This window comes from Pempheris klunzingeri, chromosome 11 (assembly GCF_042242105.1).
Source record: "Pempheris klunzingeri isolate RE-2024b chromosome 11, fPemKlu1.hap1, whole genome shotgun sequence".
In the NCBI taxonomy this organism is placed as follows: Eukaryota; Metazoa; Chordata; class Actinopteri; order Acropomatiformes; family Pempheridae; genus Pempheris; species Pempheris klunzingeri.
Genome location: NC_092022.1, coordinates 9,272,135 through 9,394,699, shown reverse-complemented (window position 1 = coordinate 9,394,699; position 122,565 = coordinate 9,272,135). Strand labels below are relative to the sequence as shown.

The 122,565-nt window shown below is 39.8% G+C and overlaps 2 protein-coding genes across 2 annotated transcripts in view; one reads left to right on the top strand and one right to left on the bottom strand.

The window, feature by feature from the left end:
• The first annotated feature begins 48,749 nt into the window (after positions 1–48,749).
• On the top strand, positions 48,750–111,904 carry cntn3a.1 (contactin 3a, tandem duplicate 1). Its single transcript, XM_070838956.1, has 22 exons — positions 48,750–48,804; positions 57,352–57,484; positions 60,435–60,610; positions 69,396–69,491; positions 78,653–78,856; positions 79,533–79,635; positions 79,996–80,180; positions 83,162–83,301; positions 87,988–88,120; positions 91,158–91,308; positions 98,189–98,316; positions 100,999–101,174; positions 103,611–103,728; positions 104,784–104,942; positions 105,148–105,297; positions 106,029–106,099; positions 106,496–106,730; positions 107,932–108,047; positions 108,261–108,447; positions 109,489–109,601; positions 110,542–110,710; positions 111,623–111,904. The coding sequence occupies exons 1-22, from the start codon at positions 48,750–48,752 to the stop codon at positions 111,712–111,714; spliced, it is 3,090 nt and encodes a 1,029-aa protein (XP_070695057.1). The 3' UTR covers positions 111,715–111,904.
• A 5,110-nt stretch (positions 111,905–117,014) lies between these two features.
• The window catches only part of LOC139209278 (band 4.1-like protein 1), a 21,854-nt gene continuing 16,303 nt past the window's right edge, over positions 117,015–122,565 (bottom strand). Inside the window, exons 15-24 of the mRNA XM_070838925.1 lie at positions 122,472–122,565; positions 121,477–122,381; positions 120,302–120,352; positions 119,681–120,082; positions 118,637–118,858; positions 118,440–118,499; positions 118,139–118,228; positions 117,896–117,976; positions 117,191–117,307; positions 117,015–117,077 (exon numbers count right to left, since the gene is read on the bottom strand). The exon at positions 122,472–122,565 is cut by the window's right edge and continues 36 nt beyond it. Coding sequence (XP_070695026.1) covers positions 117,072–117,077; positions 117,191–117,307; positions 117,896–117,976; positions 118,139–118,228; positions 118,440–118,499; positions 118,637–118,858; positions 119,681–120,082; positions 120,302–120,352; positions 121,477–122,381; positions 122,472–122,565 — 2,028 coding nt within the window. The 3' untranslated portion in view covers positions 117,015–117,071. The remainder of the gene's footprint in view (positions 117,078–117,190; positions 117,308–117,895; positions 117,977–118,138; positions 118,229–118,439; positions 118,500–118,636; positions 118,859–119,680; positions 120,083–120,301; positions 120,353–121,476; positions 122,382–122,471) is intronic.

The window sequence follows — 122,565 nt, the reverse complement described above, 5'->3', positions numbered from 1 at the left end:
CATGCATTATTCAACAACGCTGTAAGATCTGTGAAGCTTCAAGATTATTTACACTTTCAAAGGCAGTGGCAGGGCAATTGCAGGCATGTCCTATGGAGCCCAGAGGTAATATCTCAGCATTTGAGGAGAGATACAGATATATTATATTCTAGAGCTTTTCCATCATCATTGGTTTAAACTGCTGACCATGAATAATTTACAAAATGTCAATAAGATGGCAGAATTACTGAGAAAGAATCTTTGAGCGCCACATATCAAAACCTGACTTGTCCAATGTTTATTTCAAGAGGACAGCAGTCAGTATTGTTCTTTTTCATATGCTCGTGGGTTATTTTTTGCTGTAGCGTCAGTGTGTCCAGGCCTTTACATTCATTATGGTAATTACCCATGGCAGCCAGCGATGACTCCTGCATGCTGCGTGTCCACTGAGCTGGCGTCACAAGAAGGACATGGCCCATGCACTATGGCCTGCATTAACACGCACTGTGTTGTCTGCGTATGCGCCTGTGTTTATTTGTGTCAATGCGCCCCTGCTACAGGCATTCCCTGCAAATATAACTCCTGCTCTCTGTCCTTCTATTTCTAAGTCTTCCTCTTGCTCTCTTTATCCTTTCCGCCTCTGTCTGTGTCTGGTTGTGATGCTAGGGCTCTGTAGCTGTAAGCGTAAACATCTCTCCATCTGCACTTGAAGACAAACAGGGGGGCAGACAGATGGAGGGACTCTGCATTTAATAAACTAACCCGTTACCTCCTCCCCATTGACATTCATTAGGTGTAATAGCAGCTTGGAAAAGAACAGGCGTTCTGTTTGCAGTTGCATTCGTCTCATTTGTTTAATCAAACATCACTGCATAGAATTGATCACACTTTGGAACTCTCCATGTGCCTGCCATATATAAGCCCAGTGACTCTGGACAATTCAAACTGCATCTGTTGACTTGAAGAATTCAGTTTTTAGTTTCACCTGTGTAAAGACTGTCAACTTCAACAGCTATAGCCAGAGGTCAGTTGGTTTAACTTAGCTTAGATGGTTTCTTGCTGGTGTGCAGAAGCCCATAAATATCTGTCACTTTGAATGAGGAAAATTGATAATTGTAACAGTAATTATTAGCGCAGGTGCATATCATTGCATCAAAAATACAGCAAGAAATTTTCACAAACAAATCAAGCAAGAGATATCATCAATCACAACTTACATACAGGCATCTTCATTACTTTAGCTGACATGTTTACTCACAAATTTTCAAATAAATCATGCGCTAAACAGCAGGAGGGAAAAGGAAAAAAAAAACATTTTTGCTACATCTCTATTTTTTTACATCATTAATTTCAGATGTATTTAAAATGCTTACAATGTTAGAAAGCAACAGAAGCACAAGTAGCGAGATGAATGCCAGTTAAACCTTTATACCATTATAACCATAACCATTATACCATGGTCTGGATGAATGCGTGATTGTGGGTGTCCATTAAAAAGTGATAATGGACACCTACTAAGTAGATACGGTGAAACTGTTCGTTATAAATGAATGCACTGGTTGGAGTAACCATAGCAACAGGGACACAGTCAGAGCCTCTATTTACAATTCGATTGAACACCTTATCAAGCTAGCGTATTTCCAACAGTGAGTGTAACACTGGTCCTTCAGCTTCTCATCCTCTGAACACCACAAGATGGAGACACACCACCTGCAGGAAGTAGACTGATCCCCTCTGAACTCAGCACAAGCGATCATCTCACATTGAACTGACTGCTGCTTCAGGCTGCGGCCGACAGTAACGTTAAACATGGCCATTCATTTGTTCGCGAACAAAGCTAACTATAAGATGTTGTTGTGAAACATGCTATAGTATTATATTAACTGGTTGTCAACCGTACGCAGCCTTACTTTCATTAAATCTTGTTAGCATAACATTAGCTTTCTGGCTAACAGCTGAGCCAAAGGGATCTATAACTAGAAATATCTCCTGTTGCCACGTTGTTTCTATGATCCCTTCTATTTCCTGGAGTAGCAATGTTTCATAAGAATCATTAAAACTTAATGGGATGGTAATGATTGTTCCAGGTATTTGTCAAACCATCAGGCGTCTCCAGGGAATCTGCGTTATGGCTTGTGAAAATCTTATATAGATTTTGGTTGCAAAACACATGAAAATACAAATGAATGGTCCTGTTTCTTCTTCTTTGGCATGTGACCATGGTATAAGCGGAATAATGCCCTCATAGGCAAATTGTCACACAAGTTTACAGCAGGTAAAACTGAATATGCTGCAGTGGATCCTGATTTTGTTTTTAAACAGCATCCATTCACACTCAAATCCTGATGTTGACAGTTGCTGGTTATCCCACCACAATATATATTTGTGCTGTGAAAAAAAAACAAAAAAACGTGTAGCTGCTCAGGAGGAACATCTGGTGAGCCCGGCTCTTTGTGTTTGTTAGATGGTGTGTGTTATTTTGTATATAAGTCGCATCGTTGCTTTGCACCGTTTGCTTCAATTAATGCTCAGTATCTCTCTCATTGTTAAGGCAAAAATGTGGTATTGCACCACTTTCTTTGCTGTTACAGTTGGGTTTTTTAAAGTACAAGTCACACCGCTATGCATCCTAATTAAGTACACACTAATTTTAGGTTTGCCACCGTGGTTAACTATCAGCTTTTGTAGACCTAACAAGTGCTAACAAAGGTGTTAGAGTCACACTAGTGCTGGAGAAAAAGGAAGGAGGAACTGACACGCAAAAAGTAACTGCTGCAAGTTGAGTCCTGCTGCATCATATGTAACTAAAACAATGAAATGACAAAATAAACTCACACCACCCACAAAATGAGACATCTAGGAAAAACGTTTGAACTTTGTCTCTTCATCACATCCTCCTGTGACAAAAGATAAAAAAGGGCTTAGTGTGATCTTTTCTCCTTTTTGAAACATTCACACATGAAACGTTTAAAATTCACTCAATTCTTCCTATTGACTGTGCTATTAATTACTTTTCATTCTACACGACCCCCCCCCTCCCAAAAAAAGGAATATTTTTGCCCCCAAAATCAAAGATGTAAGATGTGTTGCCATGGAAACTGTGAATATCAGTGTGTGTGACTGAAAGTCTGTCTTGCAGGCATGATGGCTCAAACATCATTCTGGAGCCACATCTTATCACACTCCTCGCTTGTTAAAAGTTTGTGCTACTTTTGTGCCTGATCTCCATTTTTCTTCTAACTTCCAATCAATGTGCTTGACATTTCTTTCCAGTCTGAGAGGAACTTTTATAGATACATAGACTTTTTAAAAGTCTGGAGAAAATGTGTGGCAGATGCTATTTGCACGAGGGTGTCAGTGACCAAAGATACTATTTGCACCTGGAGTAGCCAATGTGGCTGTGACACCAAGCTGTATGTTGGAAAAGGGTATATTTTATGTTAATGCCTAATTGTATCCCATTTGGCACCTTCAGCCTTGAGGCATGTAGCTAGCATGTAGGACAAGTTTGCCTTCAGGGCTTTGAGCCAGAGACCGTTCTGGTAGAAAGCTGTTCGCGTCCCGTATGAATTCAAAAGTCAAGACTAGCTATTATATTTTATACATTATACTATTATATTTGGACTACGACTAAACCACCTTTTCCTAAACCTACCCAAGTAGTTTTAACTGCAAATGAAATTTTAAAAAAATAACCCCGCAGTGTCCTATGTGACAGTCCTGCATTTGACCCATTCATCCACTACATCCTCCTCCCTTATGTGGATGTTCTCACTGTTGTCTGGCTATTTACACACATGTGTAAATACACACTAGATAAAAGGCTTGATTAGCACCTGGTCATGCTCATGAATTGAATACACAAGTCACTTTTTTGCTTTGTTATCATAAATAGCACTGATTTGCTTTCATTTTGTTGTTTGCTTTGTCTTGGCTAAATGCAGTAATTCTAAATTGATGTACTGCTACTACATGCTGAAGGGTTCAGCTTTTATTTATGTGATGCGGACCAATTACAACTGAGATGCATAACTGCCTCCACGGCTCAAGTCAAGTCGCTATGCACGCTTTCATTAAGTTGTTACCATTAACGGCGTCTACCACGACAGTAGTAATTTTGATATTTCACAGATAACAACATCTCATCTTGATATGGTGTATGATGACCTAAGTTAATTGGCTCAGGTATTGTCACATCTCATCTCAGTGGCGTCTTCGCTGCAAACGTCAGCGAGGAAACCTTCACTGACAGAGCTGTAAGATTTGTCAGTGAATTAAAGTAGTTGTACCATGAGGTTCTGAGTGAAAAATCCCACAGGGCTCTTACATATTGCCCATATGCTCCCAGGATGTTGTGATCTATAAGCAAATCAAGCTTTTTCTGTATCAGCATAAGGTCGTCAGTATTGGCTATATGCCTGCATAAATCACTCCATTTTCATCTGGTTTATGAATCTGTTCAGCAGGTCCTTACCACTTTTGAACACAAAGTCTGACCCCAAGACACAAGAAAGCCACTGCATTTTATCATTATTAACCTCACTTTACCCCAGAGGAGATCACATCTCTTCAGAGCTATCGTGTTTCCAGCTAACTCCTGCTTGTAACACAATCTTGGCAATGATGAGCTGTGAAATTTGCTACCTGTGAATCCTTGGTCATACAAAATTAATAAAGCAGTTGAGTATTGACCTAAGAAGCATCTGACTTTGGAACATGATGAAATTATACAGTATGTAAAGATGTATTTATATACTTTAAGTGTAATTAGATATCTACACCTCCTCTCCCACTGCATATTTTTCTTTGCACTTTACCAGTCCAACTTTCGCTCTGAATCTGTGGGAGAAAAGTGGCTCCTTTGTTGTTTTTCTTTAGCAAAAATAGTAATTCTCATAAATAAGACAAAAGAGGATTTTTTTTGGTTGAATATTCAAGTGCATTGTATTCATTATGAGTATTCATTTTGTGCTGCAGTTTTGAGATAACCACGCAAAAATGTTCTTGAGCTGTGAGAACAGGCAAAACCGGCTAGTATATGGAGTATATGGAGCAAAACGCCTTTGCGCTCTCTGTTTTTGAATCCCAGTTACTTTGTTCGTTTGATTTTCTGAGAAGCAAGGTCAGAATTGTTGCCAGAGATTTCTCTCTCCTCTATTTATGTATTTGTATTTTTGTCAGGTCTTTGAGAGTGGATGACTAACGACACTGAAGGATCGACAAGCCGCAGCCTCAAGCTGTGAGAAAGATATGATTTATCCCTGTGATTAACCTGTGCCATTTCCCTCCGCACTCATTCAAATTCATGACTAAATCCATCTCTTTTCCCGCGCCATTTTTTCTTCAGTGTGTGTGTTTTTGCATTCTCCCTGTTTTGATCTATATTCCAGGATAAAGATTTGCTGTTTATACAAAGGAACCATTTAGATGGCACCCGGGAGTGTGGGAAGGGAATGGATATGAATCTCATATGACAATGTATTCGATTAAAAGCAGCATGAGGTGTGAGCTCGAGAAATGAATGTGCACAAAAATGCGCCAACACATGCATACATGTGAGTCTACTCCAGTTGGGTAATGCTAGCAAACCACAAGCAACACACCACACAAACAGTGAATTAGCTCAAACAAAAATCTTCTGTGTTTCAGTTGAATTTTAGATCTTAATAGTGGAGCTGTGCCTCTCAGCAAAAGCAGATTTCAAAGAAAGACAAGCAGTGCTTTTTTGACAGCTAGACAGTGGGTCAACATTTATTGTGGCTCTTGCTGGAAGGTGTATCACACCTCTAACTACCTGTCACTCCCACCTGTTCTCCACACTACATTTTTTTCCTTACCTTAAGTGATTAACTATCTGTATGGCCCAAAAAGACATGCTAGTATTGCAGCTTTCAAGCACAGATACAAATCAAATGCTTTATTTTAGGAGAAAAACAAGCATTCAAAAATAATTTACACAATACACAATAAAAAGGAAAATAAAACCAACTGATAGAAAAGCACAAAAGCACCTAAAAATAATAGACCAGGCAGTCATAGTGCAATTACAGCGCAGTAACTTAATTGAAGAAAATAAAAGTGCAGTAGAGAGACGAATTAATCACTTTAATAGCTGCTTTGTATCTTCTACGTTGAAAAGGATTTATTATCTTTGTAATTACAAGAATCCTCACCTTTGAAAAGCTGAAACCATGAACTCTATTTTAGCATGACAAATGATTATCAAAGTAGTTGCCAATTAATTTTCAGTCAACAGACTAAACGCTCAATGAACCAACTGTTTCTGCTCTAACTGTATGGACTCATGAGTAGTTAATAAAGCATCATCTGTCGCGTGTTTTCTAACTTAATTTGCAAAGTAACTAGTAGCTACAGCTCTTGAATAATTCTGGTGGAATAAGTGTAGTAGAAGTGGCATGAAGACTCAAGAAAATGCTCAAGACTCAAGTAAGTACCTCAGATTTGTACTTACGAATAGTACTTGAGTACATGCGTTTAGTTGCTTTCCACCACTGAAAGAGACAGAGCACAGCAGGTTATAGTAGTGAGAGAGAGCCATAATGTAGCCATGCAGTTGAGGAATTATTACTGACATTAAAATATACTGATGGCCATATTTTTAGTGAATATAAAACTGATAATAAACACATTCAAGTGACACTAGCAATAGAATATTCAGTAATATACAGTACAATGGCGGAATGATGAAGATTGTAGTATATATACAGTTTTATCTGCATCCATCCCCGATTTTAGAGAATCCGACAGAGTGTAATATGTTTTTACAATGTCTGGGCTTCAGACAGCACTGCTTTCTGGAGACAGGTTAAAAGAACCATAAATCCAGCCGTGAAACCAGTGGTGATATAAATAGTTGTTTTATGCTGTTGTAGGTCTAACAGCCCCATTTCTCATCCACCTCTTGGCAGCTGAGGCATGTTCTTGGTGACTGTAACAGCCAGAAAAATCCATTGCAAGCATGACCTGAAACCCAAAGCAGCCATTAGGTGCCCCTAAAAGATCTGGGAGGAACTTTACTCGGTTTTTGACTTTTTAGTATTTGAGTTTCACCTCTCTGTGTGGGTTTATTTTACACAGTTTTTCCTCTGCCTTTTTTTTCCTCCATTACCACAGGCTTCTCTGCTGTTTGTATTTTTAAACTACAAAGAGACTTTTTTGAACTGATCACTAATTACTTTCAAGTCCTCTGGGTCCAGTGGGCACAAGTGCAATGCACAGATGTCACCTCATGATTCTGACTTTCACAAGTGACCCAGTTGGAGTGTGTTATTACATCCACATATGGAATGAAAAACAGTGCCAAAAAACACAAGTCAACCACAAAGGAAACATGTCCTTGACACAGTTATATTTATAAATGATGCCATCTCTCACAGGCAGAGTAATTTTGTGGTCACTGTATACATGCAGTGTAAAGCATGGTCGGCTGACCAAACAAAAACCCAACAAAAAAACCCTTGAAAACGGGACTCCCGTTTGAATTTTTCATCAGCTGCAGAAAAATTGGGTAATTGCTGTGCAACCTCTTTAATATTAGTGCCTGAGGACACAGCTGGACACCTGAGATGGAGTCCTCTGAGGGAAAGTTCACTGCAGGAGAAGCTGAATGATGAAATGCAGTTCACAGCAGGGGCTTTTTCCAAAGCCATGTATGCATATCAAAATAGGAGACTATGTCTTATAAGCATCACCATACAGACGACCACCACAACAGTGAGTATTAAGTATTTGGTCTCACGCTCTGTTTGATGTGTTGTCATAGCGTAAGGAGCGAAGAATTCAGATTTTCATGGTTTTGTACACCAAAACATAGCAAGCAATAGACTGTGAGCATGAGGATTTCTAATCCACTTAAATTCTATTTAAAACCATTAAACAGTATTTAATTTCATGTGTAGATATTTCAAAGGTTAACAAAAAGTAAAAGCTCTGTGGCTTATCTGTTGTGAGCAAAACAAATTTAAGCTTCCAAGATCAGGCTATAAGTAATTTGGGTCTTTGGATTTCTGAGGTTTGAAGGGTGTTTTGACAGGCAGAGTGCATTTGCTGAGGAGGCTAATTGACTTGCAGCAACTAATTAATTCAAAGGTTGCAAGGTTGTGATAACAGTGTAATGAGAGAAGGGAACGTCAACACCAGTTGATATTAGCCGTGCTAACTATAGATGAGATAATGTTCGACAGCTTTCCTATGGGGAACCTGGGTTCCAGATGTAAAAACAGATGGCAATGACGCAATGTGGAGACAACACAGATATTCACACTGGAGCCGTAAAACAGGTTACAGCATCGTGTTAGAACAGACCTACAAGACAGCTTCACAGGGCAGCAGTTAAAAACAAAGCTTTTCTTACTGCCTTAGAAGCAGCTCATTTTTGCATTTACAGGCACAGACTTTGGTTTGTAGTCTGTACAAAATTATACTGCATTCATGCCATTAAAGTTGCTATTGACTCTGTAATGAAATAAAGACAAGTGTGAGCCTTGAATAAGATGCTTGAATAGAAAGCTACTGTTTACCTCTGTGAAAAAATCAACACCAATACTGAGAGTCGTGCAGCTTCTTTCCTTCAACAAACTATACACATTCAAGTGAAAACCAGAATTCTGCCGACTGGAGAGAGCTTATTGTCACCCTGACTTGACACCGAGTAGGTGGATGTGGCTCTAACTTTGGTGGTAATAACACCTCTCCGCATGGACTACGCCTACCTGTTGTAATCCAAACTGTCAAAACCCCTGCTGGCTTGTCTCAGTGTCAAGGCAGGCATATCTACCTGAAAGGCAGCTTGTCTTTTAATAATCCTTTCCACAGAAACCCAGCTATTCAGGCTTGTATGAGAAAGTTAGAAGATTAAGGAGATTCACCAAGTTGGACAAGGACAAAACAAAGTTGTCAAAATTGTTACCGTTTATTTCTATATTTTTGGTGTTCATATTGCATTGATTAACTGTCAGGCGCTCAAGATAGCACCTGACAAGTTGCTACACATGAATGTGATGAAACTACTTTTCACAATATTGCCAGGATCACAAACAAAATGAGAGTTTTTCCAAACATATTAGCATCACTTAGCGTCTGCACTAGGCTATTTAAGTGCAATTCAACTAAAAATGTGTTTTCACCCTATACCTCATGTAAAATGTAGAGAAAATTAGTGCCAGTGGTTAATGGATCATTGCCTCCGGAGTCTAAAAAACAGAAAACTGTTCAATTCGATCGGTCTTTCTTCTGAGCGAAAACAGGAATCAATCTGTTTTAATAGGGACAGTTGGGGTCCATTTGGTTGATCATGCAGCGAGGCTGACCTAATTGGCTTGTCAATGTCTGTTACGAAGAAAAACACTTTTGTCTCACTTTAAGCTGAGACGAGTCCTCATGGGTATGAAATGTGGGCATGTTTTTCAGAAAAGACGAAAAGAAAAAAAAAAGCAAAGCAAACCAGATGAGCTACCATTGCCCACCCTTCTCCTCCCTCTTGAAATTAACTGCTGTTTAAAACACAATGTTCCTTGACTGTGTCTTAGAAAACAAGTGATGCTGAAAACCTCGAGAGGCATCTTGGCTCAATCATGTTTTCCTGAGCTTGAACATATTTTCTAATTATACCCTGTCCCCTTTGGCTGACAGAAATGTTTTGTGAGCAATAAAGTTGTGACATTTCAAAATGAGAGATGCCAGACAATTAAGGCTTATAGCAGGGTGTGCCTCCTCATGTATGACCCTAACTCGCATGATGGGTAGGAAAGCTGTGTTCAACCCAATAATAATTCTCTTAATTCTTGCCTCATATGCTGTTTTAGCTTATGCAAATGTCACATCAGATGGGGGATTATGTTTTGTTTTTTTTTTGTCATGGAGTGCTGGGGTAAAAGTGGCCTGCTGCATGAATGTAAGGCTACTGACACCAGTTTAACCCAAGGGTCTGCCCGCAAAATGTCAAGTTTCTTGGCGGTTTTAAGAATAAACCCGGAATATTGAGATAAAGTGACATTAGCCAAGATTTTCACAATAGTTAGAGTGGTTGGAATTTTCAAATTGCCATCACATGCGATAGCCTGCTTTTCTTGATGTGACAACTAAGTATAATCTCATTATTCTGCTTATTCCTAATGCCCAAATCTCCTACAAGAAAACTGTCTATGTGGAGGAAGCCTCTGGACAAAAAAAGAGACAATCTATCATGGCATCTTGAGTTGGTGTCAGAAAGTAACACCCATCCACTGCCTCCTCTTCAGTGGCTGCATAAATAGCTGCTGAGATTGCTGATTGATAATTATCCTTATCTTCAAATGTCTCCTGTTACGAGGAAACAAATAAGGGGTGAGGGAAGCTGGCAGGCAGAGGTCAATGGGAGGACTTCTACATTTCATCCGGCACACATTGAGAGATGGAGGTGCCACAGAGTGACAGTCTCCGACCCCTAGGTGAGATCTGAAAGGGGTGATAAAGGAAACTGACGGAGAGAAAATTGGCAGATAATTACAAAGGCTAGAGGGGAACATTTTGTCTGCCCCTGTCCCTTTCTCTCTGTCATATAACACGCACACAAACAGACACACACACACAAACACACACACACACACACACACACACACACACATAATACGACAACACTGACAAGTCAGTGTGAGCACTGTGCAACATCCACAGGTAGGCACTGAAATTACCCATAAGTAACTCCTCCTGTCCCACCATTAAACCCGTGTGCTGTTATTTGCTGTGCTGAGATTTAATTTCATGATCTTTCAGAGGAAATATCCTCCGATAAAAGCATATGCAATATATCCGTGGCACATATATCTGGAGATGCTGATAAACTGGCTCTCTCGACACAGTTAATCTCTGCTGGTTGAAATTACATTGAGGATGATGAAACATTTTAAGTCATTTTTGTGAAGTTGTTACACCTCATTTTTGTTTCGAAAATGCCATCTACTGATCAGGTAACACGATCTCTGATTTGTTATTTACTGAAGTAATGGAGTAAGATGGCAACAGCATTGTCAAACATACGGGTGCAACCCGAAACAGCTGTCAGCTTTTCTCAGCAGCAGAGAGCATCTCCCAAACCAGCAATGTATTCCCAAGTCCATAATGGATGAATTGTGTAACATAGTGGTGTATGGGCGTGTGGTACAACTCACTTTTCACGCAGGTGACCAGAGTTCACCTCTCGTCAGACCAGCAATTACTGTTTGTGTTTTTTTCAACTGTAACCACAATTCTTCCCCAACCGTTTATTGCCTAACCACATCTTAAGAGTTCTTGCCACAGTATATTTCTATAACGTTGTTAGACTCTTGAAGGAAAGTATCAAAATTTTGCCAGCAGGATCAGAGAAATTATCATTCACATTTCACACATTCTGCTGTCTTGTCAAAACATGGTGCCTACATCACCCACAATGCAACCTAACTGCCAACAGTTTAGTTGGATATTTGGGAGTGTTGATCCAGTAGTGGCCTCAAAGCAGAAGGTCTGGTAATCTTCATTCTTTATAACTCCACATTTTTTTCCAAGCATGTTAGCCTTAAGTGCCAACTGCCGTTGACTCAAGCAATTAGAATAACTGTATATATTTCAAAACAAACTCTAGTTGAATATGTTTCATGGAGGTGGTCGTGGCAGTTTTTCTGACGAGTGGTTTTCACAGACCTTCTACCTGCTCGTTTACTTCACACCCTCATTTATAATTTTTCTTAATGCGGTGTTTTGCAATTTTTACCTCCTCGCTTTCACCCGTCAGCCACCCCTCTCGCCCATTAATCACGTCATGCGTCTCTCACTGGACGAACCCCAGGGAGTGCTGAGGGGATCAGAGGACTGAACTGCACTTGAACTGGAAAAAATGCACCAGAGCAGCTACAGGAGCTGAACCAAATCGTGTCTTAAGAGAATCACGTGTGTGTTTGCGTGCGCGTGTGTGTGTGTCTGCACACGGGTGCGTGTGTGAGACAAAAAGAGAGAGAGAGGGGAGAGATTAAGGTCCTCTGCTGTGCTGCAGGCTCACTGGCAATACTGTCCGAAAGGATATGCTTGCCTTTTAGTAATGTTATTCCTTCTGAAGTGTATTCTTAATCCCAAACATTCTTTTTTCTTCACAGCCACCCTCGCTGATTCTACTTGACAGAGGCAAGGTGGGCGCAGATATATCACACTCAGTTTCAGAAGTGACGGCTTGCTACATGTTGTCTTCACCCAAAAAGTGAGAAAAATCACAGGAGACATTGTTATTTTTTAAACTGAATTACATGTAGCTGACTAGATCAGAGGCATGTGATCTGTAGGTGCCTGAGATGTAAATCTTAAATGACTCAGGAGCTGAGTCCTCTCACTGGACTGCTGGCAGTTAGATTTATTGGCTTCCACACACAAGGTTATTGTTTTTTCTCTTGGTGCTGTTGTGTTAAGGATAGAAACAAATGAGGAATTCTCTGTTTCTTTACTTGATCAGTTTAAGACATGAGCATCATCATGAGGCAATTTACACGCTAAAGGAATAGTTCAACATTTCAGGAAATGCACTTGTTCACCTTCTTGTCAAGAGTAAAATGAGGAGATTCATAACTCTCATATCTGTCTGCTTGACAGATGTGAGACATCCACTAATCAGTGACCTCTTGTAAATCGCTTATTTTCTTTAAAACGATTTTTATTAATGCTAGCAGCAATGCTGTTTTATTGTTGTTATTATTGTTTTTATGTTCAATTATTGTTGATTTTCTATTCCATTTTATTTTGTATGTTTTGCATAAATGCAGTCCTGAAGTGTTTTAATCCCGGTTCAACCATGTAAAGCACTGTGTAGTGTTGAAAAGTGAAAAAGTTATAACAAAACAGAGCTTACATTTGCATAAAGATTAAATTATTATTATTAAACATTACCTCGTCCCTTTTTTTTTTTTTACAAGGTTTATGAAGAGATTAAACAAAGGAATTTTTTCTTCTTTTCAAAGAATGCGTTGCACTTATGATGGCGCATATGTGTCTGACTTCAGTTCAGCAGTGCGTTCAGTCTGTGACATTCAGTGAAGATGAAACCTTCTAACTAAACATGCACCGCTTTCGGCTTAGTAGCTCAGCAGCCAGCTATTTGCGACAGAAATCTCACATCATGACTGTTTTTGTGGCCTTTGCAGCCTTTTAATGGGCTTTTAAAAGGACGTGACGTACTGCGAATCTGACAGGTGGTCACAGCCGCCAGTGAGGAGCTCTACTGCTAAAAGCTAATGATTTCAGTGAGTGACATTGGTGATTCAGTATGATCAGTGCAGTTTAAAGACTCAATTGTACATGTACTGAAGGCCTCTTATGAGAATATGAGGCATTTGTCAAAAGCAGTGGTTTATTGTAATCCGATCTATATTATGTCATGAATCAGCATACGATAAACGTAAAAAACGATCTCTATGCATCTTAATAAGCAGCCTAAGTTTGATTTTAGAAACACCCATTCTACTTATATTTAGTCAATAATTCATCATTCCCCCAGTGATTCCTGGATTAATGTTATGGGATGGAAAATACCTAATCCATAATTCAGTGCAATAAAACAATGATTTGACATTGATCCATTGCCAGATCAATAGCCTTGTTGACAGAGAATCCAGATGAGCCAGCGTTGCTGCAGCGAAAGTGGGCTTGCTCCATTATGCTAAACCCAAGACTAGTGAGGATAGCCCTAACTGTCTAAACAACACACACCGCATTCTTCAGTTGATGCGACACTGACATCTAACATATTGGATTCCACGCTGGAGCAATCACGCCAGGACTGCAGCGTTGGGGCACTCTGAGGTCCGACCAGGAGCCAGGATAATTAACATTTATTGATACATGACTGCTGTAAGCCTGTTTGCCCAGTGAATTAAACCAGCTCATTACAGGCTTAATGGTGGGTAGGGGAGATAAATAATAGATGCCAGTCCACTCACTGGCACTTTAGCATGCATCAGGAGACCCCACCACTATTGCTTACCCCCACCACCACCCCATTCCACCATTCCTGACATCAATTCGCCCCACACAAAGTCAAGACATCCTCCCTTGGAACCAAAACTGACATCACCACTTCAGTCCGATCAAGTGGTCTCATGTGGGCTTGGGTGGAGGTTTTAATGATGGTAGTTGTGGATAAAGGTTAGGCTGAATTGGGTACTAAATCAGAAACATGCACATATGCAGACACATTTTAAATTACACGAAGATGTGATTATTAGCAATATGAATATTTATGCAGCTCATGGAGATTTTTTTTTTTTTTTGCACGGTGAGTGTTTGACCACAAATGTCAAGACAGAGAGAAAAAAGTTATTTGTAGGTGTCAACACCACAAAAGGGTGTTCACTTGCTCTATTTTGCCCTCCCTCTCCTCTCCTGCCTTACCTCTGTTCGCGGAAATGAGGAAACATGAGGAAAACCAATACATTTTAGTGGAGCTTTACAGCAAAGTTTCCTGACAAACAGATGATGCGTTTTGTTGTGCTTCTTATCGTCTCTGCCTCCCCTGTCCTTTCCCATTGTTCTCCTCCCTGACAACATAACTTTCACACTCCTGCTCCCCCACCTCCTCCTGTAACCCCACATGAAATGCTGCCTTATCGAGCTTTAACCCAAAATACAGTGCATTTTCATCTGCTGCTCTGCCTTGTAAAAACCACTCAATTCAAAAGCTCATGAACATTCAATGCTGGGTGCAAGGCCATAAGTTTGAAAGGAACTAGTCATGGTTGGATGAATGTTTTATTTTTCTGTTTATGCATACCAATGCCAGGTCTAGCCTCATCTTTTTTTGCAATTGTCCTGACTTATTTCAGCACATTACTGGCATTCATTGGCCTACAAGAACCATGAAAAGATGCAATTTTTGAAGAAAGTTTCACATTACTTTTTGACATGATGTAACACAAATGTATGAAATTCTTTTCATCCTCAAAGGATAAAACTTTTGATGAAGTTTTTTTTTCAGAATGACATTGTATTTCTATTACAGTATTGAAATTGAGATTTTTTTCAGTATTAGCTTTTGCTAGTTAATATTTCTGTTGTGATTGTATCACATCAAGGGGCAGATTTCCTTTTTTAGTCTGATGAATAATACAATATTTTACAATGGGAAATTTTTACAAGACACCATATCTTGTTAAATGTATGATTTTTACAATGTTTTATACATTATTCCAATAAACTGACCTAACAGGATAAGATAAAAACATCTGCAATATACAATCTATTGATGTTAATGACAATGTCAGTAAGACTGAGATGTTGATCACAGAATAACTTCATCTTTTAGATCTTTATTCATTCTTCTTTTATGTAGTTAGGCCACATTGCTTTAAATAGAAAGCATATTTATTTTTTACATTCCTAATCTTAGAGAATAATCAGTAGTGATAATCAGCAGTCTCAGAAGCAGCGTATCACTGCCCTCACTGGTTTCAGGTATGTGCTCTTTTACTGTATGACTACACCCAACTGTAACATATTATTTGTGTGTATTACAACCTGGCATCTATTTTCATTGGTTTGCCTAATGTTTCAGTTATGATACAATTGTGCTCACGAAAATAATTACTGAGATATCAGAATATACTGAAACTCAGGCAATCATTCAGATTTTAAACAAAAAAGTAAACTTCTTATCCAAACTGTCAGCTGAACACATCCATCATAGTTTACAGATTAACTTTATGGTTCAAATTTGACCATACTGTCCGTAGTTGTGCATGTACACAGTTGCCTTGTGCAACGAGGGATTATCACCAACATATTGGGTGTGCTCACTTTCAGATAAAGTGGTAATCTGGCTAAACGTGTGGTTTCTTTATAACCTACAGTATCTCATTGTGGTCATCTGATCATGCTATCTTGTCTCAGAAGACCTCATTTTAGCAATATCGTCTTTGTGATGTTATCACAACCAACACAGATGGCAAAATCCTCAAATATCAAATCCAAGTTGGAATTTTTCTTTAAGAAACTAAACAGGAAATATCCTTCAATGGAAACACACATGTTGCCCATTTTGCTTGAATATAAAAAAAGTAGTAATGTCCATAATAATGTCCACCTTTACTGCTGCCCCAATCCAATTTGATTGAGGCAGTCCCTATCGTGGGTGTGAGTTAGTGAGTGAATCGAGACGATAGTAAGGTGCCCTGTGTGCAAGAAGTCTCTCTTTCCACTGAACAATTGCCTCTGTTATGACTGAGTCCCTACTCACTGTTGCTGAGGGTCATTATTACTTCATAAATCTTGATAAAGGCTTACTTGTTTGATTCATGCAGTGTTACTCTTACGCAGTTTAACATTTTCATCTGTGGAGGTGAAGTACATTTGAAAGCTGTGCAGGGACTATATTTTATTTTGTCACTACCTCAAATATTCAAATAAGAGATTAAAGTAAAACCCACCCGCTAGCATTGTTTGGTCCGTAATAATATGATGTGTGACTATTAACCCTTGTGTACTGAGAAAAAACTGGATAAAAAAGAAAACTTTGGAGCATGAAGGAGGTGAATTCATTTCCACACGTTATATATTTTACAGGTCATACAAAATATGCAGAAGGAGCTTCCACACAAGAATCCATTCAATTCAATTCTAAAGAAAGTTTTTCCAATTATCTTGGATGGCTTGATTATAACAAGACACTTCTCGGATGCTAGAATCAGACAAGACAGGTGTTTGGTGAGACACAAACTGGAGCTGTTCCCCAGATATTCAGTGACTTCATAGACTTGTGGAATGTTTTCAGCGTTTATACCAAAGTCATATTTCACAACAGCAGACAAAGACTCTGTGTCAACATATTAATATAGTCATCATCCTTCATGCAAATTGTCATTTAAATGGCACTGAAGCAGGTCTAGACTTCACCTCAAAGAGCTGAACTACAATAACAGTTCATGATCACGTTGCACATGATGTGATATTACATTAAGATTAAGAAGAGCAAAGATTCTATCAATACAATTACTTTGTTTTGTTTTCTTTACTACAAAATAAGAAAGGTCAGAGGGTGAAATTTCAACCACTTCAACCATGCCTCGTGGCCACAGACAGCATTCAGCAGTTCACTTTGGAGAGAAGTACTCTCATTGTCCTCATTATGTCACATCTGACATTCGTGATGCTTTTGCCGGTTTGTTTGTTCTGGTTTGTAGGAGGACTCCTCCGGTGCCACCCATGAGGGTCTATCAGTATCAAAGCAACACGTCAGAAACCTGACACAAATCGCAAGGCTTTCTCCAACGCTGCCAAGGCTGTGCTGGGAGTACACCGAAGTCAATGTGAGGCAGGCTTTTGTGAATCTCAGGGATCTAAGAGCCCTTTGTAACATATACAGTTATATGGTGCATGTGAGCATATAAATGTGAGCGTACGAACAACTGTATGGTGTCAGTGTACTTTCAGTGTCTTTCAGTGAAAAAAGAAGGACAGAAAAATATAGAAGCTGGCTGTTTGTTAGCATGACGCTGACATACCCAAAGTTTTAGAGGTTCCCTGAAATTTCCTCAAAATTCTGTGGCTGGAACTTGTATTCTACAAGCAACATTTTTGCCAACCTCTTGTCTTCCCAAACCATGATTCATTCTTTTCATTTAATTTTGCTACTTTACTTAAATTATAATACAGCTGAGACATCTTTTACTAGAAAAGGCTTGCTATGCTTTTCAGTTTTCTAATCTCTAAGCTGTCAGCTTTACATAAAAAATTTATGAATGTTTAACAATTTAGGAAAAAAAATAGCATTTATACTATCCAAATTTGTAGGCAGCCAAAGCCAGCATTATCTGAACTTCGAGCCAATATCTGGTATGATGGTATAATGGTAGGATGTCTTTTGTTTGGGATCACCCCAGTAGTTTTTTGTGGTACTGTGATCAGATATTCAACTGTTAAGGATATTTTTGCACAGCTTGAATGGTGGTTTTTGGTGCCATCGCTATTAGAGTTAGAATCATTCTGGACCTATAAATGGATCTTACTGCTATCTGAAACATCAGCTCTCAGTTATAAGGCGCATCGCAGAACTGGGCGGCCCCTGGGTGCTTTTTACTCTGACATTTCTTAACTTTGAAAGACCAAGATGACTTTTAGAATTTGTGGCGAAGTAGTATCACCACTGCATTTGGAACAATTTAGCCGTACCAAGCTGTGTTGGAAGCATCACTGCTGAGTCTCTGTAATAATGCCTATGGGTGCATGCCTAATAATTCCACCCTTTTTTCTTTGTCAGTACTTCCCTTTTTTGTGACCTGGAAACGGATGTTTGTTCTATAATGCTTGTCCTACCATCTGTCCCAGCAATTTAGGAGGCAAAATGAACTGCTTCACTGTCTCCATTGCAGCATTTTTTTGAAGGAGCATGGGGAGTTATTTTTGTAAGCCAGGCCCTCATCCACATGCAAGATGGCCAGCTTCTTCCAAATAGATTTTAATTTGACATCAGCAATGAGCCTAGATTACTATCACTAATTCCAAAATGATAGGCGGTTGATTCGCAGGCAGTAATCACATTTGAGGAATAGATTTTGTCTTTGTTTATTGTTTGCTTGCTTATTTATTTGGTTATACACAAAGGACACTACAATTAAGGCTGGAAACAAAAAAGCAAGCGACATTTACTGTATGGAGGATACCACTACACTTAAAATGTGCAGCTATTCTACATTCATTATTTATGTTAAATGGTAACTCTCAAGTAAGGGTAAGGTTGTGTACGTCTGGGTTTCTTTGAATGGCCTGTAAGCATGGTCGTCAGCACTGGCAGCGCTCTTTTGTGTCTCCTCTCATAACAACAGTCAAGGGCAAAGAGCTTCGGCTGGTTGGGGGAGGGCGGTTACATGTGCATTTTCAGTATCAACTCCTGTAGAGAATTACCCTTTGCCTCTTTATTTCTTCACATAAATAATGTAGTCTTTATTAGGCTGGTCAAATGTTTCTGAATACAAATCTTGTCGTTTATATCTAATAATGATTTGTACTTCGATTCATATTTCTCTCCTGAATTAAGAAGGAATGAATCCTGCAAAGTTCTTTTACAAAACACCATGTGAAGTGCAGGGAAGTAATTAGTGCATAACATAAATACTCTGTAATCAAAACAAACAACTATTTATTAATTTTAAAAACCTAGAAATTATACTACATGTCAGAATATGTTGTAATTAATTGTCTTTACCCAGTTAAATGTATAAAATGTAATAAAATACAAATTGACTGATTTCTGATGAATAGCAAATTGATTGAATATCAGCAAATGGGTGACTATATCCATGTTTCCACAACAAGGGTTAGGGTTGTAGCTATTAGTGTTTTTACGAAATGGCTTTAATATTGTACTATCATGAAACAGGACAAATTAAAGTGATTTCTCTGAAATATAACAAGGAAATAGTAGAACACAACAAGAAAGCCTAATTCATTGATGCCGCCTCCAGTCTTACATTGCACTCTGAGGAGCACTCTGGTCATTGAGCATATGATTCAAATAAATTTTCTTGTGTAACCTGCTCATACCAGTTTGTTGTTGGAAAGAGGCAATTGCCTTTGTCAGCAATTGAGCACAATAAAACCTATTCATCGTATCCATCAGTTTTTCCCATGAGGATTGTTCTGCTAAATTATTCTTGATTAAGCTGATGGTGGACACAGACAAAGTCATGAAATAACACATTCACCTTAACAACTGAGCTTCACCTCATTTAGTCAGTGTTAACACCCACAATTATTGCTGGCAGGAGAACAAACGTAAATTACAATCAAATTCCGTATTAGCCATGCTTCACAGATTTTAACTGCACAGAGGAACAGACGGAACTGGTGGCCATGTTGAATTGTATTGCCGCAACTGCTAGAAAGTAATTTTGAAGAGAAATGCTGGTCAATGTCTGCTGAACAGCAAAACAACATGTGTCCAACAGCTTTCCATTTGGAAACTAATGGAGCTGTTGCAGCGAGATGTTTGAGACAAGTAAAGCTGAATGACACCAAAACAGCTGGTGAGGTGTGATGATGATTAACTTCTGCACAGTGGGTTATATAAAACAGGAACAGCACGACAAGCATACGAGTACACACACACACACACACACACACACAACACACACGACACTCTAACCTCTCAAGGGAGCACCTCCACAACCCCCTCTGATGTTTTTATCATTCAGTGTTTGATCCTACTTTCCTTCTCTGTGTGTCTACCCTCAAGCCTGGCCAACTCAAGTGGCCAGGTGCAGCCTCTTCAGAGCGGCTAACACAACAGCCCTCCAGTCACTGTGTTCTCACCAACGCCACAATCATATGCGACAAATTATTCTGCTTTTTCACACTCCAGGACTGAAAACATCAAATCAACTATCCAATTTTCCTTCTTTGACATTTTGTCCACAGCAGTTGCACTGACATGTAAGAGATGTTTTCCTCTTGTTTCCCCCTTAGTACACGTTTCACTAAGCTATAGCTTAACATGTCAGATGAGGAAGGATTTTGATAAATTCCATGCACACCCTAACACTGTTTACAGATTTGTAGTATGCTCCCTATACTTGAGATTTTTGTGATAATTGCGTAAAGGCATGAAGACACGTTTCTTGTCTTTCTACTTTGGCAGATAAGGGGCTATACAATTGGCCTCTGATTCACGTATTCACGCACTGATGGCACTGAGGCTGACATGCAAGGCCTCTGAATCATTATGTTTAGTCTCAGACCATTGTTAATCTATCCGGCCTGCAACTTTACTGTTTTGGTTCACTGTCTTTGTTTTCTCATAGCGCTGTTTTCAGTCAAAAAAGATCTAAAAACACACTGTACACTAACTGCTCAGCACCAAACAGCAGGCACACAGTTAATGGACTAGCTGGTGAACAGCATCTAGCAGCCACAGATGCAGATATTCCCTTCTGAGAGCTAAACATAGAGACATGGCCATATTGAATGATATGTGGCCAGAAACAACTCAAAATGAATGTTAATGCTTCTCTGCAATTGCTGGAAGTAACTGTTCGCTCACAAGGCTGCCATTATCATCCTTAAAAGATGATTAGTCATAAAAGTTGTGTTAACAACTTGTATCCTCTAACCTCAAGAGGACAAAAAAGTCAGCTATTCCAGGTATAATTTTAAGTCTATTGTATGGCTGAAGGATTTACAGTGAGCCTGAAAAACTACTGTTCACTCTGGTGTTGTAAGGTCAAGTCTCTGATCCCACAACAATACCTTGGGGCTATAAAACCCAAGTCTGGGTTAGCTAACAGTTGATGGGACTGAATGAGGTCAAATAGTGAGGTTATTGGAATAAACATCACATCAAAGTCAAGCTGTGGTGTTTTGTCTGTGCTTGTAGTGTGACCTATGGCTACTCTGCGACTGCAAAAGAAACAGGATACATAATAGGATGAATCTGACTTTTCCCACTGCTACACAGGGGTAACACTAATCCATGCCAGTGACAACCAGTATGCTACAGCATCACTGCAGCTTCATCTATGTGCAAGGCAATGCACTATACAATCACAAACAACATCTGCTTAATTACATACCATTAAATCATTAGCTGATGTTCATATAATGAGGTCATCAGCAGGGATGTTACTAGCTACTACACACCTTTTTTCTGCAACTCACTGACTCCACATCCAGTGTTCTGTGTTCTGTGTAGCAACCTATCTAATCAGCCCTCGCCTCCCTCACCCCCTACCACCACCACCACCACCTCTCTCAGCCATTCTTCTGCTCCATTGAGTAAACAGCCACTCGCGCCCCTCTTGTTCTCTACTCATGCAGAATCATTGGCAGTGACAAATATCATTATAGTGTTCCTCAATGAGTGCTCTACCTTTAGCTGCATGTTGTAGCCTGCGGGGGGCTCTTCTCCTGAGTGGGATCTATGTGCTGACCCGTGTTTGCATGCCCGCTGTTTGAATGTCCACTCAATGTGAATCATACACCAAAGTCACTTCTCTGTCCTCACTGCATCCAGAATATCGTGCATTAGCTGGAAGAATCTACAGGAAGATTGAATTTATGTAGACCCTTCATTATAAGTTAGTGAAGTCCTAGTGACTCTTACTACATGACTGATTAAATAAACATTTGTTGAGGCTACAAATGATATTGCAAATGAAGAATGTTAATAGAGCGCTACAATGTTTCTTTTCGTTTTTAGCAATAATGTCAGCAATAAAAACTCTAAAACAAAAAGTGAAACTCACTAAGTCAGAAATAATTTCTATTTTCCTAACCGACAGGACTATTTTCAGTGATGCATTGATGCCAGAATAACTGCCAGATGAATTCAGGTGAACTGCAGAATGGGATATTCTCTTTCTTGCCTTCTCTAAAGTAAAATATGCAATTTGAAGTAATCCTGAGATACAGTTGAGAAAAGTAATCGAAATAAATGAAAACAAATATTTTGGAAGGACAGAAATTTGTCAAAAGACGATGTACAATCACAATGTACAATACAATGTAGTATGTTTGGGCAGTGGGATGTTTAGCTAATTTGTGTGGTGGAGTGTTAATGCTGGCAGATAAGGGAATTTAGTGAGTAAGTGCTAATAAGCATCTATGAATTCATGATTTACAACACTTTGTGTGGCTGCTGCAAATTCATCTTACACCAATCTGGTCTCAGCATTTTTGTAATATGATCGACCAATAAATGAACAACTGCCTTTCTTCTGAAAAACATCAAAACATATTCTAAAAAGTACTTTGAATGTAATGGCAGTAGCCGTGTACAATGTGTGATTATGCTGACCCAGTCACAGAAGTATTCTCAATGTTCTCTCATACATTGGTGTTCTGCTTAATGTAAATTACAGTTCCGTTATAATTCAAGAATCCGAACATGTGTTACGGGTCCCAGGTAGTGGACCGCGGTAACAAAATGGTTTATTCAGTGACCGGTTGGCCTGGAAAACAAGTGAATAGGGTTAGATAATAAGACACGGACCGCTCGTATCTGCTCCGGATTCAATTCTGACGTCACAGGCAGAAACGTCCCCTGCCGTCAAAACTAATTTCTCTAATTACCTCCTTAATTAATTAAAAGACACAAAAAAAACACAAAGATTGTGGCATCCTTGAGTGTACCACATACCTCCCTACAAAAAAAAGTGGCTCCTGACACCTGGTTTCGATCATCCCACACAGCTTAAAAGTTCAAAAGTCTTAACAGTTCAAGTCTCAACCTCATACATCCATATTCTATACTCTTGATGCGAGGCCAGTATGGATAACAAGGTAAGTATAACAGATGCATATGAACAGTTCCAACATGTGTGTTTAAAGTCTCTCTACAGTTCAAAAGGAGTAAAATGGGTGAACATAATAAACAGGCTGGGCCTCCACAACACTGACAGCAGGTCGTCGCTGATAGGTTGGCTGTCCAAGTGAGGGGTAAGTGAACACATAACCCGGCCTCCTTTCTCTTGTTGATTGTCGAGGGAGAACTTGAAGGTTGGGCTGGGGTCCTGGGATCGCTTCCTCTTGGTGAGGCATTTGAGGCATCTCTTGCCCCTGGACTGGTTGAGGTTGCTCCATGTGCTGAGGCTGGCTACATCCCGGTTCATCCTCGCTGCTTGTCACGGCCCCACCACTGTTGTCTTCCCCCTCACCTGTGATGTTCATCTCTTGCTCCTGTGCCACATGGATCCTTTCCCTTGTATGTGGTGTATCCTGTCCCCGTCTGTTTTGAAGCTGGTTGGTGGTACTTTGACCAGTTAAGTCTCTCCCACCTCTTCCCACAGGTACCCGTAACCAATAGCGAGACACACCTTCCCCTTCAGAGTTGCTCGTGCCTGAGCTCTGCTCCTGTTCTGTGGGGTTCGGTGGTGCGGGGAGCTTCTTGGTTCTCTTTTTGCGATTTGGACATGTGAGTGGCTGTATCCTCAGGGGACTCGAGGGGTAGATCATTCACTTGTAGCAACAGGTTTCGGTGCAGTGTGCGAACAGGGTGGCCGCCTGCTTCTCCTCTGACACACAAAGATTGTGGCATCCTTGAGTATACCACACATGCATGAAATATGAATCCGTGGCGTATTAGAGACACACTGTCACAGAGTCTGTTGGGGGCTTAAGTGTTCATTACAACAGAGCTGGGCTTGGAATAAGACTCCTGCAGACTGTTTCAAGTACTAATGCTTTGAGTCTTCTGTGAATTTGTCATAATACTGAGCACCCCAGAAAAGTCAGGCATGTCCGTGGCATTTTTTTTTGTATATATCCTTAAACTATTCTTTCATCAATGATCTATAACACATAAGTACTATAAAATTCTCTTGTGACCATTTTGACGACACCATTACTTCAACTATTTCCATCGGGATAAATGCACCATCTTATGTCGCTAAAATCCAGGACATGAAATTCATATTTGGTCAGGATCACATAATGTCCTGCTTCTTTTTGTTTATGCATCCAATGTGGGGGTTTTGGAGGTACATCAGTGATCGGGCTCTGAAGCATGTGGTGACTTTGACCTTTCCTAACCTTGGCAAGATGATGCTGTGACCAACTGTGAGGCCGGCTGTCCGTCTCTCACTGGGCCCTGTTCTTTAAATGACAGGCTTGGAAATGTTGCCAATACCGGCATTTTTCTGATAATATACATCTAAATGTAATGGACAATGCAGACATCAGACTATTATCATACCACATTTGTTGGTAAATTAACTAATTAACAAACAAACAAAAAAACTGTATGAAAATGTGCAAAAACAAACTGCATGTAAACCTAATCTTGTTTATGCTGACGTTGCTCCCTGTAACTGCCTTGTTTATGCCATTGAATGTGGTTCTGCTGCTCCTTTATGGGACAAATTACGAGGAACAGATGTACCTGTTGTCAGAGATGGAAGCTCCTGCGGAGTGTTGCTAGCTCTGTGCTCTGGGATCATGTGTCCACTCTGTTACCGAGTCCAAGAGGTGTGTGACACATTTGTGACAGGTGGATTGCCAGGTGTCCCAGCTGGTGGTCAGGCTTTCATGTGCTCAGGCTGAGATATTGCACACAGTATTTTCAAGTTAGTGCTCAAGTGGCCATTGAAGTGTCCGCACAGGCCCGCTAGGCACTAGGTGTGTTTTCATTTTTGCTTTTACGAAATTTTGTGATTTTCCCCCTAAATGCATTAAATTGCATGAAATTATATCAGTAACATAACTTCACTGAAATCACAAGGAATGTGACATATGTTTCTGGAGTTCCTGAAAAGTTGTTGCTTTTGAAAATACAGTATATTCTGATTAAATAATGTGAAAACAGCTTCCCCTTCGAAGCAGGGACAAACTAAGTGGCATGCAAAGTAGTAAGGTGAGATGACTCCAGAAATCTAATGTTACTGTGTGTGTGTGTGTGTGTGTGTGTGTGTGCACGTATAGCAGTACACCCGTAAGACCTGCAGTCACTGGAGCAAAGCCTATTAGAACAAGCAGAAGACATATCCCTCAGACTATGAACTGTGCACACACACACACTAAAGCATGCATGCGTGCACAACACACACACACAAATACACGCACACACTCACACACACAAACCCATTTCAGGAAGACAAGACTTTGTACAGCGCAGGCATGAATTACCATCTTGATCATACCCACAGCAGCCGCGATGTCATGCAAACGTATTGTTCTGTCTAATGCTGAGGTCACCTTCAACAAGACAGCAAGTCTAGCTGTGGTGTTATGCTTTCTGCAACTGTGATGCCTTGTTTTGGCCGCAAAATGTAGTTCTTATTCCCTGCAAATGCTTATTCATCAATTGACAGCAAAGAATCCAATGACTGTCAAGGGTAAACTTATTGTTCGCCTCCTGCAGAGGTTGTTGGGTTTGAGAGATCTGAGCTGCTGTAAACACAAGGTGTGGCATTCCAAAGTCCACTTAATGCAACAGTGATACTTTTCCAAGCACAAAGTTTATTTCTAATCATTTCTAAAAGCTTAGTCATTCCATTGACAGCAAACTGCTGTAACTGTCTAACATTTAGTATCTCAGGCTCTTTTGTGCATTGTCCAATATTCGGTGCAGATTAAATATTGATTTCTATACATTTCAGAACACAGTGAAAAATGCTCCTTTGAGTTGGATTATATGGGGCGTTTCTGGAGGCCACTCATCATTTTTCTGATTCTTACAATTTGACTCAAGAGGTAAGATTATACCATATACTTTGCTCCTGTGGCCCTTCAGTACTTGAGTTATTTGAGTATTCAGCAAATGACTTGTCCCTAGCAGTGATTAAACTCCACTAAACTTACTTTCCAGTGCACTAAGTCCTTAAAGCAATCAAGGAGGAGGAGAAAATAGACAATCTCCAAGAGAGTATCTTGTGCTGATTTGCTCGCCACGCTTATCCAAATACTCTGGCTCCTTATCAAATTGGATTGGTTTATTTGAATGGGAGTGAAGTCCCTTTTGGTCAGCAGAAGATTAATATTGATTAAATCTGAAATTGTTGAATATGGGACAGATGGTGGCAGTACAAAGACCTTGAATTCTGAAACCGTTGTCTATAATATACTGTATTCTCTCAGTGTCTGTCGTCTTTTCTGCACGGAGACAAGGCATCTTTGCCGGGCTGAATTAACCACAAGGGCAGCAGGACAATTGCCCAGGGGCCCCAGACCTCTAGAGAGCCCAGAACACGAGCAAAAGAGCTGGTTAGATCTTGTTTTGCGCTAACCTGTCCACTGGTGCTGCATGTAAACTTACACAATGCAGCTGTGAGCTGATGGACTTCAAGGTGAAGCCAAATCTACCAGCGTGGATGGATATCACATTTTCATCACAAGGTTATCATGGACAAAAGAATTCAAGATAACTATATCATCGCGATATCTATAGTAATTCAAATAAAACAACAATAATAATAATAAAGTCTAAAAGGAGCAATGGATGGTGAAAAGTTCAACCGGATGAACTGATAAACTCGCCATGTCAACTGAAACAAAACCACCCGGGAGGAGCAGAGGGCAGAAAGTTTGTGCGCGAGACCGTGGGCCGACAACTAACCACTCCGATATGCTTTATATACTACACCACAATTTGGGTGAATACTCCATTCTGATTGGCTGCAGGCTGCCTATTAAGTAAGGGACGATGTACGCCCAGCTGTCCCTGCTTACTGCATGGCTTCATATGAAAGAAATCAATGATTTGACACAAAATACCTACTTAAAAATGACTTTATTGATTTGAAAATTATTTATTGCTATCAGAACTACACCGATAGCAGCGGTCTGTTATACAGAAATTACACACAATCCAACAAAGACATGTAATGAAATACAACATGGGACATTTTTCTATTGCTCTGGCTACATTAAATGCGTAACCATAGCAACATGGATGCAGTCAGAGTCTCTGTTTACAATTTATTGTAACATGTTAACAAGCTATCCAACTGTGAGTGAGGTCCTTCAGTGTCTTCTCCTCTGAACACTATCGGACAGAGGCTGTAACACACAAGCTGCAGGAAGTAACATTACACAGCCCTCACCTACAGACTTTGGATCACATCATCTCTCTCTCTCTCTGATCACGTCTGAACAGTTCACACATTGTGTTGATTGTCGCTCGTGGGAGTGAACCTGTGATCTGGGGCTTCTGTCGGCCATTTTCAAAAACTGTCAGCAAGTGATCATCTCACATCACGCATTCAACTTGCTGCTTCGGGCTGAGACCGACAGCAATTTTACACATGGCCATTCATTTGTTGATGAAAATCTTGACTGTGATCTGGTGACAGTGACATACTGGTTAGCCTGCTAGTCTTATTGTTAAACATATGGTGAAATTATATGTATTGTTTGTCAACCATACACAGTGACAATGACTTTGAACCTTGCGAGCATTATGTTAGCTCTCTGGCTACCAGCTGAGTGGACTAGAAGCAGAGGTAACTGGAGTCAAGTCTTTAGGAGGCAAAGGCTGGTAAACAGGTTGGTGGTATCGTTCGTCCTCCAGCATTTCTCCTCCTGAGATTCTCACCAACACCATCTTTGTTACAGAATAAAAAAACTCCCACACAGTTAGCCTTTTTGGGTTACGGGAGTGTGTCTTGCTCTCGTCCATCGTCTCCTCTTACACAAAAGGCTAACTAGTTACTGTGTCAGGTCCTCATTTCAGGTGTGTGTGTGTGTGTCGGAATGTGTGTGTGTGTGTGTGTTGTATCTTGTATTACGAACTTAATGGGGCCAGAAAAACCCCCAGTATGAGGCCCACAGTGTTTTTTGGGGACCCCACTGGGAGAACAACTTCTTTTGAACTATAATGTTGTAATTGACAAAACTAAAAGTGCCAAAATATTTGTTTAGTGGTGGTTAAGGTTGAAGTCAGTGTCAGGGATAGGTTAGTGGGTTTTTTGTTAGATCCATCTTTTTAACATGATATCAATATTTCATATTTATTCAAATATCATGGTTATCGTCAACACCGGTATATTGGGACACCCCTAATATATACTATAAATATTTCTTCACTGCTGTTAACAACTGCTCTGCTAAGGCAGCTACCAGCTAGTGATGGCGTTTCTTTGCCTTTGGAAATGACTAGCATCCTGGACACCAGTATATCGGTGGCGAGCGTGAACTTGGAAGAAGCAAGCAAAGGAAATGACAGACAGAAGCCTCCCGCTTGACAGCCCCTGCTCCGAGTGTGACAGTTGAGGGACTTAGCCCACGGGACGCAAACCCCGGTCTGCTGTTTGAAAGTCCTGTTTGATCCTTCTATCCACCCAGACTTTCTCCCTACAGGGATCTCCACGCACTTTGTCCTTACGTGTGCATATAATGACACGCCGTCACTGCACAGCATAAGTCAGTAGAGATTAAATGGCTTGAAATGATATATGAGAAGCTTAAAATGCACATGAAAGGTCCTGAAAAACCCGTGCTTTTCATACACCATTAGTTGAGACCAGGCTGCTTAATGTCTGCATCGTCGTAATGTATAGGTGTCTTCTGGATTTCTATGTTGCCTTTGTCATTTTTCATCCTGGGTGAGAGAACTAAGCAAGCAATATAAGGCGAAATCAGACTGGCAAAGTATTTCTCTGTAATTATTGATTCAATGCCAAATGTTGACACGTAAACAACTCATATTTGTTTTTCACTTTCTCTGTGCAGATGGCAAAATAGCAGAGTGATTCGTCAGGTTTGAGCTCATCCACAGCTACACAGGTACAGTAAAAGCCTTGCTTAGCCTGTGCTGCCCTTTCATTGAACCTTGTAGGTGTCATCATCATTAATAATTGCTGTGAGGCGGTTGAATCTTTTGTTGAACTTCTACAGTCTCTGTGTACATTTAGCAGCACCTCAACTCATCGCAGGAACATGGCATTCCATAACAGCGCCAATCACATTAGCCACACTCTAAAATCCCTTTGCAGTACTCGATGGAGTCGTCAAAAAGAGTCCACAAAAGATCTTAGTGACAGTTACTGTACAGCGCAATCAGAGACACAAAGGCCAACATGGACTTGTATTGTGATGAAGAAACCCAATCGAAACACAACGCTGTCACACTAGTTTCTAGACTTGTCAAACTGGAGATAGGAAGAATGACTTCAACAAGAGATCATCAAAAAAGTGACATGGCAACTGCTCTTGGTATTTTGGGGTCATTGCGCTCTATGAGACCAGTTTACAATCAGTACAGTCTTCCTGCACAACAACTACACATTCAAAATTCATCAATATGTGTGTTAAAAAGAAAGAGATTTGCAGATGAGTGATGATGAGGACAAAGTTGCTTTTGCTGATGGTAGTCTGAGATTTAACTTTGAATTCTACTATGTTGTTATTGACAGGTTCAGTTTGAGCCAGTTCAAATAGTTTGATGCCTACACAGACGTGTGTGAACTCTTTGATGTGCTCTGATGTGATGCGCGCGAAAGAGCTTCTAAACTCAGCTCTACTTCCCGAGCACATCCTTGGGCGACGAGGCGAACTTATTCAGGTCACACGTTTCGTACAGAATGAGACTTCGCCTCTGCACTGTTGCTGCAAGTTCTTGAGAGTAATAGACGAAAGAATTTCCAAATGTTTATGTTGCACTATGAATGTTTTTAACCTTGCTTGTTTTGAATTGTGAGGCTGAGAGGCGGTTTTCTGTTCTCAAAATGTGTAAAAAAAAAAAAAGAGCTAAGCAGCACAATGTCATAGATATAGCTTTCTGCAATTTCCCTCCTGGCCATTGAACAGGAACTCCTTAGGGGTCTTGATTTAGAGGATATTGTACACCATTTTGCATATTCAAAGTCAATAAAGAGGCCAGCGTAAGATCTGTTTGCAAATACACATTGTACATGATAACATGACTGTACATTACCAGATAATGTCAGTTAAACTTGCTCTTACAACCCTTCTTTCTAATTATTTAGCACTTGAATGTTGGTGCCCAGGGGCACAGTGAAGTGTTCAAAAAGCCCTGCATCTGTAGACGATTAAATTATATTCTACTGGGTGCTGACATAATAATGAGAAACAGCCATATTGGTACACTTCTCTTGCCTCTTTACATTGTAAGACCAATCATTTCTCATGCAACATTGGAACCTCTGAAAATATTCTGAATCTTATTCTACATCTGCATGTATCCAAATTCACCTTAAACTAAAATGCTGCCGTTTCACAGGAGCTTCAGTAAAAGTCTTGATGATATTAAATGAATGTCTGAGAAAACAAATGTTGTTTTCCTAGCTCTAATATTTCGCAAATTAATAAACCATAGTTGCTGTCTCACTCACTAATATGCTGCTAGGATTACAATAGATGTTGCATGTAATAATTTCTCTTGGGTGAGTGATGTTAAAAAATAAGAATTGGTTTCAATTATGGAACAGAGGTTGTTTTAGCGTCCAGGTCCACAGCTCATCAAAAGCTCTCTCCTTGTACCAGTAGGTAATTACCAAGGATTTACTGCAAGCCCTCGCATTGAGAAGTCTCATTAAGACCAAGTGTCACCTACCTGTTTTCTCGGTGATCAGCAAAATTGCGACATAGTCACCACAGATCAGTTCAGTTGAATCTCTAATTACAGAAATCATGAACACTGGGATGACGTGGCCTCTGCTTTCATCTGAGCACCAGGTAGTGAACTCCAGTAAGCATCCACGAGTGCACTATCAGCTCAACGCTTGCCTTGTTGTTCTTTTATCCCTCTACCCCAAACACAGGAGCACCCTCTGAGCCTCGGCAGATGCTGGTGAGATCAATGCACTCAAACAGGGATAAGAGGGACTTGGTTTTGGATAACTCAGAATGTCTAAGTGTGCATTATTCATTAGAAAGGAGAGACACAGTCACAATTGCTGCCACTGCAGAGGTGTACTGGAGACAAAGAATTTGAAAGCTTAACCATATCACTCTAAATCTCAGAGCAGTAGTACTGCAATTCCTTGTGTTTAGCTTCTCTCGCTCCCTCTGTGCCGGGGCAGGTACAATACAGCTAGTGACAATGTTGTAAACCTGTTTGAAACGGAAACAAGGGCAAGGCCTTCTCTGTAGCAGGCCTGCAGGGATGTCTGGCCTGATCTTGAAGTGGTAAGGATAAAGCTAACGTGTAATTATAATCACTGTTCACATGATTTTAGTGGGGAAAAAAATACACAACTGATGTGAAGGGAGGAGGATCAATCATCTCTTCAGATCTAACTGAGAGGTCCTGCAAGAGTAGGTTTACATGGTTTAATGTTAAAAAACAAACAAACAGACGTGCCCACTGCAGTTGTTTTCAACCTCTTTATGCATCCTCAGTTTTAGAAGCACAGAACAGTTGCCGGCAGCTGGCGTTAGTGAGAAAAAACAATGGCGGACAGCAAGGTGAATTCAGGAGGTTTTCAGTGGGCGAGGAGCAGTCAGCTTGCTAAAGGGCTGGAGGAGGTCAGGTCACATGTTCGACCTTTATGGTCCCTCATAAAGGGAGCAAAATCTAAACAGCATGTTTTCACACACAGTTACTGAAAGACGGAGCTGGAGAACGAGAGAGGATGGTTTATTCGTAGTTTGGAGCTCCCCTCTCATACTGGGAACACATATTTATGGTGAAAGGACAGTAAAAAGTGCATTTTGCATAATATGCCTTTAAACCTTTAAAACGCATTTTTATGTATGACCCATTAGAAATAAACACAATAATCTGGTTATACATTTCCCTTTACCCACTGTGATTCAACATTATAATGCTAATGTTTCCGTCAAGTTGTACTCTAGATAAGTGATTCTCAACTGGTGGGTCGCGACCCAAAAGTTAAGAAAAAAAATCCCGTGCTTTTATTCTGAAGGGGACTGCCGTCTGTTCACACTCCTTAACAGTAGGTGGCGATAATGCCCCGTAATGCTAATTGACACCCGCCATTTCACAGCATAGAGGAAGACCCGAAAAGTTTGTTTTCATGCTAATTGAGCGAGTTCGACACCGACTACATGAGATATGGATTTTCTTACATTGAGGACAAAGGAGGACAAAAACTTCATTTCGTGCAGCGAGGTGTTTCACCTGAAGTTGAAGTGAGTGCTGCTTAATTTCCTTCAAAATACAATGTTTTTCAGTATCTTCTGATTTAATTTTGTATACTTGAATCTTTTTGAATTGCACTTTTTGTTGAATTTATTTTGAGTTTGTGGATAAAAACTGCTTCTGAAGAAGCTGAATGTTTCCATATAGTGCAGTGTTGGTTGTCATAGATTCAGTGAGTGAGTGTTCTCAGCTAAAGCTACATAACTTGAGTCTTTTTCAAAATACTTCTCAGCAGTTGCACTTTTTTATTTCATGTTTGTGCATGAAAGCACTGTTGAGTCTGTTAAAACAGGCTGAAGTTACTGAAGTGCTCTGTATGTTGTAACCGCCTCAGGATCAATGGCTTATTAAGTGCTACTGATATATATATATTATTAATCCAGGGCTGTTCAGTATGGATCCACTGATGCAGGGTTATCACTGCTACAGTTACATTAATATTCTTGAAACTTTGTGTCCCTAAGATGCACTTTGTGCTAGCTAATCGAGTGTCTCTAGCATCGCCACCTGCTGGTTGTTTTGGTTTCTCATGAAACTTTTTTGTGTTGGCGTACTGTGACATCCTGGACTATCTCAGGTTCAAACTGCACCATCTTTTCATTAGATACATTTGAGAAGTCGAAAATGTTCCTCGATTTGGGTCGTGGCTTGTCATCAAGGGGTGATGGTGGGTCCCTGAAGCCAGACCAGTAGAGAAGCACTGCTCTAGATTACTATGCAGTTAGTCAACATGGTTCCACGATGCTGCTTTTTGTTTTTATTTTTGGTCAGACTCAAAGACAAGCATCTGAAACTATCACTGTTGGAAATACTGTAGGGGGCTCATGTATCTCTCCCCCAATGTATAAATGTATAAAGTCCTCATTTTCCAAAATCCCTACAATGAAGGTGCAAAGTTAGCTTAACCCATAGAGCCACAATGACCACAATATGGATAGTTGATACGTAGTGGAATTTTCTTTTAATGTCCCCACATTTGTTGAGACAAGATTTCCTGCTGACTGTAGGTGTTTCTGACTAGGTGACCGTAGCATTTCTTTTACTTTGCATTGCCAGTAATTACAATCAGAGAACAACTTCCTTTCAAGCTCTGAGATCAGAGTGAGGAATCTAATCAAAAGCAGCATAATTCTCTACTGATCATCACAACAGTGGAACAATGTTCTGACATTCATTTAAGTTACCTAAGCTCATTAAGTTCGAGCCAAACACATGAACATTTTAATTATGCTGCTCCTACATCCAAAGTCCACCCACAAGTGAAAATTTCCTCCTATGGGGGATCAAATAAAGAAGTCTAAGTCTAAGTGGGTGGACTTTGGATGTTTTAATAGATATATCCATAAAAATATAGGAATGAACGCAGAATAAAATTAAAAAAAAAACGTTCACATACAAATTAAAACACCTCAAGGGCATGCATTTACACATACAATTCGCACACCCACCCTGCAACACACACACACACACACACACACACACACACACACACACACACACACACACACATACACTGTGCTGCCACTAAGGCATTTGTTTCATTTTTCATGGAGTGTGTCTTTTGAACGGTTCATTTGCTAATCTCAGTAAAAGAATATGTTAAATGATATTGGGTAAGTGGTTAAAAAGATTATTTACAAGCTAAAAAAAACATGCTAGTAGCCAGCGTGACTGTTACCCAAAGTGCATACAGTGATATAATTTCATGTTTGAAGTCACTTATAATGTGATATTAAGTTAAAAACACAGATGCTGAATATTTTGTATTGTTGTATTCACAGTTTTCACCGGCATGTTAATGAGGAAGTGTGACAGTACATGGTCAACCTCACTACGACTCTGTCTTCATTAGCCCCAGTTTAACTTGGTGTTTAGTCAGAGTTCCAACACACTGCACGAGAACACTACATACACCTTTTTCTGATTTTATGTAAGATTGAGTCAGTTTGTTCTTTGAAGAGGTAGCTGTCATTTCAAATCAGGAGTATTTCTTAACTACCTAAGTGACTAAAATCTCCAGAGGATGCGCATCATATAGATCTTTGTTGGTGCGTTTCAGATTTTCAGAAGTGTGATGTTTCTTCAGAAAATATTTAATTTGCACATGTGAGCACACGCAAGCAAACACACACACACACACACACACACACACAACAAAATTCAGAGGGAACCTTTGCACGCAGGTTTGGCTTTGATTGTGTTGCATTCAGTGGATGATTTTCTACATTACTTCATCCTTCCCCTTCACATCAATCCCCAGTTGCACTGAGACAGCTGGGTACACAGGCACTGGATCGTACCCACACTTTTATAAATAAGCTCATCAAGTTTGGCAGTAGAGTCACTTTGGATCAGGATGACTTAGACAAATTAATTCTGCTAATGTGTCATTGCATCTGCTGTTTTGGGACAGGTATACAATTCTTCATATCAAGTTATTTTAGTAATCCTCAAGAGTAATGTGACTAGTGTTTTCACATTATCGATTAGGTAATTATTGTGAAACTAAATACAAAAAGCCGATTAAAATAACAAAATTCTGATGATAATTCCAGCCAGTGATTTCACACCATCTGAAATGGCAATAATTGATTATCTTGAAGTAGCCTGGGTTGTAACCTCCTTTCACAGGGACAACTGCCTCCATTTCATGGTTCAAGAACTCAGCTTTTCTAAGTGAGAAGACAGATTGGCTCAAGGTTAAATGGTTTGGCAAGACAGTCATTAGTGTGCAGCAAGTGGAGGCTGGTGGCAAAAGAGAAAATCTCTACCTCTTGATTTTCTCTGAGATATCTCCCAAACAGACATTTGGCCCGTGGAGCCGGATTCACAAGCCAATATCAAAGCCATTGTGTTGGACTATTCATAACTAATATGACTAGAAAAAACAATGGAGAAGTCAAGAGCTTTCTTGGTGTTAGACGTGTATGATCACAAGTATATCTGTCAAAACAGTTTGCTTAATTAAGCTCATGTCAACTGAGGAGCATTTATGAAAGATGCCACTGCTTCTAGGGCTGTTTTTGTGGCAGAGAAACTGTCAGAAACTTTACATTTACAGAAACAATAATTATAGGACAAGCATGTCCTTGATTTATTAATCCAGCTAACAACTGGCTTTTTCTTGTGGCTTTTTCAGGTTTTCTCATTACATGATCAGCAACGTGTATATTTCTAAGCATAGCTGATATAGTTGATATAGTTACAAAAAGTTTAATATAGGGCTTACAAAGTACAAATCAGGTATGTTCAAATGGCAGTTTAACACAATAAATCAAATGAGGTTTTAGTGACACATACACAATAGCGAAATTTTTATGGTGCATAGCAAATCTAAGAAATAGCTAAAGTAGGATCAATCTAATACTAGCATAGGGAATACATGTAATACATAATATACAATTAACATTAAGTTTAAAAAAAATAGAAAATTAATGAAATAATGAAACAATATAATCAGTATGGTTCTCATTTCATTAAGTAATGAGATCAAATGTTCAAAAGCAAGCAACACTAAAGCACAAATCTTTTCCAAATATTATAAGCAGGAGACACAATAGTATTAGGCCTGTAAATTACATCTAATTCTGACAAAAGTCCTGGCATTACAAGTATATCAAAAAGAGACATGTTATTCCATCATAAAAATGAACTCGAATCCAGTAGTTCACTTATTGGCTCTACAGTATTGAAGGTGTGAACCCAGCTTATGCCTCTCTTTTCATTAGCTGCTTAATGATGTTGATTTCTCTGGGGTAAGGCAAGACTCTTTCCAAACCAAGAAATTTGAGAGCTCAGGCTGACCCATATTTCCAACCGTCTCCTGAAAATTATGTTCTTATACAAGAAACTTCCATCAGCGGATATGATTTGTAGGAAATGTAAAGCCCTCCAGATAACGTTTATATTCAACACAATGAAGAAGCATTTGCTGTATAATGAACATATATGTGCTCTCAGCTGAAAGTCACAATTCATTTGCACATGAAGGACACTCTTTATGTACATCAATGACTTCAGGCTGTCGGCATTCACCTTTGCCAGAATGATACAGACTTGCTGTTTCAAACTCTCCTAGTTTGCTAACATTGCCTAGTAGAATATACACAGTCAACACAAGCCTCTCAGTTTTTGCTCCTTTTTTTTCTGCCAGGATCCCATTTGAGGACCTCACCTCTGATTTCAATGCTATTTTCCTTGACCTGCTACACAGCAGCGTGCTGCAGCTGTGCATTGTTCTCTAAATAAGTGGGTGGATATCAGGCTTCATGACAGATCGATGGCAGCTACCTGTCAAACCCCAGGCTGCAAGCACAGGTGCACCACAAGAATAGTTTTTTTTCCTCACCTACGCTCAATGTACATCCGTTATTGTATATCCTAACTTGTCCATCAAGCGTCTTCAGTGTATGGACAACGCTTGCCTTGTGAGCTTCAGCTCCGAACATCAATCAATCAATAACCTTGAGTTGAGCACATTTATATGTAAACTGTGAAAGATTAGAATTCACTTTCATAGAGACTACGGGGCTGCAACTACTGATTATTGAATTTTTATGGTAGATTCATTTAGTTTGTCTACAAAATGTCCATCACAACCTCCAGGAACCCAACACCGTGTCTTTAAATCGCTTATGTGATCCAACCAACAGTCCCTCAAAAACCCTGAGGCTAATTTCCAAAGATATAAAGCCACTGATAATCACCTTTAAGAGGATGGAGTGAGCAACTATTTTGAATTGACTAATTCTTTCAGCATCCAAACCCTGGTGGCGTGCCTGCCTCATTCTGATATTACATATTACATAGTATGGATGCAAATATTTTACTCCTACTCCTTCTTACTCTATGACATGGATGCATTTCAATGTCTGCCGTAACACATGACACGAAACTGTGATTTCAATTTGTTGTTTCTTTTTCTTGCATCAGCGACTCTCCCTTGTCAAATGACTGTATCCATCATTATCCACACAGTTTACTAGTTCGGAGCAATGTGGGGGGACTCAATCTCATTGTAGACTTCTTTATATAAACTTTAATATGGACAATAACCTTTTTAGTTTCACGCATGAGAGTGTAGCCAGTTGATTGGGTTGTAAGGCTCTAAGGTTTGGCTGTCATCAACAGCATTAAATGGGAATGAAAACATATCCAATGAAAGGCCAAAGTAAAAGATCAAATAGCGGTTGCCCTGCCCTCTGCAGCTGTAAAAATCAGGAAATTATCCTCACATTGGGTTTAAGTCACCGTCCTCTTGTCCTAAGGATAAGCTCCAGTGTGTTGTCTGCATTACTGAGCAGATGACTGGGCTGTTGACTGTCCTTCATTTGACCAAAACTGAACGGAATCACACAGAGACAAGGGCGGGGAGGATTGCTCCTGAATTAGACGACAGTACAAGTCCTCACCTCAACTAAACCAAAGAGGGAAGGAAAAAAAGGGTAAAATTCTGAAATGGAAACACAGTTTTTATTTATTGTACTAAAGAGAACATGAATCAGAGTGCATATAACAGCACGACATGTCAGCGAAAATGTTTGTGGTTAAAGACAATATTTTGTTTAGGATGATTGTTTTGCAAGCGTCTAAAAGCGTGTGGCAGTGTGACACCTCTGCAGAGAATAATCTGCCTTTTCTCGCTCTCTGAGAGACGTCCCTGAAAATACTTGTCTTTCTGACTCCTGGCAGCGATGACAAGTTGCTCATTTCAGCATCTCATTTACTGCCTCAGGACAAACGTAATTCGTGTATTTAAATGACATCTTCCAAACAACAATGAAAAGCTCATTGTCACATAGGCACGGTCGCATGCGGTATTCATCCCCCTGGAGAGCAGAGGGAAATGAGTAAAACTGCATGAGGTAAAATTCTGTTAGTTTTTTCTTTGGAAGAAACCATCACGGTAATATGATAAGAAAATTTCCCTCCAGTCTGGAGCATTAAAGAATTCATGAAATATTCAAGCCTAGTTGCAGATATTTGTGTTTAGGGTGGCTCTACTATTAAATGTTCCTTGGAGCTTTGATGTGCCATTATTAGCTGTGTGTATGGGTGGCTAAGGAATACTAAATGTTCATTCAGTAGGTTAATCCAAATACTCTTTTTTTCCCCTTTTGCCTTTCCAAGGCTCAGCGGGGCATTCAGTAATTTCTGCTGTAATTATCACCCTTCCATTGGCTCAAACAGAAGTAGATTCTCTTAAATCCCACTCAACATTATGAGTGGATTATGAGCCAGAGGCATAATGCATATAACAAGTTCTGACTATTAAAACTTTATGAGCCGGCAATCTGTGCCGTTTGTGTGTAGTAGAGGTGATGATAGAAACAAATACATACATGTGTTAAGCCGAACACAAATCTGTTTCTCACATTTCTTATTTCAACTTTTGTGTTAATTTGACTGAAATGTTAACACCTCATAAAATAAATGAGTATAAAATTATTCACAGTCGCAGCTGCTGCTACAAAGGTGGGTTACTACATCACTTTTTTTTTTTGTACATTACATTACTTCATATCTTCTGTTACCAACCTTTTGAATCAATTGCATCTGGGGAAAATGCAAAATTATCGCAGAATTATTTAATATGTCACTCAAAACAAATGCCATATACTTATATGCAGTATATACAGCCTCCTGTAAGCGGATTATGTGTTTTGTTTGAAAAATCATAATTAAAGCTGTCAGATACATGTAGAGGTATACAATAGTATCAAAGGGAAATACTCCAGTAATTTACAAGAACAACAAAATTGTACTTGAATGCAGTGCTTGATTCAGTGTACTAAGTTATGCTGCTTTAATGGTCATACAGTGCACAGCGTAAAGGGTTGACGCTGACTGTATAGAGGCTACAGCTTGTTGCTGCTGCGACACTGATTTACATCTTTCTTTAAAAAATGTTTATTGTGCTGTTTTGCCAAGCCAGTTGTACATTAACAGACTGTAAATCAGTAAAATGCTCCAAGTTAATCTTTTCTCTCACAAATTGAACACCTGTACTCAAGTTTTCAAAAATTAACAGCTACTACTGTAAGTGTATTTGCTCAAGCACCGTGCCTCAGTACACTTTTGACTAACTTGTACTTTCCTCAGGTGTTCCCATGTTGTAGTTCTTAACATGTTTACGTCACTACATTTCAGAGATAGATGTTGCTCCTCTAACTCCACTCCATTCATTTGACAGCTGTAGTTAGCAGTTACTCTGCACACCCACACAACTGTTTACAATGACTGTGGCTGATTAGACCTCTAGACAGGTGCATGTTGGATGGAGCCGTGCTGGGACTAATGATAATTATTAGTCTTCAAACTCTATTTACTAACTAGAATGATAACAGCATAGGTTGCTCTCAGGCACTGTTTAACAAAACCAGCAGAAGGCTGAAGAAGAAGCCAGTGAAGCCCAGTGTGTTCAAACCTGCACAGTCCTGAGGAGAGCTCTGATTAGGTGACATCTGTGAAAACACCTCTGTGTGTGTAGGTGTGTAGGTGTGTGTGTGTGTGTGTGGGGAAAGAGTTTTCTTCCAAAATTTATGTTCACTTTACAAAATAATGATGTATTATTGATTTAACTATCAGGCAATATAATAAGTAGGTCAGAATTTGCTAAACCTTGACAGTCTACATTAAAATGCTGTTTAAACTTAAATGCCATAGTAGTAAAAAAAAAAAAAATCAACAGTATAAAAAATGGTCTTTGCACAATGGCAAGTTTTACTTTACTTTTACTAATTTTTCTGAACAACTGAAACTTTAATCGTTGGTTTTAATCTGATAAAATCCATAAAAAAAGAGGAGAGGAAAGAAAAAAAAATCCAGCACCTTCAGATAAAAGGTAAGATCATTCATTGACTCGTGGGACCTCGTGCCAGCTCGAGGATAGGACATAGTGAACGCACAGAGAACCTGCAGCTTGGGGGGGGAGGAGTGGGGGGAAACCAAAAAAAAAAAAGCTAAACCTACAGCATATACACCTCTGATGTCCCATGTGCCACTGCCGCCGCGCGCACTGGCAACTACAGTCCTCCTGTGGACGAGCCGGACGCACAGCGCGAACACCGACGTCCACCAGACCGTGAACACTTTCTGCTCCCCACAATGAGTCCGCGCAGCCAAATCCAACAACCCCCGCGCTGCAGAGCTCGTTGTCAGAGGCTGCGGGTTTGGTTCGTGTGAGCCTGGCGGCGGTGCGGAGAGGACTGCCGGGGTGCGCTGGCTGAATGTGCCGGGGACCGGAGCGTGGAGAGCGGAGGAGCGGGCTGCCAGCAACTACTCGGACTCTGAAAACAACGAAAGCACCCGAGGTGGAGAGTGTGAAGACGAGCGTTTTTTTTGTTTAGCCCGCGTGTGTTTAGGCTACAGGACAGTTTGGAGCCGTTTCTACGAGAGCAACATCCGCACTTTGATGAGACGAACTTCGCCGCCGCCGTCGACTCGATGCTGGGAGCTGCTGGGCTGAAGGAGTGAGGAGATGCGCGATGTAACATGGATATCCGAGAAGGGATAAACATTAGTGAACACCACGGGGGACGTACTCAGGTAAATATTCAGATTTTCTCTATATTTTGTGTTAAGTGTATTTTTTCTTTTAGGATTCTGATCCATTATTGCTTATTTTCTGTCTGCTGTCACCTGGCTCTATACGCACTACTCAAAAACTTCCTCTCATGGCATCGAAGACAAATACAGTAAAATAGTGTAAAACTAATATCTTAGACATTCATTGAGAATATCAGCATGCAGGCTGTCATTTTTTTTTTTTTGACTGCTCAGTTTCATGTCTCACACAGTCAACAATAGGCACACATTTACAACACATCCAGCCTGTGATTGCACATGTATGCATATATTTGCGTCCATTCCTTTATGGCCATGTGTCCAAAAAAAAAAAAAGGAGGTTTGAAATACCAGTATTCCAGCTCCCAGTTAAGATGTACAATTTCCACATGAGCTATTAGAGATCATAACATTCTCTGTGTCCTCTAAATTGCCATGGACATCATTTATACCATGCATCTTTCCCGTTAAGAGGGGCACAAATCCACCTATCAATTCTTTCTCATTTAAATCCTCTTGCAGAACTCATTTGTCCTCAGTGATCAACAGGGGATTGGACTCAGTCCAGTCTCATCATCTCTCCCTCTCTTTGATTGCGCCAAGCTTCGAGCTTGATTGCCGTTCAGATTGTCTGAAGTCCTGTAGCGTGCTAGCCTGTTGGAAATAGTTATCCTCATGAAATCAAGTGCCCATATGTTTCAGAGGGAGCTGCCTTGCACATCATGATTCTGCTATTAACAAAATTAGGGGTGGCGCAGGATTGGGTTCTATTGACATTAAATAAATTGTGTACAGTTGTTGTTATTTCTCCCCTCTGTTTCCAGGGGAGTCTCGGTGTTGTCTTTTGTTTCACGTTGACATAATGCCAGCTGGATGTGCCATGGGCATAACTGTTACTACCAACAGCTGTGTGGTTTAATTCCCCACATAAACACTACTGTGGAGAGCAGTTGCTCTTCTTACCTTTTTTTTTTTTATTTTTTAAATCCAAGTGGTTGGTATACTGTAGTAGAGCTACTCCACATCTCCTTTGGGAAGTGGCTGGACACGTTTCTGATGATGTCACTGGCTCAGAAAGAAGAGGAGGGTGTAACATGAAGTTCATAATACCCCACTGAGTGCAGCCTGGTCTGCATGGGGAGTGGGAGAACAGCAGATAGGCTGAGGAAGGTTGATGCAGGTATAATGATCTGATAGGTACAAGCAGGGGCCGTCATTTTTCTTCTACATTTTTAACACAGCAGGTAAGTAGAGGAGGTGGGATGATCCACATGGTTTCTTCTCTGCTGTTCATTCTTATCTATATGTTCAGAGGTAAAGGAATGCAGCGGGTTACCAATATTTTACCTGCAGTGCTAAGATATACTCTTTATCCTTTATTCAAAAGTATGTGAAATTGGGGCAGTGACAGTCAGAGTCTAGATTCTGTACAGTGTATCTATATTCCTGTATGTGATTCTTTATCCAAGTGGAACAGCAGTCACACAACTGAAACCATTTGGATCACCAGGCCTTACAGCCTCAACATGTTTAAAATCGACAACCCACATTTGTACTAATCAGACTGCAGATCATTTCTGCTGCACCAAAACACCTCAACCTTTGGCTACACGTGTTGTTTTTCCTTTTCTCACACACTGTAAAGTTCATGTTCCAGCCTCCTCCCCTTTTTGAGTCAGTGACATCCTCGGAGACGTGTCCATCCATAAACATAATTTCCTGCTGGCAGAGAAATGTCATGTAAGCCACTAAAGCATTTTCTCGCTCCTCGTGAAATCTTTTGATTTGTCCTGTGCTGATGTTGACATTATTCTAATTTGTTGCGTTTTTGGTCTGATGCTCAAATATCAAACAGTAAAGCGCCATAGAATTGTCACATTTACAGTAATTTAAGCGGGCTACGTGCAGTGAACCGAGAAATGGATGCACTCTTGTTTTTTTCTTGACCACCACGTTTGTTGCAACTGATGCTGTGTTCTGAGTATGTAATGCGTTTCCACTGGAAAAAACAAACATTACAAAAACAAGCAGGGAGAAAAAGCCTCTCAATTTTGCAATGTGGTGTTGATTGACATCGCAGCTGGAAGTCTCCAGGGAAAGCTGAGAAAACAAACATAAGGTTATAAACACAGGGAAACATTTGTACTCCAGATATGTGAAGTTTCAACTTTTAGCATTCTCAAGTTGTAGTTTGTTTTACATCGTTGCACTTACTGTATCATTTCCTGGTTTTATAAAAAAGGAAAATACATACATTTCTTGTGCAGTAACAGCCAAAATAGTTTAGTGTCAACATTAGACCATACATTATATATAGTATATAGTTTGAACCGAGCCAGAGTTTATATACACAGTACAGTCTTTTTTTGTGACACCTTAAGCCACAGTGCTCACAGGCACTTCAGGTTTTTTGTCTGTAAGGGGATCTTTCAGTAATAACTTCTTACCTTTTCTCCGTCATGGGCTTAAAATGTCCTCCCATGATAACTGCTGACTGAGTTTCAAAAAAAGTGTTTCATCAAAGACCTAAATCTGTGTATTCAAGGAAGTATTACTTGGCAGGCTTTTAAATTCCCAATGGGGTGCTAACTTTGTACCTTAGTAAACGCAGGTGCACTGGGATTCTCAACCACTTGTCCCCAAAACCACATCCAGTCTGAGCTAGCATTAGTTTTAAGACCGATACGCAGTGTGTTTGCTTCAGGTGCCTCCTGGTAATTAGAGTGATCGACTACTCCAGTCACATCTAGGTTATTTCCAATAAAATGAAAAGTCCCAATGATTTATCAGTTCTCCTACATCTATTACTTATTTGAGGGATTTTGCAATGTGTGCATCGCTTGAGGTTTAACTATTCAATCAATAATGCTTAAATAAAGGATGTTAAGAAACTTTCTAACTCTATTTTGATGCTTAGCTCTATAGCGGTGTGTAAATTATTACCATACACTCCGCTTATTATGTTATGCGTGCGAGCAGGAAGAACCTTTCAGCATGCTTTACTAAGTTGCTCTTGTCACAGGGGAGATTGGGATGAGCGCTTTGGTGGAGCACCCCTGTTGTGGTCTGGAGGAATGGAGAAGCTGGCATGTGTTATGTCATGCCTGCGGCTTGTGTGCTTAGATCAAAACACCATTAGTCTCTTTGTCTTTTGCCACTGTTTGAGGTAGAGTCTTGGCTAGGGAATACGCTGGCACTTCCTGGACTCCTGTGGTGTGCCATTTGTGAGGAATCGGAGGGTAAAAAAAAAAATCGCACTGGCACGCTTAAAAGCTTAAACTCAAGAAAGTTTTGAGCATATTGGTTATATGGACGTAGATTTTTGAAGAGCAAGACTGGAAGAGGGAAGTTTAAGTTTCTTTGTGGGTTTTTGCACGTCTGCAACTTGAGTTCAGTGCTTTCAGTCAGTACTTTTTGGAAGTACTGCCATTGTTCCCAATAGTTTATTTTGATATAATTGTTTTTGTTAAAATTGCCCAGGAGGAGGGTTGAAAAGAAAATTATTTGCAGGAGAAGAGCTGAAAAGTCTTGGTCCCTGTATTAATGGTTGGAAAAACAGACTGAAATAAGAAAATCTTGCTGTTTTATGGCTGTGTATATTTGGTCAAACAATTGAATATTGAGTGTGAAAGAACCTCCTAACTGTGAAATGCTTTCATCTGATTAGGACTTAATCATTATCAACGCCACTCTTCCACACAGCTGCTTGGTAAATCTTTGATTCATGTGTGCGGCGAATCAAAGTATGCAGGATTAGGAAGAAATTTTCACGATCCTTACTACTACGAGTCTCAACTCGAGCAACACCAGAAAATAAATTTTAAATGACTGGAGGCACTCAGAGCCATGAGATGAGCCTCACATGCAGGAAACACTGATCGAGCTGGTGTCTGCAGATCAAGTAAAGTCACAGCTCAGGTGATTAAAGATGCAGCATTGTATGCAATTTTTCCTGGTCTTGTCTCGTTCCTGCAGAGTGAGGGAGTCTGGTCTCATTCATGATTCAGAGCTCGGGGGGTAGAGGGTGTGAGTGTGTGTGTGGGGTGTTCATGCATTTGAGTGTGAATTTTATCTTCATCCGGACTCTTCAACCAGCGGGACCTGGAGTACCCTTCTATTAATACATTTTTGAGCCCTGAAAAATTGATGGCAGCGGAGAGATCGGGTGTAGTGGAGAGGGTCGAATCAAGTGCCATCACTGTCAGCTTCTGTGGCTGACTGAACTACAATCTGTGGTTTATCAACTCCAGCTGGTGCTGTCAGAGAAGAAGAGGAAAAGAGGTGTCACTTTGACAACACTGAAATTTGGAGGAGTGCTGTGTCTCCACAAATCTGAGGCTTCCCTCAAAGAAGCTGCATTTCCTCAAAAGTCAAATAAAATGAAGTGCTCCGTTTCTTATCCAAGCTTTCTGCTGTTCTATGTGATTAGCTGAGTCCCAGTACTCCTACACTGGGGAATGAACTCTGCCTGTCTTTTCTGACATTGAACCGAACTGATTAATTAGTACATTGTTGAGTCTATAGCATAAAAGAAATTCCTGATAAAAGGGAGATCACGATTTCCCAAAGCACAGGTAAGGGTTTCTTATCGTGTACTGTGTCTGACCAACAGTTCTAAAACCCAAAGATATTCAATTTATAATGAAATTAAACAGAGAGAGGCCTGAATGAGTGAGTGCCTGGCATTTTAACTGCCTGATAAATAATGAATTTATGACCAAAATTGTTGTTCGTTAATCTTCAGAGGAAATGAGCTGGAGGAAATCTTCATATAAGACTACACATCATCTGTTGGTTATTACCAACAAATGTGACATTTGGGCTTGTACACAATTCTTATGGGTTATTTTATCCACAGAGCATGAAGTCAGAGACAACATCTCTGAGTTGCACCTGACATTTTGAAGCTCTCCTCTCAGCATCATGACTTGCTTCTAATTAAAATGCTTTGATCGCAAAATATCAATCACCGGTGGTTTGGCACACTGATGCACTTATGTCAAAGGTTTTGAATTTGGCAGGTATAGCATTTATGTTTCCCGTAGAAACTGTCGATTTTGGCAGACTTGAGCTGAAATGCCAGTTTAATAGCTAGGAGTACGAGGTACTTGACAGGAATAATGCTGTATGAACCATCCTCAGCACATGATCAGCAAATTGTCAGCAACCTTTGATCAGAAATGGTCAAATCATTCACCAGAAAGAACAGATGTAAATGTGTGACATTCATTGCACTGAAATTTTGCATGCTATTCTCCATTTACATCATCTGCATTAGTGAAATGATTCATTTCATGAGTCTGAATTCATTACATTTAAACGCAGCTGAGTTTGTGCAAATTGGGTCAGGAAATGTTTAGGCCAGGACTGTCATTCCAGCCTTGATCATATTCCATTTTTCGACCATTGGCTTTTTACAGAGACATGAAAGAGGGTGGAACTTGAAAGGCAAAGTTTGAAAGCCTTCCCTATCATTAACTTTTATTTCATACAGCAAACAAATGAGGGAATTGATTTGGGATGAAAGTAAGTCATTGGCCTCGTCACTTCCACTTAAGGTCACAAGGGTAATTAATTTGTACTGAAGAGGAAGTCAAACACTGCCGTGGACACTCCCCGACTCCCCCAGCCATCATCTTAGTGCTGAGCCTCTTTGGATCAAAAGGCTGTCTTTTATCCCCACTCACTAACCCCGCTGTCTCATGTCTCATGTCTCAGGGCTTGCTGAGTAATAGAGATCAAGAGATTGCTTTTAGAGGCCAACAGATACCTGCCTTTATGAATGGGGTGCCTCAGTAGTTCACACGTTCTGGTCATGTTCGCTTTTGGTGCTGTAAAGGCAGGATGAGTTCATTCCAGATGACCAGAGTGTCAAACATTTCCATAGCTGACCAAACAATTACTTGAACAGTTATTGAAAACATGAAGTGATTGTCACAAGTGTTAGAGTGTTAAATTGTTGCAACAGCTCAGTCTGCACTAGTCAAAATAAAATGGGATAATTTGGCTGATGTTGTGTACATATAAATGTCAGATGTTAGAACCAGACATTTAAATAACGTGGTGTTAAACTGGAATACAAAGTTTCGCTAAAGTTTAAGACTCCCCCCTTTTTTTTTTTTTTTCTTTCAAGACATTGTGTGGAGAAATTTATTCAGCGCATCTCTGACAATTATTCCCTCAAAGGAGGAGCACTCCAAAAATATCCAGGAGCACAAGAAGGGATTTGAAGTCTCTCTGTTTTATTATTAAAAGCCAACATTTACTCATGACATTTGCATCCTAATAACTGCAAGATAAGTTGGAACTAAGATGACACTCTAAACCCAATCTCCATAATGAGATTTATAGGGGAAAAGTGTGTTGCCTTTAATGGTTTAGTACACGCAGAAGGAAGAGCTGTGTAGGCGAACGTGTCACGGACGCAGTTGATATATTCACATAAGCATCAGTATGCTCTGTCATGCCTTTCAGTGGCGCTAAGATAAGAGGCGTGCAGATAACTGAGAAACTATGAATGTGTAATCTTTCAGTTGTCTCTGCTTTTTTGGCACTCGTCTCTTGATAGACTATACTGTATGTTCTTATTAATTTTTTCCTCATTTATTTCTGCATGCTGATGGTGTGTAGTCGGAGGAAACTGTGCCATCAGTCAGTTAAATGTACCAAGGAGAGTCCGTTTGAGCAAAGACAATGGCTAATTTCCTCTCTTCATCCTTTCTCACCACATAACCAGCCACATCATACGCAAACATTTATCGGTCTCTTTATCAGAAAGGATCATAGATATCAACATGTTTGGGGTGTTAAGAGTATTCAGATAAATAAATACACGGTTGTTTGTCAGTGACGGGAGGAATACGTCTCATTATCATTTCACGACTTTTTTTGAGACTTCATTTGAGTCTAAGCAGGGATGAATTACGGTTTAGTCCTTGAGAAAATCAATTGTGTCAGTCTCCCGGGGGACCGAAAATGGTTTTGCCCTGCGTACAATCATCTCTTTATGTCAGAAATACATAATCCCTCCAGCTCAGACGAATTCGAGGAGCCAGGACAGTGCTTTATTACATGCTAGGGATGTGTCTGACAACCAGCTTGCTTTTTGTTTTGTCTCAGCAGGTTTGAGTGCAAGCCTGCAATCCCTTTATGTTTCACTTGAAGACATGATCCCCATTATGAAATGTTAAGCACACTTAAGCAAACGCCACAGCACAAGTGTTTTGCAAGTGCTTAACTTGGACAAATCATGCGTGTTTGCGAAAGACGAGAGTGATTTCTTGATTATGCTCACAGATATACTTTGTGCCAAACCGAAGCTCCTATAAGCTGCCGACACCTGGACCTGGAAAGTGTTTGCGAAGATTAAATGTTATTAACAAAGATATTTTGGTTTTCAGGATATGAGTTTACTGTCCTCTTCATTTTATATCATTAAAGCCTAGCAAACACAAGACCATTACTGTCCTCATGAAATGACACCATCTGATGAGACCAGTGACCAGTGCTTCTGTATGTCTAATGGCTTTCCCCTTCTGTTCTTTCCTTTTTGACAGAAGAACAGTGAAAGTGCTGGAAAGGACAAAGCCAGGATTCTACACACCTGTGATTGGATGTGAGCTTGTATTGACCTGAGACCATTAAAATGGAGTTGCTATGGAAACATATACTGCTGCTGTCATTGGTTGAGTGTCTAGCAGGTAAGCCTGAAACATGCACTTTTTTTTTATGTTGTTAGCACGAGGGCTATGAATTGTTATTTATAGAATTTTTTACTTTTTTTGTTTGTTTTTTTGGGATGGTACCGTGGCATACAGAGCAGATGGCACTTAAAAGTAAATAGAAAACTAAAAGGTTTTATGGCAAAGGGCGTCCAAAGCTTTCCAGCAATTCTGCAAATGGTAGGAAAGGTTCATCTTGTTGTCTTTTTTTATTGGCAGCTGAAGGCAATAAATCAGCATTCCTTCAGTTGTGCATAGCAGCTATCTCTGTCTTCCTCGGCAGTGGGGAAAAAAAAAAAGCCAGGTTTCTATCTCTGAAAGACAGTCCCTATCTCGCAGTTGAATGTGCAGTCATTCATTTTAAAGAGCCCCTCAATTGTTACCCTAATTGAGATTGCACTGGTAGTAGTACAGAAATCTTGTCATTGATCTTGCTTTTAATGAGAGACCTAATTTTCCTCCCTACAAAATGTTCAGGGTCAAATGCTAGTTCTGCTCACAGTATCTGAAGCCGAGAACAAGATGAATAAGGGCTTTGTCGCATGAGCACAGTATCTTGAGGAATGAGTAATCCTTCATGTTGCCTTGCTCTAAATCAGCAGCCCGTCCTCACAGCTGGGACCTAAAATAATTAGTGTGCGTGCATGTGTGTGCGGGCTTGTAACTGTCACTGTGTGTATTTGTTTGCGCATGTGCGTCTCTTTTCAAAAGCACAACAGCACGTCGGCACCCAAATTTGCCTACATGACAATTAGCACCACTTATCACTAAGTCCAATACACATCAGTGGATGTCTAATGAGGCTTTCCTCAGGGAACTGTGACTCACGATGGGATTAGGATCTACACCACAAGTCTGGATCACATATTATGTCCTACTTAAGCGTTCTGTTAAATATACAGATGAGTGAACGTCTTCAACCCTGGTGAAAATCCTGCCACAAACCTGGCAAAGAGTTTTGACAAAAAGCTTCAAGGAGACAATTCAAGTCTGGGGTCTGTTCTGCACAGCAGATCCCATCCACAAAATGTACTCTTGCAATCATGTGGTGCAGAAAACACTTTCAGAGTTATCTATTCAAAGCAAATTAGTGCTTAACAAAGGAGCAGAGGGCAAATCGTTTCAGAAAAGCTTTGTGTTGCACAGCCCTTGCCTCACTCTTGAGGCTCACATTCACAGTTGGTAACACAGAGTAACCGAGCATTAATATTCAGTAAGGGGTTACATTACATATGCTCTGCTTGCAAGACAAGTATGGCGCAATATAACGATAGACCTCCAAAGCCTCTGTGTTCTGAGAAAGACATGATAAGCATTTTAGTATGCAGACATGCACTTCTGGGTAGAGAAAGCTCAGTGTGAAGATGTTAGATAGGTGGTTCTAGGTTGGTTATTTATCCAGATTTGGAAGTGTTTTTTTGTTTTTTTTTTAAACAGCAGGCATAGGCTGTGTGGGAGAGCAGTGGGGCCAAGGGGATGTTGTTCCCACAGCGAGTTCATCGGGAGTTAACCAGCCCTCACCCATCCCTCCCTTAGGGTCTGAACAGCCTGAGGCACGGGTGTGTGCTGTATGTGTTTGTGTGAATGAGTGAGTGAGTAACATAGAAAGTAAAGGGAGCAAAGAGGAGGCACTGAGGTACAGCTGGTTGCGGTTTGACCCACATAGATACAGCTCACCTTCACACAGCAAGCCACTTCCAGCACTGGATCACCGGTCTCCATGTGACAGAAATGGGTTTGTCAGATAGTGTTGCTATCTGGCTGGTAGAGCGTTTTACCAAGAAAGCTCTTTTTGTCTAATAAAGTAACCCATTATCTGTAAAGGGCTGGCGAGATGAGATGGAGCTTCAGTTTAATTAACACAATAAAATATTCAAAAAGCCTTAATATATAACAAAGCAATAGTCTATAGTGATTTGATCTTTAAAAATAAGCTCCAACCTCTTGTCAAAAACACGAATCACTTAATGCAAAATAGTCATGTCAAAACATTTTACAGCAAGCTCAGTGACTTCATCGGCATCAGTCTCAAAATTATTGGCAGAGTGCAATCAAAGAAACATCTATAGTTGGCATTGAGGAGCTATAATTTAGCAACACTGGAAACAAATGTAAACAAACATAACTCAATAACACTGCTGTGAAGGCTGTAACCAACAACCACATTTTGAGTTTTGAGCTCTCAGAATAATTCACACTAAACGCCAGAAAAATCTTCTGTAGTTACTTGAGTCACAGACGCCCACTGCCTTAAGTGTCGACTTTCTATCTAATAGGAAAAATCAACAAAATCTCGTGGACTTGTTGAACATGGAGTGATATGATTAGCTGTCTATTGTTCAGCAGTCACTCACCTCTGTGTTTATTGGACAGTCAGAACAAATTATTTAGCAAAGCTGTAAAGAGTTTTTATCGCGCACAGCGGTTGTGGCTTGCCACGGCAGTCATCAACAACTGTACCGTAATTGTCGTGGATCCTGAAGCATTATGGAAGTGTGCATTTGGAAATGGCAGGCTCAGCAGTGCACGCTGCACTCCCGACGCTTTCAGTGCCCTTTCATTGTCAACAGGAAAGCCAGGACAAGATCAGGGGACTAATTGCAGCTTTCTTGTGATGTTTTCTTACCGTCAGGCTGCTTGGGAAAAATTATCTTCATAACCTCGACACCCACTGGGGAAAAAAAAAAATCTGATCTGTCAACTGAAATTGGCATCCTTATGAAGCGCATTTGATTAGTATGATGCACGCTGGAAAGTACTTTGCAAACATTTATCCTATCATCATTATTGTATCTTAGCGACGTGTCAACTACCGCTTTATGAGAAAATTCAAAACATTTGGTCACCCTAGTCGCAACGATGCTTGTGTGAGGGTGCCATTAAATGTTGAGTTAAGTCTGTGGTTGTGCAACTAAAAACATATATATATATAAGTTACAAGCAATCACTGAACTAGTTTCTCCTGTCCATGGTGGTTGTGAAGACATCTGTTCCTAAAATGAGTAATGGGGGACAAAATCCTCAGTCCTCAGTCTTAGTAAAAATTAGTTTTGAGGTTTTGAAGGTAATATGATTTGTGGGTATCTTCCTTATTTTTGTTTTTCCCTTGCTGCGTTGCAGGAAGTAACAGAAAGAGAACATTTTGTATTAAAAAGTCAGTAACTGAGAGATACCAGCTTAATTTGTCTGATTGCAACATCTGCATTTGAAGGGCATCTCTTCACAGCAGAGACCAAAAGCTGTTCAAGTGTACATGTGGACGTGCAAGTATGGCTTGAAGGGAGACTTAAAAGAATGTGACCCTATCCTTTAATATGACACAGCCAGTGGTCATCGTAAACAATCACAAGGCAAGACTTACAATTTTAGCACCGCCGCAGTTCATCTGAAGCAGATTCATGTCTCAGTAATGCGAGTGAAACTGAAGGGCTGCTTCTGGCCAGTATTATAATCTCCTAGAACTACCGTTACTTTGCTCTGTATCCCCCTGTGTGCATTCCAGAGACGACTGGAGTTTCAAATATTGACTTACTTCATTGATTCATCAGAACATCGCAGAGCCTTTTAGGAATCCTTAAGCAAGGATTTTAGTGCATCTTTGAAGTTCTGTATATGTGAAGATGTGGACTATTCACCAGTGATTTTTCCTCCCATGGCTGGCTGTATTTTCGCTTCATCCACGGATGAAAAATCATCCAATTTAAATGTTTGCATACTCTGTGTATCATTAATTATCGATGCATAATAATGAAGCTGTGCTGTGTATTATGCCCTGTAAATACATCACTATCAATTAAACATTAATATATATTTGTATTTGCAGCTGAAAGCTGCTTTTACTGGCATCCAGTAAAAGTGTCTCCTGATGCTGAAATTACTATCCTGTAGAGATTAGTCTAAATTAATGTAAACATTGTAGCTGTATTATCTCAGATGTAAGAAGAGACAGGACAGTAATTATGCACTCATCACCAGATTTTGTTTATCAGAAAGAATCTCATTTCAGCATTAGTTAAATACATTTTACAAAAATGGATAGAAAATAAAAATAAGATATTTTGGTTTTGTCTCAAAGCTCATTAACCACATTTTGCCCCTCTGTACGCAGCAATTCCAAAAAAGGAAAATCATTTATGGTCAAATCTGGCATTTCGTAGGTTGCTATGGTTGGAAATATTATGGTACAGTTTTAAACCATGATGAATGTTTCCATTAGTGCGGACCATAGTTGCTGGTAAGTGACAAATAACCTTCTAACCAATCTTGAGGACGATAGGTAGGAATATTACTACAATTAGATGACAAATGGCGTTCTCAGAAGCAATACATTCCTGGGTTTATGTAGACATTCAATAGAGAGAACAACGACAACAAAAAATAGCTTTAATTTGCCTTTCCCACATATGGAATTGGACCTAATCAATTCTGTGTTTCCCCAGTGAACATGGCACTGGATACCCTGGACACAAGGGGTGTTATTGAATTTCTGATGCTCTAGGTGTGATTAGCTGGAGAATGGTGTGACATGGTTGGATATTGGTTGGGAATTTGTTGGACACATTCCCCTCCTTACAGTCTGTGTCACTGAAAATGTAATTAACTTAATTAACGAGAGTCTGCAGTACAGTACAGTACACCCTAGCTGATAGTCATAGCTGTAAAGCATGGCCCGGAACATTTTGTATTAGTCTGACTCTGGGGCTATTTCTTTTTATGTGCTTCTAATATATCTTCTGACTACTTCTTTACTACTGGAATCTCAAGAATTTGATTCACTATTTTTCATTTTCCACTATTTTACTGGTGAACTGTTGAATTCTTTGTATTTTCTTTTTATTTACAGTACAATGGATGACGAAAAACAAGTTTTGCAGATATTACAAATATTTAGACGAGATGCGATTTGAATCTATACCTTGCTCAAAACAACCCAAACCTTCCTGCTCCGGAGTAACATTTGCTGCCCCTGAATGAGAGACCTTAAAGGTGTACCTTATCGGCCTGGACAGAGGGGGAAAGATGCTTTAAAAAGCAAGATTGGCTTTTTTTATTTGATGCATAAAACCCTGAGCTGAAACGAATGGATTTGGGACCTCACAAACGACCGATACCTCCCCCACAGCCGACTCCCCATGTGCCTGTTTATTCATGCTGAGGTAAGCTGGAGGAATTCATTTGCTGTCAGCTAGTATTGAATTTGAGATTAGTTTTTATTTCAGCCTCCTAAACAGCTCCCTCTGCCTTCCACTTGTGCTTCGATGCTGAGTCTTGTGTTGTCTGAGGAGCCTTCGAAAACGGCTGCACATATCACCATCTGGCAGCAGGTGACAGATATGAGCGGGGGCGGCACTTCTTTTTTTTTTTTTTTTTCAAAAGATCCTTTCATAATGACCTCCATCTCTGTCGTATGGCATTGTGCAGTCAACTTCCTGTTAAAATTCTGAATCAGTGCACTTCTCTGATGGAGCGCTTTTTCATCATTTCACTTTCTGTGCTCCCACGTGCTCAGAGTTGGACCTGCCATCAGATTCTGGCATTCTCGTTTCAACACGATTTCTTCACTACTTCTTGGATCCTACAAGGGGTAACAATATGTTAACTAAAAATGTAGAAATTGACTTGGCCAGGTGCATTTCCAGTATGCACCCTTGGTCGGGTGAAGCCAACAAGTATGCCACCAAAATGAAATCTTTGTGAGGGAAAAAAAAAAAGTCCCTTAGAATCTATGGCCTGTAGATCTCAGTCTGAGTGGCACTGGTGTAGTGTGTAGCACCTCAATGTTTGATTACCAAAAAAGCAAGCCTGAAAATTATTCCACTTTCCCCTACAGCATCTTACATTCATCCCTGATAGGCCAACGAAAGAGTTTCAGAGAGTTTGCATCAGTTTGAACCGAGTCCCCAGGCAGAGCCCACAGAGCTCAATCCCTTCTCATTATTCTGACACTTATATTCCCCATTATAGTAACAGTTGCCATGGCACTGCCAAAGATCAGGTCAGTTCAGTGCTGCCATAAACAGGCATCTATATTGATTAATTTCCCATTAATTGAATACTGAATTAGATTTGTGCACTGTAGTCCACTTAGGGATTGATCAACAGTACAACACACACCATAGATATGCAAAAATGTTCCGACAGACACGGTTCAGTGAGATTTGGGTGTTTGCTCATAGGTAAAGTAGGGTTAGCGTAAGTTGTTCTGTTGAGCGCTTGTTTGTACTTTAAGCGTTGCAACAGAAGGGTTCAAGTGATAAGTGAGAGGTCCAACACATTAAATAACCACCATGAATCATTTACTGTGCTCCAAGATGTTTTTCCCCACATTCCTAATCAGGTGGTTATTAAAATAAGCTGAGAAAGAAAGTGCATTTTCTTTTCACAGTTTCCATGCTTTCATTGAGATGTTGACTGTCATGCAACACTGCTGGTTCAACCCTAAATAATGCAGCAACTTAAAAAAAAAGAAACAATATAATTACCTTTAGGGCACAATGTTGGTGTTTAATTTTCACACTTAATGTAAATTTCATTACAATTATATGAAATACAATTGAACTCTTCAAATATGTGAATGAATGTTTTTAAAAATCACATTGAGTTTGTGATAACATCAGTTTTTGACATTTTTGTCTATAGTAAATGGCATTTATGAAGCATATGTTCAACAATGTTGCCCGGACATTGAACTGCAAGAGGATCTGTAGGAAAATGTTTTTCTACAGGTGGAAGAATATCAAAAAGCACACATGGTGGTGCAAACACATTTATTTTTATTTAATTACACACTAATTCTGAATAAAATACAAATTTTAATGTAATGTTTTGTCTTTGATCTCTGACTCATGAATTGCTGTGAGTTTAAGTGCTAATGAATAACTAAAGGGCTGAATTAGATTTGGGGGCTGCCGGCTGAACAGCTGCATTTTAAGCATTTTTCAAAATGATGCTGAATGTAAATATTTGTGACTTGATAACTGGAATCATTTATCAATTTAATAAGGCACGGTGATTCATCTCATGTTTACTGCAGGCTTTATCTTCCTTCCAAGTTTGTGTACAACAAGTGCGAGGATTTGTGTTTGAATATGCACTGTACAAGAAGTGTCTTCTGGTAATCAATCATCTCTCAACGCTGCTTCGAGGGACACGCTTCATCTAACAAAGATTGTAATTAGGCGGCCTTTTATTCTGTGCAACTTTCTGAGAGGTTCATGCTTGTGGAGAAGAACAATCAGTGTACAAGGTCCCTTGTCAAACATCTCCACCCTCTCAAAGAGTTATTTTCAGTCTTGAGGATAAACCTGTACTCCCATGGTGCCAGAGACTTTTGAAGGATACCTGCTTCCCATACAAATTCGTTACCCTACCTACAGAATCTTCCAACTTCTGTGCCATTACAGAAATGCAAATGTATTCTGACAAATCCGAATGAATTCTCCCTCCTTCACAGAAAGAAATGTTTATTCCAATGAAGTGTTGACTACCCCATGGGTCACTCATACGGTGGGCTTGAATGCGCAACATGCACTCACTGTCATACCTTGGTAATTAAGTAGGAAATGAATGTCACTCTAGACATGCTGCTCTCTTTGTTGTTTGTGCTTGTGCTTTCTTGTTTTATTTTTATCTTACAAAGACAATGAATCAACAATGCTGAAATATCATTTAGGGAATTTGGAGTTAATGTATTTATGTGCTGTACTGTATATATTGTATTTTTATAAGTATTTCTTCATTTCAGAACAGCACATGAACAGTTATTATATTAGCCAGTGTATACACATTGCACATCTGCAGAAACACTAAAAAAGAGATTTGTAAGCAGCACTGCAGCATTTGTTGCATCATGACAAGCTTGCATTATAAGTATTTTGGCGAGATTTTAAAATAAAAGCTATTTGTATTCCACTTCCTCAGAACAAAGAACAAACTACTTGGAATAGAGTCTTGTTTAGATTTTTTTGTTTCAGAAAGGAAAACAATTCCTCATGAATTTTTCTCCCAACTGTGGAAATTACTGGCTTCTTACTTTGTCTGAGTCACAAAGGGCACCATTTTGATGGCTCAAATGAGAGGGGCTGACTTTAAAATGGGACGATATTACTCTGAGTATTTGTTGTGGCATTTTACTCCAAATTTCTTATTGGATGACATCCCCTGGGAAGAGGGTGATAAGTTTTTAGGGGTTTAGATGAAATTGTGCTGAAGCACAGTAGCAGTGCAGTGTGCCTTTGTCAAGTCTGTACATTTGGTTGTTTGCATTAAAGTTTAATGAAGGTTACTGGCTGATTATGCAGCACCTCATGGATCTAACAGCTTTTTATGAGTGAATTGAAAAATGCCCGACAGATACATGCCAAACAGAGATTTTGGCGATTCAACCTTCTCCTGTGCACGGTTTTCCACGTGGTTCCTTCCTCTGTGAGCCTTTGGTATCTATTTCTCAGTAGAAAAACGTGAAAATTAGTTTTCAGGCTCACCGTGACATCAAAGCTGATGCAGTTTTGTTGGTTCTCCACCCAGGAAGCGAAGTCCAGCTGAGGCCCATGTTCACCAAACAACCCGGCAGTGTGGTGTTTCCGCTTCAACCTGGCGAGAATCGCAGAGAGGTGGTGTTTAGCTGCGAGGCCCAGGGACACCCACCACCCTTCTACAGGTAACACCTGCAGGCATAGCTTTATGCACACTGTTATTCTATTTTTTTTGACGCAGAACCTTTAGGTAATATCCCAGAGCTTTCAAGTATAACATTTGTACTAAAAACCAAGGGAGACTGGATTTATTGCCCTGGGAAAACTGGATTTGTGGACCTTATGGCTCGCTGCTGTTCACTGCCTGCAGCACTTAGCTTCACTGTCAGTCACGATGAATTTGACAATGATGAATTAATTGGCCTCAGTTGTTGGTCTATTTTATATTTGCATTGGCGGGTGGACATTGATCTGCCGTATTATTCACTTTGAGAGCTTCCTGTCATCAGTATCATTGACCACTGAAAAGATCAAGTGACCCAAGAGAATCATGCACCAAAACTCTGCTGGTATCATGACAGAGATCAATTGAAGAAGACAAACACCAGTGGAGTGTATTTCACATACCAGAAATGATGTGGCAGAAGTTGTCTTTCCATATCACTGCCCAAGGCTGCACAGACAGTGCTACGGGGCAACTGATTTGTCACTGCGTGATGAACATGATTCAAATCAGTTGATGGACTGAGGTGCAGGAAAACAGCTGCCGTTAGTTTTCCTTGTTCAGCACACTGGCCCTGTGAGGCTGAGTGGTCCCCCAGCAATTGTGTTAGAGACAAATTGATGCCCAGCTCGTCTGCCGCTAAAATGATGACAAATGAGAACAAATGACGAACGATGATTTGCTTTAAAGTGCATCAAGCACATAAGCTATTAATTCAAAGTCTATCAAATGGGGCCACATAGCTGTTGTACTCCTGTCAGTGTAATTAAATGCAAATTGCAAAGCCAAGCATTTAATGTGTAATAGGTTGAAACGATCCCTCATAACATCAGCATATGCGGCCGTTAATGTAGCTTGAAGATCCTTGGTGTTATGCCTAATGGGCACAAATTGAAATGAATGTACAAGATCTTATCACTTGGATCGACTGGGATACTTATAAAGCAATCATTCGCTATTGGATAGCACTGTCTGGACAGTCCTACTTTTTAAAATGTGAGTTCAAATCTGCAGGTTTTTATCCCCCCCTGAGTTCAAGTTTTGAGATCGTGCCCAGCTCCGTATCAAATCAAATTTTGCTTAAATTAGCTCTTTAATTACAGCAAGTGCCACCAACTGTGGCAGTTGATATACCACATTAAGAAGTGATCTTCAGATTGATCACAAGCTGTCATGATATCATACTTTTATCCCTTTTTAATGATGGTCCTGAGATTCAGATGGACATATTGCTGCGTCGTTGGTTCAGGCAGCAGAGCAGCATACATCATAGTGCTGTCATTGCCTTGGCAATTTTTTTATTTTTATTTTTCTTACCTAAGGTCACTTGTGCCAGCTTTGGAAATCAGTTTTGAAAGGGTTTTGGGTACTTTTGTGGTTCAACAGCAGGACACCATATGCTGGATGACTCTTCACTGCTGAGTATGTAGGCAGTTCTATTTCAGGGGCGCCAAGGACAAATTAATTTGTCTAAGACTACCCAATGACCGCTGCCGCATAAAGCCCCCACTCCAAGTTGTCACCATGGCCCCTTGATTTGTCTCATCTGGAGCTCTTGGACCAGTTCCAGCTGCAACAGCAAATCACTAAATCAATCTAATCAGCCAATCTGCCGTTGAGCACCGCTCCGCTGCATATTCCCCCCCACCCCATTCCTTCCCTTCTTCAGCCCTGCCTCCTGCTCTGTTTGTCTAAATCCTTCCCTCTGAAAGGAGGAAGAAAGTCAGAAATAGAAACCTCAAGCTTCCTTTTTCTTTGAGAGCTGAGAAAATCTAATCAAGACCACAGAGCTAACATTCCACCTAATTGCATCTTATTTCTTCTATGAAAAGCTATTTCTTGAGGGTCTCCTTTTGCAAGTGTCACTTTTCTTGTTTGTCTGTGTTTACTCCCTTCTCTTTTCTCATTTCCCTTCCCTTTGACTGTGATGTGGTTTTAGAATGAAAGTGCCATTTGCACAGTAACTTTGCCAGGGTGCAGACAATTTCGGCAACCTATTGAACTGATGAAATGTATCTGAATAGATTGAGAAAGTTTTCTCCAAAACAAGTTTAATCGTTTTTCATGTGTCGTTGTAAACTCTTCACAGTGAGCAGAAACTGAGCCTTGTAGTCTATGTAATCATTAAGGAGGTTATGGTAACAAGCTGCATTTGGTTTAACTAGTATCATCAACTCAGCAGGTTTCTTTAGACCATAAGCCTTAATTATGCAAAGTAAACCGCATTAAGTCTCCCAAATCAAGCCACACAGACATCCCGTTCAGTTAAGTTGTTTGCTGGCAGTTCTTTCTGGTCTCTTTCCCCCACACATTTGCCGGACTCCCATGTTATTCAAAACAAGAGGTTTAATCAAAAAGCGCCATTATCCACTGCTTTGCATGTGGCCATTTTGTTTGAACAGTCCTGGTGCTTTGCCCACCCATCTGATAATCACTATGATTGGCGGGGAGGATTTTGATTCACGGTGAAAGGGCCACCCTCATGTGGCTGTGGTTGATGGACAAACAGAAAAAGGAAATGTCACAGGAATGTAGAGCATTTGATTTGTGAGTAAGAGTTGTGTTTGAAGTGAGGAAAAAGCCGGAATAGAAATGAACAGTCTTTTGAAATGACCGTTGCTGATTGCTTCTCATTTCAGTTATATTCACTTTGGGTTTGCTGCAATATTCAAATTATTTCTGTTAATGTCTGTTTTATTCAGAAAAGGGGCCGTTTGGTCACAGCGCAGACTGCCGAATAGTCACTATTTTACATTAATTAGACACCATGCCATGCGGCTCTTTTTGCATCAGCATTAGCCTGTCAATTTATCGCAACTGATTATTAGACACAAAGGTATGACAAATTGCAGGGCATCTAAACGTGCTGCCATAATCATATTAAAGATTGTTCCGTGCTGTTACATTTACAGGTGGAAGCTCAATGACTCTTTCATCCTGCCCAGACCGGGGTCACGTTACTCTCTCGTGGGAGGAAACTTGCACATCAGCCATCTGAATAAAGAGGGAAACGTTGGCATCTATCAGTGCCTGGCATCAAACTCTTTTGGCACCATCGTCAGCAGAGAGGCCAGTCTGCACATTGCATGTAAGTATAGCATTTACCAAAATGTGCAACGAGCACATGTAGTTGTTGTTTTTTTAATTGTCTTAAACAATTTGTGTTGTTTTCAGTTTTATTTTTTTTCACTCCAGTTGAGTTTAGTTCACCTCATTCAACTTGAGTTCTTTTGAGTTCAGTTCATCTTTAGTTGTTTTTTTTTTTTTTTCCAGAAAGTAAATGTTTCATTAAACATAAGAGAACAGACGTTCCGGTTTACTGAAAATATAATGACCCAGTAGGATTCTCTGGAAATTGTTTGTTGTCAGACCTGATCTTCTCTAACAAAAAACAACCAGCAAGAGGAAACTCTTGCAGTAGGCTGATCTACTATGAAAGTTATTAATGAGAAAACACAAATGAACTGGCCGCGTGTCTATCGCGGCATGTTTTTCTCCTTTAACCCTGATTAAAGCTTCAGTGCTGGTGTTTACACTGCCTGGTGGCTCCAAACTTCTCACATCGTTGTGATGATTGTGTGGTGGGCCTTGACAGAACCCGTATAGTTGATGCTTTACGGCCTTCATCCATCACATTTTATAAGACCAGAGTCGAAGGCATCTCTGATGGCAAGGTGAACTTGAGGCCTCCACTCTTGATGGGCAGCCCATATCAAATGACAGCCCTGATATCTGTGAACAGATGGTGCAGCTAGATTGAATTCTGATGTCTGTTTCTATGCCCTAGCAGACACAGAGATGATCCTTGGCAGGGAGAGCACCAGAGGTATCCATCTACCCACAATTTGGTGCTTCTTTGTCACAAAGCAGCATTAAATCTTCGGCATATAGTGCAAATCAGTGCCTGGAGTTGCCAGCTGGCTGTTGATCATATTTACATTTCCTATCAATTTCCGAGGTCTGACCTGAGCTGTATGTCATTGTGATTGGTCTCATCCATTGCCTGGGCCTGACCTGGGACCCGCTGCTTTTGTCAACGGATGATGACAAGCATCAGTGCCGATGTGTCATACATCTTATTTATTGCTCTTGGTTTAACTTAATTAAGTGTGCTACATGATTGAGCAGGTCTCAGGTCAAGGGAATAATTCATGGAGGAGTAGCCTGTTATGAGAGTCAGTATCATGTCATTTGTAACACACTCTGACTCAGAGTAGCTCAATATGCTCTTTCAAACACCAAGGGGCTTGCACCTCTCTCAGTCTTGTAATAACTCTGAGACAAAGACCAGGGTACGTTAGATTAGATTTTATTTGATGTTTTAAAAATGTATATTTTGGTGTTATTGTTTTATTGTGATGTATCTTTTTACGATGCACTTTATAACATTGTTAAGAAAAGCACTACATACATTATTATTATTATTATTATTATTATTAAGGTAAGAGCCATTAATAAAGGTCCTCTATCACAGTGAAATTTATATTTTCGATTCATTCATTAAACTTCTGTCTGATGCTGAACAAAATCGGTGCCTTATATTTGCACCGTCTAATGACGTGCCATAACATCAAATTTGCATTGCGTGAATGTGTAGTGCATATATGATTAAGATTAGCCCACATTTTTAATCCTCTGAAGCACAGATGATATAACAGTTTCTGTTACCATCTGGTAGGGGCTTAAACCCTCTAAAAGTATAAAGGTTCTTGATCCTGTTGACAATTCAGACTTAAATGTTTGAAAGGTTCTACTCGCCTGCTGGGTGTGCTGGAAGGAATAATCTAGTTGGTTATCAAGCCAGATTGAGTTTCCTAATCTCCTAGGGATATTTTAGGTGTAAGTGAAAGGATTTTCAGTGATGCAAGATGCAACATTTTAAAACAGATTGCAAGGCCTGCAATACAGGCAAAGTGCATTGGGCGCCTGTCCTGAAGAAGAAGCATGCTACAGTCTAGATGCTGTGCTGCTTATAGAGCCACAGGGGTAACATGGTGTTTAATGAAGGGTGAAATAGCTGTATTTATGAAAGCAATGCAGGATGCGACTGTATTGTATTTTGGTGCTCATGATTTCTTCTATCAAATTCTGTCCTGTAATTGCACATAATTTACATTTTTTTTCTTACTGGCTCCAGTCTAACCTCACTGCCTTATCTGTGTAATTACTTTGCAAGATTTCTATCTTTTTTCTTGCTTCTCTCATTTCCATCAGCTCTGTGCTCTTTATTCATTGCATTTGCCTCAGGTGAAAATAAAGTGTGTTTTGAGCTCGAGAGCATCTGAGGAAGGGACAATAAGATTTATCATCAGCACTGTGATGCTAAGTGCCCTATCTGGGTTTCAGATCATCTTTTAGGGAGGAAGGCAGCGGGCATTTTCTGAATGCAGCACTTCAGGACACTGTTGTAATTGGCAGGGTACACCAGCAGTAGCGCTCTGTAAGAATTAGGCCCCTTTGATGTTTATCACTTCTTAAACGTCATGTGTCACTCACTGTTAGGGGCTTCACTGCATGATGCTTCTCTGAGAACAGAAGGGAAGGAAGGGGGGCGAGGGAAGACGAGAAGCAGACAAAAATCAGAATGAGAGAGATTATGGTTTTTCATTGACTACCAGTAATGATTTTCATGGTAACAACTTTTGACAACTTGTTGATTGTAGCTTTTTGGTGACTTGCACTTGTACCATATTCTACAGCTAATTATCTGTAAATGAATGCTGTGAAAAGCACATTAGTGCTTTTAGAAATAGGCACACATCTCTTGGCATGACAAGTGTTATTCAACAGGCTACACTTCAGAAAGGTCCACTCTGTCACTAATAAGTTCAACAAACTTCTGCTTCTGTGGTTTCAATGTAAGGTGCCCCATAAATACTGTATGTTATAGGACAGTAATTATCAATAAATTAATATTTCTCACATTCTTATCTAGCTTTAGGGTTTCCACATTTAAAAATCTTTAACTAAACTTTGCTGCACTTCGAAAATCATTACAAAAGCTATTGTCCTTGGTGGCATGTCACTGTTTTCTATTTCGACTGCAGCCAAAACTACATTCTGCTTGTCAAGTTAGATGTTTAATGACACATTTTGTGTCTTGTTTTGTTTCAATGAGAAATAACAATGAAATGATTATTATAATAACACTTTTCAAGCAAGGTACACAAAAAGTTTTCTAAAGCAGGGAGACGACATCTAACCATAATCACACATATAAAAACAACTGTTTAAAAAGATAGTTGCATATAAAAAGAGAACCATTCATAAGGTGTAAGGTTTAAGTAATTCAGCAAAAGTGAATGGCTGATGTTAAAAGATTTTACAGAAAGCTGACATCCCATTCAAATTGGTTCCAAGGCTCTTCCCATTTGCTGTTTGGCTGCAGCTGGCTGGGAGTCAACAAACTCACTGGAAACTCACAAACAGCCATGTTCAACTTTGCAGCTCTAAAAAGACATGATTTTTGTTTGGCAGAAGGGAGATGGCTCTTTCAAAACCACTAACATGTTTTTCTTTATACTGCTTTTATCAGCACTATGGGGATGCAATGTTTGCTGACCTTCTGATGCAACACTTTGGTCCAGGGTAAAATATCTCTACAACCACAGTGGATTGCCATAACAGTTAGGACAGGCATTTGTGCTCCTGCAAGGATAAATCCTAATGACTTTGGTCATTAGATTGAGTTTGATAATATCCTGGATTTTAACTTTGAGCCACCAGTGAAATTTCTACCTGACACTTCATCGCAAGATACATTAAAACCAAACCAAATTTCTGTCAGCTTTCGTTGTAATTACAGAGCAGGAATTACACCGTGGCCAAACAGTCACTGCCGTGGATGCCCCAGTGATGCCTCTAAAATTAAGTACCCATGTGGTCACTATGGCATGCCCTGGGTTCAACTGGCTGCTGTGCCCTTAAAAGAAAGTTGCAGATATCCTTATTTAAAACATTTGCCAAAGCAAATGAACAGACTCACATTTCCCATCAATGTCCATTACCACGCTGGACATCGACAGTATCCCAGCATTTCTCCAGCTAATCGTGCTATGTGTAATGGTCATGTTAACATAATTGTGGTATTAACAGCTAACCCATTAGCTAACAACAAACACAGCTAAACACTGTGCAGTAGAAGTATTATTTCACTTCTTGTTGTTTTAAAGTTTTTAGCCTCGCCTCCAACATGGCAAATAAACTACATTTTAATATTAACCATTATCAGTAAAGGAGGCAGTGGATTATCTATTCGAAACACAGAGCGAGACAGAGCACTAGACAGAGAGCGAAGCCTAACTGCTGAATAACGTGTAAAGAACTAGCTTATGGGATTAGTGATAAAGTTGTTAAAAGAAGGAGAGAGCTGCGAGTGCTGAGCAGGACTAGTTTAAAAGAACAGCTGGTAATTGGACGCTGCAATGAAGAATATAGCAAAATTAAGTGTGTCGAGAGCAGCAAAAACATTATCAGTGACAGAAATGTTGGCAGCTAGGAATGAGACAGTATGATTAGTGCAGCACATCAGGTCACAATTTCATCTGGACAGACTCTTGTATTTTAATGAATTATTTTCTGTAGCCCCGGATTAAGTTATATTGAATTTGGATTATGTTAATTGTTATTTAGACAAGTTGCTTTTTCTATGTAATTTAATTTGATAATTTTTTTCTACAAGTTGTAATCACAAATAGTCCCAAATGTCTTTCATCTATATTCATATTGTACAATGTTATTAAATACACTAAATCCTAATTGTTGATCATATGCTATGTTGTCTTTATTCACTGTAATAATCCTTATTGTTATGCACTATTGGTTTTGGCCTTGGCCTTGGTGCCCTACATTTTGGCCATGATGCCCCAATAACTTTGTACTTATCAAAGGTCAAAGTGGCCTTGCCCCAAAAATGACTTAATTCCAGGCCCGTAATTATGTGATCTTATACCAGGTCACATCTTGTGCTAAATAGATAGAGATCATCTGACATTCATTATATGATATATACTATTTATACTATACTATACTTTTTAAGAATATGTTAGTATTTTATCTAAACCCACTGCAACTACTCAGTTCACATCAGAAATACAGAATAACCCTTTAGTGGAGGCACTATTAGATGACACTATGGCTAGAAAACTTGAAATAAAGTTTTTGAAACTCTTCATGTCTTTTGTCCAGTGGTTAGGTGACAAATGTAACCACATCACAAATTGCCCTGGAGCTCACACTCCAGCAGAATGGCTTCAATTTTTCTTCTCTACAATCACCTCTCATTCATTACAATGGGTCACGTTGATGTAGCTAGCACAAAAATGCAAATTCACATCCAATTTCATGGATCTGAAAGCACTCAAAATAGCCTGAACCCTGCCATGGAGAAGCACATGGAGGTGCAGAGCCGTGATAGGCTTGATAAGATGATCCACAGGGTGCAGAACAGCTTGGGTTGTCAGGCATTGTTGGCTTTTAGTGTGCCTAGCTCATTTACGGCCCACCATACTCCAAAGGAATATTGATCAGAAGAGCTTCACTCTCAGTGTGAGTTGAGCAACTCTGATATTTTCTAATGTGTGAACCTGGTTTTAGAAGAGATTTATATTATCCTGTATCTTGTTCACCTACTGAAAGTAAGGGCATGCAGGCAAACAAGACCAGATATCTGGCCCAATATATTTTTTGTAATTATGATGACCTATTTGATTTGTGATCCCTACAGTAACAACACACACACACACACACACACACACACACGCACACACACGCAGACTTGTGTAGGGCAGATGCCTCATATGAGCTGCCCCATGTAAAGAGTGGATAAGATGAATCGTTGCAATTGTGAAAACAGTCTAATTCGTGAATGTAATCTGTTCTCTTTTCAAAGCTGAGAACATTCTTCACCCATGCAGCTGGTAAACTCACAGCAAACTAAAAGTCTGATATATTCAATTTAGATGACTTTAAATTGAATATAATGCACTCATGCAGACGTTATTTTCAATCTCAATGGTATGTCGACTAATGCATTATTGTACTGAAAATGAGGATACATAGAGTTCTTGGAATAAATAGAGTGAAGTTTGCAAAGGCATATATCCCTTTACCCGGAGAAACAGAAAAGAATTTTCACATATTGGTTTTCAGATAAGTAATGAATAAGAGGGTATCTTTTTATCCTAAGGCTTTCTCATAATGATTTTTTTTAAATTGTCCAACGTGCATGAGTTTGTGTTTGTGTGAACATGTATGTCTCTGTGCATGTACATGCTGTATGATGTTATATGTAGGAATGTAGGTGTATTTGTTCTATTTAGTTCTTCGTATTTAATCAAATTTTTGATTTTATTCACTTATTCGACCAGCATAAATCGGGGAGACACCTGAACCAATGCTAATGACAAGCTTTTAAGATACTGGATATACAAGAAACTTCTCAGACACACACAGATCTCAGTCTCTGTCAAAGGAAGCGCACATACTGCATGCACAAAGTGGTTTGGTTGGTTGTCTAACAGTGAATCAAACGTGTTGTGCAACAAATCTGAAACCACAGACAGCCTAATATAGATAGTGAATTATTTTGTATTCGCTTTTGGATGACAAGAGTGTGCAGAATATTAACTCAAGCCAGATGTCTCACAACATCAAACCATTCAGAATCATTGCTACTGCAGCTGCTGCGACTTAATGTCTGACTCAGCAGGTAGTGACCCTGCCAGAGCAGCTATAGTTTAAAGTGGTAACAGATAGCTTGTTGGCCTGCTCACTAAGCCAAAAGAGTGTACTGAGGTAGGTGATAAAATGGAGCGCTTTTAAAGAAGAAAAAAAAAAAGGTTCCTTCATTTTTACCCATGCTCATGACACTGCTCTAGGGATTGTCATGAAATTTCGTACATTCACGGTCCCCAGAGGATGAATCCTACTGACTTTGCTGGTCCCCTGCCTTTCCCCAGCGGGCAGAGATTTGTGGTGTCGAGTGACATGTCTTGACAACTAAAGGCCTTTTTTTCATTTGCCATGTCTCAGTGTTACAAACACAGGTTTAAATATTAAAATGAACGATGCACAATTCCATGTAGCCGCTTCAGTTTCAGGGTCCAGGGTATTGTGCATACTGGCTCACTGTCACAATGTCAGGACTTGATAGGACACGTGAATAGAACAGAGATAATGTACATATAATTAGTAATACCTGTGCTTGGAATGCTATAGCGTCTCAAAATGTCTGCTGTAAAAAAGGCACTAACTCTGGTAATCCTTAAGCTTTAATATAGTGCCGTCATCAGGGCAAAATTACCAATACTTACGATCACACGCAAAGCTAATGATATTCACATCAGTCTGAGCTGTAATTTGTTTTTGGTGGTAAGCATATGTTTAATGCTAACCTTTTGATTTAGGATGATGACCATGGTAAACATTATACCTGTCAAAACATCACAGAACAATCACAGCTGCACAGAGCCAATAGTGTGGCTGTATCTGTTGCTTAAGCTCAACATATTTAAATGACGCATATAAAATAAGATGAATATGCTTTGATCAGCCTTATCTCTGCCTCTCTTGGGTTTCGAGTGCTCGTTTGGTAATATCTGTGAGAAATGGCATTTACCATAGCAGTACCAAGTATTGGATATTACAATACCAAGTATTACAGCTTTAAAGCTTCACTAAAGAAATTTGGCTGTAAAAGTGAAATGCGATTGAATTAGGAGTACATCTCGTTTTCTTATATTTCTTCAGTGACTGACAGCACAAACGTTACAGTAAGATATGATGTGAAGCATGACATTACATGACAATTTCTTTTACCAACATTTCTACCATCCAATTTTCACATTCACTTATGAGCTCAAGCACATCTAGAGGGATCTATAGATGGCTCGCTGGCCCAGAGGGACTCTAACTGTGCTGCATCTGTTCATCCACAGAGAGGCTTTACAGAATTGTTACCCATGGATCAGCCAGAGATTTAGAATTGGCTACTGAAGCATCCACAAAATCTGTTTGCACCAAATGTGAAAATAATTTAATGATCCACTAATTGATTTCTGAAGTCATACAGGAGCTTTCCACTAAAACGTTTTTGAAGCAAAACAAAAAATAAAAAAATAAAGCTGCTTTCAATTGTGCTAATGTAATGGTGTTCTGCTAGATGCAATTTTCCATTACTCACAAGGTCTTCAAAGATCACGCACTGCATTCATTATACAGAGGCTCATCCTGCTGTGCTTGTATACAGGAGGTGTCAGTTTTGCATTCTTTCTCCCTGTTTTTGAATTCAGTCTTGATTATGTCATTATATGGCAGCCGCATATTTGGCTGCACCGGCTGCGATATCTCCAAGAGCCACAGCAAGCAAGAAAAGGCGAAATGTTCAAGGATTGCTGTCTCTATTTGCTTTCTCTCAGCAGGTTGTCAACAAGTAATCGTCTCCATACAAATGATGTTTCAGTCTTAGTCATTTAATTGTTGCTGGTCTGTGTGCAGTGGATGAAACACAGAAAGTGATAACAATACGCAGTTCCAATTAAATTCACTCATGTGTGACTTATACTTGAGGAATTGCTTTCTGCTCCAGTCAGAAGTGTTTAGGACTTTACAGCCCTTTGTCTGCATTTATGCAAACAGCATGGGTGTTTCATGGAAATATGCAAAAGTTCTGCATCATATGGCACCGTTAAACTCGGCTCTGAGCTGTTTTCTAACAAGATATGAAATTATTGAGCAACCACAGATATGACTTGTATTGCATTTTCATCTCTGTAAACAACTTGGCATGTCCTATTTGCTTCCTGTGAGCTTATGGCTTTTGTGAAAAGTGAGTTGATTATTTTACTTTATTGCTTTTGTGTTGTTGTAAACAGACTTGGAGAACTTCAAGACCCAGAGAAGAAGTCCAGTGAGGGTTCGTGAAGGTCAAGGAGTGGTGTTATTGTGTGGCCCGCCACCCCACTCTGGAGGTAAATTGGCCTGTTCTGAAGTGTCTTGTCATGTAAAGATTTTTAATCTGCACCTCACACAATCAGTTGTGCTGCCGTTCAACAAATACTCAGTATCAGCGAAGAGTCACTATCAGTTTTACACAGAATCGTCTTCGTGTGGCATCACTCCTCTGATCCCTCATCTACTCCGTGTTTATCTGGACAAAGTTGAAGTCATGTTTGTGCTCTCCCCCTCAGATCTCCTGGCGTTTGTTTGTGTTCTTGAGGTCAGTTGAGTGAATCATTTTTACTTTGGGACACTCTGGCCTGTCCAGCCTGCTTTTCAATGGGGGCGAGGAAAAACTTTGGCATGCAGACTGGAGAGGCTGTCTGTGGCTGGGGCCCTGCCAGGCTGAGTAATAGAGCTGCTCTCTGAAGGTGTTTTGTTTGCTTCTCATCAGCCCTTTGCATCCATGACATTATCAATGGGAGTTAGCTTTCAGCGCTATTAACTCCTACACATGGGTCTTGAGATGGTCTTTATTTTTAGAGATCAGTTTTAAAGACTTTTGTGATTCATAAGCTTAAACCAAATTATCCGTACGTCCTTATAAAATGCTGCGGAAATAAAACATACTGGTATTTCCAGTTGACTGAATGCAGAGCCAGGGTGTAACATGAGGGTTGACGTGTCAAATTCCGATGTGTTATTATTATATTATTATTATTATTATTATTATTATTATTATTATTATTATTATTTTTAAAAGAATTTGTATTTATTAGTTTTTTAATGTATTGCTACAGGTTAAGGCTAGGCAAATAATTATTTATCATAAAACAACTCTTGGTGGAATCATATCATGACAGTTTGATCATACTGTATCATGTAATTTACAGAGTTCTGTCTCCCAAGTTAAAGATTGCAAGCAAATTGAGAAACATTTGAGAAAATTAGAAAAATTAGTTGAAAGTACTGGTTTTTCAATTGTCAAATGAGTTTTGTCTCATTTAATGCATTTGCGTTAAACACAGTGACTTGTACTGATTCAAACTGTATCATCTTATATATAGTTTTACATACATTTGAAATGTATGTTATCATATACTGTACTGTTATGTCTGTCTTATGTGTACAGCGTTTGTTGTGATATCTATTATTGCTCTATCGCTCTTATCGCTATTGCTCAGCCCTAGAAACCAGAAAATGCGTATTTAAAGCTTTTGTTGCTTGGTGCTATGATAACTGAATAATTTAAACTCAAACTATTGTCCGGAGTGATTTTTTTTTTTTGGTCAGCCACTAATTGACGTGCTACTACTGTGTGAAAACATGCTGTTGAGCTGCTGCAATGAGAATAGAATTAGGTGATTTTGTTTTTATCACACAGTCACTCGCAAACCTAACGGTAGGCCTACATTTGTAGTGCTCTGTATATGTTATAATGAGACATCTCACCTTGTGTTGACAAGAAAAGCTTGAACAATGAGCCATATGCTTACGCTTGGCAGCCTGTAATGCCTTTTTTTTTTTTTTTTTTTTTTTTTTAAGACCCATCCCCTGGTGCAAGGTGTCCAAATGCCAACATGCACCTCAGCCAGCTAAAGACAAAGCAGCAGCATTGTCAGGACTGCTGGGCTGTAGTAACGGTGTCATGGCAGTGTCCAAAAATATTCTGAAAGATCTTGGCACAACAATTTAAATTCAAAAGAGGATTCAATATTTGTAGGCAAACAGCACTGATTTAGTCAGGGCAATGTCCCATATGCAAAAATCTCCCTAGTTTCTTTCTAGAAGCTCGATGCACTTGTTGTGAAGGCAACCCTGCAGGCACCACGCTAATGCTTACAATTTGGAAGAGAACGATTGCATCCTTTATGAGTGTATTGATGGGAAGTGTAGCGCTCCCTAGACAACCTTCCGGGTTAAGCAACATTTTAGTGATGAGCACAGAAATGAGTCGACATTGACTGACTTCTCCTTGGATAGATTACATGCGCTAAATCCTTTTGGGAAATTTGCACATATTACGCAAACGGGCTGCTAGTGCTATTTACAAGCCAGTCATAAAAGGGGGAAGATATTCAATAACCAACCATTCATTTATTCACGTGGAAATGTATTGATGTAGTTTAATGAGTCACCTTTAAGTCACCTATGAGTCAAGGAAATCATCTGGATTGTGTGCGTGTTTTATGAATGCTGAGGTCAGTGTAGGTTATACATGTTGGATATACTGTGGCTGTATATTGTAAGCAACTTTAAATGTTTTAGAGAGTTGTTTTATCTGTGTTATCTAGTAGGTGAAGTCACACATAGTGGTGGTACAGGTGTACACAGTGTTTAAAAAAAAAAAAAAATCTATACTGTCGGCAATTGTTTCTATTCAGAGCAAGTAAATGGTTTGTTATATTCACATTTCTATTGTGTGACAACACTCTTGTATTGTTCTCAACAATGAGGGCAGAAAGTATGAATTAAAATGTAATGGAGTGCCAGTTGTTGTTTGCCAACCCGTTTTGAATCAGAATTTAATTAGTTGCCAAACATCCAGTTTTATGTTAGTGACAGGCATCAAAGAAAGTTCTTAAGTAACAAAGGATTTTGTATCATATAGAAGACGAAGGCCAATTGAGGTTTAACTTGTACTGACTTTTTCAAACCTGCAGAATCATTCAGGAGTGCTGCTGCTCAGCTCCTGAGAGGACTGAAAGTGTTCAGTCACCTTGTCCAGAGGTCATAGGGCTCATAATGTGAACACCACGTGTGCATTTTAAAGCACTGAAACACATCTGATGATGAATCCCATTTTATTTATATGAGCAGCAGGTGGGAGCTTCACCCCTATGAGAACCTTCACAGTCTATGTCTCATTTAAAAACCTTTGAAATTCTACTCTAATCGTGTGAATCATCTCCATGCAGCTTTTTCCCACACATGGGGTGTTGCACTTTCAGTTGCACACACTTTTATTTATTTCTTTTGAGGGTGCTTAAATATGTTGTTTTACCTTTTAAGTAACAGATGGTAAAATCAGCAGGGATTTCTATGTTCTTCATCATCTTTTGTTGTGCTATTCCCGTGCTATAAGGGGATTTCAGGACACCATTTTATAGAAATTAGAATTAAAAATTTAACATTTCTGTTTATTTATACGCTTAACATTCAGGATACTCCCACGGCTTCTGATGTTGCACTTTGCTCGAGAACTACAGCTGCTTTGTTCTGACTGCGATCTTGCATATTTGACATCCCACTTCATAGATGTTTACCAAGACATTTTTACCCAAAGACACTGTGGGTAAAAATTTGACTAAATCATTGGAAATTCTGAGAGATCTGGGCTTTGATGTTTTTGTCTTCAGGGAAATGTTAATAGACTTATACAATAATTCTGTTCAATAATTCATGTTCATCTTGTCAGTCATTTGTTACCAAAACTTACTCCTTTTATATTTAGACTCCAAACTCCCTCTGGACGTCCCTCCAACATGACACTGATCATTTGGGACTATAGTCCTGGAGGGGGTGTTGTCAGTAACCAACACTGTTACATTGCACCTGGCCCATATCTGTCACATCCAGTCCAACATGAAGCCTTCACCTGCTCTTAAAAAGGAATAAGTGCATCCACACTAACATAAAATCTGCAAGCCATCTAAATATTTCGTCAGCATCCTTTTTATTGAGATGCAGAGAAAACACAAACATGATAGTTGTGGAATAAATGCTTAATTTCACTACATGATAATATTATGATTTTAGATTTGATAACTGTTGCGCAAAGTTTTGGTTATGCACCCTTGGCAGAAACTTGCCGAATGGGCGCTGTCTGACTACTGATGGAGGACGAGTCAATGACAACGATGAGAAGACCGGCCGCCGCGTCTGCTCAGCAGCCGGGTCTCTCTTCATTCTGTTCACAACTGCTGACTGACAGCTTTTCTCAGCATTTACAATCTAACAAATTAACAATTCGTTTGAATGCCACATATCCATATGCTCATATGAACATAAGCAAAATAACCGTCACAAACTAAATGTTCCCTGCAGCTCATAGTTACTGCTCTATCGTCTCAGAAGGTGTGCTTTGTGCTGTTAGCTCGCTTAATGACAGCCTCTCAGGGTACACAAATTTGAGAGCCATGGCCTTCCACGTTCTTCGGCTCATTAGGTGTGTTTGATAACGCACAACAGTTTGTCGCAGACCCACGGCCTCTAATTTTGGCTGCACTGTTTGCTGTTATTGTGTGACTAACTCACTTGCTTTAGCAATAAGTCTGCCTGTGAATATCATCAGCAAATATAACAAATGCTTGTAAAATAAGTTACATATCCTGTCAGGTGGAACCGTGGCTCCTACAAATAACAAAGACGGTTGGAAATACATCTTTAATACAGTTTACACGAGTGTAAATGCCATAGCCATCAAGTCCTCATAATAAACATCAAGTCAAATACAGCAGCGTAAATAACCGCTGTATATGGTGCGAACAAGTTGTGTATTGTTATTACATGTCATATTTTGTATAACATTTGCCAAAATAAGTATAGCGATATTTTTCTTATCTGTGCTTAAAAGTAGCAATTTTCCTTTATAAGACTTTCCCTAGGAAGTTTTTGAAAAGAAAAACAACCGGGTTAGGGAAAAGACAAGTTGATTAATAAAGTAATGTGAAGTCCTATGTTAACATGCTGTTGAAATAAAAATCATACTATAGACTTTGTATATGAGTGGTGAAATATTATAATTTTGTATGGGTGAATGGCTATTAATTTTTAATCTCAGTCAAATATATTCAGACTGGGTGAGTTTACCCTGCTGGTTTCCACCTATTAGAGAAAAGCAGGCATCCTTTTGTCCAACCGACCACTAACGTATAGACTGTTTTTATTAACACCAGCAGCCCCCTTATCCCTTCGTGTTGTGATGGATCATAGCTGTTCTGTGGAGATGTAGCACATTGCTTAGAATCCATTTGATCCATTTTCTGACAATATTTTCAGCAGCTGTCATCAGAGATTATGCATGTTTATGGAGATGTGCTTAAGGATGAATCATCTCCAATTTTCAAACATTGTTGTTGAAAGGCTAGCTGGGCCATATCTTCTATGGGAATGATCTACCCTGTGTAGGTTTAGTTATATGGACACACAATCACATATACACATGCATCTGCACACTCATCTGTCACATTTTCTTGTCCTTATGCAGCTTTTTTCTTCAAGAGAAATGGGACTGCAGCTAATGATTGTGTTAATTAATGATAATAATAATGGTAATTCTTTTTCATAGTTTTGAAATGTCTTTGTGTTGTCCGACTGACAGATCAAAATCCAAAGTTAGTCGGTTTGATATCACAGAAGAGTAAGAAAACCAGAAAATGTTTACATTTGAGAGGCTGAAACCATTGTTTTTTGCTAAAAAAAAATACTTTGTCAGTTAGTCAAGTAGCCAAATTGCAAAACCGAAAAACTGACTTATTATCTGTTAATCAAGGAATCAAATTATTAATTGTTCAAAGTAAAAAAAAAAAAAGTGAATGTACCAATAGACGGCTTAATTAGTCCTCCGTTGTTTTTAGTGTAACAACCAAATTTTGTCTTAGTTTAGAAGATGACATTTTGATATCTAGTGTGTACAGGTTATGATAAATGAGGTTTGATTTTTAAGGTGGAGAAATCTTGCTGAATCTCATACATGAACAAAGAGGCTATTCAGACTGAAAAAACAATATTACAATATTACATATTGACAAAATCCGGGAAATTGTATGGCTACATTGGAAAGGTATCACAAACACACGAATATGCTCAGACAAACAATGACATGCTCTACTATATCAACAGCATTATGACTGTATTGTTGCACATCTGAAACACAGAAAATCCCGACTTGCATTTGAATAGACTCTCACAGTAATGGAAAAGTGAGAAGCATGCTCTCATAAAGGGTGACAGGGCATAATTCATGATCAGCACAATACAGCCTTAGACAAGGATCTGCCTCATCTCCCCTTTAAAGGATTTCAATATCACATGCATGATTCAGGCAACCATTATTTCATTTTAACAATGCCTCAAAACCCTCAAGACAGCTGCAGGAATTAGTCTGGTGCAGCCAGGATGCTCTAAAACTGTAAGGCCATTTAAAGTCGTGCTTGAAGAAGGACCAAAATATTGTTGAGTATCCGAGTGGAGCTCTGGCGGTGTTGTTCCACTGTACTGTATTTGCATTAGATGTCGGTCTGTGTCATCTTTTGCTCTGAGAGGGTCTGAATGACTGGTTAGTCCAGGCCCTAATGCATCTGACCTCCTTTCACTAATGGAAACGGGCCTTTTAGATTTACTCAAGGCTGAAATCACTTGTTCTCTCTATGCAGTGCATCTAGCCCAAAACAGAGGCTGCTTGCTGGCCAGTACCAACACACATAGCTTGGAGGGATTTTTCCCATATGCGTGACCTAAGCCATTTCACAGAGTGAATTTGTTGTGTGTTATGAATACAGATAGGTAGCTGCTTAATGGCTGTTACTGTCAAGGGAACAGACGTACGAGTACAAACTTTGACACAAGTTGTGCATATACTTTTCTTTGATACAATACACACTGATGCAAAAACCCACTCTGGATTCAGTATGTCCTTGGCCTGTCATGTTCCATTTCTCTTCCCTCCTCTCAGATCATTAAGGGGGAATTGATGCTGCCTGTTCATTATACAAGGGCTAAATGGAACCACAATGAAAATCTGCCACTCATTGTCAGTCATGATTGCATTATTCCATTACCGCCCATCCGCAGAAGGCTCTCAAGTCAAATCATCAAATACAACCATTGGTGCTTTCCACTTCCTATTTCCTGCTTCCTGTTTCTCACCATGAATCTTTAACTAACCAATTAGTAACCTCTTATTTGCTGTTGTTTCAGTTTGTCATGCTCTGCACCTTTGGAAGATATTGTTTCAAAAACAGACATTAATTATACATGCCCTTGTCAGTATGAGAGCTCGGATATATTATTTAGGGGAGAGAGGATATTACATCTGTTCTCTCTGTGGGTTGGATGGATCAAGTCAAGAAGTTATGGTTGAAACAAGTCGTAGAGGCAAGGATGGAGTTAATGGAAACCACAAGAGAGAAAAGAAATCAACTCAGTCTAAGGCATTAAAAGAATATGTTAACATTTTGGGAAATGCGCTTATTTGCTTTCGTAAGCTTAATTAAACATAATTAATTAAACATAAAGACTGGAGATGGGGCAAAACAGCTAGAAAGACTGGCGTCAAATGGGGAAAAAAAATACATTTAATGTACATTATTACATTGAAAAGCAAGAAACATTAACAAAATTGTCCCAAAACGAAGAGACAGGTCACTGTGTGGTCCAACTTTCAATCTCATGTTGTGTTCTCGATTACTAGGTTGGTGTATCCTCTCCCAGTCTGATCCATATGAAAACACCCTCTCTGTACTTGGTAAAAGAGAGCGTCCTCACATGTACATCACAACTTCTCATGGTTCTATGTCACGTCATGATTTGCAAGGTTTGCAGTAATATGTCAAAACCCACACATCCTCTTGCCCCCTAAAGAGCAGAAGTGAAGAATACTGAGTCAGTAGATAAGTGTCCAACTCACATCTCAATTATTCCCTGTACTGTAGTGCAGAGTCATCGCTTAGACAAGTTTTTACCAACAGCCAAGATTGCTTTTGGGACAGGGATGCAATATGGTCCAGAGCAATCTATCCTTGTGTCAATATGTCAAAACACCATCATTCCTTTTTATAATGCTGCTGATTGTTAGTGCAAAGCCTCTCTGACTGCACTCCATTTGGTTGATAGTACTGGGAGTCTTCCAGACGCTTGTTATCATGGATGATGAATAGTCGAGTAGGTGGTACCATACTGAGTAACATGGTCTGTAATACATTGGTTTTATTGCGCATTATACAGTTTTTATGCAGGATCTGCAGCTTAAGGGTTGATTTAAGGTCCTCCGCTGCTACATGACAGCCACAAAGGGAGATGTTTGTCGTTGTATTACTATAAGTCATAAATCCCAAGAAGAGGAGCAAAAAAAAAAAAAAAAGGTAGATGAAGTAAAAGATATGAAATGAAATAAAACAGACTATAAATTTAGTGATGCAATGGTAATTCAATTATACACTTTGGCTGTTTTAAGTTTAATTTTCACTGGGTGTTTCCTTAATACAAATGTAACACTGCTCTCACATCTACATGGAAATCATGCCAGCACAACCACAGCTCTTGGCCATCGCCAGAACAAAAACCTCACTATATTAAAAAAAATGCAAAGGACTGCTTTAGTAAGGCTGTGCCACTTTAGGTACTGAAGAGAAGATGAAATATAAAGGCTGGTTTGAGTACTACATCCACGTGTTGAAAGGCTTATCATGTGCCAAAACACTGAAAAGTACTCTGGAAAGTTATCATTACAACAGCCAATTTTTCCCCTTGGCAATGATCGCTCGTTGTTATGTCAGTGCAGTCGGATAATGTTGCAACAAAAGTTGAGACACATTCATCCGTTTTGCCAGACAACCTTGCATTTTTTTCTACCAGACCTCTGCTTCTGGACCCCCACCATACAAACGCAGTGGCCTCGCTGTACTGAATGAGCAGCTGTTTTTGATGCACTGAGGCTGTCAGTGTGAACATGGCATTATCCCAGTGTCACTGAGCAGCGCCACTGGAGCAAACAGGACTTAAAAGCCTTGCTCAAGGGTGCTTAATTGGTTTTAAGAAAGGAACAAGTGCTGGTCATTAAATCACCACCCCATTTCTCATTTTTCCAACCAACCTTTAAGTCTTGCATGCCACGACAGAAAAGTCCTCAACATTCCTGCTGTGAATATAAATATCTACTTCCCTGAAAAGCCATCATCCATACTGAGCATCATCACTGCCACACGGTGAACCTGTAAAACTTTTTATCATATTAAAGGCATTTATCCAACAGTGAGGAAGAGTTATTGCTCTTCAATTATAAATTGTGTTTTTAATCATGGAAGGCTGGCACTCAGTCCAGTCCACTAATTGCTTTATCCCTGAAGACATCCACTCACACTGAAGCGATGAGACTGCCGATGAAACACGAGTTATATGTACATGGATATAAATACAGTATGTGTTTTTGACTTTGCCTTGAATGTCTCACATTCCTGACTTTTATTCACAGAACTTACCTTCACATGGATCTTCAACGAGTACCCATCATTCGTCAGCCAAGACACTCGAAGATTTGTGTCCCAGAAGACAGGAAACCTGTACATCGCCAAAGTAGAACCCTCTGATGTGGGCAACTACACTTGTGTAGTTACCAACACAGTCACCAAAAGCAGTGTTCAAGGACCGCCAACTCCCCTAGTGCTCCGGGTCGATGGTACGAGAGTTTCACCACACTTACACCACATGAAGTACACAGTAGGGGCAGGCTGATAAATTGTTTCAGAATCAAAATTTGAGGCAGTGCAACTTTCAACTTGCAGGTGCAGCGACTTTAATGGGCAGTAGCTTGACAAGTTCACAAGCTTTAAGAGGTGAAAGTTTTGGCTGGTGGCCATCGATTTTAGCAGCTGCCAGCTAACCATTGCCAGCAAATTTAATCATTGCAGCTTATTTAAGTCAGCCACTTGACTAACAAAGTGAAACTTCTTGCTGTTGTCTCGTTAGTGTGTTGGCTATATATATATATTTATTTCCAGACAAAGATGATTTTGCAAAAAAAGACAGTACTCTGGGTTGTTATGAAATTTTAAAAGGTAGAAAGTAGACTGTTTCCGGTGATGTAGGCCACCAAAACAAGGCTGCATTGTCACTGATAGAAAATAATTGCTTAATAGTGGTGTGAAAAATCCTAAAAAGATATTTTCCCCTAAGCCCATGGACACAGTATAGTTGTCAAAGAAATACGGTTAAAATGTCTTTTAGCTAACACAGTCAGGACCTACACATTGTTTTTATTTTGTTTCTTTGTGACCTTTTCGAGCCTTGAGCTGAGAGAAATCCCTTCAGACATAAGTGGCGTCATTTTTGTCTGTTTTTCTTTGCAATTCCAGGTGTGATGGGCGAATACGAGCCAAAGATCGAAGTACAGTTCCCTGAAGTTGTCCCTGTCGCTAAGAGCTCAACTGTCAAACTGGAATGTTTTGCACTTGGAAAGTATGTCCCACTGTGTATCATTATACCACAGTCATAACTCCACCATTATTTGTTTACTGTACCAGTCTGAGCTGCGTGGTAATGTGTGAGGACTCAGTGAAGTGATTTTGAGAGCAGAGGATTTCACATTTTAATGACTCCTCTTTGTGCTGTTCACCCAGAATACACAGAGAAGAAACACTCATCAGTTAATGTTTCAGATTAATTAAACATTGAGATGCTGCATAATTGTTTTCCAGTATTCGTTGGTGTCATAGATGTCTCTCCAACTAAGCTAAATACCAAGATAAAACAATCTTCTCAAAATATTTTTCATTTTGTGTCCTTGCTTTGTGTTATTTTTTTTTTCCATTTCTCTAGCCCAGTGCCAACTATCAGCTGGAGAAGAGTGGATGGAGCCTCTTTTGGCAGGAAGGTGGACATAAATAAAGCCAGCGGAGTTTTAGAGATCCCTTACTTCCAGCAGGAGGATGTGGGGATATATGAATGTGTGGCTGAAAACAGCAGAGGAAGAAACTCGGTTAAGGGAAAGCTGTCTTTCTATGGTGAGTAGGAGGATGGTTTCGCTGACTTTGATCTAAAACTTACCTTACTTTACAATTCTTGTCTTGGGAACAAAACATATCTTATGCCTTCAACCTGTCAGGCCTCTTCCTAACATATCATGTACAATTTTATACTTTTACCAAATCTTTTACCCATTGACTCATAGCCTCAAGGGTTCGCTGCTACTGAGCCTCATTGAAACTCTTGCAGAATAAAAGTGTAGCTTTGGTGTGAGTCTAACAAAAACTTTAATTTGTTGTCACGCAATCTGTAGTTTTTATTAGAAACCATATATAACTGCATCATATAGTGGAGAGTGGTAATAAATTAACCTATTACCAGTAGTTCATTCCTGACAAGCTCTTTATTGTGCCAGCGGCTAACACAGAGCTGTAGCGCACACAGATTTATACCACCTCTCATGGAGGGGTGATTTTTCCCTCACCAACACTGGACTTATCGGCCATATTCTGAAAAAGCTTTTAATGGCCCTTGATGAAGGATTTTTATGGTTTCACTCTCCATTATTTTGCAGTTTATGCATTGATGATGTCTGTCTATGAGGCCCTGTAGGGATATGCTTGACTGAAATCATCAAATCCAGATTTTTCTTTCCTGTGAAGGAGGATGCCTTTGATATGATAATACTGAGTTTTTTTGCGGCACCTGTGGGTAAGATGAAATGTTCACAGTACCTGTAGGTAGGCTGAGGATTAACCATGCCTTGCTTTAAAGAGAAGTGCCTGTTCATAGAGCAGTATAGCATCAGAGCACTGGGCCTAGATGACTTAGAGGTCCTAAAACAATGGAAAATGGTAAGATTATGTCACGATCATTTCGTAAACAAGGTCATAACTTTTCAACAACTTGTAGCTATCTTGATACTATGCTGCATGGCCACTGCACATTTTCTCTGCTGCAGCTGTGTTGAAGTCATGTTTCTCCTTGTAAGATTTAAGTCCTGTCTCATCTCAAAGCCTCACAGACTGGCCGGCCGCCAGGTGATAAAAATCTGTAATCTCATTTTAAACTCCCATAGACGCGAGCTTGTGGGACATCCATCAACTCAATAGAAGAAAAGGAGAATCAATATGGGGATGTGGTGTTTGCGACACCCAACCAATGAGAGCGCAGGAACAATAAGGGGTGGCCTCTCTTTCGATTTCCCACTTAATTGTCCTTCTGTAGTTCTACGGGATTTATGAAATTAGATCATGCTTTAACAGTTGACTGCATCTGAATGGGCTCACACACAATCAGATTGACTTTGCATAGAAGCGCTTGCATCATGTCTTCCCGTCCATTATGTTATCTCTGATTGTCTAATTTATAATATTGTTAACAAGACGTCATGTACTATTTGTTTCTTTATAATGATGTATTTTCAATTCAGCTCGCTCATTGCAGAAAATATTTATTATGCAATTTCTTCTCATAAATATAAAGTATAAAGAGAGAGTGTTTCTTGATAACGAAATATTATCTCAATTCTCATATGGGGCTGCCAAACACTGTACGGGTTTTAAATATTACTTGAATGAGACAGAACTTATTCTTACCAAGTAAAATGCACTTAAGGCAATGTATGCAGTGCTGACTACCAAAGATAGGAAATACAAAGAGAAATAATCAGCAACAACACCTTTCATTTTGAATCACACTGTTGTTGTCTTTTACGCTTCCAGACATGTTTTTCTGTCATCTAATGGTTTCATGATTTTGCCTTCGAAGTTGGTAGGAACACGTTTTTCTTTTCCAACCGTTCTTAACAGGATATGACAGTCAACGTCCATCCAAAACAGACCTCACAGACTGATTTTGACAGATTCACACATAACACTAGTAGCCACATTATGACCTAATGATAGGAAAGTCTGTATTTTGTGTGGAAAACCCTTGATTTAAGTCCCCATGTGTGAGTTAGTTAGTTGCCCTGCTAAAATGTCCTTGACACTGAATGTACCACTGATACCGTTCCAGCTACAACTGTATTGCCATGTACCTGGAGAAAGACAAGATAAAAGGCTATTTCAATCAAGAGAAATTAATTGCATTATCCATCCGTTATCTATGCTGGTGGGGGGCTGGGGTTAATCCCAGCTGAGATTGGGTGAGGGGCGGGGTATACCCTAGACTGGGCACCAGTCAGTCATTCTCATTCACATTCACACCTACGGGCAATTTAGAGTCACCAATTAACGTACATATTTTTGGACTGTGGGAGGAAGCCAGAGTACCTGGTGAGAACCTGGAACCCTCTGACTGTGAGTGCTGAACACTATGCCACCCTAATTGCATTATTGTTATTATATATATTAGACTGACTCAACTGCCCTGCTCTCCTTGACCCTGACAGGACGTCCTGTATTTATGTGGGTGCTTCACAAGGTCCATAAATCTCCTTACACTGTCGCCAGAGATAAGGTGTTAGTCATTTATGTGACACCAGGAACCACCATCATAAATATAGCGGCATTTTCTTTGTGGATTTCAGATGTTCCGAAAAGACAAAAAGGAGCATAAACTGTGTTATTAACTGCACTGCTAAAAAAAAGAATTACAACCCTTCCATTGTGAGCATCTGAAGAAATATAAAACGGTCTGTAAACCTGATTCTTGTAAAAAAAAAAGAGAAAAATCTGCTTCAGAATAGCTAATTCAAGATGATTATAGAAAGGTCCAGTAGTTCATGGTTTAGTGAATGATCGACACAGTGATTGAGCTGAACCATTCACTATTGATCCTTTCTCATATCAAGCTTATACAGTTGTATTTATTTATATATTTTTGAAGTAGAGGTTGGCTTTGTGTTAATTGGATGTGGATTTATGATTTGTGCCCTTGGATGCTTCTTTAATGAACTAATTGCCTGCATGGTTGGTTCATTGATTTATTCTAAAACTGCTGCGCACTGGTAATGCTCAAGCATTTGTGTAGCGTTAAAGAGTTCATTTACAGTATGCGGTGTGTGACTTCACAGCTGCACCTCACTTGACTGAGAAGCCTGAGGATGTTCAGAAAACCATTGATGACACTCTGGTGTGGGAATGCAAAGCCAGCGCCAAACCCAAACCTTCATACCGCTGGCTGAAGAATGGAGGGCCTCTGGACCCCATGGAGGTAAGAGAGTTTTTTTTTTATTGCTTTCAATGAAGAAAACGGTGATATGAACAACATAAGTATGAGAATCATCCACAGATTTCCCCACTACTATGCAGCAGGAAGCCAGCCAAGAGTGTCCACTAGAATATTTCATATTGTAGAGTCAAATAATGAAGAATAATTGAAAGAATTATTTAATATTGAGTGTATTTCCAAACCAGAAAACGAGTTCAAATTATTGCTGTGCAACTGGCAAAGCATCACCCCTGACTTTTGTTCCAACTGCAATATTTTGCCTGAACAATGGGCCCTTGTTTACCACTTCATCGTTCTCATTCACATTTTAACCAGAAATCTCCTTGTCAGTCCCCATACAAATAGATTTACCTTATGTAAATTGCACATCTGGATCGGGAGACCTGTGCTTGTTATAAGAAAATTAAGTAAGGGAAAAATTCCGGCCTGGCGGACAACACAGATATATTCTGTTATTTTGCGCTCTTCAATTTTAATAAACACCCAATCTTATGAATGTGTGCAACATTCGTTTGACAGCAAACACAGTAAGGCTGCTGAAAGCTGCCATGTTCAGTCTAACAGGCTTGTATTTAAATGATATTCTACTTGTTAGCAATATGTCAATATTATTTTCAGTATAACAGCCCCAAGGCAGTTGAGTTTGTGGAGATACATGATTTAGTGTGAAAGATAAAAGATGATGAGATTACAGTAGATTCAGGACCATCTTTCTTAGAGGATGCACTGTGTGTTACTGCACTGTTTTTTGGATTCATTTTGCTTAGAAGCAAATAATGGTTCCAAATCATAGGGTTGTACTTGGCAAGAACATGTCACTTTGAAGTGGCTGAATTTGCTAGAGACTAAATTTGGCATCAAAAGTGTGTATATGTGGTGGGGGAGGGTGTTTATATGTGTTTTGCAAAGAAGCCAAAGTGATACAATTTTCTTCCTGTCATCAACCAGGGACTCTTTTGACAATTTAGTGCTCAATCTCTCCTATCTGCTCATCTCAATTTTATCATTAACTCTCTTCTCCCTGTGGAGGGTGAGAAATGCCTTATCCTCCAAAATACATTTCACATTTAGGCAATTTGCCTTGTTTTGTGTTATTGTACTGCTGGAGTGTGTGCTTTCTGCCTAAAAAGAGCGGCTCCTGTGAATCACAGTCACTGATAATGTCAGTGTTTTGGATTGGGTAATGAGCCCAAAACCAGACCGTTGCTGTTTTGTTGAACATGTCTTTAAAGGGGGCAGGTGGGTTTAGTTTTTTTTCCCAACTTGGATTGAGAGCTGAGATAATATCTGAAATCTGGGGCACTCTAAATAGAAAGATGAATCACAATGCACGTCCAGTGAAGAAGATTACAGAGTTTTGCACTCAAAATGGTTTGCTATTATGACGCAGAAGTAATTATCTACAAATCATTAATGCGCAGCAAGTCAGATTTTAATCTGTATAAATAGGGAAAATTGTCATGAACCTTTCCTCTCTCTGTCATTTGTGGCCATCATGTCATTTGTTAATTTTGAAGGGCCGACAAAAGTCACTTCCTCTATTTGCCACACATCCTTAACCACAGGAAACTCTTATCACTCCACCTGTGCATCTCAAGTATTGATTTGTAAATAACATTGTGAAAATTTCTTTGGCGGGTGGCCAAGGTAACATATTCTCTGTACATGCGGCTATATTAATGAGGTGGGGTGTTACCATTTTCAAAATGCCACCGTCTACAGTGGCAACAGTAAATCAATTTCCAAACCCAAAGGTCAGCAATGTAGAGTGAGAGGGAGAAAGAGAGGAAGGCCAAAGGGGCCATTTGTTATTCCTCATTAGAATGGATCAGTCCTCCGCTCCTTCTCTCTCTCTTTATCTCAGCATCTCTGGTGCTCTCTCTCCCTTTCTTACGCTCTCTCTCAAGCTTTTATCCTCCTACTTTTCCCTCCCCCTCGCCACCTCATTTTGGGCCCCCTCCAAGGGATTTAAATGGCGCAGAGGAGGGCTGTCACTTTAAAATGTCACAACGGTGAAACAAGGACCCACTCACGCATATAGTTTTCCACTCCACCACCAGCTTGCCTTTTAGTTACATACACGAGTGTATGTTTTTGAGATTTTTCTACCTTCGACATCCAAAGTCAGGGACCTGCTTTCTGATGTGTTACTGTTGTTCTAACCTACATTCAGTGCACCTACTGCAATCAGGAATAGGATCATTACATCACCCGAGCATCGATGATTTGCCTCTTCACAGCTCAACTTGAAGCAGTGCTGATATCAGAGAAGAGTCAAGCATAATTAATGATATCCATAAAGTAGATGAATGCCACCATTTGTCTCTAGTGCTAAAGAGATTGTGATAGAACCACTACTGAGTCTCTGCGGAGTTTTTTTTTTTTTTTTTTTTTTTTCTTTTTACCGGGGTAGTGGGTACAGAATAGTGTAGTGTGGCACCAACCCATGCACTTACACAGATCTCTTTCATCTCTTTCACCCCCCTGGGCTTGCACTGTGTAACCCAAAAAGGACCATCTATCGTCTATTCAAAGTCAGGCTCTCTCTGTCTTGCTCTCTCTCTCTCTCTATCATCCTTTTCCCCTTGAACACACATATAAGCAGCCATTCCTGGCCAAAAATCCAGTGTCTTGCTGTGTTCCACTTGGAAACTGCTGAATCCATCCTCACCCAGGACCCCCTCTGGCGGTGGCTTTAGCGCCAGGTCAGCCGTGTGTCCATCGTGTGACAGGGACTCAGAAACAGCCCTATTTGAAGATCCTCAGCAGTATCACTGACTGATGTTAAGGGACAGTCCTTGTCTTTTCAAGTGGCAGCGCTGTAATGATTCCAGACGACAGACAGACTGGCGGCAGGACCCTCTGGACTACTTTGTCAGTGACATTAAAAGGCCCAGCTACACTCAATGGGAAAGATCAAGGACAAGAACAATGAGTGCTGCCACACTTAAATTGACACAACTATAAAAAGGGAGCAGAAAGTGGTGCCAAACCTTGTAAAGGTCAAAAGGAGCAGTAGGAAGAGAAGAACTTTGTTCAGGTGTTGTGTATCTCTACTAGGGTAGGCGTTTTTTAAAATTGCATGTATTTATCTTTGAACAAATAGCATCACATGCCAAGGTTCTCTTTGCAACCTAACACCATGATACTTGGAGGAGTACAACATAGCCCACAAGCTGCAGTTTCTTCCTAACTGTTTCCTCAGAGGTTTGATTTCAACCACCGTTTGATAATGTCTCAGTGCTATGTTAAGCAGAGGGGAGTTACATCTAGTCACCACGGGCCTATTAAGACCACAGAAAATTAGCAGTGTTTCAATTATCAACCCCCTAGAGGAGAGAAAAAGTGTGGCTAAAGCTTGAATTAGATCAGGCCATTCATCAGAATGAACACAGTTGCCATTGTGGTACTTAAAATGTCCATATATAGCCCTAATTACCCACCTCAAAGCGGTTTTAGTCCAGCATTCCTGTAGCACACCTAGTATATGATACTGTTATGACACTAATTGGACTTAGTTCTCCTTAAAAATATCTTTCTTAAATCAAAACACTAAATATCATCCACAGTTCGTGGTCAACAAAAAATGATGTTACTATGTTTTAATGGTTGCTGACTTAACATTACCATATTGACCATACATCTAAGGTTAATCTAAATCAAGGTGTTTCTGGTATATAATACGGGTACAGGTAATACAGATAATATAATATCTAATATATAAACAGGTGTCAGTACTTCTAGGGATTAATGTCACCCACTTGAGTCTCTCAGACAGCATTTTAAGGGCCAGAATAGCTCATGTGAATCTGAGGTCAGTTTCTATAACCTGTCTTTTTCAACAGAGACCGATTAAAGTTATCCCACAGCTCCATGAATCAATATTTTTATTGTAACAATGGATCAAAACACTGCATGTAACGTGAAAGGTGCCACTTTAGTGACAAGAGCACAGAGAATTATCATCCATTGTGCACTACCTTCGCAGCAACAGCAGACAGACACAGTTAGATACCCAGATATCTTTCTCAAGAGTTATTAGAGACCCCTCTAAAACATAATCATTCTAATAGTGCTAACAATGCTAATGGGATCTGGGACCAGGGCAATCTGTGTGAGAACCTGAACGGTGGGCAACACATCACCGAATGGGTGCGATATGAGTAACCTTTATTTTTCTTGCTTATTTTCATGCTCATTGGCTAACAGACATGATGAGATTTACTCCTTGGGTATCGAAATTTTGGTACCAGATGACTCAGTTGGTGCCATAAAAGTATTGAAGTTTGTTGCCCAAACCTATCCCACATGTCCCTACAAACATCAATTATGCAGCTTTAAGCATTAGATGGACACAAAATGGAGAGACAATATGATTTCTGAAAATAGTACTTTCATTACATACTGATGAACCAAGGGCCAGAGTATATTAAGGGGCATGCAACAGTCCCAGCACATGGGAGGTCCTTATTGGATAGAAACCTAAGGCTGTACTGGGGCGTATTTTTCCACCACAGGCATCCACTCAAGCCTCCTGCTGACTGTTCACCTTGTCTAAACCTGTTTAGTGTTTGCTGTCAGGTTAGCACAACAGCTTTCGTTTTGAATCATGCGTTGTTAAATGTGTATTCCTGCATGCGTGTGTGTTGTGTATGCCTGTGTCTTGAGCAGGACAGGGTCCAGGTGAATAATGGAGTGTTGACCATCAGTAGCTTGAATATGGACGACATCGGCATGTACCAGTGCGTGGCAGAGAACAAGCATGGCCGAATCTTCTCCAACGCTGAACTCCGAGTCATAGGTAAGACCAAACACGCAACACTTTGTTGATTTCTGTAAATATATTCAGTGGACTTGTTGCCGTGCCATCTCTTTAATCGGTGTTACATGGCACAAGATAGACACTTCAATTTGGCAAGATGATTATGTGCAAAAGCTGCCAAAATGAATACGATACCCATCAGCCTGATGGGGGCGCTATAATTAAAGGTCATATCTTCTGCTCCCACAGTCATATTGGCAGAACATTTTCTACCCAAGTCTGCAATTTTGCTTGCTGGATCACCAATATAATTGTACAGGCGTATTTTCCCCAAATGCTTAATTTCAATTTTGACATGATATTTTCTTTCTCATTTTCTTGTATGAACAACATTTCGAAAGAAAAAAAGGCTGTACACTGTGACACATCTGAAGGATAAGCTCAACCTCCCCCTTCTGTTTAAATGAAACCTGAGCTCATAAAAACCTACCTGTGTTTCTGTTATTGCCTTTGTGTTGTGCAGTAATGAGGAAAAAAGGATTTATGTCTGCAGTTCTTTTGCCAGCAGTTTACCCAAAAGTGCACCCCAGTTCTGCTCTCATAACCAAGTGACCACATTGAATGTTGGTCATCTCTCAGTTGTACCTGTGTGCACAGAGAACAGCACAGGATGAGAACGACATTTGTTAGTTAATGTGATATTATTTCAGATTGTTCTCTTTAACCAAGTATTGCTGTGTTCAGCATTATATATAACATTTAATGTTACATTTTCTTTTCTGATTTTAAAGGCATTGTTATTGCAGATCTGATTCTCTTCACTTATTAGAAATAACTTTTATATATATATATATACATAAGTAATATTTCTAGACCTACTAAAAAAAATTAATGAAAGTCTTATATTGCACCTGTGTCTGTCTGTTGTGAAGGGAATGAAATGTGTTGGTTACTAACTGTAGAAGCAACTTAATTATGAGATCAATTACATGTCAAAGTGTAGATAACTGGCACAGATAGGTGGACTCAAAAACAAATGTCAACACAAAGCATGTAGCATTTAAGTTAAATAAGTTTGAGGATTGAAAAATGTCAAAATGCAGACAGGTTGTTGGCAACAGACACTGCTGATAACATGTCAGGCTACCATGCTGCATTATAACTATCTGGGCAGGAAGAGTTGTGAATTTACTCTATATTTTCCCTAAATACATCCAGGCATGAGCTTCAATATATCTGGCTTACTATTTTAGTAAGTCAAGTGCAAACTTCATTTCCTTATGAGCTATATTTGATGTATTTTTATATAAGCATATAATGAAAAACATTCTTTAGGCACTGAAAACTTTTATGTAGCACTTTGAAACACTGGTAAAAGAAAGAAGTCTCTGTCAAACCCACTTCACTTTCTGACACAGCAGCTTCAGATGCTTGTGTTTGGAGTATGAGTAGGTTTTAATGACTGCACTGCAGGAGTGTGGGTCTCTAGCAGATCAGTAAGTGCAGTAGTGAAAAGCCTGTACATCACAAACAACTTTAGACTTACACCGCAAAGTAATATGAAACCACATTTTACCCACTTAAAGATTTACTAAGTGAGCACCTCCTCACAATGATATCCTGTTCTGTATTAGAGGTCACTCATCCGGTAGTCGCATCCTGCGCTTCTTCATTACACTATAATCTTGCAACAATATTTGTACAGTAAATCCTAATTTAACAGTAGAATGTAGTATTACAAACAACATGATGTATACAGACACTACAGGTAAGGCTGCACTTATCAATTTCTTTCTTTCTTTCTTTATTGATCAATTTAGCAATTATTTTACACATTCACTGATTAATAATTTTGTCTACAAGATGTCAGAAAATTGTGAAAAAGGCTCATCACAATAATTCAGATCCTAAGGTGATACCTTGAAGAGTCTAAAGTCTAAAATCCATCATTTAAGCAGATACATGAATAGATTATATAATGAAGTATGATTATGAAAATGGTTGAGTATTTTTTGTCCAACTAATCAATTAATCTAATCCAATAATTTACTTTGATGTATAGTTTTAGTAGTATTATTATAATTGTGTCATGGATGTTAAACTATTCTAATTTCCATCCTTTCACCATCGTGATATGATGGTGTTTATTTCATGCAGTAGCAAAAACATAACTCAAAAACAATAAATGAGAGGATTATTATTTGATTCGTGTGTTCCTGCTAAAGACTGCTCTGTTTGAAATTTTTGTGGTACATTGCTACATTCATTTAATATACATGAGCATAAAACTGATTTTTAGAGAAGCTAGAACTCCTCCAACGCAGGCTTTAAGATACGAGTTCCCATAAATCCCACCCGTGTGTCGTGAAAAGAAAAGTATGACAAATGTCTGTCGTGCTGATAGAGGAAACGCTGGCATTTCACACTTAATGTCAAGAAATAATTGTGAGGTGCGACGCGAGTATAAATGCACATGTATCATTGGGTGTACTGTTGTGTGTGCGCGTGCACCCGCATGTGTTGGCAGGTGCTCAGCCATGTCACTGGCGCCAGGCTGCGTGCTCACTTTGAAAAGCTTTCTGCTGAGTCGGTGCGCATACAAAACAGCTCCAGACGACGGCGCCTTAGTAATTAAGGCCTAAAGGAGCAGCAACAAAGCCTCCCTCTCATTTTACATTCTCTCATTTTTGCTTCGGAGCCTCACAGCGTAATTCTTAATGCATAATGCCTTCCTAAGGAAAAATCTACCTTCTTTCGAATAAAATGTCTTCTTAAAAATGATGCGCCGTGTCTGCTGTCCTGCATGTGTGTGCGAGTCTGATCTGTGTGTGTGCAAACATGCATACAGTATATGTGTGGAGACAGAAAAGGATGAGAGAGCTGACCTACCTAATGGAAGGAGTGACCTACATGTTTTTAGGATGCACCTCCGCTCTTACTCTCGCTCCCTCAATAGCTCCACTCCTTTTGCTCCTATGTCTCCACAGGCAGCAAATTAAACCTTGTCTCTGTTTTGTCTCCTTCTGTCATCTCCTTCACAACACTAACATCCTTCTCTTTCCACTCTTCCTAACAGCAATCGCTCCAGACTTCACCCAGAACTTGCTGAAGGGCCAAACTCTGGCCCGACAGGGTGGTGATGTACTGATCGAATGCAAGCCCAGGATGTCTCCTCGGGGTGTGATTTCTTGGAGAAAAGGGAAGGAAGCCTTGAGGGAGAGCCACAGGTACTATGTTTCTTTGTGTGGAGCAGTGTGCGCAGTGTGTATGGGACCATTGTTTAGTTTGTCGGATTTACTTGCAGAATAGTATTTCATCGACTTGTTATTTTATTTTTCCCTACTTGATATTCATGGTGACAAACTGCAAAGAACAGAACCACAGTGTGACACAATACAATTTGAATTGCATAACACGTTCTGCACTCCACCACTTTCTACCCGCTATCTACATTTCTTTCCTGAACTCCATTGTACTTTGCTCTCCTGGCTGTGCTCATGGCTGGTTTCTGCACTGTTTACTTGAGGTAATTGGCCGTTCGTAGACTGCGGCATTTGGATCGATGCACTGATCCATCAGCTCATTAGCAGCATGTAAGGCCTGGAGGGTCGTTAGAGCACAAGGCAGATGATGATCCAGGCTACCATCGAGACATGGAAGAAGCAGGTGAAATCCCCAAAAGGACTGATCAATGGCTAGCCGTTGAACAACTCGCATTCTCGTGTGATAGTGGTGGTGACACCAGGGGAACTAGCTGGACGGCTTGTTTTATTAGAAATCAGGTTAAGTACAGATCGATGCAATACCTGCATGTGCTAGTGAGGAGAAGAAAAAGGCAAAACAAATGTTAATCAGACAAGAGAAACCAGTTCTTTTGTTCTGTTTCTTCTCACATGGCAGCGATCAGGGACATATGCAAATATGGTAGAGGGCAGTTTTATACAGCATGGCCTTCATATCAATGTCCATTGCTAGAAGTGAGCTGGACATTATGTTCTCTGTCACCGGCACAAAAAGGCAATCACAGGAAACCTGTACTTATACGTCTTAATCCTCTGACATGTCACCATTTGATGATATTTGCACTGTTGCAGTTGTTACAAGCTTGAAACATTCATTAGATTAAATTGGGAGGAACCAAAACACCCTGATGTGCTATTGCAGATTTAATCGTGATTCTGTCAGGAAAGGCACAAAACAAACTTTGATATTTCTCTTGTTTGTTTGTTTTTTGTACAGAACCATTAACTTTCAGGTGCGCTTTCATAATTTCTCATTGTGAACACAGTGTGGTCCACACAAATCACTCAGTGATAGATTTCCACTTCCTGTTTGATAACATCTTTATTTTGTGCTGAAATGCACCAGCAGGAGGGAAAGCACACCTGCCGGCACATGCGGTGAAGGAGTGGGGGTCCAGATTTCTTATTTGATATGGGATTAATTGTTCAACTGGCTCAGCACCTTTTCCACACCCAACCACTGGGATATCCGTCCTCACCACAGTAGGATCGCAGCAGATTCAGTCATGTCTCACCTTCCCCTGTCAGAGAGTATGCTGGGGAAACTAAAGGTGCAGTTTGATAGTTAATACTGATGCCAGGCTGAGACATCTTGGTTACAGGAAGAGAGATGTTTTTATTTGAGGGTGAGCAGCAGAATCAGCACCAAGATTATGTGTTGCAAACGCATGCTGAATGTTGGACCCAGCTTGCAGATTTATCATCCTCTTAAGTATTGAAAGGAAAATGCATCCATACCGCAATGTGCAATATCAATCGCGGCCATAAAGGCGAGATTTCCCATTTGAGATTTAACGTTACTGCCTCGTCCTGAAGTAGGTGAGCTGCATACAAGATGTTAGGCTTTGACATTATTGCAGGATTTCTCTCAGACCTATTCCCCTGTTCCTGGCTTGTTAGCATTTACTTTCCTCCATATCAAAATGGGGCTGCTACCAGTGCTATTACAGTGGTGGCACAACACTAATCCATCCCACTGGCTCAACTAAAATACCCATAATTCCTTCTAATCTTCCAGGGATAATGTTTTCAAGGATCTGGAGCAGGGGAGAACAAATCAACTAAGAACAAGGCAGGATCTGATTAGTTAATGAAATCAAGCCGCGGTGATACCTATATCGGCTCATATCCTGGGCATGTATAACAAGATAGCTTTATAACAGGGCTGCTGTGCACTTACGCAGGGAGCTATGAGGTTAACGATAAAATGCTTACACTAATTTAATTTCACTGCTGACCACTGCCAGCAATTGTAAAACGGATATAGGAAATAGCTCTTAGGAATATTGCCTTTAGATTGAACCACTGTGTTCAAGATTGTTATGCTAAACGATATATACAGTATATTGCTTTATCATGTAATGTGAACCAATTCATAACCCTGCTACTAAAACAGCAATAGCCCTGTGGATGTGTTGCCAGTGTGCATTCCCACTGAATTAAATAAGCAGTGCTTGATAATGCAAGTCCCTAGTTATGTATTGAGTTAATTATGCTATCCTTTTTTAGTGGTTAAAATAATGTTTTTCATTTACGGTCCCTTTAGTTTTTTTGTTACTCCGTGGAGAGGCAGAGAGGCTTTTAGATTAGAGACAGTAGCTCACTTTAACACCAGCCAGTAAGGTTGAGGTAAAGTGCCTGTTTACTAGTTTTATGTCGCCCACAAATTTCCCCAATACGTTAATTGCTCCAAAGCAACCTTTTGAGAGAAAAGTGAACTAAGTGAAAGCATTTCAGACAGCTAATGTTCCTTATATCTTTATCCTGCATTGTCCCTTTGTAGCTTTGGTGAGGAGGAAGCCTGACAAAGGCTACTACACAGTTTAATGGCAAGACTTATCCCTGTGACATCTCATATCCATAACTCTTTGTTATAGTCCATTACAAAGGAAGCCCTCAGTTCAGTTAGGAGAATATACCCCCAGCTCCACGGGGAATGGGCACTGCAGAAGAGGCTAATGTATTTTAATTCTTCAAGCCTTTAAGGCGATACAGGTCATTTTTGATCATTTTGGGAAGTCTAGGCTGCCTTCAAAAGATATTTTAGAAAGGAGCGGTCAGGTTCTTCACCAGCTAAACTCCATTATGCTGTTGTGCCATTTAGAAAATAAGACTGGGGCTTCTAGTGAGGATTTGCAGGGCAAGGCATTTATCAATGGGACGATTAATTTCTAAGGATTGTGTGGGCAGGAAGTTGTTCTATAACCATGGTTAAAAGGAAGTATTAGAAATTAGTGGAATATAGTTTGATCAAATTGGCATGATTTTTTTTTTTCAGACTGAAATTAACTATTGTTATATTTTCTACTGTAGCACGAGAGGTGGAAGTAAAGCTGCAGCGAGATGAATCCATCAGAGGTGCCAGTAGAACATTTCTCTCACAACCACTGAATGCTTACCCAGTATCATAGCTTCTTTCTTTGACCAATTACTCTTTTTCTGATTGTCACACGCTTGTCAATTAAGCCTCAGCAGGATGAAAGTCTGATAACTGAAATATTAATCTGTGTACATGAGGCTTAATGGTTATTGCTTGTTTTTAATAACATTGATAACACCGGGCCAAATTAATTATTAGTTCAACAAGTAGTGTCTGTCCTCTTAGCTCGAGGGAATTCATTTTTAACAGTGTGATATTTTATTGATCCCTGTTGGGAATTTTTCTTCATGCCTGCCCCCCTCAGGGAGATCAGTGCTGGTAGAGACTCTGTTGCTTAAGGACTTCTCAGCAAGGTAGATTCTTGACTGCAGTGTGGCAGCTGAAGGATGGGCTCTGCTTCAGCTAACCTGTCCTGCCTCCTTTATTATTTTTATTCTCCAGAAATATACATATATTAAGTGATGATCAGTGAGGGGGATTGACCTTTAATTGACCCTTTTCTCCTGTATGTTGTCATCACTCTGCTGCAATGTGCTGTAGTTCTATACTTATTGTAGATTTTTCTTTAATGTTATGCTAATAACACTTTAACTCGTACTCTTAGCTGCCAACAAGTTTTGCACGATAAAAAAATGATTTAAGTATAACTTTACCCTATTTTTTAGATATTTTGGGTTCAAAATGTCTCATCGATATGAAGTTTTTTAATTGGTCCAGTAGATCACGTCACTGTGCAGCAAACGGGCTGCCGCAATGTCACTCTCCACAAATCAAAGGCGTGTTTTGGATCCAACACAGCATTTGTGTAACACAAGATAACACACAGCAACTGACCAGCAACTCCTGCGTAAAATTACTGTTTTTGTCTATGAAGTCTGGTGGCTTTAACAGCTGTTTCTGGCTAAGCAAAAATAACCTTATTGGTCTGACTCTGTAGGCATCCTTCCTGTAATGTTGAAACTTCAATCTGAGCCCGTCAATGGCAAAAGCAAGCACTTGTAGTGGACATACTTTGAGCTGCCACAAAGGATTACATTGTAGCCCGTTCACAGCCCGTTTGTGGCTTATTGAGGGGATTCACTTGACCAATTCTAAAACGTTTTATACATACCTGTCATTTTGAACCCAAAATATGTAAAAATAGGGCCCGGGTTTAAAAATAAAGATATTAGCCTTTCAGTTTTGACAATTTGCCAATTTCGATCAACAGCACAAGAACAGACTTAAGATGGGAGCGGATGTCTAATTTATGCTTGTCTGATTTATCCATTGTTCTCCCAAAATACAATGTCTTTAACATACAGATAAAAAGACAGCATTATCTTTAATGATGTTAGGACCCATCTTCTGTAATTCACAACAAATTCAGGTTGACAGACGAGCCAATTTAAGATACCTACCTCAGCCATAATTTGTAAAATGAACAGAGAAAAGACAGCTTTACTATACACAGCTTATTGCTGACGCTTCTTTACTAGGACTGACATATTTAAACAGCATTTATTTCAGCTTGTTTACTTAAGATGAGGGAAAAACTGTGACTTCTGTGTCCTCAAAACATGACAGAAGCACTGGGACACAGAAACAGAAGGAGGAGAATGCAGGAAGTAAGCAAAAACTTGAGTCACACTGTCTTAAAGGATGTGATAGATCACCTCCAGTAATTACTGAGATCTTAGGAGAGAGATCAAGGAAAATGTGTTTTCTAAACTAGCTGCACTGCTCTAATAAGAGGAAAGACAAGTGTCAAACATGAACAGCAGGTATGAAGGATAAATAATTAAGTGATACAGTTTAACATGCTAATACACATTAATATCTATCATTTTGATGAAACAAACGGGTTTGAAATGATGGCTCTGTTACTTTATCAACGCATGAATAAATCAAGTTTGCTTTTTACTTGGAGCATTCTTTGCAGCATGTGGCCAGTTTTTCACTAAAGTAAATGAAGGCTTTTTTGGCATCACAGATAAATAGAATGAATCAACCCATTTATTTTTGTTTTGTGGGCCTCAATCACCTGTGACCCTGTCATTAATTTCACTTATATCAAGTGTTTGGTTGTCCCAGGCATGTGTGGATCTCACCAAACAAGTTTCCCACTTAAATGTTTTTCATCTTTTATCCTCTATCCTTGACTCCGCTCAGAATGCACTTAGATGAGGGCAAATGAATGCCATTACGCATATGCATCCTTTCAAGTTTGCTGTACACACTGTATTCAAGGCCTTGTTGACACTGACACTGTTTTCAAGGACTCATTCTGCATATAAATCTTTTGAACGCTGCTGAAGGGGGCATCAACACTTCTAAAGTTTAATTTTTCAGTCTGTATATATTTGCCTCCTCGTGTTATGCCAGGACTTAAAATAACAGGAAAAGAAGTTCATGATTTGTAGTTATGCTTTATTACTAAAAGCACAAATGATAATTTTGTGATTGTTTGAGTTAATTATGAGGAATTAAGAGAAAAAAAAAAACTCTTGGATTAATGTGATTGTTGCTGTGAGATGAAAAAGAGGTTTTTAGAAGAATCATGAAAGTCCTAATACAAAAGACAACTCTACGACATGAGTAGATACAATGGAAACCATATGCACTCTATTGAAGCAGTGCTTTGTTGCTGACTTGTCTGTTATATTTGGCTTTACGTCACTCAAGCACCTTGTTGAATGCTGATGTAGCAGCAGTACTCTCTCTGCCAGAGTCTGTCAGGCTTGACTGATGACACCAGCAGATGAAATGAGAATCTCAGTAATTTGGACTCACTGGTGCAATCTGTCATAGAGGTTTAACTTCCTTTTGTTACCACGCAGCCACTCAGGTCAAATTGGTTTCTCCGTATACACAAGGCTCAGTTGGATTAAATCCAAGAACTGGCTCGTCTGGATCTTAGCAGTAGCTGTTGTGTATACTTTTACTGTTTACTCTGATTTATCAAATTTGTCCAGGTTAGAAATTAACAGCCTCAGACCTCTTAGTAGTCATTTCATGTTATTATGTATGAGCTCAACAATTCTATGAACTAAGTGATACCAATGACCAAAATTACACATTTAATTGACATTTTTTGGGCTTTAGATCTGTTAATGATGTTTTGGGCACAGTCTTTTGGCATCATGCCGTATTGCCTTACTCCTTAACTGTGTATTTAGGCTGAGGTGCCTTAAACATCATGTAGCACCGTTATGCACGGGTGCTGAATTAACTATTTTAGGTGCACATAGTACAGCATATGTGAATTTCTTAGGCAACAGCCAAATATTTTGGGAAATCATGTTCCTATTAAATTTCAGTGTATTCATGTCTGCTGAAGCAATTTTCAGCAAGCAACATAACTTATGATAAGCTTATACAGTGTGAGTAAATTAGTCTATAACATTCAGTTATTTAGAATCCTCCTTTTTATCCCTTTGAACCCATTAAGTGATCTTGCACTGTCTTATCAACTCAGTGCTGAGAAATCAAACTGTAAGTCTTCACACTGATCTTCTCCTTGTGTCACGCTAAAGCACAGGGAGCCAATTAAAATTTGCTGAGATAAACTCCAGGCTAAAGTTGAAATGCTTTAGGACACTGGACTTGCTCAATTAGAATAGATTTTTATGCACTTTGAATATATGTACAAAATGCCTGCCACGCAAGTTCCACAAGAAGAGCTGTATTGTTTGTACTCAATGCATAAACTCTTTTCACCTACAGAGTTACTGTGTTGGATAATGGAAGCCTTCGGATTTCCAATGTGAGTAAAATGGATGCTGGACTCTACACGTGTGTAGCCAGAAACCAGTTTGGAGTAGCGAGCAGTGCTGGCAGCCTTTTGGTTAAAGGTAAGATATTATTCTCTCGACTTGGCTTCAAACACTGCTCTGGCTGGGTATTGCTTTTCTTTTGTTTATTTTATTCCATTAGCTGTTTCCCGGGCAAGAACCGCTCCTATGCTAGATCTACATACAGCAAATAATACAGCCAGAATGAAAAAAAGTTCAATTGCATCAACACCAAGCATGTAATATTCAAAACATGTATAGTTTGTTTGCTTTCTGTCATGTATTTTAGGAATGGGATTGTAGGTATTTGTTCAAATCTTTCATGAAATCTATTTGAACCTCAGGCATCTTGCAGGTTTTGTTATCCAGCCCCTGTGATAAACTAACACATCATTTATGGTTGTCAGTATTTTTGAGGAACACAAAACAAATGATCTGGCAGTCTACACAAGAGCTGTGAGACACAGCCGACCCGAGCTGCATTTGAAATTAACCAACAGTGACCCTCAGTGCACACCTGATGAACAAACAGTGAAGCCGAGCCGCTATTAAAGACTACCCTCGTCTTACCTGGCAGAAATACCGTCCAATTAGTTTATTGGCAGTGGCTGGAGGAAGCGGGACATGAGCCTCATTGCATTCATGTGCCTCAATGTTTAATTCATACTTTTTTTGCACGATGGCTCATAGCCATGCTCGGTTTGTTTAAGATTTCAATCCATTCAAATCACACACTTCTGCAGTGCAGTGAATTTTCTAGGTCTTTCTAAAGAGCGGAGTCAACAACAGTGCTCTATTAAAATGCCTTTTGGTGATTCCTCTTCACAAGAATTTTGAATTGCAAATTGGCTTGCATAGAAGCCCATTTTTTTCCCCCACAGCCTCTTTGCATGTACGAATGGAGCTGTTACACAGTGTACTGTATACACGCATGTGTGAGTATTTATAATGTTGGTTAGAGCTGAAATGTAAATTATATATTTGCTCAAATGGTGTACTCAAGTATAAATTCAAGGACCTACACAAGCACAGAACTGCAGAACAAGGTTTAACAATTTAGATTTTCTTAAATGATTTTGCATTGTGAGTTTAATCTAGTCACCATTATGTTACCAGCTACTACTTCTGCAGGTCAGTTTATTACTGATGAAATGCTAAAAAGAAACATTGTTGACAACGAATAAATGCAATTATGTTATTTAGGGCAACAATGATAATTTCCATTATTGATTACTTTGAAGATTATCTTTTCAATTAATTGGTTAATGTTAGGTGTATAAAATGCCATCAGAACTCCCCAGAGCCTAAGGTAATGTCTGCAAACTTCAAAACCCAAATATATTTGATTTATAATGATTTCAAACAAAGAAAAGGAAGGAAGTCCTCATATTTTTAAACAGGAAACAGTAAGTATTTGACATTTTTTATGTAAGTAAATGGTTAATCAAATAAAAAAAACTTCATTAACTAATTGTTTCATACCTAAATACAATTTAAGGCAAGAACTTGTGAATATTAAACCTTGACTGTGCTCGTTTTCAGGGTTCTCAACACGGTTTGCTTTCTATCCTACTGTCTAGTTAATTGGAGTTAATTGAATTTCACCCTCAAATCATTCCTAAGATTCCACCTGAAGTTGACGTCAGCTACCACTTCATCCAAGACCTGTTATTTTGACTTCCCTGAACCTCGGGTTTGCTATTTAACTTAAACTGCCTCAGAATGCAGATATTTGAGCAAAACAACACATCCCAGCAATTCTTATGCTAATTTAAATGGCAACATTAAAAACCAGCATAAATCTTAACAATAAAAAAACCATATGGTCGTATGCGAAATATACTATCACTCTATAGGTTTACTGAATGAGAAGTGCCATGCACGGAGCACACTGCAGGGAACGAGGGAGCCAATTTGTGATTTTCCTTCCAGTCATAACAGGAAATGAGCGTGACGGCTTTGCAATCGGAAACAGAAAGTTTTACCCCCCTCATTTTGCATCTTACGTTAAACTTTCCTAAGACTCACCTGGAATGCATCGCCATGACCAGGTCGGTTCTCCTTAGGGTCTGTGAGATAAACAAGCTGGCTTGTTTTGACAGAGCTGAATATAGACCTTTACTCCCCCTGACATGCTGCATTGGCTTGTCTGTCCAGTAGATGGTTATGACATGCATGCATAATTCACAGTGGACTGGTTAATGGCCATCTCAGCCTGTGCTATATTCTCTGCACTGCGCTGCTGTTGAATGAGACACCCAGCCGAGACGGACCGAAGATTATGTTGATGCGCACCACGCTGAGGATGAAATAGGATGGCTTTTTGTCTCGGCACAAACAGCCAAATTACAGACTCGCGTCTGACCTGCCGTAATGGTTGAGTTTTTCCTCCCATTTGTTTGTTTTACTTCCTTTTTTGTCATTGTTTAGTGATATATAAGACCATACTGATTTATGAAACTCAAAGAAAGAGATGCAATATAAGCTCCCTGGCTGACACAAAAGTAATTTATCTTGTTTGGTTAACATCTGGGATAGAATTTGACAGAGGAAAGGATTTGTTTTGGAGTGTGACATGTTTTTGCAATTATTTCTCAATGTTCAGGGAACATAAAGAAATAAAAAAGAAAAGCTAGCTGGAAGAAGAGTATAACTACACATACTGCAGACAGTCTGGAAAAGCTATATCTGCTCTGACAGAGGAAATCCACTCTCTGCTAATATAGTGCTCCATGTTTACAGAGCCAACTGTGATCACCAGCCCAGCAGGTCATCTGGACGTGACCGTGGGTGAGAGCATCGTGCTGCCCTGCCAGGTATCTCATGACCCCACGCTGGAGCTCAAGTTCACCTGGTTCTTCAACGAGCAGCTCATCCACTTTGGAAGCCACTGGGCGTATTTTGAAAAAGTTGGTGGGGTAAGTGCAAGTCTTATGCAACACTGTCTTCAGGGTAAGGATGAGGGAAAGACTGATGTTCTGGCCTAGAAGTTGCACATGATTATCTACCTCACATTACATACATTTAAATTGCCATTGAACTCTTCATTATGACGGAATTATAGAAAATATTGTTGTGGGGGCCAAGTAGCATTCCCTTAGATAAAAAACGTATATGTCTTCATGACAAATTGCACGTTTCCACTTGACTTCAGCATCTGAAGACTAGGCTTAAAGGCTTAAAGCAAAGTGTGAATAGACACTCTCTATATACTTTTTTTATAGATGGAATTTAACACATATGCAGTAGTTCAAAGTGACTCATAAGGAATTGAGCTATTTGAACATTACAATGATCATTAACACGTTTACATCTCCATTTTTCTACAGCTTGGTTTCAGCTTCGTCTTTAAAGGAGCAAAGTATTGGAACGCTGGAATTCATAATGAATCAAACAGATTATTTTTTCCTGTTTTGTGACTGAATAAGAGGGCTCTATGTTTGCCTGTTCTGCTTGTTAATAACACCTCCTCCATTGACAAAAGCAACAACCATGGAATTCATTATGCAATGCTCAGCCATGCATTACATTTGATCATCTAACACCAAATATTTTTTCTATTTTAATTAGGAAAAGCAATTATGAGGTGTTGACTTCTTGGCTTCTTTATCACCTCTTGTTGTTTTTTTTGCATTTGGCATGATCATTAACACCAACAAGAACTTTATAATTGCCTTTAGCCTGTGGTTCATTTAAACGCTTGAATCCTCCGCACTGATCCCCCACTGACATGTTGTGGTAGCTATTATTGACATATTGATGGTGGACAGCCACATTACGAAAGAGTTCTCTGTGAGCAAAACAACATTTTACAGTTTGTTTTTTTTTTGTTGTTGAGTGCAGTCTGTGACGTGGTTTTCACTATTGATGGTGTAGGCTGAGAGAGAGCTCAAGGAGAATAAATCTTTAGATGTAGGCATCATGCATGTAGCTATTGTAAGTACTGCTCCCCTAAATGTTTGAATTTTAGTGTTGGATTTTACTCTTCACACCCTCAGTAATATTTACTAAATGCTCTGATATCTGCTACTAGAGAGTGTATGCTGAAGTGTTACATTTGCAACATCATATGGTTGTAATGTTATATATGTATATGTATATATGTGTGTGTGTGTGTGTGTGTGTATATATATATATATATATGTGTGTGTGTGTGTGTGTGTGTATGTATATATGTATATATATATATATATACACACACACACACACACACACACATACATACATACATACATACATACATACATACATACATACATACATACATATATATATATATATGTTCAAACCTACCATTGAAATGATGACACAGGGTGGAAAAGATTAAAAACCCTGCCGCTGGTAGTCTGCTGCTAGAAAACATATTGCATACTGCAAATGTTGAACAGTATGAGAACTGTATGCCTCCTGTGATTGTTATAAAGATGTATAAAATGATGGGACAAATGGTGTCTGTCTGTAAAAATGTTTATCTGAAAGCTTATTACTTACTTAGAACTGAGATGAAAAGGTTATTGAACGCTGCATTGGCAAACCCCAGTGAAACACAGTCAGCTGTTTTAGTGAGTTGAAAAACCTGAACATTACTGTAGATCTTTGTAATTATCTGATATTGCTGTTTGTTGTTGGGTGAGTTTTTGTCATGTAACCTAACACCCCATAAGTCATAACACGTCAGCCTTACAACCATAGCAGTTGCGCTGCCATGTGCCATTTACCTTTTATTCCATTACTCTATGTCTAATAACCACACGACATAAAATTACTCTATTTTTTAGCACTTCTTACTACTCCACTTGATTTAATAAGCAAGCTTAGAGGTTCTCTTTTCTTGCTGTATATAAAATTTGCCAGAGTGAGATGTGACACATTCCATCCGCAGTTATATTATTTTAATGATGGCAGGGAGTTTCAAAGAGTGAATGACTTGCAGCAACTGAATTTTTATCTCTAAAATGTCCCTGATTATACATCAAAGTAATTATCCAGTCTCATCCTGTTTCACAGTCCCTTACTTTCAAAGATAAGACATCAACTTAACATAAGCTCTAACTTTATAGTTCAAAGCTACTAATACATTTGGCATTGAATGGCTGTCTGCAGAGTAAATGGAATCAGAGTGAATAAAGGGGATAGAGCTGAAAGAAGCTTTTTAATTCCTCACAATGAACCATCCTCATAAATGATCAAAAAAAACTTTCACACAGTCCTTTGGTGCGTCCCTGGACTGTGTTACCTTTCTCCTCCATAATGTAATAAACTGAATGGCAAAAAAAATCATTGTGACATTGCACTTGCTTTGTGGCCCTTTTAATTCATTTGGAAACTTTAAAATGTTTTTGTTGTTTCGACAGCGCTCAGCTGGTGACATCATGATCCGGAACATTCAACTAAGGCATGCTGGGAAATATACCTGTGCCGTTCAGACAAAGGTGGACAGTGTGTCTATTGCCACCGATGTGGTGGTCAGAGGTAAAGATGTTGTCCTGCGTTAGGAGTAGTGATGGCGTGTGCACACATTTCCATCTATAGCCATAGCTGACATGCACCTCCTTAGAAATTTAAAGACATATCAGAGCCATAGCCGCTGTGGAGATACCAGACAAAGTCTCAATTATCTTCTATATTTCATCTTTTGTAGTTGTACACATTTAGCAATTTCTGCCACAAACCCTCTGCTAGCCACCAATGCCACTCTCTTTCACAGTGAATGAAAGAATGTGAACACAACTACAATAGCTGGCTTCATGGCAATAGTCTCCTTTTATGTAGCGAAAAAAGCAAACCTTCCCATTACCACTCTACTGGATATCACAATGCGAATAGAAGAATGTGAACAAATTCACTGTCTGGTATGTAATTAAAGTGTGATATAGCCCGACAATGAACGCCATATCCATACAATTCCTATGTTGGAGGCGCAGTTTGTGGGATTGCCGAGCACTGTGATGTAGACACACAGTAAGATCCCAGCTTTGTCCTCCCACATGAACCCCCTTGTATGACAGTATCCAATATCTACCAGCATCTACTTATGTCTCTTCATCACAGGTGTTAGATGTTCATGAGTTGTGAATAGTTTTACCTGGGAGTGATTTTCTCGCTGTGATTGTTTCCTTTCAATCTTTAGAGGAGGTTAAACTATCTAGTCATTCTCAAAAAAAGATCAGGGAAAAAATTTTTTTTTTTTTTGCAACAAAAAATTGTACGCTCTCTTCTTTCTTATCCGGTTAATTATCACATGACCCCTTGAAAATACTGCTGTAGGGCATGTTGTGATCTTTTAGTATTTGCTAGATTATACAACTATGACATGCACTTTATGCCACCAATGTAACATGGGGAGAGGTTGTAGGTTCAGTATTGCACTCGCTTTCTAATTTCTCTTTCTTTTTAATCAGAATGATACATCACCTCTAAACATGGTCCACCCACTCTGTATCTCCTCTCTTCTGCCTCATGTCTTCATTAATCTCTGCAGTATGTATCATCCTGTGTGAGTGAACTATGACTAATTATCCTTCCAGGTCCCCCAGGGCCCCCTGTGGACTGTCTGGTGACTGAGATGACAGAGACCACTGCCTCTCTGTCCTGGGGACCCGGGATGGACAACCACAGCCCCATCCTCAGCTACACAATCCAGGCCAGAACGCCTTTTTCTCTCGGGTGGCAAGCTGTAACCGCTGGTAGGCTGTTATCATCTAACAGTCTGCGTGTAGGTTGTGTGAATGTGAAGTTTATTGAGCTGGTATAAAAGAGTGAGGGTTGCGTGGCTGGTTTCCTTTTCAAACACATGAAATGACAGTAAATAACACATCACCAGAATGGCTAACTTTCAGCGGCAGACCTCGCAGGGCTTTGATGAAAGGTTATTTCTGTGATGTCTCTCAGTTCCTGAGCTGCTCGGGGGAAAGCAGCTGTCAGCCACTGTCATTGACTTGAGTCCCTGGGTGGAGTACGAGTTCAGAGTCCTGGCAACCAACAGTATAGGAACGGGAGAGCCCAGCAAACCGTCTAAAAAGACCCGCACCAAAGAAATGCGTATGTATAAGAAGCTCCTTACATTTCCTCTGCTGCCAACAGTAAAACAAATAGTTTGTAAATTATGCTCATTATATGTAGAATGATCTGACTTCAGGACAGCAATTGTATCCCTTCAAAGAACATTATTGTACCTGTGTATTTCAGAGAATTTTCTGCTTCCTCAAGGCAGCTTCAGTCAGACAGTTTCACCTGCGCGTGTTTGTGTGTGTGTAGAAAACAAGTTCTCTTTAAGGCAGCGCTTAGAAAATGCATATGTTATATATACAGTATGTTTGGTTCAGAACCGACATGCATCACATTTTGTCAAAGAAAGGGATTAAAAAGAGGCTTAGAAAGTTTTACAAATGTGTAAATATGTAGGAGTACATATTTACACCCTACAACCCTACAGCCAGTACATATTGTTTTTTTTTGGGGGGGGGTGTATGTACACACACATACAAGTACATGTCTTGAAATGACAAACCGATAAGAGGCCCCTGGCCAGTTCTTTATGGGCCCATAAGGTGTCTGGATTTGAAGTGGTTCTATCCACTGCGATGCTAAATCGATGGAGTACTCTTTAAAGTATGAATTTAAGAAAGGTCTGAGTCTTGAAAATGTCAAACGTGGTCAATTCCAACAACTCTCTCCATGTAATCGTAAAGAAGACTCCATGATTTCATTTTGAATCATAGGCACTTGAACATATAAAAGTGGTACTTCTAACACTGTGTTTGATCTCTTAGTTTGCAGAGTGACTCCGGCCAGGGTGAACGGCGGCGGCGGTGGACGTTCAGAGCTGGTCATCACATGGGAGGTAAACTTGTACTTACATATATTAATGCTTTGTTTGAATGAGTAGATTTTTTTTTTTTGTTCATGTGCAATGTCCAAATACATAATTGAAACAGATTTTAATTAAAATCTGAAACCTTTAATTAAAATCTTAAACCTTCACTTCATTAGTTCATTTCTGAAGGACCAAACATGATGGGTAAAGAATAACTCTCCAGTTCATTTGTGATAGTTCTGCTTTATTTCTCCTCAGTATTAAAACACTTGAGTATATGCAAGGCTTGCAAGTACAGCACTACTCTCAGCATTATTCCTCTAAGTGTCTGAATCCATGCATAGCTACATTTCTTTTAGGTATTAATATCTTTAAGATCAGTCATCTTGAGTCATTCCTCTGAGTCATCTCATACCTCCTTAGCCTGTTCCTGAAGAGCTGCAGAGCGGTCCAGGCTTTGGCTACGTGGTGGCTTTCCGCCCACTTGGGGCACCGGGCTGGATGCAGGCTGCTGTCACGTCCCCGGACGCCTCTAGATATGTCTTCAAGAATGAGAGCATCCCTCCGTTCTCCCCTTACCAAGTCAAAGTCGGGGTTTACAACAACAAGGGAGAAGGCCCTTTTAGTCCAGTGACCACCATTTACTCTGCAGAGGAAGGTGGGTATCAATACAAACATACAGGAAAGCATGTGTTAACTGAACTCTGGGAATCTACAACGCTAACAGTGCCAGTGATTACACACATGCTGCACCAACAGATCAGAATAGTTTCAATCTTATATTTATTTGTTTTCATTTTGATTCCAGTTTAGATATTTGTCATGTTAAACACCCACTGCATAAACAACAAATGGAGCCACAACGCTCTAGTTAACACTTTGTCAACTTTCACTGGAAAATGTTCTTTTTAGCATGGTTTGAGTCCAAAATCCTGTTTTCAGACAAAGTGAAAGACTGTGAAAACATATTTTCATAATAATCTTTCTCCCTATGATGGATGTGGTCCTCCATGAGCCTTTTCTGTCAAAGTTAGAACAGTTGTGTTATTTCACACTGTGTGTTTTCCTGAGCACTTCTCACTGGTTTGAAGTCGGCAGGGCTCTCGTGGAAAAAAGGTGATACTCTCATGCACCAAATGGGATCCACCAATATTTGAAATGAAATTTGGGGACAGTCGCTGGGTCGTTTGCTGCTGTTGAGACAGCGCTGTCAGTCTAATCTGATCAAACCGCACCCCCGCGGTCTGATGAGGAAACTCTAATGTTGTGTTCAGCGGATAAACGAATGCCTCATAGCTTCTTGCAGGCAGTGGTGGTAGTAGCAGGTTTTGCTTTGTCACTTACACAAACAATAGAATAATGAAAAAAAACCTGGCCACAAAAGCTGAGGGGTAATTATTTTTTATGCCCAAGTTATTGTAACAAAAGAGCCACAAAACCTGATTATTCTCCAAACATGCTCATCCTATTCTGTAATATCTTGTAAATACGTGCACGTACAGGAATATCTTCAGTTTCTGGCAAAGTAATTAAAGGAGCTTTTGTTATTAATATATTATCAATATTTATATAATAAACAACAGGCATTCCTAATTTTTTACATTTTTGTAATGAACCTGCTGGGGATCATGGTCTTTGCAAGACCAAGTTAAGTTTTCATATCATATTTTTGAGTGATGCGAATTCTGGTAGAAAATATTTATTTTCCTGCACTTCACTTTGGAGCACTCACTCCTTCTTGCCCAGTGGTAGGGATGGGTTGGATGGGGCTACTGTATATTCAATAAGTCATGCTGTGGATGTGGGTGTAGTGAATCCATGTCTCCCTCCTCATGCGGACTATCCTGTGTGCCTTTCAGAGCCCAGCAGAGCTCCAGGGAGGCTGAGGGCGAAGAGTGTATCGGCGTCCGAGGTAGAGGTCACCTGGAAGCCACTGGCTTGGAGCAACAACCGCAGACGCATCCTGGGCTACGAGGTCAAACCAACACATGCCCACACAATAGGAATTTTACAAATATAGTGAACAGTGCCAAAAGCTACTGGCTATTTCATTAGATAACAATGCACTGAACTTTCAAATATTCATTCACAAAGTAAACTAAAGTATATGAGATGGATTCACAATTGTACAATTGCAGATGGATGTAGCTGATTGTGTATAATGCTTGTATTTGTTGTGTGTTTTTAGTTGCAGTACTGGGGTGAGAGGCAGAAGCAGGACACAGCCAGTGTGATCAGGACAGTGGGGAATAAAACTTCAGTACTTATCAGGGACCTGGAGGGCAGAAGTACCTATTACATGTCCCTGCGGGCTTATAACAGCGCTGGAGTGGGTCCGCAGAGCAGCATAGTCAATGTCACAACCAAGAAACCACGTAAGGGCTCTCAACATATTGTGAGGACTGACTGTGTCTTTTTTCACATCGTCCTTTGTTTTAGTGCCCGGTCCCTTTGGTATATATTTCACTTCACCAATTAGAGTGAACGTTGGGAATATTCGCTACACAAGAGCGCCGTACAGCGAATGTACAGAACAGTTATCATATCACACCTTTGAGCGATATGATATACAAATTCCGGTGACTCCATGCACTCACTCCTCATCTCACAGCGGTATGGAGAGATTAGATGGAGCTGCAGTATATTCAATAAGTCATAATGTAGATGTGGGTGTAGTGAATACTTGTCTTCCCAACTCCTGGCCGGGGGACCTTTTGCTGTATGTCATATCTCTATCTCTCTTACCACACATTTCCTGTTGCTGTCAAAATAAAGGCAAAAAACGCCAAAAGAATCATCTTTAAAAATAAAAATCTGTTATTTTTACATTCAGTGTTTCTCATCAAAATTCTAAAACATTCATAACGTATTTGCAAATCCATTTTTTTTTAACTGCTATGTTTACAGCCATGTTTACATTGGGGCACATTGCTTACTGTAGGTTCCTAGCATCTTACCAAAGTGAGGGGGGATTATAAAAGCCCTCCTTTCATTTGATAGACATGTCTTTGATGTAAATGAAGTTTAATTTATGGTCACACTGGATGATCTGACATGCAGGCATAGCTGTAAAATGATGGGATGTTTCCTGCTGCGAGATTTCCTATAAACATTGGTTAACTCCTCCTCCTAACGTGTCACCCAGTAAGATGTGAAGCGTCTCATATTCATATAGGCTAATATAAATGATCACAATTATAATACATCTGTTACACACTCGCATGTCGCCCTCCCCACAGCCAAACATAAAACTGTTCGAGTCACTGCTCACCACTAACAGTGGGATGATGAACTGATAATGAGAAATCTCCTTCATGCTGAGTTGGTTCTGGACTTCAATGTTTATTGACTGGGGCGCTTGTTGTTTTTCTCCCTCCTCTTCCTCTCCTTCTCCTACTCCCCTCGTCCTCCTCCAGCGCCCAGTCAAGCCCCGGTCAAAATCATGTGGAACACTTCCAACTCCAAGGTCATCCTGAGGTGGGACCAGGTACACGCTCTGGAGAATGAGTCAGAAGTCACGGGATATAAGGTAAAAAAGACAGTTGTCCACTTCTCCACTAGAGCACTTTAACGACACTTGCTGCAGCCTTGACAAGTTAATGGTTTTATAGATGTAAAGTAACAGAAAATGACAGACTATCACATGGTCCATTTACTCCATATGAGTACACAGATTTTGCTGATAAGTAAGGAAGCATGTAAACCTCTCCCGGTGCTGTTAACTGCATTTAATTTGTTACAGCACACCATGTTTTCAACATTTCATAGATTCAAGGTGTGGAAATTAATTAAATTTTGAAGTCCTCCACCACTTGCCTACATTCCTTAAAATAACAAGCCCTTGAAAACCCACATCCTATTATTTTTAACCACATAATTTCAGCCACACACAAAAATGTACAACTTTCCTGATGGTGGCTCAAGGCAAAGTCATTGTAGTGAATACATACGTCCAGATTGTGACATTTGACTTGTCATGGCAGCATTATATGCATAATACATATTTCGATGATTACTTTAGAGATTGTATTTCAGGTTGTTTGACTAAAACTGGGAAGTCACCTGCAACGGCTTCACATTAGCCTCACTACATTATATAGGTCTCCTGAAAGTGGGGCTTACTGTATAGTAATGGACGGATGCATCCACAGTGAGATCCAGAGTCAAGCTGCAGCTGAAAAATCAGGATTGATATGTCTCTACATTCTCCCTTATCTCCGCTCCGTCTCCTCTGGTGGTCCAACACAGTCATGCGCAGATATCTACAGTAAGATAAATCCTTGTTAGCTTCAGAGGCGGCACATTACAACTCATGGAGCTGTCTGAAAGAAACAAGAGGTAGAACTCAGAGTTTCTTGTCGATGCATCAACCAGAACACTCTGAAATCACTTCTGTGCTGCACCGTATTCTGAGTGACTTCATGCCATGCCTTACACTGTTATCATCTTTCCCTGTGTGCGTCCCGCAGGTGATGTACAGCCAGGACAAACACAGCCGTCCCAGTGTGGTGGAGACCAACACCACCTCCTTGGAGCTTTCGCTGCCGGTCAACCAGGACTACGTCATCCAGATTAAACCCTTCAGTGAGGGAGGGGAAGGCAGCAGCAGCCGCCAGATTACCATCCCCAAGATAGCAGGTGGGACAGTGCTGAGATATGAAACATGAAAATGATTTCTATGTCCGCTTGTGAAACATCACTGCGAAAACAAGTGAATTCAGTTGAGTTAGTTTCGAGTCAAAAAAATCAAACTGGAAGCACCCATACACTGGTGCTTAGAGCATATGTGGAATTATTTGTGTCCACTTTTCCTCAACTTCTCATGTCTGCCTAGATAGTTTTGTACTTTCTAAGACATTTTCTCTGAAGTCCGAGAGAAAGACAGTGTTGCTAATAATCAAAGACCAGCGAGTGAGTGTAAAAAGAATACTGTACTACTCTAAACACAACATGTTCCTTTGCTGTGTTGCATTTTGATCTTTGGAGGCTGCCGCCTGTAGATAAATTGGTATCTCTGACTCTCCTATGAGGTTTTTTTTTTTCCCCATTAAATGCCGGTTCAAAATAGCGAGCCTTCAAATAAGTCCTTTCTCTTGAGACTTAGTATGAATGTTGTGTTCACAGTTGTCTTAACAGTAAAATACTGTCTATTATCCACAGACTGAGAAATATATATCATCAAACCAAAAAAATGGGCTCAGACATGCAAAAAATACCCCCAGAAGCTGGTTGTGGATTTTTTTCTTCAAATCAAACGGTGTCTGTGGCTGCGCCCATCCCATATGTCCACACTCTTGCTCTTTGAAAGTCAGATTGACCCACGATTGAGCACAGCGTACCAGTGCCATCTATTGATATAGCTGTGTAATCACACTGCGCTGTAGTACTTTGTCTGACATCTTATCACAGTAATAAAAGACAGTAAGAGTTCATACTTAAGTCGTGTTTACAGAGAAGTTTTATGGGATTTTATTCATTTCTAGACCACACCAGACACTAAGGCTACAAGACCAAACACCTATTTAATTTTGATTTGCTTATGTATTTCAGGCTCCTTAGCTGTCGGAGCAGCCCCCCAGTCTTTGGCGTTTCCCTTGGTCAACCTTGCAGCATTAATCCTCACAGCCAGGACTGTACTATGACAAACATCTGCAGGAACCAGGCGCTACGGCTGCTTATTACGCGGAGAAACAGCAGGTCAAAGACATCAAGAGGCTGACAGCCACTTTTCCACCTGCTCCCTTCCCTGCCCTACTGTGTCTTTCCTCTTCTTTCTAAAAAGATCTCTTTGTGAGGAAGATTATTTTCCTCCATCTTTCTAAAGGAGTTACTGAAAGGAACTGGCTCTTTCAGAAGTTGCTTTTATGGAACTGAAAGGACACATGACTCGATAGTCTCTTTGAAGACGTTTCTTTCTTTGCTCTCTTCCAAACACTGGATATTCTCAAATGGTTTAACCTTGGAGGCCCAGTGGTGTTTGATGCACAATAGGATGTGTACATGTTTTCTCTGTCGGACTGTGCAGGTTCTGTTTAACGGATGTATGTACCTCTGGACTTTTCTGTCTTGGATGATGGGATTTTATCATAACTGGGGATGGAGGAGACCTAAAGCCCTTACATAGCTCATATTTATGTGAGTGACGCTAATTTGAAGCTTGGTTGAAAACATGAAATGAAGTAATTTTCTTCCTCTCTTTGGACTGTCTTTGGGATATTTCCTGCAAGAAGGAAAACTCTTACTAATCCCTGCCCGAAACAGGGAGCTAAGCCTCATTGCTTTATGACAGACAAGAATTTGGGACCTTTGTAACTTTGCCTAAATTTTATTCATGCTTTTATGTTACGCCACATTACATCAAAACCTCAAAGTTGCCATGAAACTGACTGTAACCAAAGGTATTGAGCCAACAAGGTTCAGTTCCACCTGTTGTATCATTGTGAGAAATGCAGCGTGTACGCCCCCAATATGGCTTTCAGTATAAACAGCAGGCTTGTGTTGATTAATTGATGTCTTACCTTCCTCCCTTATCCATGGTAAGTGTGTAACAAAGGCACACTGAGCCGTGTTGTCACACACTGTATGTATGAAATCCTCAGGTCCCAAATGAGCCTTAAGTCTTATGATTATTATCCATGTTGTTATTATTCAAGAGACGTTTTATTTATTTTCCTCTTCTGTTTATCCGCATTGTATTTAGGCTCTTTCATGCTATAATTTATGAATAACTGACCTTATTGGATGGTACGTTGAGATTTTTCACTTTTGTTACTGCTTAGATCATATTTTTGGCCGTTTTGGGCTCAGAAACAACATGCCTTTCTCCTATGTCTTTCATGATGAGCATTGTAATACAGTACAAGTGGCAGTGATTACTGACTTTTCTTACACAGCTTTCAAAGTAGGGATGGTATTTTACTGTCAGCTGCTGTTTGGCAAGAGATTGGTCAGTGTCTGTACCTATGTTGCTTAGGATGTCTGAATGGAAAAACCTGCTTTTAATAAACATAATGCCATTTTCTTCATTTATTTTCTTTGATGTCAGACGAGGCCAAAAGGTTGTGCCTCGTAAGGTAAAGCTATTTGAAGTAAAGCTCCTATGGTCACACTTCGCAAAAAGCTAGAAAGTGGATTTTTTTGTCAAGGTGAAGAATAAACCTTTTATATAAATGTAAACTAGTAGAGACGCATCCTAAAGGCTGAGTTTCACATGTGTAGAGGAGCTTCAACCCATTTTCTCTCCACTAGAACTGATTTAATTCTTTGTTTGGGGTTTCTTTTGCATGAAAAAACTCACTTTGAGTGTTTCTACAATATTCCATCCAAGTAAAGATCAGGGATTGAGTTGCCAATTTCATAATGTAAATTTTAATCTCTTAAGTTTAGGGTGATTGTCACAACTGCTTCAAATCACAGCGAGAAAAGAAAGTAGCATCTTTTCTCTCTTATCCTTCCGTGGATGCTCATCAGTATTTTGAAAATAGATACTCATGAGTATAATCAATATTTGAATAGATATACCTGTAAACTCTCAAAGTTTGTTTGGCGCTCCTCACACTCACTGCCCCCACAGGGAGGAGAGCATCAATGCTGAGTTTCTTCAGTTGTTTTAGTTTATATGATGCATCCTTCTGACTTTGAGCTTCAACACTTTCCAATCATGCCTCTATAATGACTGCGTTTAATTCCAAAAAGCGATGGGGCAGGATATCGGTGAGTTTTAACTACATTATATAACTCCCCTGTCATTGAAGTAATGGTCCTGGAGGTTCAAGTATAATGACAGATTATGTGAACCTGTATGTATGAATTGAAACGTTTTAGCTGTGAGATGCATCTGCAGCCTCTTTAAATAATGCTTACAAACACCTTACATTTTTTTCTGACAGTAGGCAAGTTTTTTGCTGTCATCTTCAGAAAAAAAAACACAATTGTAGATATGGAAGAAACTTAAACCTCATTTTATATGGCATCACTTTTTCATGACTGAAAAATGCAGCAGCTGCATTTCATTATTGGACAGAGAGGACAAACATACACCAGCTGTGATAAGGCAAACGTAGATTTGTGAGAGATCACACAGAGGCATTCCCTAGTCATCTTGTTCTTTTTTTTTTTTTTCTTCTCCTTTATTCATTTCGAAGGAATGCGAGTACAGTGTACAACAAAGACACAGCACCAAGCAATGGAGAGCAGCAGAGCAGAAGAGATGAAGCTGCCGTGGAGCAGGAGGGCGCTGTACAGAGAGAGGAGGGCTTGGGTGGAAGGATCAGCTGTCTCAGCCAAATGTCTGCGATTAATCACAGTCTGGTTGTTGCTTGTCAGACTTCCAAGAGCAGGCCTTTTTCTGGACAGATGAAGGTAAGTTTGACCTTACAGGCTGATCCAAGGAGGATTTGCCCCTCAGTGAAGAACGGTGAGAAGGATTTCAGCGGGGTATGCTCGATGTTGTTGCAAAGCTCTTCTTTTGGGTAACTGGTGCCCCCTAGTGTACATCAAGCCCATGGCCATTGACTAGTTTACATCTTCACAATCCACCAAACGGCACCAAATATACAGTACAAGTTATGCATTGGCTGCATTGTTTTTTTTGTTTTTTTTTCCACCTTCCAGTTTGACACCCACATCCATGATTAGCCATTCTGGAACCAAAATGTGAAACACGACGGGAATTACACTACACATGTGAACATTGACAGCAAAGTTTAGTGTCTAAAAGCTAAACCTCAGTAACACCCTCATAAACCTGACATGACAATTTGTACATTGTTTATTTATTTTTTCTCAATTGAATGAATTTGCTGCATTTATTGATTTATATATAAAATATGACTTTTGCAAGGTCACAGAAATTTTGCAGGAAATGTTAAAGACACCATAATTAAAGGGAAGCCTTGTCGTGTCAAGTTTATGCATTTGACTTTCTGGCACTTCTGTAATCAAAAGTAGCTTGTTCATATAAAGTTATTTCATACAAAATCAGAGTTTGTACAATTTGACAGCTACCGTAATTGGCACACTACATGTCTATGGCATCGCTCTAACATTCATGTACCAAGTCACACAAATCTACAAGTTCAGAGATGCTGCTCCTACTGTATATTTTACTCATAACACTGTACTTTGCTTAAGAGTTAGTGGAATGGCTCTGATACGGTTTCTGCAGGCTATGTTGAAAGATGAAGAAAAATTGTTGTACAATAAATACCTGCTTGAAAAATATCGGTCAGCACAACTGCGTGTAGACATGATACGCCTACCTCATCTTTCTTTACGGGGAAGTTAAATGAAATGTGTAAAATAAAGAGATACTGAACAGCAGCAGTGGCTTGAAATGAGATGAAACTGTTAAATGGTTGTAAATGAGGCAAGAAACTGTTGCGCTGCCAATGGATCTTAGGATTAACAAAACTGAGTGTATTGTGTGCTTGATATTTCTCACTTCACTCTTCATTTCCTGTCAGGAAGCTTACTTTCTTTTTTTTTTTTTTTTTACATATCAGCGTTCAGATATGACTTCAGGTTGTGAATAAGTTGGCCCTTACATCTTTCATCTTTTCTAGTTTCTTTCATGATCCTGGATATCGTTATGCATCCTTCTTATGAGTCAATATTCATATTACTCAATTACAATCCAATAATGCAAGAAATTATCATGCAAACATTATCTCAAATACTAGTTTTACTGATGCAGCAGCCCGTTCTGTGACCTGAACAAGGGTGTGAGTCTACTCTATGTACTTATTACACCAAAGTGGTATTATATCCAGCTGCATTCTGAAAGCATATCTAAATGCTGGGAAAAGAGGGACTCTCATTCTGAAACATCAGCATGCTCAGAAATTACATCGCCACTATTTGAATAAATAAACAGGTACACTGCATATATTAACAGCTCCTGAGGTCCAGATTCATACACAGAAATTCTCCAAAAAAGCAGAAGTCCAATCAAAGTCCATCATGATGCAGCACCTCGAATCATATCCTTTCGTACATGCCATTCACGCATCATGGTCAAATACATCTTACATGGGTAAAATCTTCGGAGTGATAAATAACAGGAAGTATAGTGATCAGACTAGCTCCGATTTAAGTCCTTAAACACGTGAATAATCACCGTCACAGGACCTTGTTGGCTCTACATGTTTTCTGTTCACTACAGCCTCATCAGTCAGTGAGAAGATGTGTGGGTGGAAGCTCATTTGTTCATTTGACTGGCTATGCAAGAGTGAAAACTAACAGTAGGTTCTGCTCTGCTCTCACTAAACCCTGCTTCACTGGATGCTTTAACAGTACTGGAGCTACATGTAATGGATTCTTTTACCTATTGACAAAGTGTAAGCACACACAGTAGGTTTGTTTCAGCAGTTTTTTCAGCACACACAGCAGGAATTTGATGATTTCTTGTTATTTGGTACAGCAGGACAGACATGTAGAGGACTATGTGCGTGATCTTTTTTTTCCCCCCTCATACTTCTGTTTCCCAAATGATACTTTCTGCATGGGATGGACACCCACATGGCATGTGACCTTGTCTTATTCCACAGTGTGAATGAGTACACAGATTATCTAAACAAACCCCTTCTGCACTAATTCCTTTTGACCTTTGAGGAATACTTAAGCAAGTGGTTTGAACATAAAGGCCCTGAGAGGTTTGCAGGGAATTTAGTTGGATTATCTCTTTTGTTCCAGATGTTTGGATTTCTGGTGGCATAATGTCAACCAATAAATGACCAAGAATGAATTTTTTTTTTTTTTTGCCACGTTACCACCAAACCACTTGCTGAACATGAATGATTTCAAGTGTTTGAATAAAAACAAATAACATAGGAATTTTAAAGGAGTCTTGTTACAGCTTTGCATGTGTGTGTGTTAATGTGTACAAGAGGCTCCATTTGAGCGCCACTGGCAGTCGTGTATCAGTGGTAGTGATGGATGGCAATTTCAGGTCACGCACTGACACTTCTGGACCAAAGGGGGGCACTCTCGTCTCAGGAAATCAGGACTGCAGGTAAGAAAGAGGAGACGGTCAACCTTAAATCCCTCGACTTCAAAGGGGGGTTCTGAGGCTAAATCTTGGCCAGATATTATCGCTTGGAGTCAAGATGGCACCTGTACCTCTGATGTGCCGTGTCGATCCTCAGTGGTTGATTCTGTTTCCCTGACAACAACTGCCTTGGTCACCTGCATGTCGGGATGCTGCTGCTTGGCCTCCTGTATTGCAATAGCCAGCGCCTGCAAGGAGAGAGCGAGAGGTGGTTCTGAAATGAATCATAGAAACAAATGTATAGCTTGTAAAGGATTTCTTTTGAAATCCAGACTGAATTATATTCAATACTAGAATTAAAAATTCAACACAATTTCGGGTCAAAAAAGGCAGATTTTTCTGCACTAGGAAAGTAAATTTTAGACAATTTTTTATGATTACAAATGGGGATGAAACCATTAGTACATTTGATTAGTTGAAAATAAGCAACTATTTTGTTAATCATTATTACTTCAAATCATTTATCAAGCGAAAATAGTGAAAAATGCCCAAAATTGTCCAATTCCAGTCTTTCAGATGTGAGGATATGCAGCTTTTCTGTCACGTATGAATGTAAACTGAATATCTTTGGGTTGACAAGGCTGACAAAACATTTTAAGATATCACCTTCAGCTCTGGGAGGTTGCAATGGGCATTTTTCCCACTATTTTTTTTTTTACATTTTATAGTCCATCAATCAAAAAACAAAAAATCAAAGAACACATACAAAACCAGTAACTATAGTGCGCATGGTTCTTTTAACTGTAGCATTTCATCCACAGTTGATTTCAGCCCACCTGTTCCTGGTCTACATCATCATCTCCTGTGATTATGATCCTCTTCTCGATCCTGGTCTCTGAATATCCTCCTTTCACCGTCTGCAACACAAAACGACTTTTCTTTTAATAGCCTTCAGAAGTAGAGCCCTTCTTTAACTCTACTCAGATAGCAGAGATGTATCTCCTCATGTTGGAAAAGCCACTTTATCGTAATAATACTCTAAATTCTTCGCTTTTTAAGTTCTACTCAGGCTTCTCTACCTTGGTGACGTGAGTGGTTGCCGAGGTAACATTTTCAGTGACAAGAATTGGTGATCCTGATGTCTCTCTTCCAAGACTGCTCATATGCACCTGATAACGCAGAAGAGAGCTGACAGCATTAGGTAAATTCTGTAAGTGCACACACATATACACAAATCATAAGAAACCATAATTATTGTTTGATATTTAGGACATGCAGTAAGGCACAAATTCATGTCTTTGTACAGTAAGTAGGTTTAAACCCTGGAGAGTGTGCTGCAGGTTGAGTTAAAATTGGAGAGGTCCTTCTGTATGTACTCACAGGGGAAACACTTTGTCTCGCAGAGTAAGAAACTTCACTAAGGCCGGTGATACCATGATCCTGAAACAGACAATGTCATTATGTGACCTGTAGGGAGCAACGCTTCATTTTTACAACATAATGAAATCATTTTTAATTCTAGTTGCATCAGATGTTTTTTTCGTCTGCAATATTTCTCACTAAAATAAGCAATTGACCTGATCTGTGAACTCCACGATGGTTGTGGTGACCTCTGACCCGTTGGGCTGAGTCTCCGTCCTGACGTCAGTCTTCCTCACCGTTGGTGTGGGCATGACATCACTGGCCTCCCTGCTCAGCGGAGTGACAGCGGAGACGCGACTGACCTCTCTGTACGACTGCTCTCTGTCCACTGACGACGACACTGGCACGGACCTCTTTGGTTTTTTGGGTACAACAGGCTTAAGTGGAGGAAAAAAAACAAGTTTTTGTTTTTACACAGATGACAGATGAGTTTGAAGCTTGAACCTTGTACTTAAATTAACTGGGAAAACAAGTCTTAAAAAACGCCTGGAGTTAAGTGATGGACAACGTGTTTTGAGGTCAACGCTCAAGAGAGATATTTTGTATTAGAAGGAAGATGAAAGAGGAAAGACAAAGGCAAGCAGAAGAGATGAAAGGTCTTTCTTCATGATAAAGAGCACGTTGCCTGTCAGTACATTTCATTATCGCCTCTTACTGTGCCCTTTATCTACTCTTTTCTTGATTTCAGTGCAACAGAGGCATTGATATTTAATCAATGTACACTTAAAGCTAAAGTTAAAACTAACCCAGGACAAAGAAAAACACATTACAATCTGTGACAAATGCTGCGGGTGTGATCACACCATTGTTCTTTTATTTTTTTCCATTTAAACCGCAGAGGAAATTTTGTTTTTGAATGTTTCATTGACACTCGCATTGACCAACTACTGCAGAGGCAAACTAGAGCTTGTAAACAAAAGATGCATGAACTCATCAACAGCTCGCTTTGGGTGGCCTGTCATCACACTTTGATGGAAACTTGGCTGGAACGACGAGGGCGACATGGTGGTGTTATAGGAGGGGGGTTGGGGAGGATGGAAATCCAGTCCTACTTACTGATGTTTTGGCCACACACTTAGCCACACTTAACTTCCCATATGCTTCTAGTTAAAAATAGGCATGATAAAGATATAAAAGACTTGCATGTGCATGTTTTAGCTGCTCCACACACTTGATATGAAAATGTTTGTCCACAGTACCTGCCCATCGGGCCGCTTGACCTCTGGTCGGACTTCTTCAGCCTGGATATGTTTAGCTGGAGGGCTGCTGCTGGCTCCTCTGGACAGAGGCGCTGACACTAATGGAGGAGGCGGTTCAAAGGGGCCCTGCTGCTGGACGAAGTCAATGCCAAAGCACAGACCCCCGTCAGGTGACAGATCCCTGTCTCCCAGCTCTGACATGCCCCTGGAGAACTCCTCCATGCCTGTGTGCAGGTCCGTGAGGACGGTGAAATCTACCTCGGCCTCCAAGCTGGACGTGGAGCTGACCGTGATGCTGGAACATTTGCGCTCGATGCCCAGGTGAGTTTCCTTCAGGTACAGGATGTCGTGGTCCTGATCATCCTCTGAGACGGAGCCCAGACGTCTCTCCCATGGTTCCCTCTGCAGAACGTTTAATACAGTTTAAAAGAAAATGTATTTTATATTTAAAATAAGTGTATTTATGTGTACTTATGTATCTATATAATCAACTGCATTTTTATATTTTGCAGACTTTGAATGAAATCAGAATGTGTTAACTAATTAACTAAGTTTGTATAGTTATTTCTAAAGTAGTGTCTGAAAACAAAGAGCACGTGGTGGAGCTGAGCGATGACTCACTGATGCTTCGTTGAGAGGCTCCTCATGAATAGCAGGTGTGGGAGGCGTCTCCTACAGAACAAAAACAGACAGCAAGCAAACATTAATATAAAACTAATAAAGCATGTGTCAATTCATAGAAGTTAAAACAACCACAAACAAAACCTATCTATACTCTAGCTCACGTGTAAATTGTCATCATTCATTTACAGAAACAGAGCGCTAAGAGTTTTTGTCAGCGTTGATATAACGTTCTGTTTGCAGCAGGTGGCTGATAAAAGCATCATTTGCCACATTTGGAGAAACCATGTTAGCAGCGTTCTCTGCTCGCGTATTTATGATATTTATAAAATGTAAACAATTCATCCACCAACCCCAGTGCGTATGCTAAACTTGCACAATAAACACACTTATGAGAACTTCCAGACACTGTAAAGATTACAGCCACCCTTCAGAAGCATGCGCATTGGGTATATTTCATAAGTTGAACTTATTAGAAATGACTGCAAGTGCAATGGTAATGCCATGCACTGAAAGGTTAGAGTATTCAAAATCCCTTGCAGGAAAAAGGTATTCATATCCGTAAATGCAGCATATGAATGCCTAAGCCCTGAAGAGGTTTGGCAGCTCTGCAGCCCGTGATTACATCTCATCATCTTTTTCATTTTCTGCTGCTGCTACAGAGGTGCCAATGCAGAACATTTGGTTCAAATGCCCTTCTCAGCCATTTACAAAAAGGATTGAAATTATGTGGAAAAAGAGGTTTCAAAGAAAAATGGTGGAGAGGTCTTGCGCTCCTTGCAACAGCAGCCACCTTTAGCCTGTGAGGATGTTGGAAGGAGAGACCAGGTGTTAACGTGACAAGTTAAGGTGGGATAAAAAGGGACGCCTGAAGCTTAAGCATTGTGAGCTTTGCTTAAAGGTCCGAAGCGTTCTGAAATGGCCAAGCAGATGTCAAGCTTTGCGTAGGGGAACAACGGAAAGCAAAAAGCTCTCTGGGCCAATGATGCGATGCGAAGGAACGTGAACTTTTGCTTTCTCATACACAGCCACATGAGGTCTGACGTATGCGTGTGATTTTTTTTTTGTTTTTGTTTTTAGATGATAAAAACAAGGTTTGCACGACATCGCCTGAAGCTCATGCAATGTTTTACTTCCCGATGATGGACAAACAGGTTAGGGGGCGGATGGTTTACCGCTTGCTTCCTCTTGGCTGTTTCTTGACTGGGCGTCCTGTAGTGGATGTGGCTGCTGTCCATGTTGCTCTGTCTGTCTCGGGACCACTGCGTTTTTAGAGGAAGAGTTCGAGGGGGAGCTGTCGGAAGTTTGGAGCTAGAAAGGAGATTCTCTTTTAACTCAGAGTTGTTTTGAAAATTATCTTCATGTAGCACGTTTCCTCTTGTCCAATGGCTTTGTCCCGTAGTACCTCTGCCGTCTCGGAGCTCCTGTTGTCCATACGGCTCCTTCTTGATGTGTTGATGTAGTGGAGTTTGCTGCTGATATGACATTGCACTGTCGCTGTGGTATTTGGTGGCCCCTGTGTTTTCCTTGACAACATCTGTGGCAGACCGCAGTCCAGTATTATCATCCACTCTCCCTCCTGCCTCACAGGATCCATCTTTAGATTTTGTCATGTGTACGTCCCCAGTCGCACCAAAGATCCCTCTATCAAACTGGCTTTTAGTTTGAGGGTTTACGACACCTTTGTTCTCTTTATTCAAAGATTTCTTTGATCTCTGTGGCTTTAGAGGAACTATTTTGGTGACTTCTGAGTGCGAGTTCCCCGTTTTGTTGAAATCTCTCTCTCCCGTGGGGCTTGGGTCTTTTATTTTCCAAATCTCACAATGCCTCGTGTCACTATCAGTTCTGCCCCCATTGCCCTCTGGGAAAGAATCCACAGCCACCGGAGTTTCAAAGTTCTTTGATCTTTCTCCATGAATGTTATGCTCATATTGACAACGCCTCATATCTCCGCTGATCATTGCACTCCTCTGTTTGTCAGGTGGAGATCCAAATCCATTTTCTTGGACAACATTCCTCGCTAATACAGAATCGTGATGCCCGTTAGTTGCCACTGTATCATCCATGCTCATACCCGTTGGTCCTGTTTCTGTAAAGTCTGTTTCCTCTTTCCGAGATGTTCCAGGTCTAGTTTTTAGAGAATCCCTGAATGATTGACAATTGTTCACATTTGCTTCAGTCCAAGGGGTCACAGAGAACGTGTCTCTACCCATAGAAGAGGTCTTTTCCAATTTAGAGTGAGTGTCCAGTGCTCCTTCATAAGC

Bases quoted from the DNA above. Each gene is read 5' to 3' on its own strand.
- cntn3a.1 (XM_070838956.1), top strand. From the start codon at position 48,750: ATGGAGTTGCTATGGAAACATATACTGCTGCTGTCATTGGTTGAGTGT. The intron at 60,611-69,395 runs GTAAGTATAGCA...TGTTGTAAACAG, and splicing joins GGCCAGTCTGCACATTGCAT to ACTTGGAGAACTTCAAGACC. The intron at 101,175-103,610 runs GTAAGTGCAAGT...TTGTTTCGACAG, and splicing joins ATTTTGAAAAAGTTGGTGGG to CGCTCAGCTGGTGACATCAT.